The following is a 123,399-nucleotide window of genomic DNA, read 5'->3' as shown; positions in this document are numbered from 1 at the left end:
GTTTCCATAAAACGAACCCGTAAATATTTTTATAAGATATTTAAGAAGTTATATAATAGGTGAATTGAATTTTTGGAATGGCAATTTTGTTGAATTAGAGCTTATTTATGGTACAAGGAATAAATCATAAAAGAGGTAAAAGTTTGAACACTAAGGAATCTAATAATTAGAAATAAGGATAGGGACTATTATGGTAAATATACCATCTAAGTATTATTGTGGGTGGCTTTTAACTAAAGTATACATTTATATTGTAAATTTTAGTTTAATTAAAATTATAAATAAAATATAAATTAAAAAAGAATAAAATAGAAAAAGTGGAGAAACAAAACATTTCCTATTCATTTTCATTCATGCAACCCAAAAACTAGAAGAAGAAACAAAGAAGTTTGGCCTTAGGGATTTCAATTTAAAGCTTCAAATTGATTAGTGCAATTTAGTCATTTTCTTGTACTTCTTTTGTTTTTGGAATCCGAGAGCTTAAACTAGTTGACTCGTGTGTTATTTTTCATAACTATTAAAGTTTTAGAATGATGTCATTGATGAATCATTGAAGTTTTAAGTATTAAATGGATAGATTTTAAGCTGATGAGTGAAAAAGAACTAAAATATTAAGCTAATTTGTAGTTTTGTGCAATAGGGACTAAAATGCATAAATTTCATAACTTGTGGTAGAAATGAGAAATATAAGGTCTTAAAAGGACTATAGTGGAATCGGCTTGAATATTTGAGTTCTAAATTGAATATTTTGTTAGTCTCGACTTTAGGGACTAAACTAAATAAAATTAAAAATATGTATGACTTTTGTTGACACCATTTTTTTGATAAAATGAGGTCGACTTGGGTTTTGAAAAATAAAAACGGGAGTTGCCACCAATCCTTTTTGATAAGGTATGATCAAGTCACCTTGTAAAAGTGGTTGTTTTTAATAAACGATTTGATTTTATTGAAACAACAATTTTGGTCCACGAAATTTAAAAAAACAGGTTATGTACGAGGAAGGATTAACACCCTCGTAACGCCCAAAAATTGGCACCTAGTTGATTAGTTAATGTCTTAATGTCGAAAATTGAAAACTTTGAAGAGATTTAAAATACGATCCTTTCTTTAAAAAAACTTGTATGAAACTAGATATTCGTTAAGATCCTTTCATTTCGGAAAGAGAAAATGTTACACCCAATAAGTTAGGGCACGATATTTTACCTCTTCAGAAATGAGCTTGTCTAAAAACTCGCACAATAAAATTTAAAAGAATATTCAATTGTTTAAGTCATATAAAAAATTGCAACCCAATAGTTAGGACACAATTTCTCAAAATACTAAACATTGAATATTGCATATATTTATTTTATTATTTTAAAAAAATCCTCATCTGGGAAAACAACGCGTTATATCCAATGCGTTAGGACACAACATATTGAATTCTCAATAATGAGCTTTTTATTTTATTTTTTAATTAAAGAGCATTCTCGATTATTTAAATTTAACGAAGAAAATTGGAACCCAATACGTTAAGGCTCAATCCTCTCGAATCTAAAATACGAGATTTTGCTTTTTTGAAAGTCGAAACTTATGCATTAAAATGAATTAATCTAATTTGAAATAGTAAAAATGAAACACGAGGTTAACATGCGTACAAAACAATATTGAATGCTATAGCATAAAAATAATACAAGCAACAATAATAAGAATGAATGAAAAGGGCAAATGATAATATGCAAAAAATACAAGTATAAGCAAATAAAATTAAAATATTATTTTAAAATAATGACGGAAACGTAAATAAATAAACAAATAAAGAGAATGAACAAAGTTATAAAAAGATATATATGTATGTGTTTATAAAATAGGTACATAGAAATATGTAGATATGTATGTAAATTAGAAATATATAAGAAAAATATAATTATGTATATACACATACAAATACAAATAAGTTATAATATATATATGTATGTACATATTAAAGTTTAAAAATAATAAAAATATACATATATATACAAGCAAATATGATAATTTATATACATGTTTAAAGATATATTAAAAATATGTATGTATATATCTATACTAATTAGAAAGTACAAAAATATATATATATAAGTACGTACATATATAAATATATATACTTATAAGAATTAAAAAATATGTATATGTATATAGATATAAATATATGTATACATAAATTATAAAATATAAAAAAATATATGAGTATGTATGTATACATATATATATACATATAAAGTTATAAAATATATAAAAATATAAAGGTAGGTATATATATGTGCATTTATAAAAATTAAAACGTATATTGATATATATATATTAGAAATATATGTGTATGAGTTATAAAATATAGAAAATACATAAAAAGAAATAGATTTTAAAATATAAAGAATATATATAAATATTTGTATATATATTTATGAAAATAAAAGTGGATACATGTAAGTATATATATAAAAATTTAGTATGTGCATGTAAATACATACATGTATATAAATTATAATATATAAAAAATATAAGTGTATATATGTATATAAATATTAGATATTTATATATGTGTATATATATATATAGAAGCAACTATATAATAATAATAGTAAACAGCATTAATATAATATAATAATGAGGAATAAATAATTATAAAAAATATAACAATAACAAAATAACAACAAACAGACCAATTTGAATTCTAAAGCAAAGATTCGGGGTAAAATCAAAAATAAAATAAAGAGGAAGGACCAAACCGAACGCGCTGATAATGAGGAGGGACTAAAATAGAAAATTTCCCTCTCCCCCAAAACGGTGTAGTTCTAATAAGGACCGAATTGAAAGTGCGACAAATAACGGGGCGAAATTGCAAAAGTGAAAAATATTCAATTGAAAACGCTAAGAAAAGCGGAAGGACTAGGGTAGCAAATAACCCATTTCATGAAAACGCGCGGATCCCCCCTGGAGCGGGTCAGGTCTCGCGCGGGTCATGGAGGGCCAAAACGACGCCATTTCAAATGCTATAAAAACTTAAAAAAAACCCTAAATTTCATTCTAATCAGTTTCAAAAAAAAAAACACAAACTCTTTCTACCCCCTAGCCATCCGAACTCCGGCGCCGACCTCAACGGCGATTCGCCGTGTAGTCACCGCGGCCAAAGGCCGACGCGGCGCAATGAGTTTCTCGAGTTCCATAATTAACCCGAAGATTCAGATTTTTGACCCCCAAAACCGAAAAGAAAGGCCCTTAACCCCCTTTTCCGATTCAAATCCGACGACGACCGAGACAGTTGGACGACGGGGTGATTTAGGTAGCCCTTCTCCCTTTTTATTTTCTATTTAATATACAAAAAATAAAAAATAAAAAAAGAAATGCGAATCTGATATAAAAAAAAGACCTTGAATCTTTTTTTTTTTGCTTTTTATTTCTTTCTAGTAATGTTTTTTTTTTACAAAAATCCCCCCTGACTTTCGGTTTACAAATTGGTTTTTATACCCGAAAGAAAATGAAATAAAATTCAATCTCTGCTATTGTCTTCTGGGTCTTTGCTTGTTTCTCTCTGTTTGGCTTCTGTTTTTGCAGGAGTAGGTGCGGCAATGGCAGCGGCGATGGGACAGAGGCATGGATATGGCGGCAGAAGAGGGAAACCCTAGGGTTTATGAAAATTTGAAGTTCTTTGGGCTTAGGTCTGTTGGTTTTTTTTTTGTAATTGGGCCTGGTTATTGGGTTTTGGGCCTATTAGGCCCGGGTCAAAATGGGCCGTACAACTTTACAATTGAGTTGGAAAGTAATGTTATGCATGGTTGCATAATATTCATCACTAAAGACGACATGAGGGCATCAAAAGGAACGGGGAAAGCAAAAGTTGATGATAAGTAGTTCGAGTTTCAGTAAGTGTTTCTATGATTTAACACTTATTTAATTTCTGTATTTTCTATGATATCATGCATTGTTTACTATTACAATAAATTGTGAATGGTGAGTAAAGAGATTTGGAACAATTGAAATTGAATGTTAAGATAAATACCAAAATGAATAGATGTATCATTATGGGATTGAATTATAATTGCTATTGGGCACGATTTGGATAGAAGCGTGAAAATGTATGGACTTTAGCCATTCGTTAAAAGATGGATATGATCAATGTGTCTGTGACTAGGCTTGATAATGTCATCGTCGTTGAGCAACCCGGGGTAGAAAGGCATCGTTGTTAGGCAATCTGGGATGACAAATAAAATAAGAAATTATCGTTGTCGAGCAATCCAGGGTGGTAACCATCGTCGTCGGGCAACCCAAGGTGGCAAGTAATCGTTGTTGGGCAACCCAGGATGACATAAAAGAATCAAAGAACCATCATTGCTAAACAACCCGGGATGGTAAGTCATCGTTGTCGGGTAATCCGGGGTGGCAAGTCATCGTTGTCGGGCAATCCGGGATAATAGATTGAAAGGAGTTAAATCGAATTCACAAGTTTGGAATTTCGGTGGCAGTATTATATAGTATGAGGTTCCTAACTATGAAAGGAAATGATAGGTGACTAAAGATTCAGACTGAAACTTAGTAGCATAAATTTTAAATCTTAATCCAAGTTACTGTTCTCCATACTATTCCGATCTTAATAGAAGTACGTTGAATTACTTGCTCATCTTGTAACTCACTTTTTATATGCATAATAGGTTTTAACTACGTTCGGGTTTTACTTCAGCATCCAGCCAAAATCCCAAACTCCTTAAAGTTTGTACTCCATCTTCTATATAACTTCGCATGTACTTAGAGATGTTATTTTGGACTCTGTGTTGTTTATGTATTTTGAAGTTGTCAATATGAGTTCTAGTGAATGGTTACACTTAGTTAAGTAATGTTGTGTTAGTTTGAAAAAAATTAAATAAAATGGGGAAATGATTATGTTCAAGATATGTGTTTATAAAATTGTATGCGTATATATCTTGAAACAGTGTTTTGACTATGTTTTGTTTGTGAAATGGTACCACTATTTGATATATTGGTTAGAAGATTAGGGATGTATTAAATGGCATATTGTTAGCATGTTTTTGATAGGGTTTTTAGCAGGAACTTAATCGCCAATATTTTCACTTAGGTTCATTTTTAAAGGTAGGATTGTATCATGCATAAATGACATATTTTTGCATTACATGGTTTAGAACACGGTCATGTGTCACAGACGGACAAGTGACATGGTCGTGTGAGCTCTGTCAATAATGAACCAATTGTATACACGGTCTCCGATTGTCACATGGCTGGCTACATGCCCGTGTGATTACTATAGCTTTGGTCATTTGGGTTTCTACACAGTTTCAGTTTATTACATGGCCCATCCACATGACCGTGTGAATTTCTTTGAAGGCTTGCAAATTCGACCCACATGGCCACAGTGAGTTACACGGTCATGTCACATGGCCGTGTGACTCTAGTTTTACACGGTTACAATTTGATTCACGATCCGATCACACAATTGTGCGACATTTGTTAAAATTTTGTATCTTGATGCACATGGCTTCAGAGAGTTACACGGCCCGGATACACGACCGTGTAACCCCTATTTTTACATGTTTGCCTTTATCTTTTGGAAATGTTCCAATTTAATCCCTATTTGTTTTCGAGTCAACTTTAAAGCTTTCGTAAGCTCGATTAAGATTCGAATTAATTTTAATTTATATTGTGCATGGGTTATTCAATTTTTTATCATTTAATTAAATTTTAAAGCCTGAAATGTTTGTGTACTACTCTGTTAATTGTTGTAGCACGTTATAGCTCGAGTCCGGTGACTAAACCAAGTGAGGGGTGTTACAAGTTCTATCCAGATGAGTTGTAACGCCCCAAAATTTCTAATTTCGTTATTTTGAAAATATGACTCAAATATCTATCAGCTTTAGTGGTTATGTGTTCTGGGAGTGTTTGGGAGGTCCCAAGTTCAAGCCTTCGCTTGCGCAAATTTTGGTATTTTGAATGAATTAGGCCTTACTCTTGTTCAGTAGGTTTTTATTTGATTGTTGGGTAAATTACATCAGAATGGGTCTACTGGTCTGGTAGTTAAATGGTGTGTTATTATGGTGGAGGTCTTGTGTTCGAATCCCTATGTAGGCAAGGGTATTATTTTTTTTGCTCAGATTTCGGGATAGAGTTGTGTAATAGGGGGATTCTGAGTAGTGGATGTGTAGTGGGAATTAAGGGGAGAAGATTAAGGGATTTTGAGGGTTATCGGGATTTTTTTCATAACCGAATTTTGACTCTCTTTTCCAAAAAAACATTCAGTTGTCTATTCTTCTCCCTCTCCTCTTGCCAAAATTCTCTGAGTTTTTCCATATTTCTCTTCTTTTTCTTCTTCTTGATTTTTCTCTAATCCATTTATTTTCTTTCATTTTCGCACGCAGTTAGTGCTCGCTTAGTTTCGGTAAGTGTTTCTCTTTGTTTCTATTATGAATCTCTTAACGACTGAAGTGGTAATTTTTTTCTCTGCGATTTGGGCGTATGGGGAGGCTCGGACTGGTGAATTAAGTGTTATCTTCGTTCTTGGTTGTCAATTCGCTTGTAAATCTATTAAATTGATGTTAAGTGTCTTGATTATAGGCTTTGGAGTGCTCGGGGACTATTTTAGCATCAAACAAAACTAGGTGTGTACCTGAAACGCAAAAAAAGGGATTCGACGAAAAGCTAAAATTGCTTGCTGTTTGGACAGCAGCAGTAGGTTAACTTTGAAAGTTTGCCATAAATTATGGAAATCGAATTAGAGGATTAACAAAATATGGAATTAAATTTTATTGAGTCTAGTTTCTTATAGAAGAAACGATGTAAGTAATGGAATTGTAAATCGTGAGGTATAATAAACTTTGTGAGACAAGGTCAGATTGAATCTAGGTTCCCCTATTCTGACTTTGGAAAATCATCAAAAATTGGAGAAAAATAATTACGGGTTAAAATTTACATGTTTAAATTATTAATGAGTCTATTTTCAATAGAAACAAATGGAAACATCATCCAAATTTTGTACTAAGAGATAATTAATTTTTAGCAAAGAAGGGACAAAGCTGTCAGACAGCAGAATAGGGGTAAGTTTGAAGATTTTATTGTACTTATTGGCTGAACCAAAAATTCTGAAAATTTTATGGTAGAAAGGTATTTGAGTCTTGTTTCAAAGGCATCAAGCAGATCTTAATTCGGAATTCTGTAGCTGAAGATATAAATAATTTAATAATAGTGACTCAAGTAGACAGCTTTGAAGGAACATATAAGTAAATAGTGAAAACATATATGAATAATTAACTAGCATGGGTTACATTAAAAATGAATCACGTGGCCAAGGCTAATTTGGGCCGAGTGGGCCACATGGGCGTGTGAGCCTATTTTTCTGAAAAGTTTTGTAAGGTTGCACGGGTCTCCCAAGTCGACTGTGGACCTACTGTAGGGTCGGTAAGCTTTACTTAGACCCTTATATGTGTGATCTGTCTGTCTAATTTCTATACCGAGTATGACTTATGATATCTGAATGTATGTACTATTAATTGCATAATGGCATGACATATTTTGTATGTTGCATTGCATCGGGGTGGGTTGATGATATTTGGAGGAAGTGTCTGAAAGGCTATTAAGCTTGTTATCTAGCAGCTCAGCTGCATCCTTCTGATTATGTGCCGCATTTTGGTACAACATGGTGTGTAGGGATGGGTGGGTTGATTTAATCCCCACATGGTGTGTAGGGTTGAACGGAGATGGTGTGTAGAGGCTGGTGGGTAGGATTCTGATTTACTGTATCTGCATTCTGTATCTGATATGGGCCAAGGCCCTAATGTCTTTCTGAGACTATATCTGAATGGGCTAAGGCCCAAACTGATTCTGTGATGGGCATGAGCCCCAGACTGTATCTAACTGAATTCTGTTGATTATTTGTATGCATGTTTTCTGTGGAGATTACACACTGAGTTTGTGAAAACTTACCCTTTCTCTGTTTAATATGTACAAGCAATTCCCAGACTTGACGGGTCGGTGCAGCGGAGGACTCGACGGTGGCCACACGTAAATTTTAGACTATTTTCCGTTAATGCCTAGAATTTATTACTTATTTGGGGTTTTTGATGTATCTTCTAGACTATGGACTAGTTGGCTTTAAATTTGGGACTTTATACTGTTTTTTATAGATTTTTTAAAAAAACTGCAACTCCACAAAACACGGTTTTTTTTTTCTAAAAACTAAGGTTTTTCGTAAATAGAAACGATTTTCCCTAAATTAATTGATTACAAAAGTTTCTGCTAAGAGACAAGTTTTAAAGCTAATCAACTAGTTTTTTTTTTCGAATTAAATAAAAGCTAACTTACTGTAACGGTTTTTAAACTCGACAATATTGTCTTCAAATCCCTTTCCATGTGACATCGCCAGATTCGGCCATAACGTCTAGGCCGGGTTTGGGGTGTTACATGAGTTGAAGTGTTATTGGCATGTATGACAGCATCATAATTTGAGAAAAATATCAACATTTTTTGAACTTTGTAGAAGTTTAGTTGAGAATGGAAAGTCAGTCATGTACCCACTCATTGATAGATTGATTCGTCTTATACTGACTCTTCCTGTTTCAATTGCATCCACAAAATGTGTTTTTTTTTGTTATAAAGATTGTGAAGACTCGACTTCGTAGTAAGATGGAAGATGATTTTTTGAGAAGTTCTTTAGTTGATTGAGAAAGAAATTGCAAAACAAATTTAATGTAAACGAAATAATTGATAATTTTAGTAAGATCAAGAATCGAAGAGTGCAATTCAAATAAATTTTAAAATTTCTTTCTAGCCTATTTTTATTTATTAAATTATTTCTCTTTAATTAATTTTTGTTTTTAAAAATATTGTTATTGTTCATTATATCGGCCCTTCTTGAAATTTTCTAACTTCACCCTTGTTATAAAGTTTATAAATATTAATATAAAAATAATTTTAATATTTTATGGCTTTGTTTATAATATATCTAATTTATCCACTTACCTAGGCAATTATTCATATTTTAGACTTGCTAAATATTGCATTAAAAAGGGGTTTTACTATAAAAATATACTAAATTTAACAATTATTTAAAAATAAGATGAATTTTAGATTATTTTAAAAAGTAGGTCGTTAGGTTTGATAACAATTTTATTGTGCATGTAATGCATGTCACAATTGTTTTTTCAAAAAAAAAAGAAGGAAAGATTAGTTTACCATAGAGGTGCTCATGGGCTGGGCCGGGCCTATAAAAAATTTCGGCCCGGTCCGAAATATGGGCCTAATATTTTGCCTAGGTTTGGCCCGAGAAAAAAATCATAAACCTGGGCCCGGCCCAGCCCATTTTTATTTTAAAAATTTTTAAAAATTAAAAAAAGTATTTTAAAATATTTTTAAAATTAAAAAAATTAAAAAAAGTATTTTAAAAATATTTTAAAATTAAAAAAATTAAAAAAGTATGTAAAAATATTTTAAAATTAAAAAAATATTTATTATTTCGGGCCGGGCCGGGCCGGGCCGAGCCTGAGCCGAAAAAGTGGTGCCCGAGGCCCAGCCCGTTTTTTAAACGGGCCTCGTTTTTTTGCCTAAGCCCATGTTTCGGGCCTATATTTTTACCCAAACCCTTTCATATTTCAGGCGGGCCGTCGGGTCGGGCGGTCATGAGCACCTCTAGTTTACCACATATAAACTTCATATGAACCGATTCATAAGAGGTTGACACATGACAATTCAATTCCTTTTAAGAAAAATAGTGACACATGTCACATATATTATACTAAAAAATACATTTTTTATTATTAAACTCATACACCCCTATAAGCTCATTCTACTAATAGATCTGCCAAACTATTGACATCAAGTGCACACTACAACGAATTCAAATAACCTACTAAAAGATACTCGAAAATGAGTTTGAACTAATCAATTATAAATAAATAACACAAAATATAAATTAAACATAAATAAAAAAAATTATATAATCTACTAAAAACAAATTAAAATCCTAATAAAATAAAAGTCAAATATCTTTGAAGCTATTAGAATCATCACTTGTTACTGATTCCACTCAGATAGACAACAGTTTTGGAGATGTTGAGATTGATCTGGTGACTACAATTCTTAAACCTCGGAGATTGTACTGCTCTATATAGATCTCCTCGTTTTGATGATTTTTATGGTATTAAAGATGGGGATAACAGTTGGATTGGGATGTGCAATGAGTTGAGTTGTAGGCCAGAAATTGGCTTTCCAAAGGTGCTGATTGAAATTCATAATCTTTCTAGAGAAAATAATGTTTAATTTGGTTTCAACAAACCAAACTATTTCGTTTACGGTTTTTTAATGGAAAACATTGAAGAAAATATGTGAAAAATGAGAAAACAATAAAAACATTGTTTTTACTAAAAATATTTTACAAAAATAATGTTTACATTTTTTTAAAAAAAAATAAAATAAAAATTTGTGAAAAATGAGAAAACAAAAAAAACATTGTTTTCACTAAAAATGTTTTATAAAAATAAAAATAACGAAAATGAAGGTTTAAATGTTCCTTTTAAACAATTTTTCAAAATTTAAATATAATGCATTAGTTGGAATGTTAAATTTTTTGTTTTATTTTTCATGTTTCTATTATAAAAAATTATTTACATAACATGTTTTTATTATTGAAAATAATTTTTTTTAGTTATATAATGTGTTTGTGAATTTGTAAATATAAAAAAAATTCCTAAAATAAAAATATAAAATATTTTCAAAAACCAAACAAAAAAAAAGTTTGACTAGTTTCATGATAAGATTTACTACATACTATATACTAGACCTACATAAGTTTGAGGTTCCACAGAGAAGAATCACTTCCATTTTGCTACGAGACCCTTAAAAGGTGATTAGAGATTGAAACAGAAGAAACGGAAGAAGGATCGTATTCAAGTTGTTTGACTTAAAAAGGAAAGATTTGGATCTGACCTGAAAAGAAGAAATAAAAAAATTTTGTAATAAAGAAAACGGAAACAATAAAAGAAGAAATTTGAGAACAAATAACAAATAAAAATTCTAAATAAATAAGAAATAAAAACAAAAATAATGGAAGATGGAACGAGTAAATCGACAAATATGATGGATAAAAGGATAAGTTTCAAATTGAACTCTTTGAGATATAAATTCTAGTAAACTCAATTAATGGCTCTAATCAACCCTCCAAGAAATAATCCTTGGCAAATTAAAGGATGAAGAATGAATTCCCACTACTCTTTGAAGAAAATCGAGAAGAAAACTACTTCTAAAAATCATAAGAAAGAAATCTTGCACAAAAAAAAACTAACTCCCGAAGTTGAAAATTTTATTAATGAAAATAATTATTATGTTAATAAATAATGAAGAAGCCTTTATATAGGCTAGCTAAGTACATCCAAATGAAACTTTCTTATTTTGCTAAGAAACAAAAACTCTTAAACAATTTAAAATACTTAAACAATATCCACAATTTGGAATAAATAAATAATAAAACCTAATAAATACAATATTGGGCTCGTATAAAAATTAAGCCTTAAAATCGAACCCAATATAATTTAAACTCAAATTAAAAGTTCGAAACTCGTAATTTTCTTCATAATCCCATTTAAAATTCTGCTCGCGCAGTCTTCACTAAAATGATCATAACTTGAGCTCCCAAACTCAAAATCGAGTGATTCAAAGTGCTTTTCAAATCTAAGAAATAGATCTTTCTATGCAGACATCGAAGCCCATAAATACCTAGATCCCATCAAAAAATTTATCGCAAGTTGACTAATCTTTTTAGTTTGAAAATTGACAACTTGGTTGAGTTGACTTTAATAAATTTCACCCAACCCGTGCATACATCATTTCTCGTTTCCTTAAAAAGATTCATCCTCACATATTGTCTTTGATCGAATCTTGGTTTGATTTGTTTAGCCTTTAATCTTGTTGGGCCTTGAGGTAATATAAGCTCGTCACATCCATGGGTCTTAAATTGGGCCTTGAGACTCATATCATAAGGAGTTATTTTAGATGTACAATGCAATAAGCTTGATTGAATAGCGTAGCTTCCTTTTTCAACAATAAAAGAGAAGTAAGGTTAATGTGTAAATTTGTCATTATATTCCCATATTTTATTTTGATTTATTTTTATTATTGTACTTTTAAATTAAAGGTAGATGTTTTTTTAACAGAAATATTGATTTACACATTAAATTTTTAATCATGATAGCTTCGTAATCCACTTGTATTTCATGTTATTTGTTATTGAATTTTTATGAACTTTTTATATTTTTTGAAAATTTTTATAATTTTTAAATTATTCTGGAGTATATCTCATGAATGTGCTTCCTACAAAGATGTTGAGTGGAGAATCTCCAAGTGAAAGACTCTTTGGTCAAAAACCTAAATATCAACTACTTCGAGTTTTTGGGTGTCTCTACTATCGTTTGCTGAGACCATACAATCGACTCAAACTTCAATACAGATCCACACCTTGTACATTTTTGGGGTATCCACCTAATCATAAAGGCTATAAATGCTTGGATCAAACTGGTCGTGTGTACATCTCTCAGCATGTGGTCCAGCTCAAAGTAACAGTCATCCTATGATAACTCGAAGCAAATTTGGCACTTACAAGCCAAAAGCTTAAACTGCCACAGTTAACTCTATTGAACCATTATTAGTCCATTAATCATTATTCCAATGCAACATGTTTGCAAAAGATCAAAAAAATGATAAAAATAGAATTAATTTGGAAGCATGGCTCGAAATGAATAAATTATCAAGGATAGTAAAAATAAAATAGGAATGGATTGGTAACATGTATCTTGAAAAGAATGGAATATTTCAAGAACAAAAAATTCAATATAAATAGTATGAAGACTAGGTGCCCCAGATATCGCAGCTTGAACTTATTTGTACAAACTTTCTGAAGACCATTCTGAGTTTGACATGTGTTTAGGAGATCTACAGTACTTTGTCGATGCCCCAAGATGTCGCCTTACCCTTTCCTGTTGATTCAGGTATAGCAAGATCACCACATGCCCCAATTTGACCCAAAATTTGAGCTGCCTTTTTTGGTTTTCAACTCAAATCCCCTTTGGTCTCAAGGCGCCCTTTGCGGGTTTTCACCTTGGCCTCTCCTTTTTCTTTTTTCTTTTTTTTTGACTCAAAGCGCTCTTTACAGGTTTTCACCTTTGTCTTTTTTTCTTTTCTTTTTTTTTAAGACCCAAGGCGCCCTTTGTGGGTTTTCACCTTGGTTTCTTCTTTTTCAGTTAAAATACTTCTTGACTGAATTTTAATTCACTGGATTGGGCAAGTCTTTGGCATCTATCTTAGTCAATATCAGTGCTCCTCCAGAACAGGCTTTCTTTACAACATAAAGTCCTTCCCAATTTGGCATCCACTTTCCTTTAAAATCCTTTTGTATAAGAAGGATCTTTTTCAACATTAGGTCCCCCTCGTGGAATTCTCTAGGATGAACCTCTTTGTCGTAAGCTCGCATCATCTGACCATGACGGATAGCTTTTAACATTCCATAAACCAATGGGCCAAGTGTTGCCCCGGCAAAGGTCCTGGCCGACGTTTGATGATCATAGAAGGTAAATGGTAACTTTTTTATACCAATCTTTACAAGTCTCGGTCATATTTTTCACGATCCTTGTTTTATTTTTCTTTTTTGGCTGCTTATGGCGTCTCATCCTTGAACAGACTACAAACTTTTGACATTGTCCTTTTTGGCATTCTTTCTCAACACCTGATCTCTTTTTTTTAATTGGAATTTAATGACTTCGACCTTGTAACATTGGTATATGAAGCTATTGCCACCCTCTTAGTGCAGTAATCGGAGACCACAAAGATAAATCGATATTGGCTAAAAGCTTTTAACGAGATTGGCCCCATCACATCCATGCCCCACATATGGAAATTTTGTGAAAAAATAGATGAGGCACATAGGTTTTATCTTCTTCAAATTGGCATTTACGGCGTAGCTGATGTAATCTCCTTCTATGATGGACCAGTAGTACTAAAACCTCGTGATTAACTTGGCAATCGTAAAACCATTAGTATATGTTCTTCTGACACACTTATGGGCCTTTTAGCCTTAACAGCATCCACAGGTCTTAGTAAGCCAGACATATCTTGATATAATCATGCGAAAACATCTTTGAATTCTTAGAATGACATTTCGTTTTGTTTCGATGGGAAGTCAAGCTCCAATCTCTTTCTCTTCTCCTAGGCTCACTGTCCACTAACTTTTGTAAGGTAGGATTTTCATCTTGTTCTACCATCCTTAACAAATCAAGAGATAGGTTACAATCTTTGTCATCTACAAAGTCATGAGATCCCTTTAAACACATGTCTCGCTCAAAATGAGATTTTGAGTCTATATCAGCGTTACTCATGTCATTGATATCTAAGGACCTATTGTAAGTACAAAAGAACATACAAAGAATGTATAAATTTATGAATAATTATTTGTACAGTATGGCTATGAATGAATGAATGATTTGGAAAAAAATCCAAAAGAATAAAAGAATCAAAATTGATTATTCATAAAGGATGAAAGAATATTGGCTCAAAAATGATCACAAAGATGTATTAAAATAATGACGTTCAGACATAAGCCTATTTCACAAAGGAATTCTTATCGCCTCTAGGCTGAAAGCAACAAGTTTGTTCTGAACATTACTCTAAATAAACTCTAAATACTACAGAGATTTCTTCTGCAGTCCTATTGCTTAGAACACTCTCAAGGTTTTAAGGGCATATATCTAACAAGGTCCCTTTTCAGTTGTCTTCATGTATGACATTGATATGAACATTTTTTTGACCCCTTCACAGAACTCTATCTTGTTGGACTTTAGCTAACCGCTCTTGTATTTGCAGTTGTAGTTGGTCTTGCCTTCCCCTTTGGAGTTGTTCAAGTTTTTCCAATCTTTGGCCCATGTCTTTTTGTTCAGGTACAGTAACGATGCTTAGTCGATAGATTTTTTTGGTTCCCAGGTTAACTAAAATAATTTTACGTAATGAAGGTCATTTTGTGAAAATCTAATGCATATGATGCAATGTAATGCAAATGCATGGAATGAATGCAAAAAGAAAGAGAGGCATTGATTCTGAATTCAATTCCATTAGAACAACTTTTCTAGAAAACAAATTTCCTTACATAAAATGGATTACATATGCGGCTTTGCCCTCATATTCCAAGCGAAGACAACGATCCTTTTCTTCATCCGGATGTTAAAATTAATCGCGCGAATCTTTCAATAGATGCCTCTACCATCTCTTTCTTGATCTAGGCCACAGCTCATTGCTCACTCATCCTCGTGATGCTCATTAGCTTCTTTTTAAAAGGTCGGGATGTTGACGAATCTTGAATAATCTTTGTCGGTTTGAATCTTGAGACAGCGAATAATACTCGTATATTCCTCCATGAACTTCTAGCCTTCTCTCATTGTGTTTAATCAGTCCATATTTGGGCAGTCGCATTATATTCTACTTTATCAAGAAATTCATTTTCCATGACAAGCTTTTCTATTTAGCAATCAAATTTGAATCAACACCTCTTTTTCTATGATGAAAATGCAAAGCAATCATAAACAAAACAAAACAACACGGGTTAGTACAAAGAAAAAGTAAGCAAGAAAGAATAGAACACCTATTTGGGTGACCACTAATGGTTCAGAGTGGTTCTACCTAGTGTAGGCTCTTAGGTCTCACTACATGCAGTTCAGCTCTAAAGTAAATGGTACCTGAACCGGCAGATTCCTCGATCCTCACCCATTATAGGTTCATATGGACCAAGTTTGGGGAATACATTTCCCTATGGCTGTACAAAGACGAAAATCTTACGAAAACATAGGTACGGATGTATCCCGAAAGTGATCCACTATCCTGCACGGAGGTGAAAACCTCACGAAGGACTAGTTTCTCACTCCCACTTAAAATGGTATAATCAAGCGGTTATGTAGTGCAATATGCAAAAACATATCAAAAATTCAAACCAATGTGATTCTACCTAGGGTAGTCTCCTAAGGCTCATTCTATGCGGTTCGGTTCTAAAGTAAGGGTACCTGAACCAGCAGACTCCTCGATCCTCACCCATTATAGGCTCATACGAACTAAGTTCAGTTCAGGGGAATACATTTCCCTACGGCCATGCGGAGATGAAAATCTCACGAAGACATAGGTACGGATGTATCCCGGAAGCGATTCACTATCCCATGCGGAGGTGAAAACCTCACGAAGGCGTAGTTTCTCACTCCCACTTAGAAGGGTATGACCGAACGATCATGCAATGCAATGCAATGTGCGGAGATATAAATACAGGTTATAATGAAAAGTATAACTCAAAACGAAGGAAATGCAACGAGAGGATCATATGTTAAAACCAAAATCTCAACTTTCAACAAAAAGACAAATTAATTAATTTACGGCTTGACTCTCTTGAAATTCCCCAGTAGAGTCGCCAAGCTGTTGACACCATTTTTTTACGAAAACGGGGTCGACTTGGGTTTTGAAAAATGAAAACAAAAATGGGAGTCGCCACCAATCCTTTTTGATGAGGTATGATCGGTTCCCCTCGAAAAGTGGTTTCTTTTAATAAACGATTTAATTTTATTAAAACAATGATTTTGGTCCACGAAATTCAAAAAAAGGGGCTCGGGAGTCGGTTACGCACGAGGAAGGATTAGCATCCTCGATACGCCCAAAATTGGTACCTAGTTGATTACTTAATGTCTTAGTGTCAAAAATTGAAAACTTTGAAAAGATTTAAAATACAATCCTCTATTGAAATATTGAAATTTTTTGGGAAAAGGGCATATTTTACGTTATTCGAGGAAGTGGATTATATCCAGTAAGTTAGGACACAATGTCTTGAATTCCCGATGCGCGAATGGATGCCAAAAATTTACTTATTTAAAAAGATATTTAATTATCTCGGATTTAGAAAAGGAATCATGCCCAGTAAGTTAGGACACGATCTTTTCTTAATTCCCGAGATCGTTTAAAAACTTAAAGAAAAAAGAGATCATACCCAGTAAGTTAGGACACGATCTCTTCTTAATTCCCGAGATCGTTTAAAACTTGAGTTTGAAAAGATTCGTGTATTTAGATTTATTATGAAAATCGAAACCTAGTAAGTTAGGGTACGACCTTCTCCAATCTAAACACGAGATTTTGCTTATTCAAAAATCATAATTTATGCATTGAATAAAATTAATCTTACGCGAAATAGTAGAAATAAAACACTGTGTTAATACTCGTAACAAAACAATAATGAATTCGATAATGTAAGTATGAATAATATGAACAAATCATCAAAAATGAAATAAATAAATATAAGAGACAAATCGATCATATAATTGCAAATAAATAAAAGAATAGAATTAAAACATTCTTTCAAAATAATAATAAACATGTAAATAACAATAACATAAAAAAATGAATACAATTAAAAATGTAAAGAGATATATATGTATATAGGGGCATTTTACTTAAAAAGCCCATTTTTTTCAATAATTACGGAAATGGGTCAACTATTTAATTATTTACCGAATTGGTCCATTTTTCCCGAAATCGCTGCCACGTCAGCGTGATGTCAGGGTACGCGTCAGAACATCACTGCCACGTCAGCGCAATGTGCTGACTCAGCACATCAAGCTGACGTGGCAGCGATGTCGGCCGCCACGTAGCGCGTTCCGGGGGACGCGATTTTGACGTTTTTTTACGTTAGGTTTTTTCAGCTTTTAGGGCTTAGGGTTCAGGCCTTTTAGGGTTTTAGGTCTGGGAAGAAATAATTTTTTTGACCTTTCTGAGCAAATAGTATAAAATCGCATATAGCAGGATGCTATTTGAGAAGAAATTTTGAAATCGCGCCCTCGTGGACGCGCTCTTGCTACAGTAGGTCATGGATGAAATAATTTTTTTTGACCTTTCTGAGAAAATAGTATAAATTCGCTTCTAGCAAGATGCTATTTGAGAAGAATTTGTAAAATCGTGCCCTTGTGGACGCGGAATTGCTACAGTAGGTCATGGATGAAATAATTTTTTTTTACCTTTCCGAGCAAATAGTATAAAATCGCTTCTAGCAGGATGCTATTTGAAAAGAATTTGTGAAATTTGCGCCCTCGAGGACGCGCTTTTGCTACAGTAGCATGTTTGGGCTCAGGTTATAAATTAGGCAGAAAATGTTCTTAGAATACATAAGTCAGAGCAGAAACAATTAAGAGAGGCTAAGAAGGCTAGAGTTTCAAATATGAGTGAACGTATTAGTGCTGTTATTTACTACGATGGTGAGGTTTTGCCACACTGAGAATGGTGTTTTTTTGTCGGAAAATACGGTGCGACTGATTTTTAACCAGAACATAGATTTGACAGAACTTCGTAAAAGAATTAGGCGTAAAATTTTTGGAACGACGCCAATGAAAGTTCTGTCTATCACGTATCAATTTTGTTCTTCTGTTGATCCGGTGACATATGACTCGTTCGACATAAAAGGTGCTCGTAGCTTGGAGGCAATGGTGCAGACTCATCTTGCTAGTGGAGCAGCTTATATTGAGTTATATGTACAATTTACATCGCCAACTGATGTACTTGTGACCAGTGTTCGAGATGTATACACAACCCCTAGCCGACACACGGTTAGCGGGTTACAAAATATGGAACAACCCATGTTTGGTAGCGGTGTCGAATGCACATCCCCCGCAAGACACTCTGTCGGTGGATGGGACATGTACGTTGGTGGCTCAATGTCTGATGCTGGAAATACGTTCTGGGAACGGTATCAAGGTCTAGTGGGTGGCAATCTACACCCAATTGGGGACGTTATCAAATACCCCGAATAAGGGATGACATACTCCCTACGACGTCAACCAGTGAGGGGACCTCGTACGCTGCAGATGATTGTGGGTTAGAAGGTGACTCCGATGTGAATCCACCTCGAGAGCCCGGGCCGGATGATGCAGAAGTTGGCTTATTTTCTGAACCGGAGCCTATTCCAACAGAACCTGAAGATGTTGAAAGGAGTTCAGACGAAGAAAAAAATCCACGATTCAGTGCATACTCACCTCTGACCCACATGCATAATGTCGATCTCTCTGCAGATGATGCGTTAGAGTTTCCAGATCTACCACACCGGTTGCATGATCGTACAAGTTCAGGGGTAGATTCTGGTGAATTTGAAGTTGGTAATCAGTTTACCAACAAGGATAGGTTTATTGGTGCTTTGAAACAACATAACATCAAAAACAGCGTTAACTACCACGTCGTTAAATCCAAATTTGATAAGTTTGAGGCGAAGTGTGCGGTGTAAGACGGCACATATTCATGGAAAATCTACGCCTTGTTAAGGAAAAGGACAGGGTTGTGGGAGATAAAAAAGTACAAAGGTCCACATACATGTGCTGCAGGTACAGTATTGACGGTATATGAATAATACTTTTATTATGTAATGTTACATTATTTAATGTACTCCATTAATAGGTGTTTCACAAGATCATCCCAAGATGGATTCAGCTATGTTAGCTAGCTTGATACTGCCCACGGTAAGAGCAGATCCCAGGACTTCAGTGCCGGTGTTAATTGCCAGTATCCGTAGCCAAATGAGGTACACTCTCTCTTACCGCAAGGCTTGGATAGCTACGGAAAAGGCGTTGGAGAAGATGCATAGTGGGTGGGACGCCTCATATAATGAAATATGGCAGTGTCGTCAGGTGCTAGAGAGATACGTCCCAAGTGCCATCACAGACCTTGAAACGGAATATGCGTACTACAACGGCCGATTGCTACGTGGATGTAAAGTGTTCAAACGCCTTTTTTGGACCTTTAAGCAATGCCGAAACGTATTTTCGTACTGCAAGCCATTGGTACAAATTGACGGTACCTTTATGTTCGGTAGGTATACTCATCGACTATTGCTTGTAGTGGCACAGGATGGCGGTAGGAGAATTTTTCCAATTGCATTTGCAATAACACCGAGGGAGTCGTCTGATGACTGGGATTTCTTTCTCTTTAGGTTAAGGAGGCATGTGTTCCCTCAACCTGATATCTGTGTTATTTTAGATCGGAGCGCCGGTATACTAGCTGCATTTGATCAAGAGGGAAGCTTATGGCAACGCATACACCATAGATATTGCCTAAGACACATTGCTTCGAACTACTACACGCAATATCCGTCTAAGAGCGAACGACGACAAGTGACCAACATGGGTATTTAATCTATATATGTGTTATTTCGTTTGTCAATCTGAATTAGTTTTATTGGTAGAAGTGGTGTAAGTTATTCGCTATGATCTTATATTGGCAGGGTATGAAATAAATAAAGATCGTTTTCACGAGATGTTGGCCATTTTACGTTCAATTAACGCAAAAGGGGCGGACTACCTTTGTAACATACGTTTCGAACAGTGGGTACAAGCATACGACAACAGCCTACGATATGGCCATATGACATCAAACCTGGCTGAATGCATAAATTATATTCTCAAAGGAACGCGCCATCTACCGATAACATCGGTTGTGCGAGAGACATATTTTTGTTTGGCGGCGCTATTTCCAAAGCGAGCAGCAAGTTATGCAGGCCAGATGCAAGGAGGCCATGTATGGTACAGTAAGGTAGTTCGAGAAATTAACAAGGCCAAGGAGATGGCAAACACCATGTACACAGTGTGTCACGATCGAGACAATTTATGGTTTCACGTGACAGATTTTGACAGACCGCACCAATGTGTTGTAGGCGGGCAATATCGTGTACACTTGCGAAATAGGACTTGTGACTGTGGGAGGTTTGATGCACTTCGTTATCCATGCGCTCATGTTATTGCAGCTTGTCAGAATCTCCGTCTAGATTCGATGAGTTATGTGGACGAAGTATACAAATTAGAAAACATGTACAATGCCTGGAGACATGTTTTCCCACCGGTCCCAGATGAACGTAGGTGGCCGTCAGTATCTTTTGCTCCTTTTAAGCTGTTACCGGATAGAGAATTATGTCGCAAACCAAAGGGTCGACCTTTGGCATGTATTCTGGAACACACGCTAACTCCGGAACGATGATTGGTTCCCGAGTAGGTTAATATTCATGCCCATTTTCCCACATATCTATGTACCCAGACCAGTATTTAGGCCAATCCGTACCTAATAGCCGAAGGTCGATTTTGTGGTGATCGTCAAACTCCTCAAGGTCCACGGGAATCGGTTGTCTATATCCAAACTGTCGTAGCACTCTGTCTGTCTGGTGCGGCTCCATGGTTGCGAAGTTGATCAGCACGACTTTGACGTGCCAAGCGTTCAGATTTTGTAAAAACTCTTCCGGTATTACTGCCCGAATTGCCGGATCCTCATATGGTGTCCATTGAAACGATATGAACATGATAGAAATATTAGTTATATACATAATACTAAATACAAAATACAAAATATCTATTTGCAATAATACTTACTTGTGCTTTCGACCGTTGGTCCAATAAAAGTCGTATATCTTCAAGTTCGGTAGGTAATCGAGCATAACTTGCCGGATGGTTCCACCTAATTAAATAAAATTTTAGCATACTTTTATTTTTAAAAATCTACATAATAATTGTAAAATCTAATATAAAATTTACCTTGTTATGAGTGGGAATGTATATGGGTAGTCCACTCGAGGACGTAGAAATGGAAAGCAAAACCGTGCCCATGACAGTAGTAGTGACAGGCAAACTCTGATTTTTGCTTTCCTTAGTCGCGTCGCCCCGCACATCTCCCAATACAACGTTGCCAAGACGGCAGACCCTAAACTAAATTCACCAGCTTCTGTAAAATCTACGAGTTTCAGGAGCCATCTTAGATGTACGCGGCTCCGTGACGTGTCAGGCATCAGATAACCTCTAATTATTTGAAGAATGTATGCCCGAGCATATCAGATTCTTTCAATTTCGATTGAATCTTCAGCCGGATCAGGGAATGTGTCACATAACCAGCCATCTCGATCTTACCTCCCTCCATTTTATCCGGAATAGCGCCCAAAAGCTTGTAGCACATCGCTTCCCAATTGCTAGATTGAGCAGTCCCGGTGACTAGCTTCCCGTCGACCGGTAATCCCAATTGCAGACTCATATCTTCTAGAGTGATAGTGCACTCTCCACATGGAAGATGGAATGTGTGCGTCTCGGGTCTCCACCTCTCGATCAACGTACTGATTAGTTTCGGGTACAACTTGCATCCCCGGCCTACTGTCGCCACGTGCCAAAAACTCGCTTCCCGCAGGTAGTTCTCTACCAACGATGATGGAGGATCATGCATGTTCCGGATATTGCTTTCCAACACCCGATCTACAGGCTTTTATAACAAATAATAAATTAATAATTATCTAAAAAAAGCATAAATAAAAAATTCTTAAATAATATTTAAAAATTAAATTTAACACTTACCATTTCCATTTGTTCCACCGATATGTGTTGCCTATCAAGACGAGTCAATGATCCGGCCATTGATGAAATCGTAGAAATTTTTACGATTTATAAAAATAAAAAAAAATTTAAAACTATTTTAAAAAAGGAAATTGAGAGCAAATTGAAATTAAATATGGGTTTGAGAGATTTTTGGAATGAAATTGAGAGGAAATTGAAATTAATTATGGATTTATGAGAATTTTGGAAGGAAATTTAGAGAAAATTGAGATGAAATATGAGAGAGGATTTGTTTGTGAAAAATAAAAAGGGGTGGGGGTATTTATAGTTTTTTTTTACCGTTGGGGGGGCAACGGTCAAATTTTTGACCGTTGGGCACTGTTCACGTGCGGGCCGACATCGCTGCCACGTCAGAGCGATGTGCTGACGCGTACCCTGACATCGTGCTGACGTGGTAACGATTTTGGGAAAAATGGACCAATCCGGTAAATAATTAAATAGTTGGCCCATTTTCGTAATTATTGAAAAAAATGGGCTTTTTTAAGTAAAATGCCCATGTATATAGATATAAATTAAAAATATGTATGTATATGTAAATTATAAAATATATATAATATTTTAAAATATAAAGAATATATACAAGTATGTATAAGAAGTAAAATATGTATATATATGTAGGTATATAAAAATTATGAAATATGAAAAATATAAAAATATGTATATAAATGTATATAAAAATTATGAAAATAAAGTAATATAAATATATATATATAAATATGTGTATATATATATTTACAAAATCTAAAAATATGTACGTATATATATTATAAAAAGTACGTTTATTATAAAAATATATGCATGTGTATATAGATAACAAAATTTGGAGTTTAAAAAGTATAAATAAGTAAATAATAATAATAATAATAATGATAATAGCCTAATTAGTTTAATAATAATAAAATAACAATAGAAAAGGATTAAATTGTGACACGTGCGAAAAAAGGGGGACCAAAACAGTAAATATCCCGCCCTCCAAAATGCATCACTTTGAGCGGGACTAAAATGAAACAAAAGTAAAATTATGCAGCTAAATTAAAATAAAGGAAAAGAAAGAAAAAGCGTCGAATTGCAACGCGTCGCAAAGGTGGAAGGACTACGCGCAAAAATATACCATTGGTTGAAAACACGCGGATCCTCCAGGCGGATCGGGTCGCATGCGTGGGTTGAGCATGAAACGGCGTCGTTTTGGTGCCTGGGCTTGGGGCTCAAAACGGCGTCGTTTTGAACCTCTATAAAAGCTAATTTTTTTGTGATAAAACATTCTGTCCATTCTTTTAAAAAAATTTTTGTGAGAGCTTTCTTTGCTCTCTCTCACTCTCTGATCTCTGGCGGAATTCCGACCGGCCGCCACCGCGCCGACCGCCATATACGGCGGCCGGAAAATTTGAAAGGTATGTTTTTTTTCCTTTTTTATATATTTTTTATATTTATATGCATATATTTATTGATGCATATTCTAAGAAACAAAAGTAAAAAAATGAATAAATAAATGTAAAAAATAGAAATTAAAAATAACCTTCGCTTTTTCTTTGCTCTTTTTTGTTTCCTTCTGAATTTTTTTTATTTTTATTTGCTTTCGTATCTCTCCCCCAAAAGAGAAGAAAAAAACCCCATTACAAATCTGTTCTCCTTGGCTTTTTATAGCCAATATTACATGTTATTTCATATTATTTCTTTGTGTGTTCTTCTTCATTTGCAGGTGGAGCAGGTGGTAGAGTCGGTGGTGGCAGAGGGTAGGTGCGGCGCTGGTCAGAGGAGGCAGAGGTGGCTGCAGAAGAGTGGGTGGTGGCAGAGGCTAGGAGGAGCGGCGGCTAAGGTTTCTTTTCTTTTCTTTTTTTTTTTGCTGAAAATAGTTTAGGTTTGCGCCATTTTGGGCTATTAGGGTTTTTTATTATTGGGTCATTTTGGATCTGCTACTTTTTTTGTAAATAGGCTGTAATTTTTTTTATTTGGTTTGGTTTCCTAGCGGGCCGGGAAAATTTGGGCTTCTACACTTACCTTGTTTGTTTTCCCTTTCCCTGTAGATTTCCAACTTGCGAAACATGTTTGGCAGGTCGTCCAGAAGCACACACTATCATGCTGTTGATTCAGTAATTTGTTAATAATTTGAAGTTTGGTTCTGTGGCATGTATATAGGTGATTTGTTTTGGTCAATCTTGAATGTTGGTACTTGGTTCTTGAATGTGATTGGTATTTTGAATGGTTATATGGCATGTACATAAGTGTAAAGGTTGGCAACGTGATGCTTGAGTATGGGTAGGGTTGTGCATAAGTCGGTTAACCTGATTTTTTTCGGTTAACCGACCGAGTTCGGTTAATCAGTCGGTTAACCGAAAAAATTCGGTCGGGGGTCGGTTAATTTTTTTTAATTTTTTCGGTTAACGGTTAAATCGGTTCGAAACCGGTCGGTGAATCGATTTTTTTCGGTTAAACCAAAAAAATTAATAAACCCAATTACCCAACCCAATTACCATTTACCAACACAACAAACTAAAGTCTACCCAAACCCAATTAACATCTACCAACCCAATAAACTAAAGTCTACCCAAACCCGATTACCATTTACTAATTACTAACCCAATAAAACAAACAACTGAAAAATAAAAATTACTAAAAGTCTAAAACCCTAAAACTAAAACAGAACAGCTAATAGCCTGCTGCTGCTGCCTTGCTCTCCGCCTACTGCTCATCTGCTCCCTGCTGTCTTTGAAATTTATTGATAAGGTCTGTGAGTTAGTTTGTTGTTGTTTTATGCTATATTTTCGTGAGAGAGAGAAGGCTTAAGTTTTCTCTTCCGTTCATGTTCCTTGTTATTTTTAAATATGAATTTTTAATTCTACTTTTTGTTTGCGTTATCCTTTCTGATTTTGTTTCATATTTATGTATTCATTTATTTTTTGACCCTCTTCCAAGTTCCAACCCATCGTAATTGCCATTAATCCTTCTGTCTCTATTTTGCTAGCACTCAAATTATAAAATATCGTCGTCTTTTTATTTTATGCAACCAATAGTTTAACTTGAATTACTGTGACACTTAGGTTTTTTTTTCTTTTACTAATTGATTAATGCATAATCAACCATGTGTTTAATTACAAATATCTTTTATTTTACTTTAATTATTATGGCTTTATGAATTTATGAATTTATGAAAGCAGTAATTCCATTTTATGAATTTATGGCTTTCTAGTTTATGAAAGCAGTAATTCCACTTTATGAATTTATGGCTTTCTAGTTTATGAAAGCAGTAATTATTATGGCTAATTGGCTATGTGTTTCTAAAACATACTTTTGTGTTTAATTGCTTGTTTACATCAATAACAATTTCACAATATAAAAAAAAGATGTTGCGTACTTCACTAACATGTTTAATATTATAAATGAATTTTAATTTATTATATTTTTTTTCTTGCATAAGGTCAATCAAACCAACATCTATTGAAGGTAGTGTTACACCTCCTACTTCGATAGATTCTGAAAATTCGGGAGTTGGAGCTTCAAGCCAAACAAAGGGGACTACCGGGAAAAGAAAAGCCACTCAAAGGTCAGAAGTTTGGTCTCACTTCACTAAGATTATTAATAGTGAGGGTGCAAGTAAGGCTAAATGTAATTATTGTCAGAAGGAATTTTGTTGTGATATGAAAAAAAATGGTACAGGGTCATTGAAATATCATATTGGTTCATGTAAGAAAAATCCTAGTAATGTTGTTGACAATTCTCAAGGACAACTAGTTTTACCTAGAAAGGGTGTTGAAGGGGGGAAGGGAATCTTTCAACTTGGAGATTTGACCAAGAAACATGTAGGAAAGGACTAGCACAAATGATTGTGATTGATGAATTACCTTTCAAGTTTGTTGAAAGTGAAAGTTTTAAGAAATTTACGTTTGTGGCATGTCCTAGGTTTCATATTCCTTCACGAACTACTATGACTAGGGATGTTTATCAATTGTATTTAGATGAAAAGATCAAGATAAAACAACTTTTGAGAAGTTCTTGTTCTAGAGTTTGTTTAACTACTGACACATGGACTTCATTGCAAAGAGTTAATTATTTGTGCATCACAACTCACTTTATTGATAATGATTGGAAATTGAATAAAAAGATTTTAAACTTTTGTCCAATTTCTAGTCATAAGGGTGAGTCCATTGGGATGGTGATTGAGAAATGCTTGTTGAATTGGGGGATTGATAAGTTGTTTATTGTTACTGTTGATAATGCAAGTTCAAATCATGTTGCTATTGGTTATTTGAGAAATAAATTTAACCCTCGAGGGGGTTTAGTTCAAAATGGTAAATATCTTCATATGAGATGCATGGCACACATTGTGAATTTGATTGTTGTTCAAGGCTTAAAGGAAATGAATAAATCTGTTGAACGTGTTAGGGGGCTGTTAGATATGTGAGACAATCTCCAGCTAGAATACAAAAGTTTAAGGAGTGTGTTGTGGTGGAAAAGATAGAGTGCAAGAAGATGTTGTGTCTTGATGTTTGTACTAGGTGGAACTTGACCTACTTAATGTTAGACACTGCTCAGAACTTTGAGAGAGCTTTTGAGAGATTTGAGGAGCAAGATACAAACTTTAGGGCTGAACTTGAAAGGGGAGAGGGTTGGCCTAGTGTGGATGATTGGGATAATGTTAGAAACTTGAGGGATTTCTTGGAACACTTTTATGAAGTCACTTTGCGTATATCTGGCACTTCATATGTCACGTCCAATAATTTTTTTGATGAGCTTTCTGAAATTGATATTCTTTTACGAGATGCTCAGTTAAAAAGTAATGTTGATTTTAGTGTTATGGCCATCAAGATGAAAGAGAAGTATGATAAGTATTGGGGTGATATTGATAAGATGAATTTGCTGATGTTTGTTGCTTGTATTTTAGATCCTAGACAAAAACTAAAGTATCTTAAATTTGCACTTAGTGAAATGTCTAGTTCTGAAAAAGCTTGTGAAATGATGCAAAAATTGAAGGAATCTTTGTATGAATTGTTTGATGAGTATAAGCCTCCACTTCATAGTACTTGTAGTCAATTGAGTGTGCCAACACATGTTTTTCTCGGTGAACCACAACAAAAAATGAAAAGGCGAATGCAAGCTTTGTATAAAAAGCGTGAGTTAGAAATTTGTGGTGAAGATAAAACATCTGAGTTGGATAAATATCTAGCTGAGGCTAATGAGGAATTTGTTGAAGATTTTGAGATTTTATTGTGGTGGAAAGTGAACAGCCCTAGATTTCCCACTCTTTCAAAAATGGCCAGAGATGTTTTAGCTATACCGGTTTCTACGGTTGCTTCAGAGTCTGCATTTAGCACCAGAGGACGTGTGCTTGATCAATATAGGAGTTCTTTAACACCTAAAAGTGTACAAGCTCTTGCGTGTACTCAAGATTGGATTTGAAAATCATCATCACAAGAAGACATCAAAAAGATTGAAGAACAAATCCAAGATCTTGATAAGATCGAAAATGGTATATTTATTGTTTTATTTTAATAGTTTCAATTTTTTTTACCATATCACTCCTACTTATTTAATTGATTCAATGTTTAGACTTTTCTTGGAATGCAACCGAGCCTACCCTAAATTCATGAGCTTTCGTGAGTTGAAGGGTATGCTTACTATCTTATTCTTGTTAACTTATAATCTATTCGTTTGTTTATATTATTTAATTTTTTTAAAATCCGTATATTTCTATTATATGCTAAATTTTTGCACATTTTTTTGTAGGTTTAATGCAAATGGAGATTTTTTGGAGAGAAGAAATTGATATAAATGGAGAATATTAAATTCTTATATTTCAATTATGTGTTAATTTTAAGACTTATGTAATGTTTTTAATTATCTAGTGATTCAAAGACTTATGTAATGTTTTTAATTATGTAGTGATTCAAAGAATTATGTAATGTTTTTAATTATGTAGTGATTCAAAGACTTATGTAATTTTTTTAACTATGTAGTGATTTAAAATCGGTTAAATCGGTTAATTGGTTAATTGGTTAATCGGTTAAATCGGTTAAATCTGTTAATCGGTTAATTTTTAACCAAAAATAGAAATCATATGATTTTCGGTTAATCCGGTTAACCGACTGGTTTAACCGAAAAATTTTCTGTTCGGTTAATGTTTTTTTTTAAAATCGGTTCGGTTAACGGTTAAAAAATTTTGAAGGTCGGTTAATTCGGTTATAGCTATTTCGGGTCGGTTAACAGGTCGGTTATCCGAATGCACACCCCTAAGTATGGGCATAAAATGTATAGATGTTCTCTTGCGTGATAGTGTTTTTGGAACCTTAAATGATATTAAACTTGATTAGTAAATGAGTTGTGTACTAAAATGTGCACTTTGGCATTTTTGTCAAGTTATGGTAGAAGCTTAAATGGCATATGTTGCTTGTATTCAGATTGAGTTTGAAATGTTAATATGTTTGGTATGCCTTGTTTGAGTGGTTGATGAATCTATAGGCTATTAAGCTTTCCAAAGTGTTCATTACATGTGGGATAGCTTGTATGGTTTTGTGGTTAGCAAAATGGATGAATTAGCATGTGTTTAGAATGGTTTTATGCATGTTTGAATGGCCAAATGTACACCATTTGAGCCATTAGTTTGTTCTGGCATGAATCAGATATTTAATCGCACATTCATGCATCACACGGGCTGGCACATGGGCTTGTGTCATACACGGGCTAGCCACACACCCATGTGAGTACAATAGATTTGGTAACGTTTAATCCACACGGCCTCAGCTAGTTACACGGCCCAACTGCACAACCATGTGACTTTTAGTAAATTTGGTGTTTTGCCCACACAGTCACAATAAGTTACACGGCCTGAGCACACGGCCATGTGACCCCTGTTTTTCACATTTACCTTTAACTTTAGAAAATGTTCCAATTTGATCCTTATTTGTGCTCGGGTCAACTTATGAGCTTTCGTAAGCTCGATTAAGACTCGAATATAATTATATACTATAATACCTGAGTGTTTATGACATGAATAATGTATTTGATGATTATAAATTGAATTGCCTATGATTGAATTATTTTTGTTTAATCTAAGTAATAATTGTGTATTGATGAAGTATTCTATGTTTATTTGAAATAATCAATGTAATTGAATGCGTTCTGTTCCGGTTATGACTATAGCATTCTGTAACTCGAGTCTGATGATTGGATCAGATTATGGGTGTTATAGTTAATGACCAAATTTAACTTAAAAAATGACCTAATTAACAAAAAAAATATAAACGTTAAAGAGTTAAATTTATCATTATACCAATCATAAAATACAAAAATTAGAAATCCCAAAATAAATTTAAAAAATATAATATCCACCATAATAAAATTTAAATATGTTTTTAAAATTTGGTAGGATTAAATTAATTTAGATTTAGCTAAAAATTTGTAATATAAAGTTACGAACAGATTAAAATTTGCATTAAAATACATAATTTCTTTTATAAAGAAATAATCAACAATATGTACCAAAATAATTAACTTCTTGTGGAGAAAATGAAAATAATTAACATTAGGTTGGAGTGGTGAGTCCAATTACAAACATTAAGTTGGGGCGAAATTGAATAACAAAATAAGTGTTTGCTCCGTCCTGATTCTAGTTTAGCGTTGTGCTTAAGTCGATCCAAATCCGTAAAATCTTACTCTAAACTTAATTTGGGTCGCACTTATTAAACTGGACCGGTAACTTACTTAATTAATCGCACTTAAAATCATAACGAAATACACCATTGTTAAACCTAAATTCTTGGTCTAATTGAGCGGGTTAATATGTAGTTGTCTTTAAATTTTATATAAAATTACTTAATTGAAATTTAATTTTTTTTTATTTAGTTACTACCTAAATTTGCATTTTGTCATCTATGTTAGTATCACCGTATTACTAACATTGTTAGTTTATGCTAACATGGCTCCGATAATCAATTCAATTGTGACACATGACAACCTCTTAATATGCCATGTGGCGAACATAAATTAAAAATTTCAAAATATTTAAAAAAGTGTAAATTTGTTCACATCAAAGATGAATTTGGAAAAACAAGTGTCCAAATTGTCCAAATGCATTTGAATTTGGACACCTATTTGTCCATATTCGTTATAGATATATGTATTTTTAATAAGTTTATATTCGTTATAGACATTATTTAATAAGCTCAAATAATATCTCATCCACGTAATAGCCTAGATGTCGTTAATGGTAGGGTTGAGGGTCATTTAAGATTTAAATAATTAGCAAAGAAAGAAAGAATTTTTAGGTGAATGAACATTAGCAGGCCCCAAAACTAAAACGAAATTTTAGTCAATATGATTTTTATGGCTGGGACTGTTGGGTTTTTAGAGAGGGAGAAGAGGAAGAAGAAAGGGAAAAAAATAAATGTCTAAAAATAAAAATTATTTATTTATTTTATTTTGTGTCACCTGTTAATATATCATTGAACTTTAAATTTAAATGTAAAGCAGAATAAAATTTTAAATATCTACTTTAATAAAATAAAATAGAAAAACCTTTAAATACCTAAAATGGAAAAATAACATAATTTGAATACCTATCTTTAAGCCCTAATTCGAAGACTTTCTCTTGTAAAAAGGAAGGAAATGCTAATTTGACATAAAAATCAAAATAATTTTCCGCCAATTGATTTAATGGATAATTTATCCCTAAAGTAATTAAAAATCGAACTTAAACCATTAAATTGAACCTCTCGTCTTTTTACGCTTTAGATAAGCAAGATCATACATATTTATGATCTCTAAGAGGGTTTTGAGATTTGTAGTGGTCGAGGTTGGATTGTTTTGAGTGAATCTCTTCTTACAGTACAGATAAAGACAAAAATTTATTCTCATATCATAGTACATTCATAGCTTGTCAAATACATCACACGCTATTAATACAATACACCACAGACAACCCCTTTTTTTACTTTTTTTTTTTCTTTTCATTTTCTCCGCATATAAAAATAAAGATGATACAAATATTTTGACAAGCCTTCACATTCATTCCATGCACCTGCAATAAAAAATATATTCATCTATTTTAAAAAATGAGATCAAAACTTTTATATCTATTTAACCTGCTCCTAACTAAAATATTTTTATTATAATTAAAACGTATTAAAATAAAAGAAATTAAAATTTTCGTAATAACTTCACATAAAAAATACTATTAATTCATAATTCCCCTTTGTTACTAGACTTGCTAGGATCTAGAAAATGTTGCTGTTTTAACCATTTTCTTGGTAGAAAATTCCATGCTTAATCAACAATATAAGGTTAAATTTATTTCAATTATTAAAACGCCATCAAGATTTCTGCATATAAAATAGCAAAAAAATCCAAAAAATTTTACCCGATACCATAAGGGAGAGGAATACTAAGACGATGATGGAAGATCTAATCACTGTCGCTGCTGCTGCTGCTTTCATGGCCATCTTCATGCTTCTTCTTCTCCTTCTTCTTTTTCTTTTCGCCCTCGTGACCATGTTCATGACCTCCCTCGCCGTGGATCTTGTCCTTGATCTTATCCATAAACCCTTCCTTGTGCTGCTCGCCGTGACCGTGACCGGCGGCCGCAGCGGCGCCATAGCCATGGCCGCCTTCGTGATGAACTTCTCCCTTGTGCTCAGCGGCGCCATAACCATAGCCATGGCCGCCTTCGTGATGAACTTCTCCCTTGTGCTCAGCGGCGCCATAACCATGGCCATGGCCGCCTTCGTGATGAGCTTCTCCCTTGTGCTTCTCTTCTTCCTTCTTGTGCCCTCCCATGTGAAGGGTTTCTTCGATCTTGTGCATGATTCCCGACATTTTTCGATCTGGTTTTCTTGTTCTTGCTTTGTTTCTTTGATATTGCTTTGAATATGAGTGAAAATATTTGAAGATCTTGATAGCTATTTATAGGCAACTTAAGGAAGGGGGAGTTTGTCACTTCCAGTGGAGCTAAAAATATGATCTCAGACTGATCCGGAATCCACGTATATAATTGAAATTACTTTAATACCCTTTTCGTGTCCTGGACGCGTTGTTGCCATCAGTAAGGTTTTAGCTTGAAAATTAAGATAGCATATTACTTTTAGAAAAATAAAAATGTATCTTCATATAAGTTTTTGATATATTTATCATATATTCTAAGTTATTGTATAGATTAATAATTATTAAATGATTAAAATTTATTTTACCTTAAATAAATTATTAAAAATTTTATATTTACATTAAATTTATCATGCATAATTTATATGAATAAAATATAAATTATATCAATTGAATTATTAAAATATTAATCATACGAAAATGTACGACAGAAAACTACTTTAATTTGGCACTAGTACAAGAGTGTAATTAAGGGGAGCTGTGCCCTTGGCAACCCTCATAAAATGAAAAAAAAATTTATTTAAATATTTTAAATTTATAAAGATAAAATTACACTTTAATTTCCTTAAAATGATAAAAAAAAATTAATTTTGATGCTTTTAAAAGAATTTTTTTAATTTTAACTCTACACCAATATAAATGGATTCTACTCCATAAATATATATTATGTTAATACTTATTTAGAATAATTATTAAGAGTTTTCATTTTCCTTTCGCTATAAACATAAACAGTAAACATTAAAATTAAAATTAAAATTTTAAATTTTAAATCCATGCCAATAATCCATAGATCTAGACATTGTTTATTAGCCTTAATAGACCTATAATTTGTTACATTATATAATCTATAATTTTTAGACTTTAGAACAATTTTATATATTTATAAAATTAATATGGTGTTTTGAAGTATTTAGTATTGCTAGACCCTGCCATTTGGGAATAAGTGAATAGAAGAAGACCGACCATTCATTACGGGACAATCCATTACGCGGCTTTCCATGCTACGGATTTTGACAGCACTTCACGTGCCCTGACACGTGTCACCGTGTTATCATCCGAATTATATATCTTGATATTTGTGGTCCCCACTGAAACAAAATAAACCTACCCTTGCTGATGGGCCCTCTTCTCCTTCCAATTTAAAACTACTTCACTGAACCCTGACTTCTTGACTTATCTCCAATTGAAAAAGATTGAGAGGGTTAATCCCTTGATGGTACGACACGTGGACAGAAACAGTTGTTTGCCGACAGATATTTGAGGAATTGCTATCCCCTTGCCCAGATCATTTTAGTCGCAATTTTAATTTTTAAATAAAATGCTTAAAATTTTTTATAATTTCATCTTAATTTTTAAATAGAAAATTAATATATTTTAATGTGTTCAAATATATGCTCTTTTACGGTTTTATTATAAAAATAATATTAGAAAACTAATTAATTATAAAAATGAGGTGAAAAACAAATTAATTATAAAATTAAAGTGTTTGCTATAATAACTTTGGGTGACACTTAATACATTGACAAATGAATTTTAAAAAAAAATTAACAAATCATTTTTAAAAAAAATTATGGTGTCATTGAGATATTAGCTGCACTAGTAATTTTTTTTAAAAAAAAATTGATAGCAAGAAAAAAAAAAGCAAAAAAGTTGAAAAATAATAAGAAAAGCTGATTTGTGGTTCAAACACTAGCTTTTTCCTTAGATTTAATGCATTAATGTTTTTTTATGTATTTAATGTCTTAATATCTTTTCACTCGCTACATTTAATCCCTAAAACAACAACTTTTTTTATTTAATCAGGCACCATGCTTGACACATTGGTGGCACCAATTAAAAAAGTTTGTCAAATTTTTTTAAAGTTCATTAGTGCCACCAATGTGTCAGGCGACACCTTACTGTAACAAACATTTTATTTTTGTAATTAATTTATTCTCCATCTTATTTTTGTAATTAATTAATTTTTAAATATTATTTATATAAAAAAGTCATCCTCTTACATTGACAATAATGTCCATGACAATCGAGTTAATGTTTAGTCAACGTCTCAGCGCAATTTATAAAAATATCAGGCTATATTTTGTTAATCATGAATTTAAAAAAATTAAGATGAAGTAAAATTTTAATACATTATTTAAAAAATATTTTTTTATATAATGCTTAAAATTATCTATAATTCCTTCTCAACTCTTAAATAGAAAGATAAATGCGTTTTAATACGCTCGAACTCATATTCTTTTATATTGATAATAATATTTATACCAATCAAATTAAAATTCAATCGACAAAATAAAATATTTTTTAATTATGGTGAGTATTTATACTATTTCGTCCAACGGTAAGAAATAAAGGTACTCTTATAGTTCATCATTAAAATATAAGAATGTATTTATATATAAAAGAAAATTGATGTAACAACTAAAATGGAACTTTAGTGGTTTGGATAAGTTATAGATATTAGAAATTAAGTCCTATTAAGTTTAAATCTTAGAAGAATAATTAATTTTTTAAAATTTATTGAGTTTAAATTATGAAAAAAATAAAAACATTCGTAATTATATTTATTATTTTATAAAAACATGATTTATAAAGTCACATATTCATGTGATTAGTTCAGTTAAAAGCTTAACTATAATAAAATTACATTTTTTGTGCAAGTCTAAATTTAAATAAGTGAATGTACGAAATAATCCGTTTAATATTTAAATAAATAAATAAACTGTTTAAATACTACAATTAACCTTAAAATGAAAGTAAATAAATAAATAAATATTATTTTACTAATAGGATAAAATATTAAAATGGTATCTAATATTCCAATAATTTTAAATAATTTAATTATGATATACTCATATTTTGGGTGAAATTTTTTTACTTATACCATACATATAAAATGGCTTATATGTCTAAAAAAAAAGTCTTTAAGAAATGTAAAAAGAATCAATTAAAATTTTGTATTAAATTTACACCTAATTAAGCCTCTGTTGTTAATTAAAATAATAAATTAAGTCTCTCCATTAATTATTTCTGTCATTGACTATATTAACCGTTAAAATAAATTGACGGACCAACTAGATGGTAATAAGTGGCTGCGTCTGGTTTATTCTATTATTTTTCTCATAAAAATGATTAAAATTTTAGAAAAAAATATATAAAAAAGGGAAAAAAATTATCAAAAATGTAAAAATTATTAAATATTAAAAATATGACAATTGATATAAACTTAAAAATTATAAACTTAATTAAACAGATTTAAAATTTTATAAACACATATTAAAATTCTATAAAAGTCATAAAAATTATAAATATATATAAATTATTAAAAGTAATAAAATTGATATAAACTTGTAAAAATTATTAAAAAAGTCATTAAAACTTGAATAGGGTAAGACCAGTAGGTTAGATCAATTAGATCGAAAATTGGCAAAAGTATTGGTTCGGAGAAAGCCATTAGACTGGTTGACATGGGAGCTAGACAGTTGAATCGATTTTTTTTAATATTTTATTTAATTGAATTGGACGAATCAGTGAAATTTCAAACTGGTGGCCTTATTGGTTCAATCATTGATCCGTTTCTAAAAAGCTTGGTTAGAATATTTCATTTGGACATATGCTAATAGTTGGGTAATAAAATTTTGGTTTGATAAAAATATTAAAAAATAAAAAATTTGGTTAGAATATACCAAAAAGAAACTTGTATTTATCGTTTTTGTAAACTTTACAATTAAATTATAAATCTCAAATGTACGTTTGTTTTATTAAAAACAACTTTTATGAAATGTTTTCAAAAAATCTGTAAAACAATATAAAATATTTAAATAAATTAATATTTATTATTTTATAAATATAAGCTTTTAGTTATTTTTTAAGTGAATTAATGTCCGATTAATTCATAGTATCAATTCAATTGGTGATTAAATTATAATATAGATAACATAATTTTATAAAGAAAATGTATAATTTTATAAAGAAAATGTGTTATAATTTTATAATATTTTTTAATATATTCTCTCTCTGTTTTAGGTTGATATTTGTGGGTCAAATTTTTAAAATTTTGACCTTGGCAATTTTAAATAATTTAGTTAATTAAATTTAAAAAAATACTTTTATAAAGAAAAATTATTAAAAAGAAACAAAAGCAACCTATTTCATCTTTAAAGTAGAAAGGAAAGACGTGTCCATGTTTTATCTTTTATTGTACTTCACATAATTATATTCTCTAATCTAATCTTTAGAATATATTTTGATATTTTATTAATTAATATTTCTCTAATGTTTTCTAGGCATAAACACTAAAAATGAAACCAAATGGTGCCAATGCAAATTGTAGATATTAAAATTTAACTCAATCCCTAGCATAATGAATGTCAAGATGAGTTAATAAAATTTGAAGAAAAAAAAGGATGATTTTAAATTAGACCAATCAATATATCTAATTAAAATACGTAATTTAATATTCATTTGCATAAACTCTAATATCCTAAATCCTAAATTCTAAAATTCTCATCTTAAACCCTAATATTCATACATACAATCATTTAGTTGAAGATTACAACAAAATAACAAAAAAAAATATTATTCGTCTGGTTAATGCAACATATCTTCATTCATGATCTAGGATTGATCTCTATATATGTAAAGTCGGGACATTCATCAAGTTCCATACGTACGATAACTAGGGCAACTTCAAAAAGAATGCCTCTGCCTAGACCTCAACCTCAACCTTTGTCTCAACCTTGGCTATGTTGTCCGGTTTCAACAGTTTCACCATCGACTCAGCTTTACGACAACACAATAATAGATTATTCCCACCTATAGCTTGGCCTCTTACGACATATTAGGCTTGTACTTCCCAGTTCTGCCTTCAACATTGTGAAATTGGATTTTAAATTTGATGTCTATGAACCTATCCCGATCAATACATATATGATTTATCGTTAGCCCTAAACAGTTTCCTATAAATCACAAATATTGAAAAATTACCATCCTCAATTAATGCAACCTGTGGCCTATGTGAAAGACAATTAGCCCAATGTGCGTCGTGCCCGGCGTATCTAATGGCCCAATTATGCTCTGATTAGGACGCAAATATGTAGGATGATAATCATTCCTCTTTTCTAAATCTGTCAGAATTTATTGTGCCATCCCAAACTTTTGTAAATCCCACTGATGCAAAAAAAAACATATAAGCAACATGCACACCTTAAAAACATGATTGTGCACACATGCCTCAATGGTATTATGACTACAATCTCTTCTACTTGATATGACATCTACACGAATTGTAAAAATAATAAAAGTGTTGCATTTAAATTTCACTATAAGGGTGCGTTTGGTTCGCTGTATTGGATTAGAGGTGTATTGGATTAGAGGTGTATTGGGATTAGAGGTGTATTGGATTAGAGGTGTAATAGCTAATCCACTGTTTGGTTGAATGTAATGGAATAGAGGCGTAATAGTAATCTTGTGTTTGGTTGAATGGAATAGAGGTGTAATAGCATAATGGAAAAAACTAAAATGACTAGAATACCCTTAGCATAAAATTGTTTTGGTAAATGATTATTGTTATTGTTATTTAAATTTTAATAAGATTATTATTATCAGTAATAAATATTTTAATCATATTTAAACATAATTATTATTAAATATATTTTAATTAATAATATATAATTTAATAAAATTCTTATAATTAGCAGAAATTTGTTTTGGTAAATTATTATTGTTATTGTTATTTAAATTTTAATAAGATTATTAATATCAATAATAAATAATTTAATCATATTTAAACATAATTATTATTAAATATATTATAATTAAAATATATAATTTAATAAAATTCTTAATAATTAATATTCTTATATGAATTTACTCAAATCATAATATATGATACTGTAAAATATAAAGTAACATAATTATTATTAAATATATTATAATTAAAATATATAATTTAATAAAATTCTTAATAATTAATATTCTTATATGAATTTACTCAAATCATAATATATGATACTATAAAGAAAATTTGAAATAATTAATATTAAATATATTTTAATTAAAATATATGATTTAATAAAATTTAAAATAATTATAACTAATAAATTATATTTCCAACTGAAACAAGCCAAACAACATAAGCAGTATTAGAACGGGGATTATTAAATCGACTTTTGTAGTATAAAGTTCCAAAAAAAATTTTCTTTATCTGTAGATAGAGAGAATCATGTTCATAAAACATATAAAATTTGACGTTGATGAACTGCATTCTCTTCCATTGTTAATGCAGGTTGAAAGGCTTGATTTCAATAGTGTTACGGCCTTTGTATTTAACTTCAAATAGAAGTTTGTACAATTGCTCCAATTAATATTTTTTTCTTTGCTTCTATTGGCTGGGTTAGAAATTCAAAACAATATTTTTGAAAGACTTGTATAATTTCATCTGCTCAATAATTGGAAAAACTCAATTTGATTTCTTCCTTTAATTGTCTCTTTTTTAAGTACTAATTATCAGCAACAGGCAGGGCGATTTAATGTGGTCAAAACAACCACATCAAGCACTCTCATCTCTTTGTTTGCAGCAAAGATGAACTCAACAGCTTCAAACCATGGCAAAATAAGTACAACATATATAACCAAAACAGGATATGCTTTCTTCAATAACATCTCAACTTAAATAACGGAACATTCATATTATGTTCGGAACACAAAATAGGTAACTTATAAAGTACTGAATAAAAAACAGAAGTGTCCACTGCCATGGTTTATGCAAAGTCCTACCAATTCCTCAACGATTGGCCTTGGCAACTCTCTCGATTTCGTCCTTCTTCTTGATGGCATAGCTGCACAAACAACACGAGAAATGTTCCTACGAGCTTGTGTAATAGTATTTTGTCTTAAGAGATGCTTCACAAAATACTTTGCAGATGATATACTAGCTGTTAACAGAGCAGGTGACCACCAAGTCCTGCAACCAAATAAATGTCCATGCTTAATAAACCGGTTTTATTTATGGATTCTACCAGTATTGCAATCTAGATTCTTCTTCAAGCTTATAATGAACCTTCTTTTATTCGATCCTGAGGCAGCTGAGTTCTCTTTATTGGCAACAAGAATCTGCAAAGTTATCAATGAAGATTATGATAAATCATAACAAACCTAATTTCTATTGTATGTATAGGAACAGAAAGATTAAGAAGGCCTTCAGTTTCATCAAGAAAAGAAAAATCTCCATGGATATATGCATCTGCAAGGCCTATATCAGCTTCTTTCATGATCTGGAGGGAAAGCACATATAATGCTCATAAGCAAAGGTGACAATAGAGTTTAATATTAACAAGTAATCCAACTGAATTAAGAATTAAGTAATGTATGGTGTGTACCCTCCAGTAAAACTGAGGATTATGCACTTTCAGAACTGTTTTAAGAGGACACTTTTCCATGTTTCCTTTGAAAGTGAAAATTCTGCCTCCTTCCTCTAAGAAACTGATGATAGCCACATGGTCAATTGTGTCAAATTCAAGTAGAAAAACATGCAGTGAACTAACATTGAGTGATTATATTTAAGAACTCACGTTACGCAGCCCATAGATATATATTGTTGAAAGAATTTAGTAACAAAGAGGCGTGCCGTTGTTTCCATGAAAGAGGGTGACATATTCTTTGGACTGTGCAGAACAGAAGAATGCTTTCCCAAGATACCATGTGCAGCATCCATACCAGCCTGAGAAAAAAAGAGCACCTTAGAAACATGCTTTGTGGATTCTTGTACTTTCATTGCAGCCTAAACTAAAGGAATTTATCTTGCTTGTTAAGAGTTGAAAATAAGCAGAAATTACTAGGTAGAGGTACCTTTAGTTCATCCTGATTGAAGTCATAGCCTGAAATAATTGTAAAACAGATACTCAGACGAGAGGCAGTTGACATCGTGTTTTATTATCTTATAATGACAGCTAATGAAGGTTTTAGAACACAAGAAATATAAAAGCACAGCACCATAACAGTAGCAATAATACTTCACAAATCTATAGCTAGTGGAAGAGAACTAAAAGAGCTAGTTTCATCCCTTGATAATTTACTTCTCCCCAAAATTTTGGTCCAAAATGTTAACTAATTTCATGAGGATCTCACCACAGAACCAGATTCCTCTCTTCCCCTGAATCTGACCAAGCTCAAGTGAAGCTTTTGATGCAGCAACAGAGGGAATTGCATGGCTAGTCGACCACTTAAGCAAGGTATTCTTCGGGGTATGGTCTGGATTGACAGTCACAAAAAATGGCTCACTTGTTTTCCCAATATACTGTAAAAAGAATAAGAACCACTCAGCATTACTCAAGTTATAACTGGATAAACAACCAAGTATTTTAGTAATTCTGATGAAATAAATGGTATCTGACAAGAATCTTCTATGCTTCCCTAGATGTTAGACAATATTAGCAAACTTAATTTTTTGACATACCTGTAATGCATTGAGCCAGTATGTTAAGAATGCATTATTTTTGCTACTATTGAGAAAATTCAATGCACTCCAAGCTGATTTGTTTTGTGGCATTAAAGTACTATCCCGGTGAAGGAAAATATCACTGCCAACAGAAACAATTGATTAGATTTCATGAATTTTAGTAGCTCACTTTAAATAAACTAAAGAACGTGCAAAATAGATTAGATTATACTTGCATATTAATTTTGAGACGTTCGAAGGCAAACAGATCAACGAGGGAGTACAAATTTTAGTACCTGGTAGCATATTGGAAAGCACCCAGTACTCTTGTTTCTTCAAATGTTGCTTGATTTCCTAATAATTTTAGGGCAGTGGGAGCATCAACAGCCATTATGCATCCATTGTAAGTTTCTTGAAAACCATCTCCACAGACCATGGTGGTACCTGTCAATCCATTTATACACAACTATCCTCAGGGGTCTGTAAAATCTGATATGAAAAAGTCATATTTTTCCTGGTAAATATTGAAAGATGGATGATTTTCGAGGCAAGCACTCACCATTATCAGCAGGCAAAACAGATTGTACTTCACAACCAAGTTTAAATTGACAACCTTTAGTCTCCAGCATTTCACTAACCTGATTTCATTGAATTGGATTATACTTTTAATTAGCTTACATCAATAGAACCGTATGTGGAGAGTTTAGGAAACTAGAAAAATGCTCACCCTTTTAACAAAATGTGAGTGCCCTTTGATAGTCAACCACTGTGGCTGCCCAAATTGCTGAAGATGGAAAAGGAAAACAAAAAGATCAACAAACGAAACCGACACATTGAGTTTTATATAGGAAGAGTCTAATGCAAATTAAGCCTACAATATACAAGATAGAATGATAATGCAGGAGAATTGATAATTTATCCCCAAAAAAACCCTAATTTCAACAGACAAAACCCACCATAGTTGAAGAACACAAATCTGTTTTTTGTCAACAAAACAATCATGAGGAAGAAAATTAAAAATCCAAATTAAGTAAAAAAAGAGAAGAAGCACTTGCCGCTTCTGTTGATGTTGGTGAAAGATGCCAAGATGAAAGTCGGCGAAAGATCTGAGCGGGTGGAGGTTTGGTTCGGTGGCAACTTCTGTTGATGTTGGGAGGGAGAGGGAGAGGGAGAGGGAGAGGGTGGGGAGAACGATTTCTGCTGGGAAGGGTAAAACAGACACCGATTAGCTAATCCTTTCTTTTGGAAGGGATTGGAAAATCAGCGTTGAAGCAGAGAAAATGAGGATTGCGTACGTAACGTAATAGGCCCGTATTAGGGCAATACACCCAACCAAACGTGGGATTAAGTGGGCCCACCGATTAGGGGTGTATTGGCTATGCCAATACACCCAACCAAACATACTCTAAGATGATATTAATTAAAGTAAACTTAACAATATAAAACACAAATTATCAAATCATTTCATTCAACATAAATATTTGCTCGTATCACTAAGATATCTTCTTTTCAGTAAGTTGTATGGTCATGATGCTCGAACCACTTATTAAAATATACAATGTCAGTACATATATAAAGCATTTAAAACATATTAGATTTTATAATGTATTCTTTTAATTTTACCTTTTAACAAGAGGAAACTTTGATTCTCAAAAGGGATAGGTGCAATCCACAAAAGTTGATACCTCCCTCACGATTGTAAAATCACAAGATAGACATTTACTTCCTCATCCCCACTTTACACGCCTTATATAGAAAGGCCAAAAGGATAGAAAACCTAACTATATTTTCCATTTGTTTTAAAATTAAATAACTATGGGATATACATAATATGAACTTAATCTGAAGCCCTTGGAAATCGAATTTAAGGTTGATACTTATTTCAGACGCTCGATAAAGGAACCTCTAGGTTGTGCTTAAAACATTCTGTTATTGGAAGATTTTCCATTAAAATCCCTGTCAGCAACTCTACATCTTCCAACATTATTATTGCTTCACGAATGAGAGATGAAAAGAAACAACTCAATTTCCAGTGGTGTCAGAAAATGTGATTTCAAAACCCTATTTCTGTAAGCCGAGTTCGCAAATATTAAATATGAATATTTAATAAGTTAATATTAAAATATATTGAAATTTGGTTAAGTAATTTAGCCGAAAAATGGTTAATTAAAGCCCAAGGACTAAATTATAAAATTCCAATCGCTATAGATTTTTAATTAGGAAATGGCTTAGGGACTTAGATAGTAATTATCTAAAGGACCAAAATGGTTAATAGATAAATTTTAAATAGGTGTTGGTGGATGGTAATGATGGATGTCATTAAGCTTAAGTAATTAGTGAATTAAATAAAACATAATTAAGTTTGTTAATTAAGATTAATTAAAAGTTAAATATAGTATAAATAACAACTAACGTGGGAAGAAAGATGAAATATCATCATCTTCTTCCCCAAAACCATTGAAGCAAAGGAAAAATGAAAGGAGGAAGCTTTAGGTATTCAAACATTCGACCATTTATTTCCAAGTCACTATCCATTTTTCTTTGATGTTATAGATTTATGGTCATGGGAGCTTGATTTAGCTAGCTCGTGTATCAATTTGTTCAATTGTTAAAATTTTGATAAGTTTTCATTGTTGATAATTTGAGGAATTAGGGCTTGAAATTGATAAAAATTTAGCTTAAACTATGAAAAGGACTAAAATGTAAAGCTTAATAAGCTTAGTTGTTAACTTTGTTACATTAAAGACGAAATTGAATAAAATGAAAACATGCTATGAAATTATGTTAGGAATAAAAAGTATAAAGTCCCTAGTGAGTAAATGTCAAATCAAATTTTAATCTAAAGCTATATAATGAAAGTAATGCTTATCCCGAGTTTAAGGACTAAATTGAATAAAATGTAAAATATGATTGGCTTTATATTTGAATGTGAATAGGATGAAAATTGATATTGTGTATTTTTTGAATTATTATTCGTAGCTAAATACGATACTAGACCATCAAGAGGGAAATGAAAAGTGATAGTCAACGATGAGTGACACAAGATTTCAATTTGTATTTCTATGATTCGAGATCAAATTAATTATTGCATATTCATATTAAATTGCATGATTTAGTAATGAGGTGAGTACATAATGGTTGTTTGAATAGAATTACTATGATTAGAGTCGAATACCGAAATTGTGGACTAAATTGAATAGAATAGAAAGTAGCATGACATGATTGATATGTGATATAAAATGGAATTGAAATATGTTATATGGTATGATGAATTGGTAAAATGATGATGAAATTAGAATGATGAAATGTGAATTCAATCATATAACGAAATTGGAAAATTGGTTACCCTATTAGTTGTTCAGACTGGGTTGGATATAATTGGCATGCCATAAGGACAAATATTGATAGAAAACATCATTTTCGGGCATCTCAGGTGATAATATGTACATATTTCAAAGTCATCATTCCCGAAAAACCCGGGGTGACAAGTTCGTTTATTCGTTCTAAGTCCGTGTCTAGTTAATGGGTTTATAAAAACATGAATAAGCTATATGATATATGAAATGAAATGTAGTTGAAATGTGATATACGATAGCTTGTGAAAGATCACGCAAAATGAGTTGAAAACAAGCCCCAAGGGTCGATTGAGTATTAATGAGCCAATAGGCTAAAAAAGGATTGAAATGCTGAGATGAAATTGAGTATATGTGTATATATGTTGATGACGGTAAATGAATAAGTATATGTGCCTATAGATGACAATATGAATTGATTAACTTCACGTTTGGTTGAGGGGAATGGAATAGCTATTCCCTCTTTATTCTTGGATGAACAGTGGGGTTGTAGTTTGGTTCACTGTTCTCTTCATTCAGCCGAATGACTATTCCTTTCCCATTCTTCTGATTTACCGAATCATCATTCAATGAAAGGGGCTAAGAATAGCCTATTCAATAACAGATGTAATAGCAAAATTTTGTCCCAGACAATTTTACCCTGTATTTGTTCACTCGTCGGTTCTGTCGTAACAGTGGTGTCTCCCCAGATTTCGTGGTTGAGAATCATCGATTTATCTCCAACTCGTTCACCCAATTCCCATCTCTCTTCTAGTTGGACTTTTTGCTCTGTGCTAGAACGCTCCTTCCTGGTCTGCCTCAAATCTACCACACCGCTAAGGTTTTCAGTTTGCCGTGAAAATACATCTTCAATGTTAAAGATCTAGGGACACACATGGTACGTCTCCATTTCCTTCGATTCAATTAATTGAGATTGGATCTAGGTAACTATCGATTTCACATTTTGGTTAATGGGTTAGTAGCTTTAACCAATTTTAGCGGTGAGGATTTAGTAAATCCTAAAATTATAGAATATTTTCTTTGGGTTAATTCAGAAAAGCTTGAAATTCATTTCATTCTAGCTGCTGGGGTTGTTAGTTTTAAAGGTCATCTCTTTCACCTTTTTTCTTTTTCTTTGCTTCTCTATTCTCTTCATTTTTTAAATCGTTATGACTGATGGTGTTGTAAGTTTGATCAATTTGGTATTTGGGTTTGATTTCAGGTAATGGAGGCTTTTGAATCGTTGGGTTAGTGTGGTGAGAATGATGAAGCGAAACAAATGGTGGTAGTGATTTTAGGGTGATGGTCAAGTAATAATGGTGCGGTGAAGATCAGAGGAAGTGGTAGAGCTTGGGAGCAGGCTATGGTGGGGTGAATGGAGTAATAATATGCATTTATATAATATTTTTATCAAAACATTTATATAATGAATATTAAAAATAAAAAAATTATTATATAAATTATTATATAATTATATTTTTATTATTAGTAATTATTTAATTTAATGAAAAATATAATTCAATTTAAATATTTTTACAATATAGTATAATATATTTAAAATATTTTTTATTTCTAAAGGTAAAATTATCATTTGTGATTTATTCCATATCTATTCCTCTCAACCAAATGCATGAATACTATTATAATACTCATTCCATTCCATCCAACCAAATCACTATTATGCCTATTCAATTCCATTACAGCCCTATTCCTTTTTCACATAATGGCTATCCCATTACAGCCCTATTCCATTACAATGAACCAAATGTGTCATAAGCAGTTTGTGAAATGAGTGAGAAATGGTAAGTTTGGGTAAATACATAGTGAATAGATGTGTAAAAATGATTATATGCATGTTTATATGGTAACGGAAGCTTTTGGCATGAAATTGCATGAGAATTGGCTATGAATTAAACTTGAATTGAATATATGCAATTGATTTAAACTTGATAATGACTCGCATCATGGAAATACCACTGAGCTTTATTGCTTAGCGTACGATTTGTTTTCTCCATGTGTAGGTATAAGTAAATCCTGAAGTTCCGAAGTGTGATCTAGCATCCAACCAGTGATCCTCGACTCAACAATGTTTGTAGTCTCATTTTGTTAAATATATGACATGTACCTAAGTTGAGTCGGTTTTTACATAATGTGTGATCATGTTCGTTTTTAATGTTAGAAAATGGTAATTGGAGAATGGTCAAATGGATTGGTTTTTGTATTAGAGTTTGGCACTTAGTTGGATTGCTTAAAATGTTGTCATATTTGTGATCTATATATGTATGCGTATGAAAATTTAGTAGAAGTTTGTAAATTTCCATAACTGCATAAATTAAAAAAGTATGTTTATGTATTTCAATGCATATATGGTAAGATATGTTAGAAATGTAGATTTGGGAATGGTATATTTGGCTGAAATAGGAAATGATTGAGATGAATTTGCTTTCTAGGTGAAGCTTGTTGGTACCATTTTGGACCATTTGAAAACACACGATCATATCGCGCTGAGACCTAGTCAATGAGTTGCGTCGCAACGAGAAACCCCTGAAATCACGACGTTAACCTGATATTTTGCAAATTTTATAATTAGGTCTTAATTCAACCTCGGGTTAGCAAAAGAGATTTCGTAAGCTTATGTAAGACTCGAAGATGATTTTATATTGTATCATATGCATGTTTTACCCTGATTTAAATGTTTAATGGTATAATTTGAATATAATTGATTGCAATTGCTTCGACAACGAATGTGGCATCCTGTAGCTCGGACCCAGCGATTGGGTTGGGTATGAGGTATTACATGAAACATATGAATCTCAAGTATCCATCATTCAATCAAATCATATATGAATGCCAACACGAAAATAACTTTCCTGACTTGGCTTGCATGATAGAAACTGGCTTGTGTTAACTAATGACATGTTTTATTGTTAGACAAATTTAGTTCCATATTACTGTGACCTCAAACCATAAGAGAATACTCCAATGTTGTTGTTCTTATTCAGATCTCAAAGAATGAGTAATCATTAGAATATAATTGAAAATTAGAATTTAGAAATATTTGGGTATTTAGGACAGTATATTTAACAGCCCGTTTTTCAATTGTATTGAAAATGGTGGTTTTCGGCCACAAATTTGACGAGTGAGTTTGTAAATATTATTATTTAATATTTACGAGTAAATTATCAAATTACGTCTAAATTTGATTTAATTATTTTTTGTTAATTAAATGAATAATTAAGTTTAAGTGGTATGCTTCAAAAGGCAAGTGGTTTTAGAAATTGAGGTATCAGGACCTCGTTTCTATAAACCAATCCCGTAAATATTTTATTAAATATTTGTAGAGTGTTATTAAGGTCGTATTAAAATTTGGTTAAGAAATTTTAATATTTAGATAGTTAATTAAGTGAAAAGGACTAAATAGTATAAGTTGCAAAAGTTAGTCTCTATTAGTTTAATTGTGCTAAATGGCTATGAAACCATGAATTGAAGGTTTTATATTGTAAATATATCTATTTAGGTGGTGATGGACGATTGGTGGGTTTTAATTAGGAACATTTTGGATGTTTTAAAGGTTAAAATTGTAAATTCATAAATAAAACAAAAATTAAAAGAAACCAAAATATGTTATCACCTTCAAAAGTTCATCACCGCCAAAAATAAGAAGAAAACACACCACTTTGTGAGTTAGAGGTTCGGCCAAGTTTGTTATGATGCATGGTATGTGATTTAGATTCGTTTTTAATTATTTTTATGCTTTTGAACTCGTAATAGTTTAATCTGGTTAACCCGATGGTCAATTTGTAAAACTATTAAATGTTATAGATTATGTCGTGGCTGAATTTGGTATGTTTTTGAAATTTATGGTAGATTCTTAAGCTTGGTTGTCAAATAGGCATATTTTGTTAAGTATTCTTTTATGATTTTAAAGTATAGGGACTTAATTATGAAAATGGTAAAATTAAATGAATATATTGTGAATTGATGATAAATATGGGTTGTTATGAGACTATGTAAAAATCGGCTAACATTAATTTTAGCTAAAAATGGTAAATTTGCAAGTTTCGGGTTTAGAAACTAAATTGTATAAAAGATAAAATATTAGGGGTAATTTTATAAATTTCTCATTAATAAGGGTTATAAGTTAAATTATTTATTTTAATGGTTTAATTGAGTGAAAAAAATATTATTTAGATCACAAAATGAGTCAAAAGGATCTAAACTGAGGAAAAGCTATATGTCGGATTAGTCGTCGACTTCGTTTTTACAACTGTATTTGTCGAGGTAAGTTCATATAAGGATTGAAATCATTATTTTCTGTTTTGGATGAATGTAAATAGATATTTATGCTATGTTTAAATTAAATTGATAAAGGTGTGATAAATTATTATTATTATTACGGATCAACTAGAGAAATTAATCAAATTAAAGGATATGTGAACAATTATTAATATGATTGGTGAAATTGTATTTGGTGATCAGGAATTATAGATTGCCTCTTTAAATGTTTACTTTGATTAAGGTAAGTTCCTAGTGAGTTGTTATGTAAATGTCAGTTAATTGTGATTACACTATTGTTTCTACTTAGTTGCTGATATATATGTGAAATTTTATTGGTTATTTACATATTTACATATATATTGGAATATTGCAAATTATTACATATGAAGTCGAGAAATTGATAGTAGTATTTTTTGAGGTTGCATATTAAATATATGGAAGTAATGAAATTATGGTATGTGTACGAAAAGGATGAAATGCCTCTGAATGATGGAAATGTATTTGAGTAATGAATTTAAGTGTGAAGCTCGGTTGAACATAGTAATCACGTAGGATATGATTGGCATGCCAATAGGGTTAGTATGCGCGCTTGTACGGGATTTGTGCCTCTATCTGCACTTTGGTGCCTCTGTTATACATCTATAATGCCTCTGGTTTGGTGTAATTACCCGAGTATCCAAGTCAAATTACTTAGTTCATCGAGCTAAATGTTAATGAAATTTACGGTTTACTTATGTGTTTAAATGTTGATGCATTTACAAGATATTAGAAAGTGTTAAATGTTCAATGAACTATTTGTTTACATGTGAGTACTTTTATATTGATGAAATGTTGTTATGAAATAAATGGAATTACAACCTATTTATATGCTTACATATTATGGCATATTTATAGTATTGGTAAGTGAAATATATTATAATGAGTTTCTTAGTTACATATATGGATTGGTACTTTGAATAAATGTGATTTATGGTATGAAAATCCCTTTAAAATTGAGGTTGTTTTGATGTATTTGGATTGAAAAGGTAACATTTTAATTATGCGGACGAATGGTTTATATAGTGTAATTCTTTTCATGATATGAACAGGTATTAAAGCTTTACAGAGTATATGACTATATGAAATGATCTATGATTTTAAATAAGGATATAGAATATAAATAAGTATAGTTAAAAGAAAATGAAGGTATAAGGTATAAGGTAGTCATATGATAGATGAATGATGAAATTGAAATACTTGATATGTTATATGCCTTGATTGGGTTGGATTTATATATGCATTGCTTCACCTACTAACCTTGTGAGTTATGGTGTATAGGAAAAAGAAATTTGGTCTATGACTAAATGGAATTACTCATGGTTGCTTAATTTAATGCAATTGGTAAGTTTAAGTTCCTTTATATGAGCTTACTAAGCACTAGTTGCTTATATAGTTGTTTTCTTTGTTTTGTAAATCAACGCAAAGCTTGAATGATTGGAATCGTTGTCGAAGCACGATCACGCTATCTGTCAATCCACTTTGGTAGCTTTTGAATATACTGAAATGGTTATAAGTGGCATGTATAGGGTTGTATGTCTATTTGGTATGTATTGGATTGTGCCAAGCCTTGGTGTGCCTTAATGCTTTTGTTGATGGTTTGTATATGAAGTGTATTTATAAGATGTTAATGGTTGTGCATGGCCTTTTCAAATTAGAAAGGAAATGGTTGATTGAAATGTTTTTAGATGTGGGTATTTGGTATATTTGAAGCATGTTAAATGATTGAACTTATGATGTTAAATTGATTTAGGATAAGTGTTTGAAATGTGGTGCCTTTGAATGACATATTGGTTAGAACATATAGGTTGGTTGAATTGGTATGTTTTGTATGTGTTTAAGGTGTGTTTTGGTCATATGAATGTGTATATGAAATGTGTGTTTTGGTATGCAAGTATAGGTTTTGAAATGGCTTGTTTTAAAGGCTAAATTTGGAGTACAAGGCCTGGGACACGAGCTGTCACATGGTCATGTGCCACACACGATCGTGTGTCATTTATATTTTAAGGGCAGGTTTCATACAGCCTACGATACAGGTGTGTGTCTCAAAACATTTTGTCACACGATTTAGCACACAGCCTGCGACACAGCGATGTGACCCTATTTCGATTACACACATGGGCAGATACATGGGCTGGGACACGGCTGCGTCTCCCTACTTTGAATGTCTATATAGTCTGAGCTATGTCACACAGTCTGGCCACACGGTCGTATGACCCTTGCTTTCTCAATTTTTCAGGTTTTTCCTAAAAATTTTTGATTTACTCAAAATGATCCCTAATCATTTTTAATTTATTTTTAGGGCACGAAAGCTCAATTTTAGGCCCAAATGTGTATGTTTACTATAATTGTAATGAGTTATTAAAAATTTATACTTAAGTTGAATTATTGTTCTGATTTGAAGTTTGTAACACCCCTAACCCGTATCCGTCGTCGAAACAGGGTTATGAAGTATAATCAAAATAAACAGATTAAATACAGGCATTTCATATTATCCTTTAACATTAATGTCAGATTTTATTCGTAAAGTCCCTTATGAGAGCCCTCGAGGCTCAAATTTCACTTTAGAATTGAATCGGGACTAAATCGAAAACTCGAAGAATTTTTTTGTGAAATTTTAAAATTTTCCAAAGTGCAAGGGTCACACGCCCGTGTGGTCAGGCCATATGGCTCACACGACCAAGTGACACACCCGTGTCTTAGACCGTGGGGTATTTGAAATAGGGCACACGGCCGTGTCCCCAGCCCGTGTAACTCTCTGACTTGCAATACATTTAAGTGTAAGGGTTACACAGCCAAGTCACACGCCTGTGTGCCAGGCCATGTAAAAATTCCTAAGCATTCTGTTTTGAATTTTTAAGATGCAGAGGACACACGGCTAGAACACAAGCCTATATGCTAGGCCATGTGTCACACACGGCTAAGACACATGCCCGTGTCTCTGCACGTGTGGACAAAATAAGACCATTTCTAAGCCCTATTTCTCACCCATTCTTGCCTTCCACCTACATTATCACTTAAACACATTCTCAATCCAATACAAGACCTTTAAACCAAGCCAAAACCAAGTCATATGGATGATATTTTCATTACATGTATTCATAAACTCTATCTTACCTAATTGATGAAATTCACATATATGCATATTTTATCAAATATGCCATCTTGATCCATTCATCATGTACTTACCATCATTTGATCATTTCAAACACACATTAAGTATATTAAGACTATTTACACATCAAAACATACTAAACATATCCCTTTAAATGGCTATTTACAACCAAAATATGTATATGTCATCAATGGCCAAGTTAACCTATACATGCCATTATAACCAAAATTAGTTTCATACTTGTACCGGAAATGGGCTGGTGGATAGTGTGAGTGATCTCCGCCAAGCTTCCAACCCAATGAGCCTCCGAGAAATATAAACCAGAGGAAATACAACTGAATAAGCACTTACAGCATGTTTGGTTGGGTGTATTGGCATAGCCATTACACCCCTAATCGGTAGGCCCCACTTAATCCCCCTTTAATCCTTTATTTGGTTCATATTGCTATTACGGGTCTAATACATTACAGACCTAATCCTCAAAATCCACCGATTTCTATTCCGGAAGGAAAGCTCAGTTTTGCTGCGTATTAAGTTCTCCCGATTTCTTCTACCCAGTTTTACCCTCCTGCTGCTTCTTCAGATTTCTTCTGATTCCATAACCTTTTCCTTCCTCTCGGCCGCCACAACTGCTTCTTCTTCATCACTCATTAGTAGACTGCTTCTTCTTCTTCATCCGCTCAGCCCTGTTGCTGTTTCATGGTGGTTTTTTGTTTCTTTCAAGTTTGCTTGACTTTTTTTTGATTCATTTGGATAGAGATATCTGTTTTCATTTGTCCTTATATGTATATCTTTTGTTGGATTTGATATCAGGGGAGGGGAGCCACTCCCTTGCACTTAGCAGCACGCCGGAAGCAGCCTGAATGCGTACATATCCTATTATACAATGGTGCTCTTGTTTGTGCATCAACTGGTCGATATGGGTAATAATAATTCATGTTAAGTTACTAATTCATGAGTATCTGTATTTATTTTGGTTTTTTTTGTCAGATGGATAGAATGATTGCTTGGAAAAATGACTGAAAATTTGTTGCTTTTTCAGTTTCCCAGGAAGCACTCCTCTTCATTTGGCTGCTAGAGGGGGCTCTCTTGATTGCATTCGTATGATGTTGGCTTGGGGTGCAGATCGTCTTCAAAGAGATGCATCTGGGTATAGTTTAATTTTATTATTTACATATATGGATATCTTCATGCTTTTATATTCCCAGGCCTTGATCCTTTGTTTCATTCATTTTCTCTTACCAAGATAATTTTATTATTTACATATCTGGGTATAGACTAGCCTTTCAAGTTAGGTTTTCAATGGTGCTCCTCTTGGCATCATATTAGTTGAGTCCATTACGAAATTGAGATGTAATACAAAGTCTTGAGGCTATACCAATTTACAGCATAAACTTCATACTTTGGTTTATATGATTTGCATCCCCATGCTTGTGGCGAATTTATGTCGAAACAATTCTGCCTTTTCTCTTTTAAGTTTTTCGTTGAAATAGTAAAAGGATTTTATTAGAATTACGACTCATGCTTTCTTTTGGAAGTTGAGTAGTAGATATTGTAACCACGATTGTGTCCATTAACCTCCCTGATAATAAAAGTAATTGCTGATATTACTAAGGAAAAATAGTAATACATGCATAGTTGCTTGAGCACATTAAAACTGGAGTGGTGCTATACATGTGATCTTATGTTTAACTATGTTGCTCGAAAGAGTTAAAGACATATGTTAAAGTACTTGCATTGTTATGTAATTTGATAGTTTGCTCCTTTGAATTCATCACTGAGATGAGTTGTGACTGTAGGTCTTCAAAATGGCCAAAGCACTACAACTGTTTGGCATGAAAAGAGCATTAGTTGTGCACTCAGAGGGTTTAGATGAAATGAGTCCCCTTGGTAAGCTTCATTTTATTACTCATTTCCCTCGGCTCAATCATCAGCTCATGTCGTCTTTGTTTGCTGTTCCTTATATCTAAATCATTACAATCTCACAACATATATCCATCCATACAGGGCCAGGGCGAGTCCTTGATGCCCCTCTAGAAAAAATTGAGAAGTTCTCATTTGATCCATGTAAGATCTTGTTTGTATTTCATGATGTTTTCTTCCTTCCTTTATTGATACCATAGATGTATTTTATTGAATGATACACAAGATTTTGAAACTGTTGTATTTATATACTGATCAAGTTGTGCTAAGAAAATACAATGTTTGGACAGTGGAATTTGGCATTCCTCGTTGTGCTCTAGATGGACAGTGGAATTTGGCAAAGTTTTAGGTTCAATTTAGAAGAAATAGAGACTTCAACTCAGTACTTTTCGGAGTCGAATTTGTTGGGAAAAAGTAACTTTGCTGCTACATATAAAGGGTTCCTTAGAGATGGATCAGCTGTTGTGATTAAAAGCATTAGCAAAACTAGTTGTAAATCAGATGATTTCGAGTTCTTGAAAGGATTGAATGTTTTAGCATCGTTGAAACACAAGAATGTAGTCTGGTTAAGAGGATTTTGTTGCTCAAAAGCACGCGGTGGGTGCTTCCTCATTTATGATTTCATCCCTAACGGAAATTTGCTACAGTATCTCGACGTAAAGGATGGTGACGGCACAGTCCTAGATTGGTCTACTAGAGTTTCCATTGTTAAAGGTATAGCCAAAGGTTGGTCTCTAGTTATGTTTTTTTGCCTTGTTTTAAGTGGTTCCTATTAGCTAACTAGACATGTTTGTTGCAACAGGGATAGCATACTTGCATGAATACAAAGTAAACAAACCGGCTCTCGTTCACCAAAACATATCAGCCGAGAAAGTGCTCGTCGACCACCGGTTTAATCCCCTACTTTCAGATTCCGGCTTACACAACATCCTCACCATTGACATTGTCTTTGGTTCACTCAAAGCCAGTGCTGCCATGGGTTATCTCGCACCCGAATATGCCAACACGGGTCTTTTCACCAAGAAGAGCGACGTTTACGCGTTCGGGACACTCGTTCTCCAACTCCTTTCGGGTAAACAAAAGGTGACCAGCTCGGTACGTTTAGGAGCTGAAACTCGTAAGTACCAAGATTTCATAGACTCGAACCTTCACGGTCGGTTCTTTGAACACGAAGCGACTAAACTAGCAAGAATAGCATGGCTTTGCGCTCATGAATGTCCTATAGAAAGACCATCAATGGAGGAAGTGGTCCAAAAATTGGGTAACTGCAATGGCCGTCCTTAAATGGTGATGATGATGTTGTCACTTAACTACTCACTGATGCATGAATGGGGCATGCTTTAAATTTGTGTCCTTTTGTTAAGGACTATGCTTTTGTGAATTTTGTTCATGTGAATTCAACCTCGTAAACGCTATTTTTATTTTGTTATCCAAAAAATTATTTCTAGGCTTTTTTAATTCACTCTTTTAATTTTGTGCTTGAAAGTAAGCTTTATATGATATACTGATATTTTTTAGGGTGTAACCGAGCAGGCCTGAGTTAAACTTTAAATTTGTAGCTTGATTCTCAGTTCAAGCTCAATTAAATATCTATTGTATAAATTCATATAAGAAAATTTATTATCAAGAATTTTATGAAATTATATATCATTATTAAATTATATTTAATATTAATTATTTTAAATTGTATAAATTCATATAAGAAAATTTATTATCAAGAATTTTATGAAATTATATATTATTATTAAATTATATGTAATAATAATTATTTAAATTATACAAATTCATATAAGATAATTTATTAGTTGTAATTATTTTAAATTTTATTAAATCATATATTTTAATTAAAATATATTTAATATTAATTATTTCAAATTATCTTTTATAGTATCATATATTATGATTTGAGTAAATTCATATAAGAATATTAATTATTAATAATTTTATTAAATTATATATTTTAATTATAATATATTTAATAATAATTATGTTAATTTATATTTTATAGTATCATATATTATGATTTGAGTAAATTCATATAAGAATATTGATTATTAATAATTTTATTAAATTATATATTTTATTTATAATATATTTAATAATAATTATGTTAATTTATATTTTATAGTATCATATATTATGATTTGAGTAAATTCATATAAGAATATTGATTATTAAGAATTTTATTAAATTATATATTTTACTTATAATATATTTAATAATAATTATGTTTAAATATGATTAAATTATTTATTATTGATATTAATAATCTTATTAAAATTTAAATAACAATAACAATAATCATTTACCAAAACAAATTTATGGTAAGGGTATTCTAGTCATTTTAGTTTTTTCATTATGCTATTACACCTCTATTCCATTCAACCAAACACAAGATTACTATTACGCCTCTATTCCATTACATTCAACCAAACAATTGATTTGCTATTACACCTCTATTCCATTACGCCTCTAATCCATTACGCCTCTATTCCAATACAGCGAACCAAACGTGCTCTGCTTAGTAAGCCCATATAACGGAAAATTTACTTATCATTTGTTTACATTTATAATAAACATACAAGAATACATCCAAAGCAATTTGGCAATTAGCCTAACACATATAACCTCACAAACATGTTAGTCATGTATTTCATGTGAATAACAAGAACAAGGATGAGCTCATCAGGTATCGAGTTTCCAAGTATTTCATGCATATACAGATAATAGTTTCACTTTGATTTCACATGTTCTCATGTCAGAATTTCATTCGTTGAATCATTTGAAATCTCGATGAATACTTGGGTAGTAAACCTGAAGTGTACAATACTATAAATCCGTCAATTCATATCCGGGAGTGTTTTTATGAGCACTTAAACAGAAAGCTCTCCCTCAAGCACTATAATGGAAAGCTCATTAAGCCTTGTACATGAAGCTTATCTGGGCAATATAACGGAAAGCTTACAAAGAGCCTGTAACGGGTAGCCACGAAGAGCAATTAACGGGTAGCTCCGAAGAGCACTTAACGGGAAGCACCAAATAGCCATATAACGGAAAGTTCAAGCAAGCACTAACGGGAAGCTCACAAACAGCCTTTAATCGGTAAGCTCACGAAGAGCCATATAACAGGACGCACATAAGAGCTGCGGTGTGCCTACAACACATGTAAGGTCACAACCGTTTGGGATGCTCCGAGCAGCATTTAACGGGAAGCTCACAAGAACACTATATAACGGGAAGCTTGAGAGGGCTTGTAACAGGAAGCTCTTTCGAGCTACGGTATGTTCGGAACATATGCAGGACCACTACCATTTTGGGAAACAGAACCCTGTATCTAATCGAATTTCTTTCATTTAAACGAGATTTAACATTTATCCGGTATTTTTTGGATATATGATCAGATTTCATATACATGGACAATACACAATTCACATTCAAATCAATTCGAACATATAATTACACAATTAAGTTACACGAACTTATATTGACAAATGTTCGTGAATCGTAATCTACTAATCTGATACTTTTTCCTTTCCTCGATCCAATTCCGTATTTTGTCTTTCCGGATCTATACGAGTAAATTTAAATTAATTTAATACAATTCATAATCAATTCAATCCATTTCACATCTTCAAAAAATTACCATTTTGCCCCTATACTTTTAACTAATGACGATTTCATCCCTAGGCTCGAAAAAATGAAATTCATTCAGTTTAGTCCTTATTCCAAGACTAGCCGATTTTTACACATAACAATAACAGTCCATGAATTTCTCAAAAATTACAATTTTTCCATGAATTTTACAACTTATCAATTTAGTCCCTAAATCATATTTTCATCAAAATTCCCTTAACAAAAGATGTTTATCTATCAACAACCTTTCATTTTCTACCATAAAACTTCATAATTCAACTATTTTCATCCATGGAAAAATCCTATAACTTTGATAAATTTTCAAATTAATCCCCAAAATAGCTTAATTAAGCTATTACGATCTCGGAAACATAAAAATTACTAAAAAGGGGACAAGAATTCATACCTAATTAAGCCAAGAAAGCTTGCTTGAGCGCTTTTCTCTTAGCTAGGGTTTCCATAAAAAAATTTGGAAAGATGATGATCAATGATGATATTTTTGGTTATTTAATTATTTATCATCTTTTTATCTTTTTCTTTCCAATTTCATCCTTTTCTTTAATTAAATTTCCATGGATGAATCATCATCCTTATCTACTAACTTCTCTTAATGGTCTATTTTCCATATAAGGACCTCAAACTTTAAATTCCAGAGCTATTTGATACTTATAGATATTAGAACCCAACTTTTGCATTTCATACAATTTGGTCATTTTATCAATTAAACATGTAATCGGTAAAATTTTCTTAACAAAATTTTCATACGATTTTCCTATTATAATTTAAACCATAAAATAATATTAAAAAAATTCTTTTCGGACTCGGATTTGTGGTCCCAAAACCACTGTTTCGATTTCACTAAAAATGGATTATCACAAAGTTTAAGGTTCTATTTTGTACAGTAACACTTCGTAACCCTAATTTGGCGACAGAGACGGGTTAGGAGTGTTATAGTATAAATATAGAGGAAGAATGTTTTGGGTTTTTGTGAAAAACTAAGAAGTTAGAAGGCCTATTTATAGGTTTTAGAATTGAGGGTTTTTTTTACAACAATGATTTGAATCCAAGCAATTTCTTGGGAAGATAAACACCCGACCAATATGCCACAGCTTGGGGCTCATTAGAATTAAGGTTTTGTTAGTGGCTTTAAGATAAATTTGACACTTATGGGTTGAGCAGTCAATAAAAATTTCTGTTTCCCCTTCAAATTATTAGTTACAAATTAAAGCCTACGGGTTTTTTTTTCTAATTTTACAAAGAAATCGACATCCATAAGTGTCAAGTTTCGTTTAAATATTATCCACAACGTTAGAAAATTAAACATTATTACAACTTAAAATTTAAATATATCTAAAAATAACTCTAACACTTGTATGCAGATCTATTCATAGGCAGAGTGGCCCAGTCAGCCAAGCCGAATTTAGTTCGGACTTGGGCTAAGATTTTAAAATATATAAATATTATTATAAAATAATATATTTTATTACTTTTAAATAGTGATATGAGTTATTTTGGTGAATCGAGTTTGAGCATGGACTTAAATTTTTTTTTTAAATTCAAGCCTCGACCCGGCCTATGAAGAGATATACTTGTAAATATCAAAGTGATGGAATCATTCCAAACTGGTTACCATGATTCCAATAACGCATAAAAGACTTAGCGACATAATAAACATCACTAAACTCAACGCTCGTAAATCGTAAATTCTAATGAACCATTCACAAACAAAAAATTATTAATAACATACACAGCAAAATTATGATATAAACCATCAATAATTTTAAAATTAAATTTATGTAATTTAAAAAAAAATTATTAATGTCTCATTGATTCACTTACCAATATAATACATCAAATATAACCTATAAAATAATCAAAATATGATTTCAATGCAAATGTTTCCCAACCATCCTTACCCACACACATTAAATTTTCATTTAATTTGACCCCATCATTCTAGTGTCATAAAAGTCCCATGACTCCGTTCCTCAACTTCATTTTGTTTGTATTCACTTAATCTGTCTTTGAAGAAAGATCTGTTTGATTGAGCATGGTCACGGATGTCAACTATTAACTTCTTTGTTTTCTCTTCTAAAGTATCCATTGAATATATATACACACATTTATACATGACTATTATATGAGTGTGAAGTTATAATTTTTGAAATATAGGAAGAATACACCGACTTGGAATATAAAAGTGAAGCATATGCACAAAAGTTTATTTATCTTTTAAAAGATCCTTTTAATGCATTTAGGAAAATCATATTTCCATGTTTAAATAAGTAGCACTGTGAATCAACATTAAAAATTAAACTATTTTATTTAAGACTTTCGGAAGATTGATTTTTCATGTTCATCTATTTATTTCTAGAAATTTTATTAATTATTACTTGAATTCATTATGCAATTTTTTGGGTTAATATATACGGAACCTAAATTTTTTTTAGGATCTAATTGATATATAAATTTGAAAACCACAAGTAAACTTGGTACCTTTTTTAGGTACTTGACTAATACTGTTAAAATATGCTAACATGACACTAATGACCAATATCATTGTGACACATGGCAATCTCACAATTTAACACATGGCAATAGATTATTTTTTAAAAAAATTTAAAAAAATTTTAGATTCAAAATGTAAGACTACCCCATGTCATCATGCTATTAGTTATTAATGTCACATCAACACCATATCAGCATACTTTAATAGCTTCGGGTACCTAAAAAGATATTAAATTAGCTAACGACACCAAATAGGTATAAGTTTGAAGGAGCCAACTTGCCTTGGCGCGATCAGGTCTTGATGGGGCTTCACTTTTCTAGTCATATCAATATATATTTCCTTCTCTAATCAAACAACGAAACCATATCACTACACTTTTAGGTATTACCAGCTAAAGGATAACATTTCTATTATCTGGAGGTTTAGAGGGATTTTAATCAGTAAACGTGGATGTGATGTGGCAGATGGTTGCCGACAGAATATTGGGTGGGAATTGTTGTTGTCCTGTTCTGTTGCCGCTACCCTTTAAGCGGGACACCAATTTGTGGACCAAACCAAACCCACCGCCCCTTTCATTTCTAATCTCACCTTTAATTTTGTTACGTATTGGATTTGAATTTTATTATCACTTAATAATATTATATGCTATCCACCTCAACAACGTATAGATACACAACATGGAATTTGACTCAATCTACACAACACAACAATATATAGACAACTTCATCCTTTTTTTACTCTTATTTTTCTTCAAGTATTCACAACATGGGTATAGATATAAAAATATGACCTCTTCACATACGTTAAAAAACACATAAAATAATCTTAATCTTAATCACACTCATGTCACACGTGCAATTCCATTTAACAGTCTTTGCCCCACCATTACCTGTGATTGCTCCAAGCAAGTTGGCTCCATCGAGCTTTGCACCTTCTAAGTGCTGATAAATCAAAACGAGAAAAAAATACAAACAAAAATTATGTAACGAATTCCGGTAAGGTATCTGAAAAAAGTATAAAGACTGATAAATCTTTTGACTTGATCTGCATCAATGTTGCATGCAATCCAGAAGGTTTAGATAACAAGCATCCATCATGTTGTGTGAAAGTTTTTAGATAATTGCACACTAAAAAAACTTCATATACTTACTGTATCAGGAAGATTAACATGATGTAAATAAGTCCTTCGGAGGTTTGCACCATTCAAATTCGCATTGCTTAATTTCGCACCCTGAAGACCATGTTCATTACAATGAACTTAATCACAATAAACATGTTGGGTCAAAACAATTCATTCGAATGTTTATCAATAATATCGAGCTTGCTAGAGTTACCAGGATAAGTTATCGCACATATCAAATTAAGTTATTGAACCCTAGTATTTTCTGTTTGGGTGCCTAATGATAACTTCACATAAATAAAATAATACATGTGCTAAAGCAATTGACTTGTAAACGCCATGCTTAAGGGTCTCTTACCTTCAAATTGGCTCCTTCAAGATTAGCTCCCTCTAAGTTGGCATCAGTAAGATCAGCACTCTAAAAGTCCAGAGATTAAGCATATTAATAGTTTACAATAACACAACTGACACACTAAGCATGTAATTTTAATTTTAATCATTCAACCAAACCATTATAGCTCAAACAATCACGAATCTGAAAATATTATTCCAACAAGCTTAAGGAATTTATAGTAACCTAAGATCTTGTAATTTCCTACTTTATATATGTACATTCTATTCAATTCAATGAACCACCTTTGCTTGTTGATTTTAATTTAGTGAATCCACTGTAAGTGTGCAGAACGAAGATCAGCCCCGCAGAAGCTACAATCTATCAAAGAAGCATCTGCAACAATGTAATTGATGATGATACATCAATATTTAAACCTTAACAGTAAATAGTAGCATTTAGCTAAGTTACTTGGGCACTGGTGTGAATGTCCGATATGGATATGTTCAATTTTTCTGTTTCAGGAGTTCCATGTATTTGAAGAGTCTTTATAGGACCATATCTCTATATCTATATCCAGACATGCGTCTAACATAGGTATTGGACATCGGTACTTCAAGAATATAGACTTTTAGTAAGAAATCTACTATCTATAGAAAGATGGCAAGTATTTGCCTTGAAGATTTGCACTCTGAAGATTCGCCCCAGCTAGTAAAGCCCCACAAAGATTTGCCCCGTTAAATTCACACCTTCCCTAGGCAAAAATAAAACCCGTTGCAAACAAAGTTCACAAGAAAATGCACTCTCCAAAAAGGATAAATAATTCTGAGGATCTTACTCGCGCAAAGTTGCATTGTGAAAATTCGAACCCACAGCATCCACATCCTGTTACAAAAACAAAGAGGTTTATTATAAGTATGGGCTTAAATTTAATTAAGGCATTGACAGTTAGTCACATACTTCACTTAAGAACCAGACATACCCGAAATTTTGCACACCGAAGATTTGCACGTGAGAAAAGTACGTTTTAGAGACAGGCAAAGCTGAAATCCACAAATGAAAGATCCTGCACAAATAAAGAGGGAAAAAGGAGATGATGAATCCAAAGTGCAATAACAAGCGGCATTACATTACTTCTGCTTCTTCATTAGACTTGAAGTTGAACCACAGGGGATCGAATGATAATAAAGAGAGACATCAAACATTCGGATTAAAACTAAAACACACACACACATTCAACAATCCAAAAGAAAATGCCACAAATAACCACCATCATCATGGATCAAGCGAAAATGAGAAAACTAGTATTAGATCCAAGAGGCATGCACAAAAGCTACAAACAGAAGATCAATGAGAACGAGTCTCGCTTCCTGCGAACAAAGATTCTACTTCTCAAAAATAAGAGTTTCACACAAGATTTTGTCAAAAATTTGGGATCAGAAATTATTTACCAATTTAGAGAGATCAAGGCCAGAAAGGTTAACTCCTTGAAATTTAACTCTTTCAGACTGTATGCACTTGATGACATCGGTACGCGTCAATTCTGCTGGAGACTTTTCATCTTCCTTCCTCTTATTAAGAACAGAACTTATTCCTTCTATTAATCCCTGAATCATATCACATTATACCGTCACTGAACAAAATTTCAGGAGATCATACCATGGGCTGCAAATAACAAGCACCACTCTCAAACAATGGCCTATGACCAAAACTATAAGGTGGCGGTGGGCAAGGGGTGGTCAACGCACAAACATTGTGATCTATATAGATCACTGTATTTGGTAAGGATTCAGTGACCCAACAGTGCAGTGATCTTAAATCATTGAGAAATATTAGAATTGCACATTTAATATATGAATTAAGAACTTGGTTTCTGTCAAATAGCTGTTGATGTTTCTCATAACAATATGACTTATGAGTAGCTGGTAATATTCTGCCTCTCGTATAAGCTCTGAATATTCAGAATCTGTCAATGTCGGTACAACGCCATCCCTTAACCAGTTTAGAATATGCCTGAAATGCTTTCCATCTCTGTCAACAAAGACATATCCCTGCAAGAGTATTGAGGAATATGACTATCTGCACTCAAACAAAGTCGCTTCACAAAAATTGATATGAAAAGCACATAAAACTTATTTCCCTTGTCCTCCTTTTGAGGTTTACTGTGAATAAATAATGTGCTGGTGGAAAACAAAACAAGTTTGCATTGCTCCTCAAAGAAACATAACTATCAAGAACCAACAGTTCAGTGCTATCAGTAGTATGTTATCATGATCTAATCAAATGCCTGCAATAATACGTAAGATTTACTCAATAAAAAACTATAATTACCACTTGCATTTTGTGGTCAATGTCTTTTCTGGAAAGTGAAAGTAACATCAAGACCTTGAAAATTTCTAAAATCTGATATGAACTGTTATTACATGAATCGAATACAATACAATACTTTGTTAGACAAATAATTTAACTAGCTTCCACAATAATCATCCACAGCCTATCATGCATGATAAACATAACATTCACAACACCTGTATCTAAACTACTGCAAAGGTGAAAATCAAATCCTTTCAGTAAACAGAAATCTTTATCCCGAAATTGGAAAAAGTATATCGCACCAAACAGAAACAAATAGAAAAGGCTGAATTTCTTTTTCAGCCACATTTCCCAACGAAAACAAAGATACATCCCCTAAGAATGCAAAGGAAACTGCAGAATATTACTCATAAGTCCACATAACAATAATGGTATGTGTACGCAAAGGAAAAGAACAGTATATACCTTCTCAGAGTCCTGATACACTGTATGTCGACTGCTAAACACAACAGCCAGCATAGAATCTGGCTCACGCCGAGTTAACGTATCAATGGTAGTACAAAATTTCTTCCCTCCTGCACATCAAATTTTCATTCAAATGAAGCTATAGCTTTAAATTTAAACTAAAACTAAATTAGTTACAAAATTCAACTCCACAATCTTTTTACATCAAAAACAACTAAAACTTAAAAGATAAGTGACACCCAGAAAAGCAAATGCAGCAAGTTCACATGTACGTACATCAGGTTCCTGATTCAGAAAATGCCAAATTCAGAAAATCAAACAAAGGGGTTTAACTTGAACCATTAATCAAAGCTGAAGAGCTAAGAGAAAATTTTGGGGCTTTCTTGTTTATTAATGAACCGATCGAAAAGTCTTTTAACTTTTTACTAAATTAAGCAACCGACTGGGAATTGATGAAAGAATATGTAGAGATTACTTGAAATGCAGAGAATTTTACCGGTGCTGAGTCGAACAAGCGAAGGCAAATTGGAATCTTCCATCAGAAAAGATGAAATGAAAATCGTCAAAATTAAATGACTTGTTGCAGCAGTCAAGCAAGTAAGCAAGCAATTGTTTGGGGGGATGCTGCCATTGCAGTGGGCTCCCTAAGTTTGTCAAATAGATCTTCCGTTGGGTATTTAACTGGTTTTGTTGGTAAGCATGGCCCATGGGTCGAATCTTGATTCGGGTCATAGTTGGAGCTGTCCCAGGATCCGGTTCTGAAAACGGGTTGTATGGATTTGGGTCTCTTGGATTTATATATAAATAACTAGTCTTTTTTTACACCTGCAATTTACAGATTGATTTGTGATTAAATTAAAAAATATTAAATTCTTTTATATTTTTATAAATTTTATGATGGTTTGTGATATCAATATATATATATTTTTATAAATCAGACTAGTATATTAAAAAAGAAGACAAATATAAATAGGCTAACAAAATTCACAAGCCCACCAAAAAACAAAAACATAACCCAACAGTGGCAAAAAAAAAAATCTTAAAACATGCACCAAAACAAAGAAATTAAAAAAACTAAACAGAAAATTAAAATAAACTTCCAGTCTGATCACTGTTGGAATCCAATTAGCATATCCGCAATTAATGCACCAATTCCAGTCCCCAGAAAAGCGATTTCCAAACCCATCAACTATCCCACTTTCTTTTTTTCTTTCTACGCAAAGACCACCTATCGAACAGCCCTCAGTCAGGTTCTCTTCTTCTCCGCAGATCCACCTCCGATGTTCCTTGCTCAAGGACCCTTCTGATTAGGTATGCTCGCGAATCTTCTTTCATCGCCTCTCTAGCTAAGTTGTGAGCCATAAGATTTGCAGATATGTATGTATGTTGAAAGGCTATTTGGTGAAAAGATTGCTTTTGCTGCTGAATGTTCTATATTATACCCCCAATCACCAATTTATCAGTCTTATCTGATTTTCTTTTTTTTATTACTGATATTGAGTCTCCTTCGATGATAACTAATATGAACCCCATCTGTTTTCCCATAAACACTGCTTGGAGGCACGCTAGGGCCTCTACTGCAAACGAAAAGGCCACCTCTCCGTGAACCACTGTTTTGAAGGCGAAGACCTCTCCCGAAGCATTTCTAACCACCACCCCTGAGACTGATTTTGCCCGAGATTCATCAAAAGCGACGTCGAAATTAAGATTGACAACGGAACCAACTAATGGGCACCAACCCATAGACTCGTACCTCATGGTAAAATCTCGAACCTTACACCCATCCGGTTCCTTAATATATCTGTTTATCCATGCAGTAACTTCTGGGCCCGTACTTTTTTTTCTCTCTTGTAATCCTTTGTTTCTGCCCGTCCAAATCGCCCACAAAGGGCAACAAAATACTCAATATTGAATGATGGAACTATTCTTGAACACCCAGGTAAGCCACTCCCAATGTAACAAAATCAAATTTGTTAATACCCATTCCAGATTCAAATTAATCCAAACTTCTCGCGTCATAGGGCATTCTCTGAAGATATGATCAATGTTTTCAACAGTTGCTCTACATCTGGGACATACTACCACTGATAGCAATCTCTTACACCGAAGATTAACAAAATGGGGAATAAAATTCCAAGAAATTTTCCAGATTAGGATTTTAATTTTCCCTGGAATGTGAATATTCCATAATTTTTTGTAAAATAAATTAGCCTTTAGTCTTTAAATAATTAGGAAGAAAGTCATTTAAAAGTTTGTAAGCACTTCGCACAGAGAATTCTTTTGAGGCCTCCCCCTTCCATACTATAAAGTCCGCATCAGGTTCCATTGCTAAGGGAATTCGAACAATTCTATTTGCCTCTTCTCTGAAGAAGGTAGACTAAATTAAGTCAAATTTTCATTCTCTCTTTTGTTCATCAATAAGATCCATTACTTTACTTGAGTTCACTATCATTCCTAATTGATTCTGCCTTATAACTTATAGATCTAGGGAACCACGCATCAGTAGCAATTAAAATATTCTAACTCGTTCCCACCCTCCAACAAATCCCAGTCTTTAGCAATCCTTTAGCTGCCATACACTCTTCCAGATATATGAAGGTAGTTGTCCTAACTCAAAATTAAGAAAATCTATATTTGGAAAGTACTTAGCCTTTAGAACTTTCGTTAATAATGAATTTAAATAATTAAGAATATGCTAACCTTGTTTAGCTAATAACGCAACATTAAACTTGGATAAACTACGAAATCTCATACCCCTATTCTCCTTAAGATCGCAAAGTTATTCCCAACTACACCAATAAATCCCTTTTCGACCTTGTCCTTTTTACCACCAAAACTGAGCCATTATGCTACCCAATTCCACACACAAAGATATTGGAAGTAAAGAACAGGCCATAGTGTAAGTGGGTATCGCCTGTAAATTAACTTTAATAAACACTTCCTTAACTCATTGAGAAAGGAATCTCACATTCCAATTCTCAATCTGTTGCCTCATGCGATCATTTAAGAGTTGAAAAGAAACTTTTTTATTTTTCCCCACAACATTCGGCAAACCAAGATTTCTTTCCATATTATTTGAATTTCTCTCCCCAAGAATATTGGAAACAACTCGCCTAGACTCTTTGGAAGTGTTGCTACTATAAAAAACTGTTGATTTGTCGTAATTGACGCATTGCCCCTAGCATATTTCATATTCCCTTAGGATTGATTTCAAAACTTGTACACCCCTCTCGCTAGCTTCTCCAAACAATATACTATCATCAGCAAACAATAAATGAAAAACTGACGGACCCCCTCTATTTGTCTTTGCTCCCTTAATCGACCCCTCCTTTAAGTCCATCCTCATAAGTGTTGAAAGGCCCTCACTACAAATTAAAAATAAGAAGATACTAATGTCATGGGGATAGATATTTCGTCTCGTGATCTGTGCGGCCTTAGGTGATCCGTTTGCTCAAAACTTGCCTAAGTCAGCCTTTACACCCAAAAAGGAGGATTCCTTTAGAATTCCTTTAAGGCACCAATTTGTATATCGGAAGAGATTATGCCAAAAAAAGCTACAAATGAACAACATAAAGCTAAAGAAAGAATGCACACAAAGTGTGAGTAAATGTTCAAATAATTCTATTACTCTTAAGAATTCAACATACAATGGATGTTTACAAGTGAAAGAGAGGCTCTCTATTTATAGTTGAGCTCTCCCAAAATCGACGGTACAGATTAAAATACATTGATGGACGAGATTAGCCCATCCCTTAATTTTGGGAATTTACAAGATTACATCATATCATATCAAATCTACAATATATGATTTTTCTACTTACTAAAAATAGCCTATGTTGCTATATCTTAATTATCGGGCTAACCAGGCTTTAATAAGACAGGCTTCTCTAATAGTTCTTAGAGTTGGGCCAATTCTCATTGGCTAAATATTCCCAATCTAATCGATCAACCTCCATGAGGCGCATTTTGTGCCATGATTACGGGATTTGCACTTTGGCCCGTGACATTCTTCCCCACCCATTTTTGAAATGCCCTCGTTGTGACTTCTGAATGACATTGATTTGATTCACCTTGGAACTCTCTCGTTGCCTTGGCTTCTTCTCGACTTGTTTCGCGATTGGGTTGTCCCTTCTTTTGAAACCTTTTTCTCGGCTTCCATCGCCTCTTAACTTGAACCGTTGCACTTGTTGGTACATCCCATTGGCAAGAAGTCTCCGCTCTAACTTTCTCCAATTTTGACTTGTTCCTATTGGAGTCCCCTTGATTCTCACATCTTGGCTTTGTATCGCCCATAGTCCATCGGCCTCCTTGTTTAAGAACTTTGAAAGTGCCCCTACGACATTGCCAAGCTAACAAGTTAGAATTTAAAACACTATCAGAGTGTTCGCAATGTACCTTACTCTCAGTATTTACTCGTTTCGAATACTTTTACATCGCTTCTTTCCCTTCGAAGTCCAATACACAACTCACAATTCCCAAAGGTGGTGGCTCCACAGTCAACTTTACAAGCCTCATATCGTTTTAATGCTCCATTAATTTTTTCGATGGGGCTTTCGTAGTATTTCGTTCTATTAAGTTAATGTTTCTCCCATGTGAAACATCTTTAACTAGTTGGATTGATGACAACACATTGGTCCCAACTTTCATATCTCGATGCACTGGTACAACAATCTTTGATAACGGACCAATGACAATATGAATTTGATCGGCCCATGGATAAAGAATTGTCTGAATCTTGTCAAGAAAGTTTAAGCCAAGTACATAATCATAATCATCTAATTGGATTACCTCAAAATCTTTATTGCCCTTCCATTCGCCGATTTGTAGCTCCACATTACGAACTACTCTCACAGTTGGGGCCTTTTCAGAATTTACCATCTTGATCTTTCTATTTGATTTCGTAATTAAGAGACCAAGTTTCTTCGCAGCCTTTTTCGATATGAACAAGTTTGATGCTCCCGTATCGACAAGAACACTCCGCTTTTAACCCGTAATGTTGATGTCTACAAACATCAACCCTTCTCCACCATTTCTTTTCTTAAGAATGAGCACCATCAAATTGACCCTCAATGTCTTTTTCTCAATAGGTTTCGCCTCTTCCTTTGACTTATCTTTCTTTTTCATAGCCGAAATCATCGATTTCTTTAGACATTTTCGCGCCATGTGTGGTCCTTAACAAAGGAAGCATTTTATCATCTTCTCCTTGTCCATTGGGTTGTTGGATCCCAACTTCGTATCTCGTGGTTTCCAATTGCCACTTGTGCTATCGGTACTATTACCATCATCGCTGTCCCTCATCTTTCTCATGGTTTCTCTTACCATTGGGCTTAGATGACTCAAATTTGTTTTTCGTTGGACCAAGCTCAACAAAGGACTCTGTTTCGGCCATGGCTACAGTAAGTTTGGTGATTCATTGCCTACGTAACTCATGTTTTGCCTACGCCTTTAACCCATTCTTGAATCAATAGAACGCTTCTTTCTTGCTCAAGTCAGAGATTTGAAGCATCAACTCGCTAAATGCCCGAACATACTCCCGAACAGTGTCTTGTTACATAAGATGACGCAACTTAGCCCGAGCCTCCTTCTCAACATATTGTGGGTAAAACTGCTTCTTCAACTCTCTTTGGAATTTCTCTCAAATCTCAATTGCGTTCCCACTATGTTTCTCATCTGTGGACCTACAACGTCACCACAAGAGAGCCATGTCAGTAAAATAGATTGAAGCAGTGTTTACCTTAATGATATCATCCTCGATGCTCATCACTATTTCCCATAAGAAATTGTCCACATCCCTTGTGGACCTTGCATCCTTGAATTTCTCCGGTTTGGGAACATTCATTGCTTGTTGCTTCGGCCTTGAAGACATCTCATTATTCAAAGCAATTTTATAAATTGTGAGCTCCCCCTTAAACTCTTCAATTTCCTTCTTGCTTACATTATATCCTCGAGAGTCTTATCCCTCTCTGCTAGCTTTTTTGTAGTGGAATTGACTAATTCATTCATCTTTTCCATATTGACATTGAGAGAATCCAATACAAATTCTCTGAGTTGCTTTTCCATTAAGTCAAATCCATCTGTGTATCCCTCGACCAACTCTAGCGTTTCCTTCATGTTCCCTACGGACTCCTCGACCAACTCAAGCATTGGCTTATTCTGATCAACAACTTCTTTCAACATCTCAACAGTACCTTCGAACCAATAGCTCTGATACCACTTGCCACGGAAATAGATCTTTCGTCTCGCGATTCGTACGATCTTAGGCGATCCGTTTGCTCAAAACTCACCTAAGTCAACCTTTACACCCGAAAAGGAGGATTTCTTTAGAATTCCTCTAAGGCACCAATTTATGTAGCGGAAGCGATTGTGCCAAAAGAAGCTACAAATGAACAGAAAGCCAAAGAAATAATGCACACAAAGTGTTTGAGTAAATGCTCAAATAATTCTATTACTCTTAATAATTTAACATACAATGGATGATTTACAAGTGAGGGGGAGGCTCTCTATTTATAGTTGAGCTTCTCAAACCAGACGGTCCAGATCAAATTACATCGACGGACGAGATTAGCCTATCCCTTAATTTTAGGGATTTACAAGATTACATCATATCATATCAAATCTACAATATATGATTCCTCTACTTACTAAAAATAGCCTATGTTGTCATATCTTCATTATCGGGCCAACCAGCCTTCAATCTGACAGGCTTCTCTAATAATTCTTGGAATCGGGCCAGTTCTCGTGGGCTAAATGTTCCCCATCTAATCGGTCGACCTCCATGGGGCGCATTTTGTGTTATGGTCACGGGCTTTGCACTTTGGCCCGTGACACTAAGAGGATCCCCTGTCTAATTCCTCTCACCGGTTTAAAAGTTCGTTATGTAAATAAATATTTTTAATATGTTTACACGTGTTTAAAAATATTTTGTTCAAAACTATTTAATTTTTTTAATTTATAGATGTTTTATATTTATTTTTTGCATTTTCAAAAGTATTTCATATTAGTTTAAAACATTATTTAATTTGAAATGTAATATGCTTATAAATTATGTTAATTTATAAATTTTAATAATATTTTTAATTTGTTTATAAATTACAATTTAGATTTTTTTTGTTATTATAACATATTTAAATAAATTTAATAATATTTTTAATTTCAAATTTTGAAAATTGAAAATGTTAAAATTTCAACATTAAAGACTTAATTAAGTGCAAAAACAATTGTTTGTAGTTAAAAATTTTGAAGAATTATATTAAAGAGAAAGCTATTGTTTAAAAAAACCTATTTTAGAGCTATTGAAATCATGCTTGAAAAAAAATTAATATATTTACTTAGCTTTTTTAAGGGTGGGTTTAGATGAGAGATGTATTTACTTACGGTTAGTATAAAAATAGTGGTGGCAGTGAGAATTAGAGTTGCTCATGGGCCGGGCCCAAGAAAAAATTTTAGCTCGTATCCTAGGCCCGGGCTCGGCCCGGCCCGAAATATGGGCCTGAGATTTTGTCCAGGCCTGCCTCGGGGAAAAAATATAAGGCCCGATCTCGGCCCGACCCGGCCCGTTTTTTTACTTAAAATTAATTGTTATTAAAATTATATCAAATATCAATTTATATTTTCTTTGTATATAAAGAACAAAAAATAAAATAAGATTACTTATTTGAAGAACAAACTCAAACATTGACTAATTTTATAACAGTATATTAAAATAGTATATTACAATTTTATAACAGTATATTAAACCAGTATATTACATTAATAATTAAGGTGTAGTATTTATAACAGTATACTAAAACATTATATTAAAACAGTATATTAAAACAGTATATTTATAACAATATATTAAAACATTATATTAAAACAGTATATTTATAAAAGTATACTAAAACAGTATATTAAAACAATATATTAAAATAGTATAATAAACTAGTTATTTAATTACAATAGATCAAACTTATATTTACACTGTTATAACAACAAAGCATGTACTTGGAACCTTATTTTAATTTTCATGAATAAACAGATCATAGATGAGGAATATCAAAACAACACAAGATCCTTATGGCTCCTATACATATAGTCATATACTATATATTTATATATAGGTACGTATGTACAGTAAGTGCGTATTCAATTAATTAGCTTGGCTGGCGGCACCACACATTAACACATTATTCAAGTTACTGATGAAATATATATATATATACACCTGCATATACATAATTACTATAATGTAAGTGATGGTCTATAAGCTCATACAATATTAATTAATGGAGCATATTGTGAACATACAAATGGAGTGAAAGTGAAAAAAAAATTATAGAAATATCGGGACAAAAAATACAAACCCAGCAAGTCTTTTTCGACCAAATTGAAAACCATAAAAAAATCAAATTGAAGCCCAGCAATGTCTATAATAAAGGTTACTTGAAATTTCTCACAGATCTGACGGAAATTGGAGTGGAGATAGCAAAAGTAAATGGTGGTCGGAAACTGAGCACGTTTGGATCGGTAATCTGGACGGATATGGAGAAGAGGAAACCGAGGAAATGAAAGAAAACTGAGATAATTGAAGAGGGAACCGAGGAAATGAAGGAATGAAGGACTTCTTGGGGGGGTTACTGGAAAATCGATAAACAAGAAGCAGTGTTTTCTACCGGAGATGAAGGAAAGAATGAAGGAGGGGATAGAGAGGAGTTTTTGGAAAATGTCTTACGGAAATTAGAAGCGTAAGACATTTTCCCCAAATTGTAAGCTAATTTCCCGTTCTTTGGATTTCATTTTACAAATGTAAAATGTTTTTCGCCAATCAAACACTGGAAAAGGCGGAAATGATTTTTCGGAAAATTATTTCCACTAATCAAACAGAGCCTAAATGAATCGGTTGAACCAAAAACTAATCATCTAACTAATTCAACCACACATCCGAATGTGAAATCTTTGATTAAAAAAGGTACTCATATAAATATATATGATTTGACAATAAATGTTTTAAGTTATTTTATATTTTCATTAGAACTAATAAGTAACTGTACAGTATAAAAATGGAGATTGTATGAATTTTGAATTATCATTTACTTATGATAGTGCTGGGGAACTACGATGAACATGATGAAAATATGATCTTAGGACAAAGAAATTAAGAAATAAATTTTACTAACCCATTTAATTTATAAAATATTTAGATTAATGAAAATTATTTTTTCCAGATTTCATATATATATATTTTAGAATTTTATGAAGTTTTAAATTTTTTACATAATTCTAATCTCATAAATATTTTTTTATAATTTCAAAAAGTAAATAATGAATTTTCACACTTTTATATTTTTAGAAATTTTTATAATTTTTCAAAATTATTGTTAAAATTTTAAAAATACCAAATTGAATATCTCAATTATAGTTCAAGGTTCAAATTAAATATTAACCCTTGAGTTAACATGCTACGTCACTTTTTCATTAAGGCTGTAACAATTATTAACAGAAACATTATAAGTCGATAACGTTATTGACTAAAATATTACTTTTCATGATTCGGTAATAAAAAGGAAATTATACAAAAGTTAAGTGAGTATTTTTGTAAATTACAAAATTAATAGAAAATAAAAAAGTTTCACCATGAATTCCGTTATGTACTATACAGTATATTTTTTCTTGCATTTTAAAATCACATGGAGATTGGGGACTCATAATTTCATAACCATAAATATATGATTGGCCCATAGAGAGTCAAAATGCAGTTGTCAAACTTGATACTCTACATCTTTTTAAAAATTACATAAAAAAATATCTTTTTAAAAAATACATAAGAATTTATTTGATCCTCCTATTTTATAAAATAATTATTTTAACTTTGTATTTAATTTTCACATTTTTTAGTTTTTATATTTTCATTTTTTTTTCAAATCACTCAAAATAAATAAAAATTTTAATATTTGTTTACTTTGCTGATATGGCATACATTAAATTTTATTTAAAAGTTTAAAAATATAAATTTATGGAAACTTTAAAAAATATAAAATTACTAAACTTATTTAAAAAGCAAAGCATAAAAACTATACATAAGTATAGAATTTATTTAATAATAAAATTATAATAATACTCAATAATTTTTAGAATTTTTAAAATTTTAAATTAATTGTTGACGTGGCATATATATGGATTGTCACATTAACAAAATTAATAAATGTTAATCAATGGTCGAAGGTTTGATCCTTGCCTTAGGTATGGAGTAACTATAAAACTCGTGGCCAACATCTATCCCCTTAACGAGCCTATAAAATGCGGATGATTAGTTACTAGACTCGCTTCAGTAGATATCTTCAGAAATTAAAAAAAAGGTTAACAAATGTTAATTTTTTCATTTATTTCAATTTTTTTTTACAAAAATCACTAGTCCACTGGCATCTTTTTCACTAGTTTTTGACAAAAATTAAATAAAAAATTAAAATATTTTTTAAAAACTTAAAAGTTGAAGTAAATCATTATACCTTTAAAAAATTATGCATATGATGTTGTTTCAAAGATGCTTCGAAAATTCATTTTATTATTTACAATAATATTAAAAACTGTTCATATAGTGATAACTAAAAAACTAAATCTAGTAGAAAATTATTATTAATTTAAATTTAGATATGGCTTATCTGAATTTGTAAATTATTGTTGTTGAGACATATATATATATATTACACTTTACTATTTCTGATTTATCATATAAAAACATTTTAAAAAGTTAAGAATAATTGGAAATAATAGTCCAACTATTGGATGGTGGCCGAGCAAAGGGGACTATTTAAAATGGAAAATTTTTCATTTAGATTTTTTATAATTTATAAATTTTTAAATTAATAATAGTAAAATTATACTTTGGCCTTCAAAAAATAATAAAAATTTAATTTAATCATTTAAAAATTATAAATATATAGTCTATTAAAATGATGAAATTCTATTTTTACTATCGTAAAAATATACAATTTAATTCCGACCCTCCAAAAAAAATTTTATGGCTCCACCACTGTCCATCATCTTCCATCTCTATACTCTCTCCACTATTTTCAATTTAGGTGCCTTCATCCTTTTTAATTTACACATATATTTTGTATGTATTTTTGTTGTATTTTCAATTTCTAAGGGCATATTTGATTTAGGGTTTATTGTATTAGTGGGTGTGATAGACCAATAAATGTAACACCCCTAACCCATATCCGACGCCGGAATAGGGTTACGGAGCATTACCGAACTTATAACTCAATCAATCAAACATTTTATGTACATTTCTCATTCAATTCAAAAATCATTCATAAATATTCATATGGTCCCAATTACGAGCCTTCGAGACCCAAAATAGACATTAAAAGTGGTTCGGGACTAAACCGAGTACTCAAGAAATTTTTAGAAAAACATTGCAATTTTTCAAAGTGTATGGGACACACGCCCGTGTGGCCAGGCCATGTGGGCATTCGAAATGGGGACACACGGCCGTGTCCCAGTCCGTGTCTGACCTCGTGTAACTCACTGACTTGGGTCACACGGCCAACCCACACGCTCGTATGCTAGGCCGTGTGAAAACTGAAGGGTATACTGACTTGTGCCACACGGCCAAGCCACACGCCCGTGTGAAGCTACTGACTTGATTTCTAAGGAAGTTACAGGGGACACATGGCCGTGTCACCTGGCCGTGTGTCACACACGGCTGAGACACACACTTGCGTCTCTACCCGTGTGGACAAAAATAGGTCATTTTCCAAGCCATATTTCTCACCCAAATTGGTACCATTCTACACACATCAATATGCATACAACTATAGCATAAATAGGCATTCAAAACCAACCAATGTCAAGTTTATAACATGTAGTAATATCACCTACCATCATGATACTTATAGGCACCTTAAATGGCCACTCATAATCATGCAAACTATGTATCCAAATGTACCTAATTGGTCAAACACATATATGAAACCTTTGTGCCTAAAACTTAGCATGTTTGTCACTTATAAATCTCAATCATTTGATACCCAAAATACTAACTCAAAATAAAGACGTTCATATAACTTCCATACATCATATACTATAAGGCTATTTACATATATACATAACCAAATTCAAGCCAAATTAAATGGCTACAACACAACAAAACATATAGGCTTCCAATAGCCAAAAGACCTATACATGCCATTTAACCCAAATATATATATAAGTCAAAAGTACCAAAATGTTGTTTGATAGTGTGATGCAGTCTCCGACAACTTCCAATCCGAACGAGCTTCCAAAACACCATTAAATACGGAAAAATAAACAGAGTAAGCAATTAAGCTTAGTAAGTTCGTATAACACAGAATTAAACTTACCATTTTACCACAATTTTAAGTAAGTAACTCAAAGCATAACTCAATTCAATTTGGCCAAAGCCTATCACATAACCATTCACCAAGTTAGCCATGTATACACATAAAAATCGAGAATCATGTATGAATTCAACAGTTATTAAAATTCTATGCATATGTAACATCTATATCGTATATCCATATATCATATATATAAACCATCTTCATGTAAATACATGTACTAGTTCATATCAAACTTGTATAATCTTGTAATAACACTATGCTTGTTGAACTGCTTAGAATATCGTTAGATACGCGGGTAGTACACGCGAGGTGTACTGAACTCTAAGTCCGTCAATTCCTATACATGTATGCTCTTACGAGCCATAATCGGTAAACTCCTTCGAGCTGAAATATGGTAAGCTCATACGAGCTGAGAATCGGTAAGCTCTCACGAGCTGCAAATCGGTAAGCTCATACAAGCTGTGGTGAGTTTGCAACACATGCAGGATCTCAACCAAAATCAGTAACTCTAATGACATGTCATTTGTATCATATGAATTTCTAAGGTTCAAACGGGGCTCGGTATTCTTCATACTTCATCGGTTATGCGTTCGATAATTATACATTGAAATTACACAATCCACATACATATATTTCAATTAAAGTATATAACTACACAATTTAATTACATGAACTTACCTCAAACTCAAACGGAGAATACGATCGTTTAGTCCACGATTTTATCTTTTCCCCAATTTAGTTTCAAATGTTGCTTTTCTTGACCTATATAATCAGATTTAACTCATTTAATCATATTTCTAATCAATTCAATCCAAATTTCATGTTATGGAAAATTTACCATTTTGCTCCTAAACATTTAACTTCTTTACAATTTAGTCCCTACGCTCGTAAAATGAAATTCATGAAAGTTCACTACACCCAAGCCTAGCCGAATATCCTATGTGCTTATAGTAGCCCATACATTTCACCATTTTACACATTTACCACACAATTTACACATTTCTCAATTTAACCCCTAATTGACAATTTCATTAAAAATCACTTAACAAAAGTTGTTTAATTCCCAACAAAGATTCATTTTCTTCCATTAAACTTCAAAACCCTAACATATTCATCAATGGAAAGTCTCAAACTATTCAATATTTTTTCAAATTAGTCCCCTAGTTAGCTAGGTTAAGCTATAACGATCCCGAAAACATAAAAATCAACAAAAATGGGCTTAGGAATCACTTACATGCAAGGAATTTTCTTCGAAAATTTTCAAGATTTTCAAAGGCTCCTCTTTGCTGTAATTTTTGGTGGAAGAAAACTCAAAGATGATGGCCTATTTTGTTTCGTTTTATTTAATTTAGCTTTTATTACCTAATTACCATTTTACCCTCACTTAACTTTAAAAATTACACAATTACCATGTCATGCACATCCACTATCACCTTTAATGGTCCAATTATCATATAAGGACCTCCACTATAAAGTTCTATAGCTATTTAACACCTTTAGCTAATAGAACACAACTTTCGCACTTTACGCGATTTAGTCATTTTTCACAAATTGAGCATACAAACGGTAAAATTTCTTAACAAAATTTTTATGAAATCATACTATCATGCTGTAGACCACAAAATAATATTAAAATAAATTTTTTTGACTTCAGATTTGTGATCCCAAAACTACTATTTCAGTTTCACTGAAAACAGGCCGTTACAAAATGCCTATGTCCAAAATGAAAATTTAGGAAAGTTAGTGAACTATTGTGTAGTTTACCATATTATTTACAAAACATTACTTTATTGTGTATAAATAATGGGTTAATATGTAGTTTGTCCCCTGAAGTTGTCCAAAAGTACTAATCTAGTACCTAAACTTTTTTTTTATACTTAGTTAGCACCTGAACTTATATTTTGTCACTCAGGTTGGTACTTCTAGACTAACATCATTAGTTTTTGCTAATGTGGCACTGATGGCCAATCTTATAGTGACACATGGTAGCCTCTTAATATAACACACGGCGAGCATAAATTAAAAAAAAAGTATATTTATTTGGGCATTGCTTGCTGCCATTTGCCTAAACATACACCTATGACCAAACCAGCCAGAACCAACCCAAACTGCTCAAACCACCCTCCGTCTAATTAAACATACATGGGGAGTACACTTTACCCTTATCTTTTGCTATTCTTTTAATTTGCACATTGAGGGCAATGTGGGTTAAATAGGGGGTATGCCATGCTACTTCTTCTTTGCATATGCTAATTCGTATACTAAGATTATTCCTTAATTTGTTTTGAAAATGCTCTTCCAATTCTTATGCTTAGTTTATTTAAATAAATTAGGTAATTCATGAATAACTATCGTTTGATTTGATCAACAAGTATTTTGTAGATTTGAATATGTTATGGCTAAGTCAATACTTTATAAAGATTGGTGGCTCTTTAAACTTGCCTAATAAAATTACTCATTTAAATAAATAATAAATAAAAATTTGTTAATGGCTTCGTCAAGAGTGAAGATTCGAAAATGTGACCAAATTGAGTAACTAGAATGAGGTGTTTGGGTTGTCATCTCATTTCGCGTAAAAAGATTTGAGTAACGAACCGAAACTTGTAACACTCTGCTAACCGAGCTGCCTTAAGAAAAGAGAAATAAACTAATTAGGGATATGTCAAATTAAGTAACAAGGGTAAGGGGCTTGGGTTGTCATCTCATTTCACGTAAAAAGATTTGACTATGTCTCGAATTTGTTAAAAAATGAAAAAAGAGAAAAAAAAATGTCAAATCGAGTAACTGTGGTGAGGTGCTTGGGTTGTCATCTCATTTCGCGTAAAAAGATTTGACTATGTCTCGAATATGTTAAAAATATATATATAGAGTACAATTGTCTCACAAGTTTGATTAAGTCTAAATTTAGTGAAGTAGTTGAATTTGACATAATGTTCGAAATTTTATAAAATACTTATTAATTGAACATAACATTTATTTATTTATCTATTTATTTTTCACCTAATTGTTTGCATTATGCTTGATTGAGGAAGGAGGTTTGATTTCGAACAAGACTATCAAATGATTTTTAGTAGACATTATACTTGAGGATGAGCATCGACTAAGTAGGGGGAATTTGATAACAAGTTAAAATTGAACTTTTAATGTATTTATTTTTGGCTAGTTTTTGAATAAAATGCTACTAAACTTGTGTTTTTCTTATCAGGGATGAAATTAGAGTGTCGAAATTCAAAATCAAACAAAATGGGCTAAATTGGAACGAAAAGCAAAGAGGATGGCCAAATTGAAGAGTTAGTAGTTGACTGGTTAAAATCAGATTTTTGAATTTGTCAATATTCTATAAATAGTTTAAGTTTGATTTTTAGTTGATATTTTTTAGGAGCAATCTTACTAAATTTAGCATGAGGAATGTGTATAAATACTAAGTGTTGGTGACCTTTGAAGGATACATTTGAATACACATTTGGGTTGGAAATAAAATAATTCATTTTGGCATTCTACCATTCTTTTTTCCATTTCAATACTTTGGCTAAATTGCTTCTCAAGTCCCTTCCCCTTTCCATTTACCACCATTTCTATTAAAAGTCATTTCCATACGGCAACTAGCATGATTAATTTCATGCTCAACTAATTCCCTTTTAGCTTTGACCCGGTTATCGTTCTGATAAGACAATCGTGAGATATGAACTCGCATTAAAAAAAATTTAACACGACATTCGCTATCTCTCTGGTATATAGGATAATACAAATTTATCCCTTAAAGTCAATTCAATTTCAATTTAAAAAGCGCGCGTTGGATTGGAGTTGTTTGGCATACAGTTGGGAAGTCAAGTCGAACGTACTGTATTCGAATTCCTGCGAACAAATTGACATGTTCAGGTGGAAAAAATAAGTTGGATTCCATCAAGGGAGACAATGATCGGATTTAAATAACTCACGCTGTTGAAGCCATTGATTTGAGTTAGGTTCTTCAGAATGCAAGGCTGTCGAAGTCTTGAATTGCGACGCATGTTTCGCAATTAGATAATTGGTAATGGTTGGTTTGCAGGTCGTATTGGAATCAACCACGAAATGAAGAATTGTGGTTGAGATGTTCTTGATTACTATAATCAACTTATCGCTTGGAAGGGAAAATCCAGTTTTTAAGGATTGGTTCAAGTTCGAAGTGTACCGAGGCTGAGGCTAAGCTTATATATATTTAATTTACTGATTTAATTTAATTTAATTAATTTCATTTTGCAAACATAATTCTGTTTTTATTTTATTTTGTTCTCTTTATCAATTAAATTCCCCCATTTTTCATTTATATTACATCCTCGCACATTCAAGTCAAGGGTACGACAACTGCCTAGACTTAGAAATCTGGTAACCAAAAGCAGGAAAATTAGGAATCGCAATCTCTGTGGGACCGATCCTACTACTCTATACTACTATTTATTATTATTTTGTTGTAAGAATTTATATTTGGTGGTTTTGACGACCATCAAATTTATATATATTTATATTTTTTTACCACATGACTTTGTGCTTGGTTATCAGATTATTTTTAATGTCAAAAAATAAACTTAAAAATAGAATCAAGACTATTTAAGTATCAAATTGAAAAGTGATTGATACCTTAAGTACTAAATTGAGAAAAAAAATTAAATAGAAAATAGATATAATCCTATTTCAAATTACCGTAAACTAAAATAACCGTGTAAACTAGCTATCTTCGTTGTTGGTTTTTCCTCACAGTTTCTTTGATAAAATAAATTTTCTTTCCATTTTTTTGTTATTCTTTCTTTCCTTTGTCGTCTTCAATGAAATAAAAGAGAGCAAAAATTTCCTTAAACCCTAACCCTTCTTCACCTAAAACCCTAAAAACCATGAACAATGACAACGATCCAATAGCAATGGAAGCCCAATCTGAACCTTCCAAAAATGCCCAATCTCTTCAAACCCTAGCTTCAGGTCCTCTCTCGTCTTCGCTTTCCTCACTGGCTTCCTCTTCCCGAACCCTCCCTTCCAATCAAGACTTTCATTTCTTTAACAACTTCGACGATTTCAGACTCCCCATCGATCGAATTGCCAAAACATCCGATTCTTTGCTCCAATTCATTGGTTCGTCGTCTAAAACCTGGGACCCTAACAATGCGATCCATTTCCCTAATAACATTGACAGTATAACCGATGATGAAGCTTATCGTTGGCTCGTTGATATGAACGACGATATCCTGGAACAATTCGACGTTTCCGTGGACGAATTTCAAGAGAAAGAAGAGAAAACGGGTCGCCTTTTCGGGTCGGATCCGGACAATAACGGGTTTAAATTGGTTCAGGGGAAGAAAAAGAAGAAAGGGGATAGTGGGCTAATGAGTGACTCGGTTTGCGAGTCACTGAGTAGGAAGGAAGGTGGTTCTTCCAATTCTTATTCTGGAGCCAAGGTGAAGAAAGGGGCATTGACAATGGTGACGACGGGGAAAGCGAAGGTTCCGTTTCATGTACCGACAATACGGAAGCCGCAAGAAGAGTACAATATTCTTGTGAACAATTCGAATCAGCCTTTTGAACATGTTTGGTTGCAAAGGAGTGAGGATGGGTTGCGTTTTGTTCATCCACTGGTGGGTTGTTTTATATACGTTTTCGCCTTTCTTTAATATTTCTGTTTTTGTTTGAATAGCTTAGTGGGGGGCATTGGCAGTGGTGCGTTTTGTTCATGTTTGGTCGAATAGTTTTTTTATTGGATTTATTTGATGCATTTATTTTTATCTATGAGTTGTAATAGGTTTTTTTTTTAGAATTATTAAAATAATTCTTGAAGGTTTTCATAGCTCTGAAAAGATTCTCATGGAGACAAGAAGGATGAATAAGGAGAATATAACTGTCTTTTAAAGTTCTTCTGAAGTTAATGAACCTTGCATGGTTGGAATAGAAGAAAAAGAAAGAGTTTCAGTAAAATAGACCATTGAGGTGTTACTGTTATTTGGTTTGTTGGAAGGCATTCTTTTAATCAAGGCCATCTTTCTTATTTTCTTTATTGGTGCTAATGATGTTACAAAAATTAACTAGATGATGGAAAAGCTGCATTTGTTTTTAAGAACGTCTCTTAATGAATAAGAAGAATGTAACTGTCTTTTAAAGTTCTTCTGAAGTTAATGAACCTTGCATGATTGAAATAGAAGACGAAAAAAAGAGTTTCAGTAAAATAGACCATTGAGGTGTTACTGTTTTTTGGTTTGTTGGAAGGCATTCTTTTAATCAAGGTCATCTTTCTTATTTTCTTTATTGGTGCTAATGGTGATGTTACAAATAGTAACTAGATGATGGTAAAGCTGCATTTGTTTTTAGAACATTATTATGTTCTTAAGAGCTCAACACATCCTACTGTGTTCAACAATAGTTTCTAAATAGTTGGCTGGTTTATATCCTGTAAATTTTTTTTGCTTGCCAAAATAAGAGAAGTTTTTTATTTTATTTTATTTTTTGCACTTTTTTACAGGAGAAACTCTCTGTTATGGATTTTGTGGATAAAGATATAGCAAATCTTGAACCCATAAGACCCCCATCAATAGAATCTACCCCATTCAAGCTGGTGGAGGAAGTAAAAGATTTGAAGGAGTTAGCAGCTAAATTACGCAATGTGGATGAGTTTGCGGTAAGAATATGATTGCACTTGATATGAATTTATGTGACTCGTTCCTCTATAACTGCATTCTAAGGTATAGAGTGAAGTAATTCCACCATAACTGCATGCTAAGATATAGATTGAAGTGTTCACTGCATGCTAAGATATAGAATGAAGTGTTTGCCTGGTGGCCTAGATTTGAAGAATGGTGTATACTGTATTTATCTCTGCTATCAGGGAAACCAGTTTGTCTGGACTTCATATGCATCAAATATAGGATTATTTTCTTTATTCTCGTAAGATGTTACCTCTTTGCTGGAGTCTAATTTCTATGTAATTATTCTCAGGTTGATTTAGAGCATAACCAATATCGATCTTTTCAAGGATTGACTTGCTTGATGCAAATTTCCACCAGAACCGAGGATTTTATTGTAGATACTTTGAAGCTTCGAATTCATATTGGCCCATATCTTAGAGAAGTATTCAAGGATCCCATGAAGAAAAAGGTTGGTCTCTTTGTTAGCTACACTTTTATTGGCCTACTGCATTGTTTGATATCCTTAATTCACATAGGTTATGCATGGATCAGACAAGGATATCTTGTGGCTTCAACGGGACTTTGGCATATACTTGTGCAATCTCTTTGACACTGGACAGGTTTTACACTGTCATCCTGCTACTTCTATGAACATGAAGATTTATTTTGAGAATTTTCTGTTAATTTCTTGGGTTTGTCTGTATATTTTAAGAATTTAAGTCTGTTTGGCACCATTAACTATGAAAATCTTTGTTAGGGACAATTAGCATCTGATGGTATATTAGGGTATATGAAACTGGTATCTAAGACCATATATGACGATTCTGGTTTTGATGATTGAACTATCGTAACCAGTTTGGTGGATGCTTATGAGGATGCTAATCTCATTGGAATGTAATGTATTGAAGTTTATACATGTTATAGCCTCGGAAATGTTACTGCCTACTACAAATTCGTTAGAGCCTAATTAACATGCTCTTAAGTGTCATTTTCTTGATTGGAAATGCTTAGGCTTAGTTTTGAGTGCAATTAGAATAAACATGAATTTGACTGTTCTGAATTTGAAGTTACATTTTTTATTGGACTCCTACCATTACGATGACTTGTTCTGTTGCATGTTTCTCAGGCCTCAAGGGTCTTGAAATTGGAAAGAAATAGCTTAGAACATCTTCTGCAACACTACTGTGGAGTTACTGCCAACAAAGAGTAGGTTTTTATTTAAATTTGTTTGATCTTCTGCTTTATACTTGTTTCATCTCTCCTCTTTGATAATGATTTGTTCTATCTTCATTAAGCTTGTTAGTCCTCTCTTTGCAGGTACCAGAATGCAGATTGGAGAGTGCGTCCTCTTCCTGATGAAATGCTCAGGTGACTTTTCTTTTGGAAGCTGTATCTTTTGTCTTCACTGTTTCACCCTCCAGTTGTCTGTCTGTCTCATTAATACAGATTAAGTGCTGAATTTGTATTGTTGTTAAGGTTAATGATTGATTGCAATCGATTGCTTTGTCTAGTAAGAGAGAAAATAAAGCAATTGTCTCACCTACTAATTTTGAACGTCTAGTTTAGATGACAAACTTTAGTTCATTTATAGGTTCACCTATTTAGTTGCCTCTATGAACAATTTTATTCGAAGTGTGACATCTTTATTCTTTCCTGTATCCAAAGGGGTACTTACTTGTAGTCAAGACTTAACTCTATCCATCAAAAGAAAAGCAATCAAACCCGAAGATGTAAATAGCATTTAGTTTAGACTTTTTCATCAATTTGAAGTAAATGCAGTCTTTATGATTGTTCTTTTGATGCTAACATACTATTCTCTCTCTAAGCTTGAAGAAAGTTTTAAGGGTCTGTGATTTCAAATGTTTAAGAGGGAACTTTCATTGTTGTCAGTCCACTAATTGTTTCTTTTCTATTATGACAGATATGCTAGAGAAGACACACATTATTTGTTGTATATTTATGATTTAATGAGAATCAAATTGCTATCAATGCCCAAGGAACCCATACATTTTGATGCTCCTTTGGTAGAGGTATGATACTATATAATTCATAATTCCTAGCATTTTCTACATTGGCCATGGCATTTTGTATTATAGTACCTTCCCATCTAGAAGAAAAGAAACTAAAGGTTCCAGTAGTCTTAATATTAGTCATATTGGTTAATCTGACTCTTCTATTTTCTTGAAGTATCTGTGTCTGACACTTACCTGAACATGGTTATGGGGATATGACTCTTGAAGGATCTTCAAATACATGGAAAAACTTGGGGAAAAGTTGAACATATTGTATAAGATACATATCCATATCTAAATACTTACATCTATCTAAGTAACATAGATCCTGTTCCTTTCTGTATTCTTCTGGCTTCTTGCATTGTAGTTTGTTCAAGCTTAGATGTAGAACCTAATGCTGGGGCTAATTGAAATTTATGCGTTGATTAACTGTTCCATGTGAATATAATTTGAGTCTTTGGGATAATACCTTGGTTTCCTAGAGAAAAATGTTTACAATGCACATATTATTTTGTTAAGCTTTTTCAAAATTGGCTTTTTCACTCTTCGGAGTTTCGTTGTTCACCTTTTCAAATATATTTACATGGATGTACGAATTTTGTGGACTTTGTTGCTTTCTGCTAGTTGTTTTGAATGTTATCTTACGAGTAAATTTTGTGCTAACAGGTTTATAAGCGAAGTTCTGATGTATGTATGCAACTGTACGAGAAAGAGCTGCTGATGGAGAATTCATATCTCCATGTATATGGGTTTGTTACTTGCTTAGATACACAATACATGGTTGCCTGAATTTTTAAATGTTGTGTAAATCAATGAATAAAAAACCGGATGGAGGTCTAACCTGTGTGACCTCCAGATCACTGGTTGAACTTGATTATTCAATTAAAATGTAAATTAAATGTTAAATATGTGATTTTGATATTAAATAAGTTTTAAATGTAGTTATTTGTTAATAAAATGTATGTATTTGGCTTAATGGTATGGTATTTAGTATATCACTAAGTGGTTAAAAGTTCAAATGCCATCACTTACAAAAATAATTTTACTAAATAACAAAAGAAAAGTTAAAAGCTAGTTTTCTCCGGTTGGGTTCATTGGTTCCCTGGTTTTTGGGTATGTACTGGACCAGACAGGCACCAGTATAACTGGCCGGTCTGATTCCATCACTGATGTATATTCAAACTAAATCTTTGCATTTGTTGTAATATTTGATATAGGTTGCAGGGCGGTGGTTTCAATGCTGAGCAGCTAGCAATTGTTGCTGTAAGTTCTAGTTGTTTTCATATCTGATTGACCCTTTTACTTTTAAAATAACAATCGAATGGTTGATAAACCACAAGAAATGTCCAATTTAAATTTTGGTACACATTTCATGTGCAGAATTAGATGGATAGATGGTATCCATTACTTTGACTTATGTCTCACTTAAATGGCTTATAGGCGCTTTGTGAATGGCGAGACATTATTGCCCGTGCCGAGGATGAAAGTACCGGTTACGTCTTGCCAAACAAAGTGCTTCTTGAAATTGGTAGGAACTTTTCAAGTTTTTAATCAGTTTCCAGTATATTTCTTGCGCTTTCTGCTGCTTAATTGTATTGCTATATTTACGCACATATTTTTGGATAGTTGAAGTTTCGTTTAATAATCCAAAAGAAAACAGCTACTGTCTAAAGTCTTATTACTATTCTTTTTTTACTCAAGTTCTTATTTGTCTTACACTTCTACTGCTAAAAGCCAAGCAGATGCCTGTAACGGCTAGCAAGTTACGTCGATTGTTGAAATCTAAACACCCATATGTGGAGCGAAATATTGGTACAGTTGTTAGCATCATCAGGCAATCTATGCAGAATTCTGTTGTGTTTGAAGCTGCTGCCCAACAACTTAGAATGGGGCGCCTGCTAAATGTAAGACTTGTTGCACTGACTGGAATACAGAATCTGCATATGTAATATGTTTTGTTAATCTGTTCAATTTCTGTTATTGTCTCAAGTTTTCTTTTATTCCTTGAATGGATTGTGATCATCTGTCTAGAAATAAATGACAATATTTAGAGTTCTACTACGCTGTTCATATGACATAAATAACAAAGGCGGTCATGTCAGCTCATAAGGTTAATCGTACAAACTGCCTATTAAAACTACAAGGTGAAGAGTATGCCAATTAAGTGGTTAATTATATGAAATCTGATAAAACCTTACTGCATAGGAATTAGAAACTGAAGTTCGTTGCTAGAAAAGATCGAAAAACTGGTTATTTTACATTTATGTTGCTTAAACACTTTTTTTTGCTTGAAGTACCCATGTCCAACACTTGTAACCGTCACATATTTGGGCATGAGTATGTGGATATAAACCTTTAGGGACTTTCCAAAATAGAAAAACTTGGATAAAATCGAATATACTCATGTTGGGCACATAACCATATCCAACACTCATGCTTGAGTGTTGAAAAGAATATTTAATATTATAATGGGGATGACCATAAGATTTCTATCCTGCAGGCATCTGGAGAACATGTAGCAGTTAATGAGGGAGCGGAAGCCTTACCTCCTGAGACTCCTACAGACTCGAAAATCGCAATTGATACAACAGAAATCATAGATGGTGGTATGTGGGGGCCAGATAAGAGAACTGCACATCCTGCTTCTACTCAACATAGAGCTGAATTGTTAAAAATTGGAAGCAGTATTTCTGGACTGGACATGGTAAAAAACCAAACAAGATTGTCTTTTGAGCCAGACATTATGTTGATGTCCGCAAGAGAAAGAGAAAGTATTACCATCTCAGGGCTAAGTGGAGAAGCAAATGCTTGGCCAGTTATTTCACCTTCAGTAAAGATTGTAAGTTGTTGATCGTTTCTTAGGTGCATGGGGATCTGTCTTTTGATGAGTAGCAGCCAACGAAACTATTTGTTCCTGTAGGCTACTGGAGCAACCGTTCCGGTTCTAAAGAAACCAAGCCATGGCTTTGGGTCACTTCTGGGGAATGCTGCCTCAAAGAAGAAATCTGATGTTGATAAAATGGTGAGTCAAGTTATTTAGCTCCAATTTTGTTCAATGTAATATCTTAGGGAAGTCGATCTCCTTCTCTTTCACTCTTGATACATGCTGGCTTTCGATTCTTTGTGACTCAAATTCGTAAAAACCCTCAGTTGCATTTCTGTCTCATGATAATTATTTGTAGTTTTAGGGCAAGCAATTCCTTATCCTTGCTAAACTTGTTTATTGTTACATAGAAGGAAAAAGGCAAGTTGGAGCAGATCAGATCATCAGTGGATCTTTCATTTCACTCCTATTCGGGTACCAAGGAGCAGCCAGAACCTGCAACAAAGGATACAACTAGATCACTGGAAGTTTCACGACCTGAAGAACCTCCTACCATGGAAGCTACTGAATCGACATTGGAAAATATCATACTGTTTGAAGATAATTTGAACAAAAAGGAAACCAATAATGGTAACAGTAGCCCAGAAGATGGAACTATGTCCCTATCAGAATTATCTACAAGCTTCCAACAATGCTTGCAGTCCATCAATGATCAAAACAGAAACATGGTTAAAGTCGAGAAACCAAAAGAAGCCATTGATGTTCCGCAAATGAAGCCATTTGATTATGAAGCAGCCATGAAAGAGGTTAAGTTTGGAGAAGAAATTGCATGGGAAGAATCTGGAAACCAATCCAACTCTGCAGGTAAGAAGAAAAGTTCAGCCATTGACAGACTGCAAATCGATGATGGGACTAAACAATTTCCTCAAGCTAGACGGCGAGCTGCATTTCCGGCATCTGGAAATCGAAGTGCAACTTTCCATTGAGGCCTCTCCAATGGTGAAAAATCAAAATCCATGTAAGAGAATTTTTAAAAATATGCATTTTTTTCATCTTATTTTGAAAATGTAGAGATTAAAATCTTTTATCAATAGAATGAAAATTGAAAATTGAAATGCGGCAGACAACTATTTTTCTCTTCTTTTAAGTTCAATAATCTTTTTGCTATTTTTGTAGTCGCTATAATATGTTTATTAATGTAAATAGAAATACAAAGTGAGTTATTAAATAGATGTTAAAAAAATTAAAAACAAGAGCAAGTTGTGTTAATTATATATTACTTATTACTTTCGTGTTTATTGGATTTATGATTTGGTTTTTAAACTGTTGAACTTCTAAAAATAAATACTATATTGTATTTAATATGTTTTAAATAATTTGTTTTATAGCATTATAAAATAAATTTATCATTTATCTTTTGTATTTCAATAATTTTTAACAAAAATAAAAATTAAACGAAATAGAATATGCAAATTAGGAGCATGAGCAGCCAGCAAAGCAAGAGTGATGATGGCGGCTTTGTATTGATTGGAGAAAACTGTTTGGTCCAAGCTTCGACCAAACTCTTCAACTCTTTCCCCCTCAACGACTGTGGTGTTTTGAGGAAGGGGTTAAGGAGTGGGATACTTCTTTGGTTGGGCATTTCTTAGGAAGGCCACCAAATTTCAGCTACGCTGGTAAACTCGCTTTTGGGAGGAAGTAAAGATGGGTGACAGTGCTTTATTTGTGAGCTCTAAAGCTGGGAACTGTGGAACTTAAAGACTGTAATGTCATGGTGCCACTAGGGGTGAAGTTAGTTGGAATACCGAGGGGGACAAGCTGATTGTTTATGCATGAAGTATCCCAGATTAGCCCTGTGGAATAGTATGGTTTTGGTTGGTTTGGTATCCTGGGAGAGCATGTTACCAAGCCGTCATCCATTTTTCAAGACAATCACAAAACTCAATGTTGATTGATTTTTCCTAGAGGAAGCGTGATGCAGTGCATCATATATTTTAAAGGAGAAAGGCGACTTTTTTCCGGAAAAAGCCTCAACTTTTTGCTGCTTCTAATTCTATGGGAAGCTTTTCTTTCAATTTCCCCAGAGTCCTAGGATAATGGAATCTATCAAAACACCATGCACCAACAATGTAATTTGGGTTTTCTTTTTCTTATTTAAGGCTTCAAAAATACAAAAAATTCAATTAACCCCCTATATTAAATTTGCACCCAACTAAATTCCTTCTGTTAATGAAAATAATCAATTAAGTTCTTCCCTTAATGATTTCCGTCGACGACGTTGACTGTTAAAATAAATTCATGGGTCAATTATATAGTGACACATGACAACTTCTAGTATAATCTAATATTTTTCCATAAAATATATTAAAAATAAAATAATCAGAAAAATATTAAATATTTAAAAAGTATTAAAAATATTAAAATTGATATAAATTTATTAAATTTATTAAAAAAAACTATAAAAACTTGAACTGATTCGATTAGCCCAAAATTAGTAAGGGTATTGATTCAAGGATAGCCATTAGATCGACTGACCAGGAAACCAAACAGTTTAACCTATTTTTGATTTTTTAAATATTTTTATCAAACCAAAATTTCATTGTCCAACTATTAGCATATGTTAGAATGAAATATTATAATCAATGTTTTCAGAACCGAACTGGTGGTTGAACCAATTAGGCCATTGATTTTCCAGTTCGATTAATTTGTCCAGTTCAATTAAATAAAACATTAAAAAATATTTTAAAAAATTTGGCTCAACTGTTTGGTTCCCAGTCAATCGGTCTAATGGTTTTCTCTAGATTGATATCCTTGCCAATTTTGGTCTATTCGGTCCAATCGATTGGTCTGGCCTAGTTTAAGTTTTATTGATTTTTTTTCTAAGTTCATATCAATTTTAATATTTTTTTATAGAATTTTAATACTGTAACAGCCCGATTTTGAGTCTAGTTAGAACAGTGATTTTGGGACCAAAAATCTAACGAGGAAAAATGTAATGGCCTGAATTTTTAGAGGTGTCGGAACGGTGATTCGAGATCACTAAATTCGACAAATGGGTAGAAAATATTATTAATTTAGTGAGTATAAGTTAAATGTGAAGTTAGGAAAATTTTTGAAATAGTGAATAGTACACTAGAAATAAATATTAAAATAATTAGAATAAAAAATGAGGTATCGAGACCTCGGAGATTTTAAACCGAGTCATAAATATTTTTATAAATATTTATGTAGTGTTAAAAAGTTAGTATTAAAGTTTCGTTAAGAAATTTTAAAGTTCCGATAATTAATTGAACAAAAAGAACTAAATTGTAACAAATGCAAAATTATGAAAAATGATTAAATAGCTTAAATGATAAAAGGAAGAGGGCTTAAAAGGTAAATAGACCCAAGGTCTATTTGGGCTGGAGGGCAAAGGCATGAAATCAGCAACAAAGTAAGGAGAATTAAGGGCAAAATTAGAATATTGCAAAATTTACTTAATAAAGTTAGGACCAATGTGGAATTATCTAGATTTCTCTTTATTTTTCTGCATTCTCATCAGCAAAAACACCATAGAAGGGTTTCCTTAAGCTGGTTCTTCCTATTTTTACTGCAGGTAAGTTCAATTCTTGATTATTTCTTGAAAATTTTATGTTTTTGTGACTTTTACAACTAGGCCCACTTGTTGAATTCATTAGTTTTTGATTCTATGAAAGAAGTTGAAAGTTGCTATGAATATGTGCTGGAAGTATATGATGATTTAGCATGGAATTAGAGCTTTAAATTGTTCATATACTGATTTTATTGAAAGAATTGAATAGAAAGTGAATGTTTGGGACCTAATAGTAAAAGAGTTTGAAGATAGAGTTATATGTGGAAATTCTGAATTTCAATAGTTGTGCAACAACTTATAATGTCTAGGTAAAGTATTAATTGAGAAAATTAGATTAATTGAGGAGTAAATTGAGAAAGGACCGAATTGTATAAACTGTGAAATTTGGGGCAAAATGGAAATTAACATTTTGCACTAAAGCAGTTTTGGACAGCAGCAGTAGTCTAACTTTGAAAAATCACCAAAAATTGTGGGAATTGAATTAGATGATGAATAAAATATGAAATTAAAGCTTGTTGAGTCTAGTTTCTCATAGAAGAAACAGTGCAAGTAATGTAATTGTAAATTTTGAGATATTTGAAGTTTAGTTAGACCGATTCAGAATGAGTTCGGAATCCCTTGTTCTGACTTTGGAAAATTTTTAAAAATTTTACAAAAATAATTATGAGTTATAGTTTATATTATTAGAATCCTTAATGAGTCTATTTTCAAAAGAAATAAACGGAAACATCATCCAAATTCTGTACAATGAGATAATTAATTTTTAGTGAAGAGAGGAAAATTTTATGGTAAGAAATGTGAATCTAGTTTCAGGAAAAATTTACGGATCTTAATTTGAAGTTCTGTAGCACCGAGGAAAAATAATTTAGTGACTCTAACTCAGATGGACAACTTGAATTTTACATACAAGAAAATAGTGAAAGTACGAATAATGTTGTTTAAATGTGTTATACACATTAAGGATGAGGAATGGAGAGGAGGTGGAGAAAAATTGGGAAATATATGAATGATTTGTGTATAATTGGTCATATGTTTGATTATAACTGATAAACGATGAAATATGAATGATGCTTATATTTGTATATTATTGGTCATGGTTTAAGCTCATGTGTGAAAATAAAATTTCATAGTATGTGTGTATGGTATATTCGGTATATGATTTGACATAAAATAATATCATGAATGGTTTATCATGTGGTTAGTTCCAAAAAGAGTTATGTTTAAATACACTAGCTTGCAACTATGGTTGAATGATATGTTTATATATTGTGTGATGTGCATAGGAACAAGTGTGGAAAGATAATGAAATAGTAAGTTCATATGACTGAAATTTAATAATTAAATGTTAATTTCATGAATTATATAATGTATGATGAAATATATATTTATTGTTGAAATGAGAATAGAATAAAAATGCGAAAACTGAATAAATGATCAAATTGAGCGGAACGCCGGATTTGAGTACTTCTGATCAAGTGACAAAGTGATAAGTGGTAGCTTTAGCTACACTTATCTGATCAAGTGACAAAGTGATAAGTGGTAGCCTAGCTACACTTATCTGATCAAGTGACAAAGTGATAAGTGGTAGCCTAGCTACACTTATCTGATTAGTGACAAGTGATAAGTGATCATACGTAAGATCATAATTATACTATGGCCAAGAGGAAGTAAAGTACTCAATTTTCCATAACCGTTCCCTAATTTGATTAAGGATGGTAAGTGACAAATGGGTCCAAAAGAATTAAAGCAAATGGATAAGTGGCTGTGTATTTATAACAGGATGATGTTGTTATTTAAGCTAAAGTGATATTTTCATTGCAAAATTGAGAATTTCATAAATGTGTTATTGAATGGTATAATCGATAAACATTGAGATAAATGGTAAATACGTATTAGTGTTGAACTTAATGTCATTGAATTGTACGTGAATTAAAGGGAAATCGCTAGTGATATGATTTAAATTGTGAGCATGAGAAATTGCGAATTGAATGAAATGGAAATGAAGCATTGAATTGCATGAGTATGTATCGGGTCTCGTAGGCCCTAATTATTATGATTATAATATTTTGAGGATATATTGTAAAAAAGTTATAGAAGCATGTTAATTATTTTGAAAGTTTTAATTTAGATGAAATTTTATAACTCGGTTTAATACGTTTACAAGTGTATGTGTTTTGGTAATGCCTCGTACCTTATTCCGGTGTTGGATACGGGTAATGGGTGTTACAAATACATTTTTATAAAATTTTAAATATGTTTTATTAATTTTATATTTTTATGATTTATTAAAATTTATTAGGTTTATTATAATATTTATAAAATTTTCAAATTTATATCAATTTTAATATTTTAATATTTAATAATATTTATATCTTTTTTTTATAATTTTTATAATATTTTTATGAAAAATATTAGATTAAACCAAAAATTACCACCTATCACCATTTGATTGGTCCGTCATTTTATTTTAACGATCAACGTGTTCAATGACTTAAATTGTTAATGGAAGAGTTTAATTGATTATTTAATATAAATATAAATATTAAATATTAATATAAAATTTATTGGATGGGAAAAGGGAGAGGGACGGGGTGAGGTTTTTTATTTAATATTAATATAAATTTTAAATTTATTATTATATTTTTTAAAAATATTTATATGTTTTTATATTTTTAAAAAAAATTAGAATTAGGATTAAATTGAGATCATTTGTAAATTTTGAGGGTTAATTTTTTAAAATCATGACTAAATTGATATAATATGCAAAAATTTAGGGCCAAATTTATCATTATATCAATATTTTAACTGTCACATCAACTTGTCGTTTTTTATTTTAATGTAAGTAACCAAAATGACTGAATTACTTAACGCGAGTTTTTAAATTACATATTTTTTATTTTGAGTAAATATATTAATGTTTTAATTACAAACAATTCTAGTTGTATACTTTATTTAAAAAAAAAAAGAAATTTGATAAAATAATTATAACAGGGAAAGAATAATATCATAAGTATCAAATTAATCATAATACAAATCTATCCTTTGCCATACTTTAGAAGAAAAAAAAATTATATAGGCAGTTTCCCGACTTTAATCCTTAATATTTATACACTGTGTTAACTCAATTTTGATAAAAAAAAATTAATGTTCAACATTTACACATTATGTAATTATTATGAAAGACGTTAACGTTGTGATTAATTGCCCTTAGTTGCTCACTTTCAAAATTTATAGAAATTAAATTAGTCTGAAATTTTGTGTGAGAAACCAATTTTGAAATTAAGAAAGATGGGAGAGTAATTTATACTTTTTCTTTTTTAAATTTAGTTAAAAAAATTACTTTGCTTAAGATAATAAAGTTCCCAATTAATATTAATGAGGTCATATCGTATTGATTAAGGAGTATCAATAATGCTGTGATTTGATTTTTATATTGGAAGGTAAAGAGTTGTAATATTGTAAATCAACTTTTTATTTTGTATCTTGATATTTTTATATTTTCATAATTATATTTTAAAATAGCATATAATAAATAAATTAAATTATTGAACTTATAAATATTTTTTTTGAAGAAACATGTAAATAATTAAGGCGTAATTGCATATCTATATACTCAATAATGTAAAATTTGAAATTAATTTGCTAATAAAATAATTTTTAAATATTTAAATTCTAATTGATAAATTGGGAAATATAGTGATATTATTAGGCAGGTACTCGTGTACCAAAACAAAAATGTGATTGGCCACCTAAACCATATTAAGTGGTTGGAAACATAGGGGTAACCCTGACATTTTACAAGGTAAGTATCTTAATGTTCTATTAATTATATTTGGATTTGATGTTTTCAGAATTTTCTAGGAAAATCATTCGGCATTGAGAAAATAAATAAATAATGATCACCCTTTTCTTTTAGGAAATTAATTGTTTTGTTCTGAGTTTATTGGGAAAATCAAATAAACTCATTTTAATATGAGAAAATAAGCTAAATTAATTATATATGTAAAAGAAAATGTTTATTGGTCAAATATGATGGTATTTTTGAAAATTTAAAAAAATAAGTCAATTTTAGAGAGTGTGTGTTTGAAAGTGCACCCAATTGAACACGTTTTCGCTTTACATTAAATTTTTGACTTTTTTTTAATACAATCAATATATTTGATCAGATGATTAAATGTTAATAGTTTTGTCTTTGAGTTTTGGGTTTGATTATTCTCTCACTCACATCTGTATTTTTTTATTTTATGTTGTTTGAAGCTTTTTTTATTATTATTTTTAATTAATATTTTTAACATATTAGCTCCTTGGTTAAATGATTAAATAATAATGATTCTTAAGTCTCAGGTTCAATTCTTTCTTTTCTGAATGCATTTGTAATTTTTATTTCAAGTTTTATTTTTAATTAATAAATATTATTTTCAAATCTTTTAATTTTTAATATCTCTTTTATTCATAAAATCAAATGTGTTACAATTTAACAAGCAAATGCCACTAAAATGATAACAAAATTTAACAATAAAACAAGAGCTATACAATATCCAAACAATAACAACAAAATAGTAGCAATATAATAACAAAATTACAGCAAAACAACAACAAACGATGGCTGGGAAGAAAATTTTAACATAAAAGACGATCTTTTTTTTTTTTGGTAAAAGGAAATACAGGCCAAACCTATATATAAAAAAAATATACTAATTACTAATTGACTTCTCAATAATACTCGAAACGGGTATCCTCTTCTAATATATTGATAATAATGTAACATAGCCAAATATATGATGTATTTATATCAATAATTGATACTATTTAAATTTTAAAATGTTTATTTAGTCGTAACATATGCATATTTATATTTCATTCGTAGTGTTTTCATTATTTTTATAATATGTTGACCCAATTTTTTTTATACAATATAGGGATAACATAGTTTGAATTATGTCAAATGAACATTTGACAAGAGTTTTAATTACCGTTCTGAACAAGTCAAGATATGTTGACTCATATTTAAAATTACTAGGTTACAAGCTGATTGAGTCTTAACTCGATTGGCATCGGTATCGTTGCCTAGTTCGAGTGAATTGAAACACATCCTCCTCCTATTAAACAATTGTGAAGGGAGCAAAGCTTATGATAGAGTGGAATGAGATTATTTGGCAGGAATGATGAAACATTTGGGTTTTCATTTGAATTGGATTACCCTCATTATGCGGTGTGTCTGTTCTGTTACATATTCTGTTAGCCTTAATGGAACTGTTAGTGATTGGTTTTCACCTTCTAGAGGACTTCGGCAAGGGGATCCTCTTAGTCCTTACCTGTTCTTAATTTGTGCAGAAGGGTTTTCTCTGCTTCTTCAAGATGCGAAAGTCAAAGGAAAGATGATGGGGGCACCTATAGGTAGAGAGAAGTTTTCGGTTAACCATTTATTCTTTGCCGATGATTGTATTCTGTTTGGTGATGCAACTCGTGAGGGTGCTGAGTTGGTTCGGGACATTATCCAAGAGTATGAAGTGGTTTCAGGCCAGAGAGTGAATTTTGACAAATCTCTCACATATTTTGGTGCTAATGTTGCTTCTGACGTTCAGGAGGAGATTATTGATCTGTTAGGGGCCCGCTTGGCTTCTAATCCTGAAAAGTACCTTGGTTTGCCTATGATGGTGGGGAGATGGAAAAAATGGGCTTTTGCTCATTTTGTGGATCGTTTTAGGAAGCGTGTCGAAGGATGGAGTATGCGCTATTTGTCAATGGGGGGTAAGGAGGTTTTTATAAAATCAGTTTTACAGGCAATGTCAATCTATGCCATGCAATGTTTTTAGCTGCCAAAGACGTTATGTTGTAAACTTGAAGGTATTATGAATCGTTTTTGGTGGTCGAATAATAAAAAATCAAAGGGTATCCATTGGAGTACTTGGGATGTGTTGTGTAAACCAAAATATTTAGGAGGTTTGGGGTTTAAAAATCTATTTTTATTTAATAAGGCCTTATTGGCAAAGCAGGTGTGGCGCATTTTATCCCAGCCTCAGTGTCTGTTAGCTAAGGTTTTAAAAGCCCGTTATTTTCCTTTTTTGATATTTTAACTGCAAAGGTTGGTTCTTACCCTTCCTTTACCTGGAGGAGTATATGCAGTGCTCGGGAGCTGATTGGAGAGGGGATTTTATGGCGAGTGGGTAATGGTGATCGTGTCAACATCTGGAATGATCCTTGGTTACCTGGAAGAGAAAATAACAGAATTCTGATTCAGAAAATTTGGCCTGCCTGGACAACGGTTAATCAACTTTTTAGTAATGGGAACAGTACCTGGAACAGAGAGTTGGTCCATAAGTTAGTGGATGTCGATACAGCAAATCGTATTTTTTCTATTCCAATTTCTGAACAGAGACCGGAGGATGTACTGGTTTGGAAGCATGAAGGTTCAGGTGAGTTTACTGTTAGGAGTGGTTACCGGGTTCTCTTTACAGAAAGGTTACAGAATGTTTTGTCCAATAGCAATGAGGACTACAAATGTTTTTATACTAATTTATGGGCTTTGAACATCCCTAGTAAAATTAAAATACATGTTTGGAGGGTGTTTAATAATCTGGTGCCTCATTATGGGAATCTGAATCGTCGAACTTTGTGTGTGGAGACTGCGTGCCCGCTGTGTAAGGAAGTGTTGGAGGACACTGAGCATTTGCTGTGGTCCTGTGGGGTTCTGCGGAGTGTGTGGACTTCGTTGCAAATCAAACTCCCTCATTTTGATGCTTCGTTGGATTATAAAAATTGTTTTGTTAGTACATTTCTTGCAGAAGATGGTCGACAAAGAAGACTCATTTCAATCTCTTTATGGTGTCTTTGGTATCATAGAAGCAAGTTGGCCCATGAAGGGGTTAAGTTCTCAATGTCAAAGGTATTGGGATTCATTAGGGGGTATGACCATGATACTTGGTTAGTTAACAAGAATCCTCTTTTATCTTCTGGTTCTCGGGGCAAGGATATTTGGAGGCCTCCTGAATCTGATATTATCAAGCTTAATTTTGATGCGTCTTATTTACCGGAGAAGAAGATTGCTATAACAGCAGTATTAGCCAGAGATAGTAGAGGAAAGGTTGCAGGGACTGATACTTATCTGTTTGAGGAGGTTGGTGATGCTTTTGTGGCAGAAGCACGAGCTTGCGAAAGGGCGTTGCTATTCGCGCGTATGATGGGCTTTCAGCGTCTGATCGTGGAAGGTGACTCTTTAACAGTCATTAAATCTATTATGAAAAAAGAGGAAGACAGATCGGTTCTTAGGCCGATTACTTTTCATATTCAGTGTTTACAACAATTGTTTGAAGAAGTCACTTACATTTATGTGCCTCGGACGATTAATAGGGCGGCTCACGTTTTGGCGATGGAAGGACGGAGAAGAGGAATATGCGGGAACTGGATTGCAGGTATTCTGGATTCTGTGAAGTTGGTGGTGGAGAATGACTGGTTGTGTTGGATTCAGAGGAACTGAGTTTTGTTTGTTCGCTTTGAGGATGGAGAAGGTTCATTGAATCTCCATTTTTTAGATTGCAAAGTGACGTTTGCTCTTGGTTGCATGTTACAGTGGCAGGTGTTGAGGAGAGCTGGTTGGCTGATATTGGATGTTGAAACGGTGCTTCTGCAGGCTCATGGGGTTTCTTTTGCTTTAATTTTGTTTGTTAATTTCTAGGTCTCATTTATTTTTATGCTGGACAACTGGTCTATTTAGTTTGTCGTTTACTTTGCTGTTTGTTGGTTACTTTTCAGTTCCATTTTCTTGAGCCTAATTAATAAATATCAGCTTATTTTTTTGACAAAAAAAAAACAATTGTGAAGGGGCTATGGATAATTCTAAGTGTTATATCAAAAATAACAGATAAGATAAAAACCTATAATAAGATTAAAGTTAAAAAAATTACTAGATTACAAAATTAATTATGATAGTTGCAACAGGTAAAAAGATCCCTAAGTATAACCAAAACTTTAAGTTGGAGTAAAAAAATCATAATTTTAAATGTAAAAATATACAAATTCTAATAACTATCATTAAAATTTATAATTGCAAAGAAAGATTGAACTAATAACCAGAATAATATTCATTAATAACATTTGTATCTAGATCAGAATAAATTTAAATAAAATCTTAATTAATAACTCATGTACGGTATTTACGCATGATGAGACTTAAATATAAGACCTCATTACAGGGGAAGCAAGTTTTAGCAGTGTTTTTAGATATATAGCGGCATTTTTAGTCACTATAAAATGGATAGGCGCGATTCCTTCGTCAGGGAAAGTAGTGGCGTTTTCCGCCAAAAGCACTGCTATCCTAGCGATGAATATTTATTATTTTTGGTGTTTAGAAACCCCACTAAAGATGATAATTTGTGACATTTTTCTATGCAAATACTGTCGAAAATAAGGGGAAAACGATTTTTTTTAATGTTTTTGCCGCGACTTTGTATGCGCTGAAAATAAGTAAAATATATATTTTTATGTTTCTTTGGCGTTATTATTTCGAAATGTCGCTAAATGTATTTATCTTTTGTGGCGTTTTCTTCATTAAACACCGCTAAAGGAGTAGAAATGTTTTTGATAATATATATATATATATATATATATTTGAAAAAATATATATTTAGTATTTTTTTCATTTGAATAAAAACTATAGCACAATACGAGAGTAATGATTAAAACACATTAGTTAAAAAATAATATATTTAAACCCAAAATAAACCTTCAATGTTGTTTAAAAGTATCGGTACAATTTAAACCCAAAATAATATATTTGTTTAAAAATATGGGTGCAATATCCAAAATAAAACAAAATAGATGACCAATAAAATATTGTTCAAACTCCACAACTGATACGAAATGCCTTAAGTATGTGGGTGTTGGGACTATCATAGTTGTTGTTGCATGAAAGCAAGTACCTTCTCAAGCTAGATCTTCAATTTTTTTCCATCTCTTTCAACTTATCTACTTCCCACTTAATTTAAGACGAAGTGTACTATTTAGACATACATCTAAAGTAGTTGGTTAGTGTACATAACCCGACATGATATCCTCGTCCAATTATTTCGAGAAGTACTTAATTTTCAATTATTTCTATAATCAATAGATTACTTCATGCTGCAGTACATGAAATTTGATAGTAAAAGAATGTGTAGTCGATATAAATGTACTCTCTTTAAATCATATTTATGGATCTGTCACTAGATATATGTAACCCTAAAATGTTAATGTCAATGGGGGTACGTATTATGGTTGCTAATTAAGTAATGTTCCATTTCCTTCCAAATAAGAACACATATTATTGAAATACAAATAATATGAAGTGATATTTATTTAAAATCAAAACAAAATATTAATTAAGATTGTGTTAAAAATAGATTTATTTAATGGATGCCAAAAGCCATTCTAATATAATTTAATATGATGCTAACACATCACACATGCAGTGATAGATGTGTCTGTGTCTTGAAAATATAATTTGAAGTAAATGGAAAGGTTAAGCTTTAGTCAACTAAACAAACATATTGAGGTTGACTATTAATTTAACCAACAATTAAAATTAAAACACCACCTTGTTTCTTCTTTATAACTTCAACCCTAAACAAACAAAGATGCTCAAATATTTAAGATATCTATTCCTTCCATACAAATATGCATTGTATCTAATTAATGGCTTAGATTTTATAGGTTTGTATTCTATAAATTTTGAATCAGGTTTTTCTTAAAAATTAAATTAATTTATAATCTACATTAATATATACGTCTAAATCCATATTAATTAAATTATTTGTTAAATATTCGAATCCCCATTTAATAAGTATACAATTTTTGGTTAAATAAAAGTAAAGTGATTCGGATATTTTAAATTAGAATCTATTATCCGCAAAAATAAAGTAAATTTGAATAATGAAGATCTCAGATTTAATATTTGCATTAATTAAAATATTTAAATTCGAATATTATTTTAATTCAAACAAAATTAGATATTCACAACTATCAAAATTCCATCGTTAACTCTAATTAAACATATTATATTATATTGAATAACCTATAAATTCTTGATGTATAGGCAAATCCCATTTAATATTCTTCATTATCGACAAACATGAAAGAACTATGGTTTCCTTTTTCCGAATTCCTTAGGTTTGTATGAAGATTAATGATTATTTATTTGATAATTTTAATTAAAAAATCTTATGATTTTAAGATTGAAGTGAGAGAGTGGTGGGCTTTGAAGTAGGCCATGTGTGGGGTGGCTTTCGGCTATTAAAAGCGGGGCCTTCAAGTTTAAGGTACAAAGAATATTTTGGCATATTTAAAATAATTCAATAAAACTTTTGATAATGCAAATTTTGATACGACCCCCCAAAAAGTGTTAAATTTTATATAATATAAATTTATTTAAATTCAATTATGATACATATACAGGATACCAGCTCAAAAGATTAAGATAATTTGCCAAATCAAGAATGAATAATGGGTTAAAATAGCTGTCAAAATTAATATAAAAAAAATTGATTATGTATTAAATCAGATGATTGAATTAGGAAAATTAAATATAATATATTCATTTTAGCTTAATATTATACTATAAAAAATTTAAAATTCAAATGACATTACCCTGCTTGTGATGACAAATGAAGTAAAATTTGAATTATAAAATAGGTTGGGTTGGTCTATTTGTGACAGTGTCACCAGTTTACATAATAATGGAACAAACTGAATCTTAAAAATACAAAGTTTATTCCTAACAAAAGACAACTTTATTATTGAAGTTAAATGCAAGCCAGGTTGGACGGGTACTGTACACTTGGTTCAATTTGGAACCATGCTTAAACAACAACCCTTAACCACGAATCTAATTATTTATTATTGGTTTAAAATGATGGCTTTAATTCTTGTATATTAATCATTACAACCTCCTAGTAGGGAACTGTTTAAACTCAATATCGATAGTTCGACTTTTGGTAATCTGAAGAAGGTGAAAGCAGGTGCACTCATTTGAGATCTTTAAAAGAATTAGACGATTGGTTCTTATAGATATATCCCTTGCGCTAGTAACATCCAAGCTGAATTGTGGGCACTCAAAAATGGGCTCCAACTAGCAAGATCACTTAATATCAATGACCTATAGATTAAAGTTGGTGCCATCACCACTATTCTTTTAATGACTAATAATAACTCTACTAATTTGATTCTATCCCCTTTGATTAATGAGTGCAGAATGCTCTAGTAATCTTTGATTGCTAGACCTTTGTTGCATATTTTTTAGGAAGGGAACAAATACGCTGATGCAGTTGCTCGTTTAGGGAGTAACTTATAATGTAATTCTCCCTCAGATGGTGTCTTGTCTTCTATGTTCCTCTTAAATGCTTAGAGACTCTACTACTAGCTGGTAAGCATATGGTTGTTTTATGTATTGAGCTTGACTCTTTTAATGTTTTATGAATCTAGTTCGGTTTTTGACAAAAAAAAATCCCAAGTTTTTATACTTTCACATGTTTCTAGGAATTTATTCTCTCTACTTTTTAAATTTCATAATAAAGGTTCAATTGTCAACATCATTAAAATTATTTTGTTAAATTCATTGGTGTGATATTTTGAAATTGAAAAAAAAGTTGCTTGGTAATCATGTAATAAAAAAATTGACATTTGTAATAATCTTGAATTTAACAAAAGAAATTTAACAGTGTTCACAATTAGACTTAAATTTTGAAATATAGAAAATAAATAAACTAAATATATACCTTGAAATAAAAGTAGAATGACTAAATTCTAAATCTATGAAGAGTACAGGTGCTTAAACCTTTCATAAATTGCTCGAAAAAAAAAGCCATATCATTTTAATTAATAAATTTAACGACCATTGTTCGAGTTAGAATTAAAACTTCAAATTTGAAAAAAAAATATAAAAATTAAAAATTAAAAATGATCAAATTCTGTTTCAAAAAGAAATGAATCAAATTGGGGAATAGACATTTAAGTACACAACTAGTGCATTTTATGAGACTAATAGTAGCACTTAAAAATTCAAAATTTTTAAAAAAATTAAAGAACTAAAATGAGCTAAATTAAAATATAAAAGCTAAATGTCGGTTGAATCTTAGCTCGATTAGTATGAGTATTGTTGCCAATACATGAGTACTTGAGTTTGAGTGTGCTGAAATATATTAATATGCGCATTATTGCCAATGTAAGAGTAATTGGGTTAGAATGCACAAAAACGAATTATTCTCTTATTTATAAATTAAGAGGGATTATGTTTAATTCTAAGTATTATGTAAAAAAGAGTATATTTATAGGTCGGAAGGAGTTACCCTTAAGAATTAAAAAAAATATGATAATAAAATTAGACATTTTTACTTTTCACAAGAAAGAGTCTAATCTGCTTCTGTTGAAGTTTTAATATTAAAAAAAATGAAAATTGATTTTACAACAACAACTATATTTTAAAAAAATAAAAAAAAAAGAATATTGTAATTAAAAAGTAGAAGATATTTAAAACATTTTATAATACAATACGATCCGACATAAGCCATTAACAAGTGCAAATGGGTATACACTATGCTACCGACAAAGTCCAAGCTGCAATGACGAAGCAGCTGAGAGAAAGAAAAAAACAAAAATGAAAAAATGAAAAGAAAGGCGCCAAAGTTAACAGACTGAAACATGGAAAAAAAGTGGGACCAATGGCTCAAAATACATGACAGGACACCATTGAAACCCAAACTTCACCCCCCACCCTGACAGCGAAACCTTACATTACATTACATTACACTACATTACATTACATGTTAGTGCTAATCTGCTGGTTAACATGTTTTTGTTTAAGACATAATTCCTTTAATTAATTATCCAACAACTTTGATTAACTCGAAACTTGTTTGCATTGCAATTCTGAGTTGTGGGGAATAAAGGGTTTGTTTTTCTTTTCTTTTTTTCTCTATCTTTTTGTAGGATTTACTCTTCTTTTCCTTTTTTGTTTTGAGTCCAGCTATGGCTTCTCTTTAGACCCTTTGAGGGGAAGGAAAAAAAACAAGGTTTTTGAAAGAGAATGAAGCTTGTTTGTGAAAATTTCCCAAGTTGGTGTCTTTTAGTTTTTTTCCTTGAAAAAAGAAAATTTGAAATGTCGGTTTCTGGGATTTACGGGTTAGGCTTGGCGTGAAAATTTTTGGCTGTTTGCGAAGTTTCTTTTGAACCCGTGTAACTCTCTTGTCTTTGCTTGAAACTGACACAGGTTTTGGAAAACAAGAAATTCTCCAAAATGTGTCAAATAGGATCCACAGGCCCCTGAGTGACTGTTTGGCTGATATTTGATAAGTTTTTTTGGGGGTTTTCTTTCTTTGTTTTATTGTGTGGTCAAGGAAGAGTTTTGAGGGTGTAAAGTTTTGAAATATAAAAAAATAATAAGCAAAGTGAAGTGGGTTTTTGGTTGGGTTGAGTGTGGTTGAACAGGTGAAGTGTGAAATGCAAGTGAAAGTCCATATTCTAAATTTGATTTAAGTTTACTTTGAGAAGTTAAGTTATATTCTGGGGAGCATTTGCTTTTAGGGATTTTGGATTGGAATTTCTTCATTTTGAAGTCATAATTATTAATTCTTAAGTTGGTCTTTGTAAATAGTTTAAAACTCTCAAGTGCTCTCCTCCAGCAGGCAATTTCTGCTCTAAATATATCTTCACCTACCTATTGAGGAGTTTTAGAAGAAAGAGATGCTGTTTTTGCAAGGCACCACCAGTTGAGCAGGATTCTGTTCAGTCTTCTCTCTCAAGGGGTACTCCTTTTATAATCTCTGAAACTAAGTTATAGTACTTAAAATACCAATACAAATAAATTTGAACAAGTTAGTCCTCTAGAAATAATCAACTTTTTATGGACTAGATTATGTTGGAAGTGTTTTACTGCTGAATATCTCTACTAGAAGGATAATTTCCTGCTAGACTTCAAATCCCAGTTTTTTTTTTTTTGAGGTCATTTCATTTCCCAATGTTACGATTGTGATACTGTTTGCAGAGCTTCCTCCATGTGAGCTTCAGTGACTGATGGTTACAAGCTACAACTATTTTGAATTGATGGTACCTCTGCAACTTATGCTGATTTTCTAGTGTCCTTGAATGCTCAGTGCTTTTCCCTTAGTGTTGGTTCTATATATACTTCCCATGGCTAAAGGATTCAACGCAGTCGTTGTTCTCGGCATAATTTTGCTCTTAATCAATCAATCGGAGCAACTACAATCCTCCCAGACTCATACCCTTTTAAGACTTCAGCTGCTTTTGAATTATCCTGATGTTTTAAGTAGCTGGAATAGTTCGGTCGACTTCTGCAATGCCGAACCTACCTCCCAAGTAACCGTTGTATGCTACGAAGAAAGCATAACTCAGTTGCATGTAATTGGAAACGATGGAACTCCTTCGTTACCTAGTAACTTTTCCATGGATTCCTTTGTCACAACACTTGTTAAGCTTCCTGATTTGAGAGTCCTTACATTGGTCTCTCTTGGTCTATGGGGGCCATTGCCTGGTAAAATTGCGCGTTTGTCATCATTAGAAATACTTAATATGACTTCAAATTTACTATATGGAACCATCCCTCATGAGCTTTCCGGTGTAACTACCCTCCAGACACTCATACTTGATGATAACATGTTCTCAGGTTGGCTACCTGAATGGCTAGGTTCATTTCCGGTTTTGGCTGTTTTGAGTTTGAGGAATAATTCATTCAATGGCTCTTTGCCTGATTCTTTTAGCATTTTGGAGAATCTCAGAGTTCTTGCTCTTTCACATAATCACTTCCAAGGGGAACTGCCTGATCTTAGCAGTTTGACAAATCTTCAAGAGCTTGATCTCGAAGATAATGCTTTTGGACCTCAGTTTCCTCGGCTTGGCAACAAGTTGGTTCGCCTTGCACTGGGAAAGAACAGGTTCAGATCTGCCATTCCTACTGAACTGAACTTATTTTACCAACTTCATTGGCTGGACCTGTCATTCAATCGATTTGTTGGGCCATTTCCTTCCTCATTGTTATCCCTACCTTCCATTACCTACTTGAATATAGCAGACAACAAACTCACCGGGATGCTATTCGAGAATACTAGTTGCAATGTGGAACTCAAGTTTGCGGATTTCTCCTCGAACCTTTTGACCGGACGCTTGCCTAGTTGTCTTTCAGATTCTAAAGACAGAGTTTTCCTGTATGCACAGAATTGCCTCGCAACCGGAAAAGAAAACCAACATCCACTTCCCTTCTGTCGAAATGAAGCCTTAGCTGTGGGAATCTTTCCTCATAGTAAGAAGTCCAAACCTTCAAATTTTGCTCTTGCATTCGGTATAACTGGAGGAATCATTGGTGGAATAGTGCTTCTGGGTCTCATTTTCATATTTGTTAGGAGATTGAATGAATATAAGACAATTAATAAACCTACTACAAGATTGATTTCTGAGAAAGCATCAATTGCATACACATCAAAGTTATTATCCGATGCAAGTAAGACTTCTCTCGGTCTCTTTTTCTCTAATTACCTACAACGATTCCAATCTAATAATATAATTTGTGGCTACTTGAAGGGTACATATCTCAAACAATGAAGTTGGGAGCACTCGGACTTCCACCTTATCGAACCTTTGCACTAGAAGAACTCGAGGATGCTACGAATAACTTCGACACAACTGCTTTCATGGGTGAAGGTTCTCAAGGGCAGGTACGTCATATGCTTAACTTTCACCTGAAACATTTGTCTTGCAGCAGTAGATTTACTCCAATGAATTTTCCCAACTAAGAGCTTCATGATGTTCTATTTTCTGGTTGTATTTTTTCCTATTATCTAAATCCAAAATAATTGTAAAATATATATATATTTTTATTTTCTCCGGTAACTCGTTGCTTTTACGACTTCAGATGTATAGGGGTCGTCTGAAAGATGGCACCTTTGTGGCCATTAGATGCCTGAAAATGAAGAAAAGCCATAGCACTCAAAGCTTTATGCACCATGTAGAGCTGATTTCAAAATTAAGATATCGCCATTTAGTCAGTGCTCTTGGTCACTGCTTTGAGTGCTACTTGGATGACTCGAGTGTCAGCCGGATATTTCTTATCTTCGAATACGTGCCAAATGGCACTCTAAGGAGCTGGATATCTGGTAATTCCAAAACTCTTTGTAAAGTTTTCCAGAGAGACCATTGTTCTCTGCATCTTAAGGTGACCGCACACATGAATCATCTTGTTAAGGGAAAATTTATATTTGTTTGTTCTTTGGCCTGATAAATCCATTTTAACCTTTTGATTGTTTATGTGGATCATTTATAACCTATGCTACTCAGACTCGGGTGCGTGCCACTGTCAGATACGTGCATGCTTAATTTTCTCTAAGTTTTCTCATGTATTTGGAAGGTCATATCCCTGTAACCCATGTCAAACACGGAAACAGCACTGTTATAAGCATGATATGAAAGAACAAAATGTTTAGCTTGGTTATGAAATGAGTGATTGGCAACAGTATCCGATACGTTTCAAATAGAGACATAAATGCAACAATTCTTTTTCTTGCCGTCCATCCTGAAAGACTCAAATATTTACTTTATAAACCTCATTCTTTACTTTGGACGGATTGTCATAACTGACATTCTGGTTGGCAGAAGGACATGCCGGACGATCACTGACATGGCCGCAACGCATATCTGCTGCGATAGGGATCACAAAGGGCATCCAATTTTTGCATACGGGGATCATTCCCGGCGTGTACTCAAATAATCTGAAAATAACCGATGTTTTGATGGACCAGAATCTTGTAGCTAAGATTAGTAGTTACAACCTGCCCTTATTAGCAGAGAGTGCAGGAAAGGTATGAACAAAGAACTTTTTTTTCAAAACAGATATTTTCACACTGTACAGGCTTTTTTCTTCCTTGAAATTGATGGTTTGAGATAATACTTGCCGCTACTTGTTCTCGCAGGTAGATCACAGGACTTCTGCTCTACCAAAAGACTCGAGTAGCAGAACAAGGTTCGTAATGACATCCTGTATGATACTGAAATTATGCAGTTATCAACACAAATGTTTGACTAAAATGTCTGTGATGCTTATGTTGCTCCGCTTTCCCGAGGATGTGATCCTCCAAAGGCCCTATATACATATTTTGTCTGATCCATACTCATGTCTACATTCAAGTCCAAGTCGTAATGTTTTAGTACATAAACCTGTCAGATTTTCATAAACAAGTATCCTAATAGTCTTTATCTGTATATGATTTGTTTAAATGTAAAATTCATGCCAAGAAAATCTATATCTAAATTGTATGAGAAGAAAATCTATTGACAAGTATACTCATGTCGGACATATATCCATATCTAACACTTACCCCCGAGTTCGGAAAACATAACTACCGAGTTTAAGTTTGTGTTGGGAGGATCTAAAGTATGATGTTTGGTTAAACTGTTGCCTTTGGTTTTTGTTACTTGACAGGGCAAGTTATGAAGATAAGGCTGATGTCTATGATTTCGGAGTGATTTTACTAGAAATGATTCTAGGGAGGCCATCAAAAGCCAAGAGTGAAGTCGAAATCCTTAAAAATCAGGTAAATCATAATCTTAATTCTTCCATTTATCATCACAACGATAAAATAAAATACAATATACTTGTGATAGACACTCATAAAATTCCGGTACTCATGAATATATATATTTATATAAAAGGAGGTCAGCGAATGGTTTGTAAATCATGGAAGGGATCAAAAAAAGGAAGAAGAAACCTTTTATTTCCCTTTCTCTGCTTTATCGCAGAAAGCTACAAAGGAAATTTATACTACCATGATATGATAGCTTCTAACTTTCTCTGCATTATTTTCCTTTTTCTAGATGAAGTAGAGTTCACATTGATTGATGCAAAATCATGAATAACACGTGCTTAGTAGACGATCTATTCAAAAACTACAAAGTGGCCGGAAAATAATTGTGATAGCTTCTTCCTAGCATCAGTTAGAAAGAATGCTGAGTTATCTTCCCAGACTGTACAGACTCATGTATGCATCCTTAGTTCATTATTCTTTAATCCTGTGCAGTTACAAGCAGTTGTAGCAACTGATGATGCAACTAGAAGAAGCATAGCTGATCCAGCAGTTCAGACATCTTGCTCGGATCAGTCATTAAAAACAATGATGGAAATTTGTGTCCGATGTCTGCTAAAGGACCCTGCAGAGAGACCCTCTGTTGAGGACGTGATGTGGAATTTGCAATTTGCTGCTCAAGTTCAGGATGCATGGCGTGGAGATTCCCAGAGCAGTTCTCCTGGCTGCTCTCCTTCCCAACCTGCTATCCTCCCTGTTGCCTTCCATTAGTGATAACTTTCAGGTATTTCGACCTGTGGAATTTTTGTTATCAAGCTGTTAAACTCGTTTGTTGCAGTGATTTAGAGTCTGTCAATGTGAATTTGAAATCTGTGACTTGTTTTTAACAATTGAAACCACAAGTTTTTTGGTGATGCAACTTTTGTTTTCCCTCTTATTTTTCGAGTAAAAACACAGAACAATGTTTTAAACTTAAACAAGATTGATCACTACTTTCCAGGCAACAACTGAAAACATAAAATCTTGTGTGCAGGATATGGCAACACAAGTGGAACCCTTGGTTTGTTTGGGAGGATAGAGAAGACAAAGGTTGGAAAAGCGTTTAATCTGATGGTTTCGTATAAAATACGAAGTTTCAGAACTTAACCATTGGGCTAAAAGTAATTTTACTTTGTTTTATTTCTATCTTCTTTACCAAGCAAAGTCTCGGAAAGTTTAAGCACTCTATTCTCTTCATGTGAGAATCAAAATAATGTATAGTTTCTTACAAAGCTGTAAAATTTTGAACCAAAATGTCTATGCTTGTTTTCCTCGTGTCCAGCTCGGATATAAGTACAAGAGTATGATCTTTCATATAAATATATATATATAATGAAGACATTGATTTCAATTCTCTGTAACACAGGATAAGCACGTATCGAGGTTATGTGCTAGCAAATTATTCATAAAGATGCATTTGACGGGTAAAATTACAGGAAAGAATTGAGTTCAACATCAAGAAACCAGCAAAAACCCAAACTTGGAAATCGAAACATTCAAAGAAGTCAACAACTTTGACCAAAATAGATTATAAAAAGGTAAAATTGCATAGAATGCAGCACCTGGATCCACGTGCGTATAGCTGCAACATGTTTTTTTGTGTACGAAATCAGTTGGTGTTATAGTTGGTGTGTTGAAAAATATGGAACTCGTACTTGAATGCGGGAGTGCCTATTCCCTTGCCGTTTAAGACAGTTCCATATGATGTTGCCGTTTAAGATAGTTTTTGGGTTATGGGTTATGCTTTATGCTGATTATGCGGATGATATTTAGGCCATGAATGTAGATCATATCACTTAGAGAAATATATTTGAGGGATCGAATCGAATCTCCATATCTAATCATTAGATAAGAAGGTTGGATTGAATTGAATCATTATTGTATTTAGCTAGTTAACATGTTGTGTAATAGGGATTATGATAGATTTCGTTAGACTTGTATAGGTTATGTACCTACACTAACTCTGTTAAAGTGAGGAACTATTTTTTGTGAGTGCATTTTGATTGTAAAATTTTTTGTGTTTTTACTTTCTGAGTTCACAGGGTGTGCTTAGTGAGGGTTCTCGTCTTCAAATATACCAAGTGAGGAAATCGTCACAAGAGTGTGATAGATTTAAGATCACTGTGTAAGAGTGAGGTTGATGATGGTGAATACTTCTCACTGAGTTAGGCTCTGCAGACATAGGAAAATCGAATTGCGTAAATAATTTCGTGTTCCTTGTTTATTTTCTATTTCACGTGGTGTTTGAATGAGTGCCCACTCCCTTGTCACTCCTTTCAAACATCGAACTTGTTTCTAAGCAATTGTTTCATTTCAACAAGTCGAACTCATAAATGGAGATAAACTTTCTTAGACTTTTTATATATATAAAATAATAAACTCGAAATTAAAAAAAATCAATTTTTATCATTCAAAAAATAAACATTAATTAGCTACAACATCCATAAATTCTCAAATTGTCATTAACTGATTGTCATTAGATGGAAAGAAAAACAAAAACATGATTATTTTAGATTTTATTAAGATTTATTAAAATTTTTATTTTATCTAATTAATACATCTAATTCCAAAAATTTCAAATATTATCATAAATTTTACCCATTTAAAGTTTGTTTTTAAAATATTTTTTATTATTTTAAGTACAAGTATTACAAATTAAAAGAAACTTTGCCAACATAAAATTTTCATCAATTAATTCTTTGGGTTGTTGGAGATAGATTAATGATATGCAACTTACTGATTTATACTTTTAATAATAAAAAAATCATCCCATTATATGGCACAAGCATTCTTCTAATTCATATAGAAGAAGGTTTGCAGTCTTGATTGAGATTAAGTAGTGGTGTATAAATTCAGAATTTTACATTACATTCTATGTAAAAATAGAATATCGGTAATGACAATATGTCGCAAAAAAATAGAAATAAAAATAAAAATAAAGAACACACAGATTTTACGTGGAAATTCTTTTGGGAAAAAACCACGGGCAGAGGAGGAGAATATTCATTATGTCAAATTCGAATTTTTTAATTACAAGAGGAGTAGACTATGTCTATTTATAGGCTTGTAAAATCATATTCTAATAGGAGTGAAACACCTTTTTCTAATCAATATCAAATAGATGGAGTTTAATAAGGTTTAAAAACTTTATTCTAAAATAAAATAAAAGAAGTATAATTCTATAGGGATTTTATTTTTATTTTATTTTACCACAGTATTTTATTTAAATAAGGATTTGGGTAACTTAATTCTAACAATCTCCACCTTGACACAAATTCTTAATGAACAAGTTCTTCATCGTGAACTCTCAACGAACAAGTTCTCCACCTCTTCCATAAAACCCCTTAAGGGTTTATCTTCAACAATGAACACCAACCAAGTCTAAGCAATGCTCAAACTTGGTTATAGGAAGTGACTTAGTCATCATATCTGTAGGATTTTCATGAGTACTAATTTTGCTCACAACAATATCACCACAAGCAATAATATCACGAACAAAATGATATCGAACATCAATATACTTTGTTCTCTCATGAAATATTTGATCTTTTGTAAGGAAGATGACACTCTGACTGTCACAAAATACTGTATTGATTTGAAGGTCTTCATTGAGTTCACTAAAGAGTCCCTTCAACCAAATAGCTTCTTTACAAGCCTCAGTAATCACCATGTACTCAACTTCAGTGGTAGACAAAGTGACTGTAGTTTGCAAAGTGGCTTTCCAACTGATTGCACAACCTCCGATTGTAAAGACATAACCTGTGAGAGATCTTCTTCTATCGAGGTCTCCAGTAAAATCAGCATCAACATACCCAATGACTCCATCTCGAGTTCTTCCAAACTGTAAGCAAACATCGGTAGTACCTCGTAAGTATCTTAAAACTCACTGAACTGCTTTTCAATGTTCTTTACCGGGATTCGCCATGTATCTGCTAACTGCACTAATTGCATATGATAAACCTGGACGTGAACAAACTATGGCATACATGAGAGATCCCACTACACTAGAGTATGGAACATGTGACATGTACGCAATCTCATCATCTGATTGTGGAGACAAAGTTGATGAAAGTCTGAAATGGGCTGCTAAAGGAGTACTAACAGGCTTAGCATTCTGCATATTGAATCTGCAAAGAACTTTCTCAATGTACCCCTTTTGACTTAGGTACAAGTTACTTGTTTTTTATCTCTGAAAATCTTCATACCAAGTATCTTCTTTGTTGGTCCGAAATCTTTCATCTCAAATTCTTCACTTAGGGTGGGTTTGGATGGGCAGTGCGTTTACCTGCGGTTGATGTAAAAATAGCGGTGGCGGTGAGATTAGATACTGTAGCGATACTGTAGCGTGAGACAAAAAGTAAGCTAAATGCACCGCACCGCACCCAATCGCCCATCCAAACCCACACTTAGTTGGGCTTTGACCTTTTTTATCTCTCCTTTATCTTTTGCTGCTATCAACATGTCATCAACATAAAGGAGTAGATACACAAAATAACCATCACTGTTTTTCTTAAAGTAAAAACAACTGTCAAAGCTACTTCTTTTAAAATCATGAGAAGTCATAAAGGAATCAAACCTCTTATACCATTGTCTTGGTGACTGTTTCAAACCTTAAAGGGACTTTTTCAGCAAGCAAACATAATCATCTTTTTCTGAGACTGTAAAACTCTCTGGTTGTTGCATGTAAATAGCCTTCTCAAGTTCTCCATGCAAAAATACAGTTTTTACATCTAACTACTCAAGCTCCAAATCATGCATGGCCACAATACCAAACAAAGCTCGAATCGAACTATGCTTCACAACTGGAGAGAATACATCTGTGAAGTTCACTCCTGGAATTTGACTGTAAGCCTTTGTAACAAGCCTTGCTTTATATATGGGTTCTTCAACTCTTGGAGTCCCCTATTTCTTCTTAAACACCCATTTACAACGAACAACCTTTTTACCCTTAGAAAGTTTCACAAGATCCCATGTTTTATTTTTGTGTAATGATTTCATCTCCTCTTGCATAGCAAACATCCACTTTTCTGAGTCTTCACAACTAGCCGCCTCAGAATAATTAGATGGCTCTTGGTTTGCATCTATATCTTCAGCCACATTTAAAGCATAAGCAACTAGATCAGCCTCAGCATACTTCTTTAGAGGTTTAATTTCTCTTCTAGTTCTATTTTTGGCGATAGAGTATTGTGGTTAAGAAACAACTCTATTTTGAATTTTTGTACTGGCTTCAGTAGTCGACTCTGTTGTAGATTCTGTATTAATTTGATACTTCACTTGCTTTTGATTTTCTTTATTGAAATAGTCTTTAAGAGATAAGTTAGGTAGCATAGCATTTTCATCAAAAACAACATCTCTGCTAATCACAACTTTTCTATTTTCAGGACACCATAACTTATACCATTTTACACCAGCTTTATAACCAAGAAAAACACATTTAATGGATCTCGGTTTCAATTTTCCATTATCAACATGAGCATACGCAGGACAACCAAAGATCTTTAAATCAGAATAGTCAGTAGGATTACCAAACTATACCTCTTGTGGAGTCTTTTTCTCAATGGCAACGGGTGGAGATTGGTTAATCAAAAAACATGCAGTAGAGGTTGCTTCGACCCAAAATGACTTTGGTAAGTTGCCATTTGACAACATACATCGAACCTTCTCCATGATTATTCTGTTCATTCGTTCTGCAACGCCGTTTTGCTGTGGAGTATGACGAACTTTCAAGTGTCACAATTCCTTCTGACTTGCACAGTTTATTAAACTCATCAGAACAGAAATCTAAGCCATTGTCTGTACGGAGATATTTTATTTGTTTTCCCGTCTATTTTTCAATCATGGTTTTCTAAGACTTAAATGCGAAAAACACATCGCTTTTTTTTGCTTCAGGAAGAACGCTCACACTTTTCTGGAAAAATCATCAAAAAAAGTTAGCATATAATTAGCCCCACCTCTCGAAGGCACTCTGGATGGCCCCCACAGATCAGAATGAATATACTCCAACGTTCCTTTCATGTCATGGATTCCTCTGGTGAATCGAACTCTCTTTTGCTTCCCAAAAATGCAGTGCTCACAGAACTTCAGTTTGCAAATTCCTTGCCCATCAAGAAGTCCTCTTTTGCTCAATTCTGTCATGCCATTCTCACTCATATGCCCTAGGCGCATATGCCAAAGTTTAGTAATATCATCATCTGACAAGGAAGAGGATGCGACAACTACATCACCAGTAACAGTAGAACCCTGCAAAACATATAACTTGGTAATCTTTCTTTGCCCTTTCATCACAACGAGGGAACCTTTGGAAATCTTCAAAACCCTACTTTCAGCTGTGTATTTGTACCATTTTGAATAAAGAGTACTCAACGAAATTAAATTTCTCTTCAATTCTGGAACATGTCGTACATTACTAAGTGTTCTAACAACTCCATCAAACATCTTAACTTTAATTGTCCCAACACCTGTAATTTTACATGAAGTATTATTTCCAATCAAAACAACACCTTCAGACACTATTTCGTAAGTTGTAAACCAATCCCAATTGGGACTTATGTGGAAGGTACAGTCCAAATCAAGGATTCACTCCTCGCTCACTTTAAAATTGTTGACAGAAGCGACTAGAAGTTCACAATCATCGTAGTCTTCTACAACATCAGCCTTACCAGAATTTTTTGGTTGTTTTCCATTTTGATTCACAACTTCCCTTTGATCTTGTTCTGTAGCTTATAGCATTCAGATTTAATGTGCCATTTCTTCTTGCAGAAGTTACAAGTTTTACCTCTGTTTGAAGACTTCGATCTACCTATAGATTTATAGCTAGGATTCCATCCTTGTATCCTTCCACGATCATCATCAGCATTTCGATCTTGTCTCTCACGAACAATGAGACCCTCTCATTGAGAGTCGGTTTTAACCACAAGATGCTTCATCTTATCATACGAGGTTAAAGAATCATAAAACTCATCAACTGTGAGAGACTCGCGGCTATGTAAAATTGTATCTCTAAAGGTTGAATAAGACGGGGGCAACGAACAAAGTAGAATCAACCCTAAATCTTCCTTATCATACTGAACCTCCATGACCTCCAAATTTGAGAGAATTTCTTTAAACACTGTCAAATGTTCGTGCACAAATGCGCCTTCCTCCAAACGATGAGCATAAAGACGCTACTTCATATGCAGCTTACTAGTTAGAGTTTTCGACATACATATTTGTTCCAACCTCTTCCATAATCCAACGGCGGTCTTCTCCTTCATCACATCATACAAAATTTCGTTAGACAAATGCAGATGTGACTGTGTTAACGCCTTTCGATCATTGCGCTTCTTCTCTTCCTCCATCAATGTTGAAGGCATCTTATCTACCCCCAGCAGGGCTTCCTCTAAGTCCATCTGTGCAAGAACTGTCTGCATCTTTATCTGCCACAACGCGAATCTGGTGTTGCGATCCAACAGTGGAATTTCATACTTTAAAGACGCCATTATCGTAATTGAGATGAACAACCCGGAAACTCTGATACCAATTTGTAAAAATAGAATATCGGTAATGATAATATATCGCAAAGAAAATAGAAATAAAAATAAAAATAAAGAACACACAGATTTTACGTGAAAACCCTTTCGGGAAAAAATCATGGGCAGAGGAGGAGAAAATTTACTATGTCGAATTCAAATTTTTTAATTACAAGAGGAGTAGACTATGCCTATTTATAGGCTTGTAAAACCATATTCTAATAGGAGTAAAACACCTTATTCTAATCAATATCAAATAGATGGAGTTTAATAAAGTTTAAAAAATTTTATTCTAAAATAAAATAAAAGAAGTATAATTCTATAGGGATTTTACTTTTATTTTATTTTACCACAGTATTTTATTTAAATAAGAATTCCGGTCACTTAATTCTAACATTCCATGATATGATTATGGTTGAAATATGAGAATATTTTATTTGATTCATTTTAGTGGAATATAAGATTTAAGTATTTGATTGACGGAATGCAAAATTACTTAAAAGTAAATTTTACTATATTATCTTTATTATAAAATATGAACCTATTAACCAAATAATTAAATTAGCAACTGAGAGGATGTTAAAAAGTACATAAATTTACCGAATTGTCAAATCATTTTACAATTCTAATAGTTGAAAAAATACCTAAAATCCTGTAAAAGAAAAAGAATTTGATTGAGAGTTATGACTTCAATTAAAGTTTCTATTGAAACGATAATTTAAATCACAAACAACAAAATAAATACGCTTCCAACTTCAATCTATAATACTAATTAATCTAATAAGTGTTGGAAATTGTTATTGATAAAACAAATTAAACTCATAACAAAAATAATTTTGACATTTGAAAATTGAAAGTTAATTGAAACTTATAAACAATACAACACAGAGGAAAAGAGGGCGATGGTGGCCATTGTACAAGGTTTTCTTTTTCTACCTATATCTTTATATACTTTCATTAATTAATTAAACAATGATTCATAGCAGTTGAGATAACCTGTCTAAAAAAACAAACGAGAGAACCTATAATAATCAACAATACAAGAACTCAACAAACATGAAGCCTACAACATAAATTGAAAAAGAATATACAACAATCAATAAACACGAAGCCTACAACAAATATTGAATTTTTTAAAAAAAATCTCCCATAACAATCAACAACACAAGAACTCAACAAAATTGAAGCCTACAATATAAATTGAAAAAATCTACAACAAACACAAAACCTACGATATATATTTAAAAAAATGATTTTTTTATAAAATCTCTCGATGCAATATATCACAAAGCAATATGAAGACACAATTAAAAATTGAAATTATTAAACTTACCTAACTCGAGATGAAAATATAATTAAAAGGATTATATTAATAAATATAACAAAAGTAAGGGGTAATTTAATCTTAAAATTAAAATTTCGCTCGTAATCTTAAATTACCTAAGAAAGAGACAATAGTGAAATTACACTTTATATTATGAGATGACAACAATATGAGATTACGAGGTGATCAAAATGTTGAAATCCAAAAATTGTAATCTCATTTTAAAATGTAAAATTTAAGCTTGCAATGTTATATTTAGCAAACGCCTTCTAATATTATATTAAATATAGTTCGGGAATTTCATAGGAATATATTTGGATTATGATGCGAATATTTTAATAGGAGTTTGGAGATTCATATGAGTTCGTTCACGTGTTTGTAACATCCTAATTTTGGGTCTAGTTGGAACAGTGGTTTCGGGATCACAAATTCTATGAGGAAAAAAATTATTTTATTGTATTTTTATGGTCTACAATTTCACAAAATTATTTCGTGAAAATTTCGTTCGAAAATTTCGACGTTTGGGCACTCAATTTAGTCAAAAGGACTAAATTGTAAAATGTGTAAAAGTTGAGTTCTACATGTTAGTGGTGTCCAATTGTTATGAAATTTTAAATTGGAGGTCTTTATATGATAATTAGACCATTGATTAATTTGGTAGACAAAAATGGACATGGTTAGGCATGTTTCCAAAGTTTTTTATTAAGGGCATTTTGGTCATTTAGTTATTAAAATGAATTAAAAACAAAATTAAAATCCAATTTTTGTCCATCTTCAACCCCATGGCCGAATTTCACAAGGGGAAATAATGGCTAGGGTTTTTCAAGCTTCCAAGCTCGATTATCATGAAAAACGAAATCCGGAGCTAGATCGGGGAAAGAAAAAGATTGAGGACTAAAGTGTTATATTTGATCCCATTTTTTTACCGAGGCCCCGTTGAAACATGAGGAATATATTGGATATAAATTTCATGACATTTGGGTAAAGAGATCCCATGTAAGACCATGTCTGGGACATGACATTGGCATCATTGAGATTATGAGAGGTCCCATGTAAGACCATGTCTGGGACATAGCGTTCGCACCGAGATGAGAGGTCCCATGTAAGACCATGTTTGGGACATGGCATTGGCACCGAGATGAGAGGTCCCCTGTAAGATCATGTCTATGACATGGCATGGGCACCGATATGAGAACTCCCATGTAAGACCATATCTGGGATATGGCATTGGCAGTACAGGAAACATCCCATGTAAGACCATGTCTGGGACATGGCTTTGGCATGTTATTATCAGAAAAGAGACTCAAGTATCCTTATTATTCCAATGTGACTCAACGGGCTAGAAAACAGATTATGTTCTATGAAAGTTCAAGTAAAAGTATAATTAGCAACTTCAAGTGAGTTATAACAGTTAAGAACATATTATGTTATTAGTGAGAACCAATATTTCAGCAAGAGAAGAGTAAGTTGTAATCTTAAGCTATCTAAGTAGATAAGTAAGTAAACAAGTAAATGAGAGCAAGTAAAGAGAAAACTTAAGAACATGATACTTGTATATCATTATTTATGTTAAATGATGACATTTATTTATTTGTAAACTTACTAAGTTTTATGCTTACTTCTTTTATTTCTTTTTCTTTCATATAGTATTATCAAGAATAGTCGGGATCTTGAAGATGTCGGAGAGCGTTCACACTATCAACCACCACAACTCGGTATTTTAAGACGATAAATGTTTTGAGCTATGGCATGTATAGGGACTTGGTCATTTCGATTGTATATTCTTAAAATATGACCAAAAGATGATATGTAAATATTTGATGATGAATAGTTATTAAAATGACTAAGTATGAAGGTGTTTATTGTTATAAATGTCTAGGTGCTAAATTATGCATAGAAATCATGAAAAAGTAAAAATTGGTAGTAAATCAGTTTTGAGACAGCAGTAGTGACGTGACTTTGAAAAAATCACCTAGGATAGTATAAAATAAATTAGAAGGTGGATGATATATAGAATTAAATCTTATTGAGTTTACTTTCATAGAAAAATAATGATGTAGCAAAATGAATTTTATATTTTAAGATATGTGAATTTTAGTGAGACAAGGTTAGAACTATTTTTGGAGTCCTCTATTCTGAGTTTAGAAAATCATTAAAAATTGTACAAAAATGGTTATGAGTTGCAGTTTATATGTATATTCCTTATTGAGTCTATTTTCTGTAGAAGCAAGTGAGAATACCATATGAAAATCCTACAATGAGAAAGCTTATTTTTAGTGACAAGAGGTTAGGATAGTCGAGTGGTGAAACAGGGGAGACTTTAACTAATAAACTGTACTAATTGGTTGAACCAAAAATTCTGTAAAATTTATGGTAAGGAGACATATGAGTCTAATTTCAGGGAAAATTTACTGATTTAAATTTTTAATTTCGTAGCTCGAGTTATAACTAAATTAGTAACTGCTGCGCAGGTGGACAGCTTTGTTGTGAATAGTAAAATTAATTTCAAAAGTAAAATTTTATGCCCTAATTTTTAAGTTAAGTAAAGTAATGCCTCGAGCTCGACTCCTGCAACAGTCTCGGGTAAGGGGTGTTACAGTGTTGATATTAGGTTTTCGCTTAAAAGGAGGGAGAATATCATTACTGCTCAAAAAATTGAGGTTTACGCGAAATTCCAATATGAGCGCTTAACTCTATTTTGCTTCATTTGTGGTAGACTTGGTCATAGCGAAAGTTTCTGCCCTAGCCGTGCCATTTTTAGTAAGTCAAATAAAAATGAAATGGGGGTATTTCTTTAAAAGCTGTTAATCGTAGAACAATGACTCCTACCAATAGTTGGTTAATAGAGGAAGGTGATGCTAGAATCCCGTTCTTTGGGAGATTTCGATCCTTTTATTGGGGGGAAAAAGATGGAAAGTTGATCTCCTTTTAAAGATGCAGAGACAAACCCTAATTTGGGAGTTAACTTAGCAAGTAGGCATATTTCAAAAGTGGGCCAGACCTCCAATGTAGAGGATAGGGGTGAGCATTCGATCGAATCGAATCGAATCGAAAATTTTTGAGTTAATCGAGTTTTCGAATCTCATTTTATCATCCTAACTTTATTTGAAGTTTTCTCGAATCGAGTCGAGTGAGATGGAATTCGAATCGAATCGAATCGAATATATTTGTTCGAGTTAAATTTTAAAAAATAATTTTGGGTCCTTGTAACCATTGTCACCCATCGTAATAAAATTTGTCCACCTTAATCAAATTTTTTATTAACTTTTATCACTTCATAATTTATTTATTAATTTTTTTATATACTGATTAGCTTCTTTGCTTGCTTAGTTGTTTCAATTATCTTCAGATTCTTGTCACTATGTATTTTAGAATTAAAAAATATATTAAACGTAAAAATATGATTTTTTAATAAAAGTTATTTTAAAAATAAAATGTGAAATTGATACCAATATAAAATTTTAACACGAATATTTTATGGCATAATTAATAATTCAATTTTAATATAAATATTCAATATGACTAAACAATTCAATAATATAAATAATATAAAATGTGAAATTTAATTTAATAATATAAATAGTAGATATAAATAAAATTATTACTATTTATGTTTAGTGAATTTTTTTTTTGGATATTTTGATTTTTATTTGGGAGTAAAGGGTGGGAAGTAAAAGTTTAGGGGAAAAATAAAAAGTTTTGGGGAATAAAAGTTTGAGGGAAAGTAAATAGGGGGAGTAAAATTTTGGAGGGAAAATATGAAAAAAAATTGGAGGGGGGAGGGTTTGGGATAGATGGGAGGTGGGATGGAAAGGGAATAAAAGTTTTAGGGGAAAAATGGGAGGGAGTAAAAATTTTGGGGGAAAATAAAAGGTTTTGAGGGTTTTGGGGAGTAAAATTTTGAGAAAAAATAAATGGGAGAGTAAAATTTTGGTGGGAAATGGATTTTGGGTAGATTGGGGGGTTGGGAGGGGAGTAAAAGTTTTGGGGGGAAAGTGGGAAGGGGTAAAAGTTTTGAGGGAAAAGTAAAAAGGTTTGGGAGTTTGGGGTAAAAATATAAAATATTATAGTTTGATATTCGAATTATTCGAATTCGAAAACTCAACTCGATTCAAACTCGAAATTCGAAAAAAAAATTGAGTTGATTCGAATAACTCGATTCGTTTAACTCGAAATTCAAATTTTTTTTCGATTTTTTCGAGTCGAATCGAGTTTTGCTCACCCCTAGTAGAGGACGACCCATTAAAGCAAAGCAAGATGTTGGAGGTAAATAATGAAGACGGCTTAATGGACATAATTGATGATGGAAAGAAAAGGTAGTGAATTTCAATAATTACACATTTAGTTTTGGGGAATCAAGATTCGAATGGTGTAAAGAATGAACTTTCTACAGTTAGACCTTTAATAATATCTATTGAACCTACAAGGCATGTTAGTTGGGAGTAATGAAACTCTTTTCCTAGAATGTATGGGGACTGGGGAATCCTCATACGATTCATCGCCTTCAGCACATGTTGAAGGATATCAACCCCATTGTAGTTTTTTTCATCGAAACGAAGCTATAGTCTACAAGGATGGAGTGAGTCAGAAGGAACTGTGGTTTTCAATCAGGCATTGATGTTTGTTCCATAGGTAGTAGTAGTGGCTTATCTATAGGATGGAAATGTAACACCCCTTACCCGTAGTCAACACCGAAATAGGGTATGAGGCATTATCAGAACCCATACGCTTGTAAACGTATTTAACCGAGTTATAAATTTCATCTAAATTAAAATTTTTAAAATTATTAACTTGCTTTTATAATTTTCATAATATATCTTCAAAATATTATGATCATAATAATTAGGGCCTACGAAACCCGAAACATACTCATGCAATTTAATGCTTCATTTCCATTTCATTATTTCGATATTTCATGTACCATCATTTTCATGAATTTTGTACATACCAGTAATAGTTCATTTCAAACTCATGTTATCTCACTTCAAAACTTTACCCGTTACATCATTTAAATATCAATGGTTACATTTATTTCAGATCAATACCAATAATAATTCAATTCCATATTTTCTAATACCCTTATTATTTTCCATATTTATCCCGTTGAATTTCTCAGAAATTCGATGGATTTTCAGATGTACACTTTTAGTGTACAATTTCGGGTTCGTCAATTCATATTCATGTGCGCACATTTCCATTTCAGAGAGCACACTCCCGCGAACCTCATCCTTACAGTGGGATTACCAGTCCAGGCTAAATCCCCTGCAAGATAGCACACCCTCGCGAACCTCATCCTTACAGCGGGATTACCAGTCCAGGCTAAATCCCTTGTAATATAAACTCATAGAGTATTGTCGGGATTACCAGTCTAGGCTAAATCCCCTGCAACGGCAATTACTCTAATGAGCTTGGATCTGAATTACCAGTCCAGGCTAAATTCAGACCCTAATTCGGATTACCCGTCCGGGCTAAATCCATTTTCCACATATTCTTCGGGAGGGCTATATCAAGATCACCCGTCCGGGCTAGATCTTTTTCACACATATTCTTCGGGAGGGCTATATCAAGATAAGATCACCCGTCCGGGCTAGATCCTTTTTACCGTCAATTCCTTTTTAGAGATCCATCGAATTTTCCTTTTATTCAACCGGGATTTATTTTCTCTTTTCATTAAGAATATCAATACTTCATCAATTATCATACAATAAACATCCAAATCATATTCACATCAATAAAAATATATTTCAAGCATATAAGCATATAATTCAAGTTACACG

The 123,399-nt window shown here is 32.6% G+C and overlaps 6 protein-coding genes, 1 long non-coding RNA gene and 1 pseudogene across 14 annotated transcripts; 5 read left to right on the top strand and 3 right to left on the bottom strand.

The window, feature by feature from the left end:
• Positions 1-25,013: 25,013 nt before the first annotated feature.
• LOC121225146 (zinc finger BED domain-containing protein RICESLEEPER 2-like) lies at positions 25,014-28,362 on the top strand. 2 transcript variants are annotated; one of them, XM_041109185.1, is made up of 4 exons: positions 25,014-25,148; positions 25,840-27,888; positions 27,969-28,027; positions 28,146-28,362. In XM_041109185.1, the coding sequence occupies exon 2, from the start codon at positions 26,892-26,894 to the stop codon at positions 27,816-27,818; it is 927 nt and encodes a 308-aa protein (XP_040965119.1). In that variant the 5' UTR covers positions 25,014-25,148; positions 25,840-26,891; the 3' UTR covers positions 27,819-27,888; positions 27,969-28,027; positions 28,146-28,362. The 2 variants fall into 2 exon arrangements, with proteins under 2 accessions (XP_040965119.1, XP_040965120.1); XM_041109186.1 differs by lacking the exon at positions 27,969-28,027 and having other exon boundaries at positions 28,146-28,356.
• Positions 28,363-31,360: 2,998 nt separating this feature from the next.
• Positions 31,361-32,487, bottom strand: LOC107937326 (protein SRC1). Of its 2 annotated transcripts, none has more exons than XM_016870197.2 (2): positions 31,774-32,487; positions 31,361-31,434 (listed from the first exon to the last, which is right to left on the bottom strand). In XM_016870197.2, exon 1 carries the CDS (start codon positions 32,226-32,228, stop codon positions 31,818-31,820), a length of 411 nt encoding a protein of 136 aa, XP_016725686.2. In that variant the 5' UTR covers positions 32,229-32,487; the 3' UTR covers positions 31,361-31,434; positions 31,774-31,817. The 2 variants fall into 2 exon arrangements, with proteins under 2 accessions (XP_016725686.2, XP_016725692.2); XM_016870203.2 differs by having other exon boundaries at positions 31,781-32,486.
• A 6,430-nt stretch (positions 32,488-38,917) lies between these two features.
• On the bottom strand, positions 38,918-41,590 carry LOC121224990 (uncharacterized; the record flags this gene model as incomplete). Its single annotated transcript, XM_041108651.1, has 10 exons — positions 38,918-39,252; positions 39,349-39,562; positions 39,668-39,770; positions 39,860-40,008; positions 40,137-40,165; positions 40,416-40,584; positions 40,744-40,867; positions 41,022-41,169; positions 41,285-41,363; positions 41,453-41,590. Coding segments are annotated over 9 exons (1,089 nt in total), but the record flags the coding sequence as incomplete, so codon positions are not given.
• An 11,514-nt stretch (positions 41,591-53,104) lies between these two features.
• Positions 53,105-54,845, top strand: LOC107894475 (cold-responsive protein kinase 1). Of its 2 annotated transcripts, none has more exons than XM_016819746.2 (4): positions 53,105-53,376; positions 53,494-53,553; positions 53,700-54,135; positions 54,212-54,845. In XM_016819746.2, the coding sequence occupies exons 3-4, from the start codon at positions 53,730-53,732 to the stop codon at positions 54,691-54,693; spliced, it is 888 nt and encodes a 295-aa protein (XP_016675235.2). In that variant the 5' UTR covers positions 53,105-53,376; positions 53,494-53,553; positions 53,700-53,729; the 3' UTR covers positions 54,694-54,845. The 2 variants fall into 2 exon arrangements, with proteins under 2 accessions (XP_016675235.2, XP_040965118.1); XM_041109184.1 differs by having other exon boundaries at positions 53,106-53,376; positions 53,700-54,123.
• Positions 54,846-60,265: 5,420 nt separating this feature from the next.
• Positions 60,266-64,435, bottom strand: LOC107937344 (FH protein interacting protein FIP2-like; annotated as a pseudogene).
• Positions 64,436-64,548: 113 nt separating this feature from the next.
• On the top strand, positions 64,549-72,621 carry LOC107937351 (uncharacterized). 2 transcript variants are annotated; one of them, XR_001694648.2, is made up of 2 exons: positions 64,549-65,539; positions 72,218-72,621. It is a non-coding gene; the product is annotated as an uncharacterized lncRNA (long non-coding RNA). The 2 variants fall into 2 exon arrangements; XR_001694650.2 differs by lacking the exon at positions 72,218-72,621 and adding an exon at positions 65,802-66,225.
• Positions 72,622-80,827: 8,206 nt separating this feature from the next.
• Positions 80,828-88,719, top strand: LOC107937362 (protein RRP6-like 2). Of its 2 annotated transcripts, none has more exons than XM_016870238.2 (14): positions 80,828-81,727; positions 82,606-82,761; positions 83,079-83,237; positions 83,305-83,388; positions 83,895-83,974; positions 84,086-84,136; positions 84,690-84,798; positions 85,447-85,529; positions 85,998-86,043; positions 86,221-86,308; positions 86,515-86,684; positions 87,281-87,619; positions 87,701-87,802; positions 88,018-88,719. In XM_016870238.2, the coding sequence occupies exons 1-14, from the start codon at positions 80,993-80,995 to the stop codon at positions 88,588-88,590; spliced, it is 2,775 nt and encodes a 924-aa protein (XP_016725727.2). In that variant the 5' UTR covers positions 80,828-80,992; the 3' UTR covers positions 88,591-88,719. The 2 variants fall into 2 exon arrangements, with proteins under 2 accessions (XP_016725727.2, XP_016725718.2); XM_016870229.2 differs by having other exon boundaries at positions 88,015-88,719.
• Positions 88,720-103,927: 15,208 nt separating this feature from the next.
• Positions 103,928-110,782, top strand: LOC107937376 (probable inactive leucine-rich repeat receptor-like protein kinase At3g03770). 3 transcript variants are annotated; one of them, XM_041109181.1, is made up of 9 exons: positions 103,928-104,968; positions 105,208-106,677; positions 106,758-106,891; positions 107,089-107,329; positions 107,826-108,031; positions 108,143-108,192; positions 108,652-108,763; positions 109,247-109,535; positions 109,785-110,141. In XM_041109181.1, the coding sequence occupies exons 2-8, from the start codon at positions 105,309-105,311 to the stop codon at positions 109,520-109,522; spliced, it is 2,388 nt and encodes a 795-aa protein (XP_040965115.1). In that variant the 5' UTR covers positions 103,928-104,968; positions 105,208-105,308; the 3' UTR covers positions 109,523-109,535; positions 109,785-110,141. The 3 variants fall into 3 exon arrangements, with proteins under 3 accessions (XP_040965115.1, XP_040965117.1, XP_040965116.1); XM_041109182.1 differs by lacking the exon at positions 109,785-110,141 and adding an exon at positions 110,157-110,782 and having other exon boundaries at positions 104,083-104,968; XM_041109183.1 differs by lacking the exons at positions 109,247-109,535; positions 109,785-110,141 and adding an exon at positions 109,044-109,200 and having other exon boundaries at positions 104,082-104,968.
• Positions 110,783-123,399: the final 12,617 nt, after the last annotated feature.

This window comes from Gossypium hirsutum, chromosome D13 (assembly GCF_007990345.1).
Source record: "Gossypium hirsutum isolate 1008001.06 chromosome D13, Gossypium_hirsutum_v2.1, whole genome shotgun sequence".
NCBI lineage: Eukaryota > Viridiplantae > Streptophyta > Magnoliopsida > Malvales > Malvaceae > Gossypium > Gossypium hirsutum.
Note: the sequence above shows the minus strand (reverse complement) of the source record. Positions and strands in the feature narration are given on the sequence as shown.

Coding starts and splice junctions, on each gene's coding strand:
- LOC121225146 (XM_041109185.1), top strand. CDS start 26,892: ATGTTGTGTCTTGATGTTTGTACTAGGTGGAACTTGACCTACTTAATG.
- LOC107937326 (XM_016870197.2), bottom strand. CDS start 32,228: ATGTCGGGAATCATGCACAAGATCGAAGAAACCCTTCACATGGGAGGG.
- LOC107894475 (XM_016819746.2), top strand. CDS start 53,730: ATGGACAGTGGAATTTGGCAAAGTTTTAGGTTCAATTTAGAAGAAATA. Junction 54,136..54,211: donor TGTTAAAGGTATAGCCAAAG/GTTGGTCTCTAG, acceptor TTGTTGCAACAG/GGATAGCATACTTGCATGAA.
- LOC107937362 (XM_016870229.2), top strand. CDS start 80,993: ATGAACAATGACAACGATCCAATAGCAATGGAAGCCCAATCTGAACCT. Junction 83,238..83,304: donor AGGATCCCATGAAGAAAAAG/GTTGGTCTCTTT, acceptor TAATTCACATAG/GTTATGCATGGATCAGACAA. Junction 83,389..83,894: donor ATCTCTTTGACACTGGACAG/GTTTTACACTGT, acceptor CATGTTTCTCAG/GCCTCAAGGGTCTTGAAATT.
- LOC107937376 (XM_041109182.1), top strand. CDS start 105,309: ATGCTCAGTGCTTTTCCCTTAGTGTTGGTTCTATATATACTTCCCATG. Junction 108,193..108,651: donor GACTCGAGTAGCAGAACAAG/GTTCGTAATGAC, acceptor GTTACTTGACAG/GGCAAGTTATGAAGATAAGG. Junction 108,764..109,246: donor TCGAAATCCTTAAAAATCAG/GTAAATCATAAT, acceptor AATCCTGTGCAG/TTACAAGCAGTTGTAGCAAC.